At 45.6% G+C, this 142,278-nt stretch overlaps 5 protein-coding genes, 1 long non-coding RNA gene and 2 pseudogenes across 19 annotated transcripts in view; 7 read left to right on the top strand and 1 right to left on the bottom strand.

Annotated features, from left to right (window-relative positions):
* Positions 1-32,946: 32,946 nt before the first annotated feature.
* On the top strand, positions 32,947-50,778 carry LOC127694045 (CMRF35-like molecule 2). Its single transcript, XM_052195428.1, has 5 exons — positions 32,947-33,080; positions 40,525-40,716; positions 46,279-46,626; positions 47,268-47,379; positions 48,420-50,778. The coding sequence occupies exons 2-5, from the start codon at positions 40,677-40,679 to the stop codon at positions 48,517-48,519; spliced, it is 600 nt and encodes a 199-aa protein (XP_052051388.1). The 5' UTR covers positions 32,947-33,080; positions 40,525-40,676; the 3' UTR covers positions 48,520-50,778.
* Positions 50,779-64,202: 13,424 nt separating this feature from the next.
* On the top strand, positions 64,203-104,712 carry LOC127694032 (polymeric immunoglobulin receptor-like). Of its 13 annotated transcripts, none has more exons than XR_007979776.1 (12): positions 64,207-64,440; positions 67,163-67,504; positions 68,724-68,843; positions 71,587-71,706; positions 73,511-73,852; positions 74,885-75,004; positions 76,865-77,206; positions 78,305-78,397; positions 80,314-80,655; positions 81,657-81,789; positions 81,925-83,676; positions 104,341-104,712. XR_007979776.1 is itself a non-coding variant. In XM_052195402.1 (11 exons), the coding sequence occupies exons 1-11, from the start codon at positions 64,401-64,403 to the stop codon at positions 87,723-87,725; spliced, it is 2,043 nt and encodes a 680-aa protein (XP_052051362.1). In that variant the 5' UTR covers positions 64,207-64,400; the 3' UTR covers positions 87,726-87,850. The 13 variants fall into 13 exon arrangements, 10 of the variants coding, with proteins under 10 accessions (XP_052051366.1, XP_052051364.1, XP_052051367.1 ...); XR_007979777.1 differs by having other exon boundaries at positions 81,925-83,420; positions 104,060-104,712; XR_007979778.1 differs by having other exon boundaries at positions 81,925-82,444; positions 103,069-104,712.
* On the bottom strand, positions 83,741-104,635 carry LOC127694048 (uncharacterized). The gene is made up of 2 exons (XR_007979779.1): positions 104,537-104,635; positions 83,741-83,852 (listed from the first exon to the last, which is right to left on the bottom strand). It is a non-coding gene; the product is annotated as an uncharacterized LOC127694048 (long non-coding RNA).
* LOC127694047 (farnesyl pyrophosphate synthase-like) lies at positions 93,978-95,109 on the top strand (annotated as a pseudogene).
* LOC127694037 (CMRF35-like molecule 3) lies at positions 96,080-104,712 on the top strand. Of its 2 annotated transcripts, none has more exons than XM_052195411.1 (5): positions 96,080-96,174; positions 98,506-98,686; positions 100,944-101,285; positions 102,287-102,419; positions 102,555-104,712. In XM_052195411.1, exons 1-5 carry the CDS (start codon positions 96,088-96,090, stop codon positions 102,745-102,747), a joined length of 936 nt encoding a protein of 311 aa, XP_052051371.1. In that variant the 5' UTR covers positions 96,080-96,087; the 3' UTR covers positions 102,748-104,712. The 2 variants fall into 2 exon arrangements, with proteins under 2 accessions (XP_052051371.1, XP_052051372.1); XM_052195412.1 differs by lacking the exon at positions 96,080-96,174 and adding an exon at positions 96,195-96,265.
* Positions 104,713-113,165: 8,453 nt separating this feature from the next.
* Positions 113,166-114,555, top strand: LOC127694034 (farnesyl pyrophosphate synthase-like; annotated as a pseudogene).
* Positions 114,556-121,732: 7,177 nt separating this feature from the next.
* Positions 121,733-130,360, top strand: LOC127694040 (CMRF35-like molecule 3). Its single transcript, XM_052195422.1, has 4 exons — positions 121,733-121,904; positions 124,129-124,467; positions 125,534-125,648; positions 127,847-130,360. Exons 1-4 carry the CDS (start codon positions 121,865-121,867, stop codon positions 128,037-128,039), a joined length of 687 nt encoding a protein of 228 aa, XP_052051382.1. The 5' UTR covers positions 121,733-121,864; the 3' UTR covers positions 128,040-130,360.
* An 8,641-nt stretch (positions 130,361-139,001) lies between these two features.
* Positions 139,002-142,278, top strand: part of LOC127693543 (polymeric immunoglobulin receptor-like) — a 12,692-nt gene continuing 9,415 nt past the window's right edge. The window contains exons 1-3 of the mRNA XM_052194482.1: positions 139,002-139,373; positions 139,833-140,087; positions 140,970-141,026. Of these exons, the coding sequence (XP_052050442.1) occupies positions 139,313-139,373; positions 139,833-140,087; positions 140,970-141,026 (373 nt within the window). The 5' untranslated portion in view covers positions 139,002-139,312. The remainder of the gene's footprint in view (positions 139,374-139,832; positions 140,088-140,969; positions 141,027-142,278) is intronic.

Consider the following 142,278-nt stretch of genomic DNA (forward strand, 5'->3'; position numbering starts at 1 on the left):
GTGGTGCCTCAGAGGATGATGGGAAATGTAGATGTGGAAAGACTGGCTGTCAGTCCATGCATGCACGCACGCACGCACGCACGCACGCACGCCCGCAGCTGACGGTGGGAGAGGTCAGGTGGGGAGGAGGCTAAAGGGGTCACAGGGGGTGTAGATTGAGGCCAACCTCATAGAGGGGACAGTGTCTTCACCTCATCAGTCTGAATACTGCAAGCCCCCTTTCCCTTAGCAGATGGTCTCTTAATTATAACATGGCTTGGCATTTAGAGCAGTGAAGGATCATGGGAGTCTGGGTAAAACCTGCCCAGAGAGATAGAGCAGATTCGATGCTCTATCTGATTTGATGGGGGCCATAGAGATGGCTCAGTGGTCAGAGAGCTCGCCTAAACCTGAGTTCAAATCCTCAGGACTCAAGTGAATCAGAACACAGTAGCACACATCTGTAATCACAGTGACAAGCAGGTGACCTTGACAAAGCCCCTGTCCCTTCCCAACTCTATTCCTCAGTACTCCACTCTTGCTTGTATTTAAGCACACACACACACACACACACACACACACACATTTGGATTTTCAAGATAGGGTTTCTCTGTGTAGCCCTGGCTGTCCTAGAACTTATTCTGTAGACCAGGCTGGCCTTGAACTCAGAAATCCACCTGCCTCTGCCTCCCAGAGTGCTGGGATTAAAGACATGCGCCACCACTGCCCGGCAAGCTTAGACATCTTAATGTCTGTAAAATGAGACCAACTGGAGTGACTGTCCACTTCCTGAGCTCGCAGATGTAAACGCCTGGAGCCTCCCCACTCCGTAAGGGCCTGCCACAATTATTAGCGTTTCTGCAATACCAGCTGTGGCCTTCGACACATAACTCTGTTTTTTTTCCCCATCTGGTTTCCATTTTCCCAGCTATAATACAGAATTAATGATGACAGCTCCTCACAAGGCATGCGGCAGGAGAGTGTCACAGTGTATATTTAAAGAAAGAAGCTGTGAACTGTAAACTGCTTTACATGAACCGTGTGTTTTCAATATTGACTTTATTAATAATGATGAATTCTGCTAGGTCCCTCTAGACTATGGTGAAGAGATGATTTCAACACTTCATGGTTCAAAAACAGACAAGCTACTCGAGGGGACCCTAGAGAAGAAGGAAGAACACACGGCTGAAGGTCTGTGGCTGTGCCTCAGGAGAGGAGGAATTCAGGGGCCTTGCTTCACTGGTAATTAATTTGCAGTCCAGCTTCATTCCCTCTTTAGATTTCTCATGTATGAGTGTAGGGACTCCCCCCCCCCTTGCCCCCAGGCAGGGCCCACTAGTCCCGATTGTCCCCTGGGGTGTCTCTGACCCAATAGATCTGCTTGTTTTAAAACCCAAGAATTACTAGGGCATGGCATAGGGTCATGATTTAAACAGAGAGACAAGGAGGAAGAGGAAGTGAAAGGTTTGCTGTTAAAAGGCTCACAAGAGTTGGGTGTGTGGCAGCCACACACCTGTCACCCCAGCTCTTGAGAAGCTGAGGCAGGAGGCTAGTGAAAACCACCTAGCACTACCTCAGGAGACCCTGTCTCTGAAACAACAACAAAAGTCCTCAGTCCCAAAACAAAACCAGAAAATGCAGAGAAAATGCTTATTATTATCACTAGTCTATAATTTATGAGAGAGGTGTGTGCACATGCATGTGTATTTGTGTATGTGTGTTTGTGCATGTCTGTTGGTATGGATTTGTGTGCACATGGTGTGTGTCTGTGTGTGTGTGTGTGCATGGTGATTTCCACTATGAGAACCCACTGGATCTCCAACTTTTTCCACAAAAGACCCTGGGGACTCCAAATTAAAGGGAAACTACTCAGGAGAGACATGTGTGTGTGTGTGTGTACACACGTGCAAGTTCTTGTGCATACCTGGTGATCTGGCTTCAGACACCTGAAGGTACACCCATGGCATTTGGTGAAGCCCAGATTGTTAGACAACGCCCTTCGGATCCTACGTAAATCCATCGACCAATAACTGGACATTCACGTCAGGAGGAGGACATGGGCTTTGGTTTCAGGGAAGTAGGAACTGTTGACGGGAGAGTTCCGTCTCAACAGCTGGCTGCTTTGAATTGTACCGTGTGGAGTCTCCAGGCACAGGCTGAGGTCTGGGCAGGGGCCGGGGTCACTTAAGGTAAAGACTCCAGTTCTGTTGCTTGCAGCTCTGTCACTGGGCTAGAAGATCTCTTCTGGTTGGTAAATGGGAGGAGGGCCCCATGCTGGTCTCTGCTAGGAACCAGTGTCCCTGAGCACCCCACAACTCAACAAGGGAGCCGTGATGTTACAGTCACCTTGCATCCCTGGGGACTTGTGTCTCTTGTTTGAGACCGGTGAGGACGGAAACGAACAGCGCTTTGGGATAAATTTAGTGCCGCTGTATCTTGCACAACCCTCACCCAGCCTGGCAGTCACCTCTGTTTACATCCAACTCGGTGGGATGGAGCATGGCTGTGATTTCCCAAATGCTTCTCATTCTCCTCTGCCGCGTAGCTTCCCTTTAATTTGGAGTCCCCAGGGTCTTTTGTGGAAAAAGTTGGAGACCCACTGGGTTTTCGGAGTGGAAATCACCACACACACACACATACACCTATACCACACGCACACAAATCCACAGCTACAGACATGCACAAATGCACAAGTATATATACGTAAGTATAACCTTTCCCCCAGACCAGTTTGCAAGAGAAAACAGCAGCCCAAACTGGTGAAGCTCCAACATTTACTCACAAAATACTCCGGAGGCATAAAATTAAAGGGGATGGGAATTAAAGGGGATGGGAATTAAAGGGGATGGGAATTAAAGGGGTTGGATCCTCCAGGGATGTAAGTTGGGGGCACTGGGAAAGCCGTTAGTGCTGGATCAGGTCACCATAATTTCCTGTTAAAATTATCCCAAGGAACAAGCCAGTGCCTCTCCCCAAGCCAGCTGCCTGCTCTGGGAACTGAGCAGGGCCAGCTCCTCAGCCCAGGGGAGACCCAGATGGCTCTAGATTGCCAGTGATGTAACCTGCACTTCCTTTATTTATCCAGAGCCTCCAGAGTGCCCGCCCGCCCGCCCGAGAGAGGAAATCAAGCAAACGGGAACACCATACAGCCGGCAGCCAGCTTTCCTTGGCTTTCTGGCTTGTTCTTGAGTTGAGGTTGAAAATCTCAAGCAAGAATTGGAGCTGCTCCCTCCAGTTATAAGTAGTATCTGTCCAAGCACAGAGCATGCGTTTTCCTGTGGATTGGGTTCCTTTGGCCATAACATTATGTTCCATTTACATTGTTTTAATTGACAAAGATGCCTTTGAGGGATAAAGGATTTGTAGGGGAAAACAGAATACTGTGTACAGTCTTCCGCTGGTTTGTCTTTGCCTAGTAACTTGGAGTGGGGGTGGGTCCCTGCACAAACAATCCTGCTTTATGCAGCCTTCCCTGGGACCTGTGGGTGACAGCTCAGTGGGAAGGCTGGCTGGCATCTGGCATTCTGTCTGTCTTAGATGGTGAATTGTTTGTTTGAGCCAGAGTCACAATATGTAGCCCAGGCTGACCTTGGATTAAAGATTCCTCTGTCCCAGCCTTCCAAGTGCTAGGCTTACAGAAGTGCAACCGTGACACCCAGCTTTAGATGTTAGCTTTAATCAGAGGCAAAGTGAAAGGGGACATTTCAAAATTGTGTTGGAAGTGGTCATTTCTTCCTGGGCTATCCCACTCCAGATCCTGAGCCTTTATTAAGGCATTTGAGACTATATATATATATATATATATATATATATATATATAAATCTTAAAGCTAATTTTATGTGTGTGTATGTGTATGTCAGTGATGAGTATATTAGTGATGAGTGTATGAGTGTATGTGTAAGTGATAAATGAGTGTGTGAGTGTGTTAATGAGTGTGTATGAGTGTGTTAATGAGTGTGTGTTAGTGATGAGTGCAAGTTTGTGTATGTGTAAGAGATGAATGAGTGTGTGTGTTAATGATGAATGTGTATGAGTGTGTTAGTGATGAGTGTGTGAGAATGTGTTAGTAATGAGTGTGAGCGTGTGTTAGTAATGAATGTGAGAATGTGTTGGTGATGAGTATGTGTGTTAATGATGAGTGTGTGTGTGAGTGGGTGTTAGTGATGAGTGTGAGAATGTGTTGGTGATGAGTTAGTGATGAGTATGAGAATGTGTTAGTGATGAGTGTGAGAACGTGTTGGTGATGAGTATGTGTGTGTGAGTGTGTATTAGTGGTGAGTGTGTACTTGCCAGGGTCTGATGTTGAGAGTCTTTGATGCTTTGGTGTTGAACCTGCTCACTGACCCGGCAAGCGGCTGTGGCCGGTAAATCCCAAGGATCCCCCAGCGCTGAGGCTACAGGCACTCACTGCTATGTATGTACACAGATCCTGGGATCAGGGTTAGGCCGTCGTGCCTGCTTGGCATGTGCTCTGTGGCGCCCCAAGTGAAGAGCCTTACACTTCGGAGTGCTTAATATGTGTCTGATGAGTGTTAATGATGAGTGTGTGTGTGAGTGGGTGTTAGTGATGAGTGTGAGAATGTGTTGGTGATGAGTTAGTGATGAGTAAGCAGATTGATGTGTGGGTTACTAGGGGATGGGAATATCACAAAGCAAGAGCCATGATGGACGGAAGTGCCAGAGAGGACAGGGTGTGGCCGAGAGCCCCTCCCTCCTCTCTATACCACACGCTAGAGGAGGTGCCACAGCAGCTTGGACCCTCTGCCCCTCTTTCTCTGCTAATATCATTCAACAGAGACGGAGCCTGGGGCAGATGAATGAGCAGCCAGGCCTTTCTGCCCTCCTTGTTTTTCTGAGATGCAGGGAGGAGGCTCACGTCAGCTTAGTAATTAATTGCTTAACCCTCTTGGGACAAGCTTAGCTTGAGTAAGCAGGAGCTGAAGTCCCTGTGCCCTGCCCAGCTCTAGACAGCGACCTGGTTGCAAGACAGGATGGCGAGTTCTCTGAGAAAAGTGCAGCACGATTGTCCATATGCTCTAAATTATTTAGTTGCATCAAATATTCAGATTTGTGAGAGCAATAGAAACTCTATTTAAAAACTCTAAGCGTTTGACTGATGAACTGACTATTTCTCCACATTCCCAGCACTAGGCCTACACTCTATGGGTTTCTTGAGAGTGACTTGTTCTCCTCTGGTTCAGGCTCCCACTGTCAGGACTGACTGAAGCTCAAGTGAAAACCCCAGCTCCAGAGGTGAACCTTTATCTCAGCATGTCGCACACCTCACCTCCCTGAGAGGAGAGACAGCTCCACTGGGAAACTCGGACTGGATGTTGGCACTGAAGTCATACTTTTCTCTATGGGTGGCTCATGTGAACTGTTCCCATGGGAGTGTGTGTGTGTGTGTGTGTATGTGTGTGTGTGTGATAACCATTGAAGTTACTTGGAAGGCCAAGATGAGGGCTTTAATGGCAACCGCCATTTATCCAACCTGTTCAAAATTCTCGAGATTACAGCCATACTTAGAGCATTATGGTGTCTGACCTCCATACTCAAAATCCAGTAAGCAGCAGGCTGGAGAGATGGCTCAACGGTTAAGAGCACCAACTGGGCTTCCAGAGGTCCTGAGTTCAATTCCTAGCAACCACAGGGTGGCTCACAACCATCTGCAATGGGATCTGATGCCCTCTTCTGGGTGTGTCTGAAGAGAGCGACCGTGTACTCACATGTATAAAAACAAAACAAAACAAATAACAAAAAAGCCAGAGTAAGTCAGATACTATTTCATAGCTTAGAAAAACAATCCCGTGTGAGTGTGTTGTAGAGATCTACACACACAAAGAAGTCACAACAAAACCCGCTTGCTTGTGTTCTAACTAAAAATTATAAAAAGTAAGTAAGAAAAGAAAGATAAGTAAGACTAATGTTGCCAAAAGTCAAATGAGGGGCAGAGGGAGCGTGAGCCAGGGTCTATTCCCGGCATGCCACACCGGTTCTTCCCTGGTAAGCTTCTGGACCGGCCTATGTCGCTCTTATAAAACATCGGAGGGTCCTTCTGCCCCTGCAGGCTGGGAGGAGGAGAAGGAGGGCTGTGGGGGAGGGCTGTGGGGGAGGGGTGTGGGGAAAGGCTTTCTGGAGATGAATAGGGAGGACTCTGGAAAGGGGACGGGAGGAGGGTGTGTTCTGGGGAGTTGGCCAGGTTCCCCTGGGAGCCGGTGCACAGGTGAACTGTGCCCTTAGCAGTCCATCAGGAATCCCGCTTGAGATTTAGTGTCTTTGCTATTTTTCTGTATAAAGTTCATTTTTTTTTTTAAATTGTGACTAGGGAGCCGGAGAGATGGCTCAATGGTGAGGAGCACTGGCTGCTCTTCAGAGGACCCAGGTATGATTCCCAGCACTCACATGCTGGTTTACAACCACCTGTAACCCTGTTTCCAGGGGATCCTATGTCTTTTTATGATCTCCATGTGCACCAGGCATACCCACTGTACATACATATGAAAATTATACACATAATTAAAATAAATGAATCTTTAGAACAAAATCAAAACCAAACCAAACCAAACAAACTAACAACTGCCCCCCGCAAACTGGGGATGGTGCTGTTTGCCCAGAATCCCAGCACACGGGTCATGAGTTCAAGGTCAGACTCTGACACATAGTGAGGTTAGGGTTAGCCTGGGCTACGTGAGACCCTGTCTTGAAAGAACACAACAGGACCTAGCGTGATGATGCACACCCTTAATCTCAGCATCCCGAAGGCAGAGACAAGCCGAGCTCTGCAGAGGTCAGCCTTGTTTCTGTCGTGAGCTCCGGGCCAGCTAGGGCTGAACAGTGAGACGTAGTCTCAAAAAATAAAAACGAAACAAGGTTCGCGAGATGGCTCAGTGGGTATAGTGCTTGCCACGCAAACACGAAGACCCAAGGTTTGATCCTGAGCACCCTCATCCAGAGCCAGGCATGGAGGTCCATGGCTGTAGTGTCAACCCCAGCTCTAGGAGGCGGAGACAGGAGGATCCCAGAGGTTCACCGACCAGCTAGTCTATTCAACTGCTGAGTTCCTGGATCAGTGGGAGATACTGTCTTAAAAAAAGTGCTTTATAGATTGTCTGAGTCTGTGCCGATCCAGTGCTTTCCCACTTATTTAAAATCCAGCCTCTCAGGGGAATTTAACTCACTTGCTTCTGACTGGCTTGTACATCACTCATCACAGAAAGATGCTTAATAAACGTTGTCTCCGGGCTGGAGAGATGGTGGCAGTTAAGAGCTCAGACTGCTCTTCCGAAGGACCTGAGTTCAAATCCCATCAACCACATGGTGGCTCACAACCATCCGTAATGAGATCTGATGCCCTCTTTCTGGTGTATCTGAACACAGCTACAGTGTACTTACATATAATAATCAATTATAATAATCAATAAATCTTTGGGCTGGAACGAGCAGGGCCAGAGTGAGCAGAGGTCCTGAGTTCAATTCCCAGCAACCACACGATGGCTCACAACCATCTGTACAGCTACAGTGTATTCATATATATAAAATAAATAACTAAATTAAGAAAATAAATGTCTCCACCCACGAGAGCTTTCCAGCTCATATTTGGCTGGCATTGGCTGGTGGCTGGCATTGGCTGGTAGCTGGCATTGGCTGGCGGCTGGCATTGGTATCTGACGTAGCTGAAGCCCCCCTTTCAGCCCTTTCCTCTAGTCACTGCTTCACGGTGATGGCACCAGAAGAAGGCACTGAACACTACCTGATGGTCTCCATACACTTCTGCTCAGGTACTCAAACATATAGGTGAACACCACACACACACACACACACACACACACACACACACACACACACACAAATCCTAGCCACTAATGAGACCTGCTTCTCATGTATCCATTCTAATGAATCAACAGGAATTTCTTAGACTATAGTAATAATGCAACTTTAAAAACAATCCCACTGTGTTGATACCCTGACCCTTTACAAAGGGTTTTATAGGTAGATCACAATAATAGTTATAATTTTTATTATTCATGTGACACAGTAAATATTTTAAGGAAGGTTGTCAGCACTGTACAACAAGCAACTTCCTTACAGACACACACACACACACTTGTACACCTCTACATTGAATACCACCGATAATTCAAGCTGAGTGTTTGTCCAGACACTTACAACCACATTGAAAAGATCAGGTGTGACTATAGTAAGTGGACACTTGTTTTCCAGCAGAGTAAGACCTGTTAGACTAAGATCGCTCTTTTTCTGGTGATCGATGAGCCCAAAGGAATCGAACGTTTTCATTTGTTAAGTGAGAGAAGCAGGAAAAACCACATGTGAGCAATAATTTGAAAACCCTGACTTCCCACTCTTAAAGCTCTCAAAAATGAATATTTATATCTTTATAACATGCTTTAAAACTAGAGAAGCCCTGGGGCTGGAGACACTGCTCAGTGGTGAAGCGCTCTTCCAGAGGACCCGGTTCTTATCTCCAGCACCCACATGGTGGTTTGCAGCAGTCTGTAACTCCAGTTCCATGGGATCTGATGCCCTCTTCTGGCCTCTGCTAGCACTGCGTGCAAAAACTGTGCACTTGCATGTAGACAGAGCATATGTACACATAACATAAAAATGCTTTTTTTAAATATAAGAGAGACCCATATATATTTAGTCACTAAGCTGGTTTGCCATTGATCTGTCCTATGGTCCCTTGTTTCCAGATGCTTTATAGTGGGCTACATTCACAGCCTCCAAGAACAAAGACCTTATTCTTGTTTACATAGAACAGATAGTTCTAAAGCCCCAGACTTCTCCTTCTCTGGACTCTGAATATTCAGGGAGTTGGAAGGAAAGGACACTCAAGCTTCTCACATGTGCGTATCTGCTCCTTCGGATCAGAAATAGCCAGCAACAGGGCACAAGGCATGTGCATCTCAAACTTAGATGCCCACTCTTACCCTCCAGGGAACTTGTTAAAATGCAGACTCACCCAGCTGTCTGAGATGTTGCTTCCTAATGGGCTCCCAGGTAACACTCACGTTGCTAGCCCTGGGACCACACCCTGCTGAGAGGTTCTGTAGGGGTGCAGTGAACAGGAGACTCCTTTGGAACTCACAGACCCTGGATTTTAGTCACTTTGCTTCTCTGGACTTTAATTTTAAGACAGAGAAGGACAAATCAGGTTATTTCAAGGCTTACATCTGTAGATCTCATGGTGTGTGTGTGTGGGGGCATCTACCCTGAATACAGCAATCTGTCTCCAATTTGAACACCGATCTCATAGTCTCTCTCTCTCTGTCTCTGTCTCTCTCTCTCTCTCTCACACAAACACACACATACACACAAATACATGAGCTCCTGGCTTGACATAGCCAAGACAAACTTTGGAACTCCCTAGGTAGCCCAAGTTGGCCTTGAACTCATGTTTCCCTGAATCATTTCTAAGTACTAGAATTACAGATGTGCACCTCCACACCCAGCTGCAGATCACTGCTATGTATGACTGTTTCAGCCAAGTGGATCACTGCTTCCAGATTATATGGAGTTGGAGATCACAGACACAACTGGGAGGGGGAATGCAGCCTCCCACAAGGCTTAGGAAGAGCTCAGACACTGTGCACAGGATTTCAAATGGCCGGGAGAAGGAAAAGAAAAAGAGGTGTGTGTGCGGGGAGGAGAGGGTTAACTGAATGAATGAATGCAGCCTCCAATAGTCTGGGCCTCTGGAGGCGTCCCCTCCCCCAGCGCGCGTATTTTTCTTTTAAGCATCAAACAGGATCACACAGAGGGTTTTGCCCAGGATCACAGACACCAGCTAGTTTCTCCTTTAAGTCCTAAAGCGAAAGTCAGGGGAGCAGACAGAACTTCCGGGGTTGAGGTGGGCGCCTGGAGGAGAGTTTTACCTTGTGTAGGACATGTTCGCTGAAATGAGGGCCAGCTCCGCCCTGGTAGGAGTCCGGTCTCTGCAGATCCATGTCCAGCTCAGAGCCAGCTGCTCCCAGCTCTCCCAACGCTCTGCGTCAGCGCTTCCAGCAGCTCAGCCCAGGCTCTGCGGGGCGCGGCAGGCTCTGGTCCGAGCACCCCGGGGCCCGAGAGGCATCCGTGGTCAGCACTGGACAGCTCCTAAGGTGGCTTGGGGCGGTCCCCAGGTCCCTCACCAGGCAAGATCCCAGAGTTCAGCAGCGGAATAGCGGGTGCGCATCCGGGACCAGAGTTCTGAGATACTCACTCCGGGATCACCTGTCTTGTGACTCAAAGATGCTGAGAGCCACATAAGATTTTGAGGGTAGCAGAGGGAAATACGTGCGCATCGCGTTCCTGAGGATCAGCTGCGTGGCGCTGCGGCCTTGGAGCTTGCAGTTCCCCATCTTCAGTGACCCAGCATCTCCCACACAGCTCAACACAACTCTCCTCGCCTGCCTGCGGTGCTGGCGCTGCTTTCCCTTTGGTCTCTAGACAGTCCCTTCCAGGAGATAAATAACTGGTCTAAGTGAGGCTGGTGGAGGCTCATAGTGTATGTGTGTGGGGGCGGGGGGGGCATTGAGGTCTTTGAAATAGGCAAAATTGTGCTCAGCGGAGGGAGCACAGAGACCCCCCTCAAGGCATATGACCCCAAAGTTAAGAATGGTTGACTCAGGAGAGGCAGGTTGGTAAAGGCACAGGATCCTGAATTCTGACCTCAACTTTGAACGTTCTAACATCGGGCCAGACACTTAATCTTTCCTAAGGGGTCTGGGGAGAAGGGGGCTTGCTGAGGCTCTAGCTCAGTGATAGAGTGCTTGCTTGATGTGTCCGAAGTTCAGAGTTTTGATCCTAGTACTGCAAAAATAAATATATGAGAGATGATTATAATACCTATCTGTGGTGCTGTTGTAAATATTTTTTTAAGATTTATTTTGCTGGGTGTGGGGCACATTCCTTCAATCCCAGTACTCAGAATGCAGAGGTAGAAGCAGACAGTGCTCTGTGAGTTCAAAACCAGCGAGATCTACATAGTGAGTTCCAGGCCAGCTAGGGCAACATGGGCAGACTGTGTCTCAAAAACAGAAAAAAAAATCCTCCCTCAGAATATTTATTTTATTTTTATGTGTATCTGTGTGTATCTGCACACATGGTGAGGGTGCCCTCAGAAGTCAGAAGAGGGTATAGGATCCCTCAGAGTTATAGGCAGCTGTGAGATGCTGGCTGTGTGACAATTGAACATCAGTCCTCTGAAAAACTGTAAGGTCTCTTAACTGCTGATCCATCTCCCCAGCCCCGGTTCTGAAAAGTTAGTGAGTTAATTCTCGTGCCTGGAATAATGCCTGGGCTCTGCTCATAACTCAGTAAATGCAGGTCAGATACTCTCTGGGCGGGAAGATAAAGCTCTGGTGACTGCCTATAAACACCATAGGAATTCTCTGCTTGTTAGAGTTTGATTCCATCTGATAAGTCTCTTGGCAGTTTGCCTGACAAGCATCTCCATAAGCACTTGAAAAAATAGCATGACTCTCTCTTGCTTGCATACTTTCTGATGAGATGGTTGGCTGAAACAGTGTGTTCTAATCCTTGTGTGAAGGCTGTTTTTCCTCCCTCCGTCTTTCAAGATCTTTACGACCTTGGTGCCCTTTGGAAGTGATAATGACTTGATGTAGGCTTTTAAAATAGGATTCCGGGAGCATGGAGAGATGGCGCAGCGCTTAAGAGTGCAAACTGGTCTTTCAGGGAGCTGCGATTTGATTCTCAGCACCCATGTGAGCAGTTCACAACCGCCTGTGACGCCAGCTCCAGGGGAGCTGCCGCCCTCTTCTGGCTAACACGGGTACTGCACTCATGTGTGCGGTGTGTATATCCACATAATTAAAAAATAAAAACAAATTCTTTATAGTTAAAAATTAATATTTAAAACACATTCTGTCTGATGTTTAAGTAACTATTTGTGGAAAATTCTCTGTCACCAGGACTCCACAGATTTCCTCTGCTTTTACTTTTCCCTTTTATGCTATGGTGTTTGAAATTATGCTACAATTCTTGGATTTTCTATTACTTTTCTTCTCCTCTTTGTGTTTTCATTTGGGAGAGGGCAATGTCTCATCCATTATGTAACTGGGGATCTGTACTTTCATGTGGAATTTTCTAGTAGGCTGCCAAGTCCAGTCAGGTCACTGCTGTTATACTTTTAGCAAATATTGACTTTAAAGATTTATGTGTACGTGTGTGTGCCTGCATATGTAAGCATACGTGCAGATTGCATGCATGCAGGATCCCATGAAGGCCAGAAGAAGGTATCAGATCTCCTGGAATTGGGTTTACAGGTGGTTATGAGCTGTTATGTGGGTGCTGGGAACTGAGCCAGGTCCTCTGACGAGGAGTGTTGCTCTTAAACATCGAGTCGTCTCCTGAGCCCCTCTGTCCTACTTAATGTTTTTAACAAGAGCCCTGAAAGCATTATCAAGTTATCTTAAATCCATTTAGAAACATTAAAACCCTTCCAGCATTTTCTTTCTTCCTCTTGACACTGGGTTTCCCTAAGTCACTCTACTTAGAGAGAATGAGCCTTTCCAGTTGCACCCTTGGTGTTTATGCTAGAGCCCTGCTAGGTCAGCAATGGAGGGGAGCGTCCTCCAGTGTAATCAGGAAGTTTGCATTGCTGGCTCCTGGCAGTCCTACTCACATCTGTCCACATCCTGTGTCTAGAGCTTCCTCGACATCAGCAGGTAAGCACCCCACAAGGCTGTGGCTTCTGCTCCCTGGGGACAGATCTCATCTGTGGCTTTTGGAGTTCACTGGCTCTGCAGATTTCAGGGTAGCAGTTTGCACTGCAAACCCAACTCCCAGATGGGCCAAGAAATGCCATTGATTTTCAATTTCTCCAGCTTTTTCTTGGTGTTCATCTGGGAACGATGATTTCCAGCTTTTTACCTGTTGGCGCAAACCCCCAAGTTTAGTATTGAAGCGCTATGTTTTGTGGGGGAGGGAAATCCAAATATCTGTAGTCTTCAATTTCTGATTCCAGGTCTTTTTGGAAACCTTTAAAGTTAAAATGCTATTTTTTTTGTTTGTTTGAAGATTTAACATTGTTCCTTAAGTCATTCTCTTTGGGCTGCTCTCCTTTCGAGAGTTGAGACCACTCCCGCAGCAAGCCCTGCTTCCCACCCACTGACTCGTCTTGCTGGGTCTAGTTTTGCTTATTTTTAATTTGTATTTTTGTTGTTTGATTTGCATCTTTCTCCCCAGACCCCCAATCTTTTTTCTTTTCCTCTTAGACAATGGTTCTTTGTGCAGCCCAGGCTGACCTGGGCCTGTTGACTGCTGGGGTTACTCGTGTGGCTTGGCTGTTTTTGGTCATTTTATAGTATGCTTCACATGCTTTCTCTTTGCCCTTTTCCTCCTTGCTCTGGAATGTTCCAGCTTGGGGAGGAAAGACTCTACTTCATCTTGTACTTCCATTATGGGGAAATCAAGGCAGGAACCTGGAAACTGGAACCCAAGCAGAGATGATGGAACAGTGTTTGTTTGCTTGCTTCTCCTGGTTTGTTCTGCTGCCTGCCTTCTTCCCTTCCTCCCTCTTTCTTTGTTTCTTTGTTACTTTGTTTCTTTCTTTCTTTCTTTGTTCCTTTCTTCCTTCCTTCCCTTGGTTTCTTTTTGAGACAGGGTTTCTTTGTGTAGCTCTGTCTGTACTGGAACTTGCACTGTAGACCAGGCTGGCCTCAAAAGCACAAAGATCCACCTGCCTCTGCCTCCCGAGTGCTGGGATTAAAGATGTGCACCACCACTGATTTGTTCAGCCACCTTCTTAGGTGATGTGGCCCACCGTGGGTTGGGCCTTCCTACATCAATCAGACGTGCCCTGGAGGCCAATCTAATGGAGGCAATTCCTCAGTTGAGACTCCCTCATCCCAGGTGTGATTAGATGTATCAGTCAAAGTTCTCTAAAAGAACAGAACTGATAGAATGAATATCTATGAAAAGGGGATTGATTAGGTTGGTCCATAGGCTGTGGTCCAGGTACCCCAACAATACCTGTCCCATCAAAGAGGCCAAAATTCTATTGGTTGCTCAGTCCAAGAGACTGGATGTCTTAGCGGCCCCAATCTGGTGCAGAAGGCCTGGAGGGTTTCTGGAGAGCTGCTGGTCTTCAGACTGCATTTGAATCCCGAAGACGTTGGTTCTAGTATCCTCAAAGGAGTGCTGCAGCAATAGGATAGATAGAGTGGGGGCAGGCAGGCAAAAAGCAAGGATGAAGGGTCACTGGGAGTGCATCTCATGGGTTTATGGCTCAACTCTGCTTCCTCTTCTGCCAGAACATGGAGAGTTCTGGCCACACGCTCAGCTGGGTAGCACCATGCCTTCCTCTCCATGACTGGCCGTATCTCCTCAAACCATGAGCCCAACAAGCCCTTTCTTCCTGGAGTTGATTCTTGACAGAAAAGGAACCAAGAGAGCCTTCCGTCTCAGAAAGTCTCTTGAGTGAAAGTCATTTACTGCCTCTCAGGGGTTGCTACCACTTTCTGAGGTTCTCGGGTGTCAGGTGCCTCCTGAATGGCTGGCTCCCTTTCACGTCTGCGTCAGTCACTTGTGCATTGCTGTGACAAAGTGTCCATCACAAGCAACGGAAGCAGGGGAGGGCTGTCTCAGCCCACTGTCTCACTGGTCCCTGGCTCCATCAATCCTGGAGACTGATGGCAGAACATTGTGGCATGGGGAGCGTGTGGACTCGCCCTGTGACAGACAGGAAGCAAAGAAGAAGGAAGGAGCTTGGAACCAGGAATAATTCCCAGAGTCACGGCCATGGAGATCTACTTCCTCTGGCCAAGTTCCATGCTAGCCTTCACAGGCACACATATACACAAATGTGCACACATGATGCACAACACACAGTCACACAAACATACACACATACACATAGACAGACACACACAGGCACTCATGCACATATATGTGCACACACATACACAGAGAGCATACATACACACATAGACACATACAGACTTGCACACATGAACATGCACATACACAAACACACACATGCATACATACATACACAGGCACACATGCACACATATTTGCACACACATACACAAAAACCATACATGCACATACACAGACACACACACACATGAACATGCATACACACAGAGATACAAACACATACATGCAGACATGCACACATACACACACACACATGGACACATACATCCGTACGCACACAGGTACATACAAGCACACACATACATATGCACAAATGTGCATACACGATACACAGCACACAGATACACAAAAATACACACATACACATACAAAGTCCAGACACACACACACACATGCACACGCACACGCGCGTGCACACGCGCACACACACACACACTCACACACTATTTAAATCTATCCACAACCAGAATATTATTATTCTTGAACTTTTAAATTGCATCTAACGTGGAGAGTAAGCAGCAGATGCATTCTGGGTCATTAAGTAATTGTGCCTAAACCATACTGATAAACATAAGGCTGGCAACCTGCTAAGTCCAATGGTCAAGGCTTATCAGAAACTCCACAATAAACTCCTCAGGGCTTTAACGCTGCAGAAAGCCGTGAGGCGCCGAGGTGGACTGGCTTTCCGGCAGTGTCTCTTCATTCTCAAAGGACTTGTACAGGACCGCGGCTAAGTTCCACAGTACGAGGGCCGCAAGGGAGGGGCTGCGTCCTCCACTCCAGCCTGTCCTCCCTGGGTGGGAATGGAGGCTATGGGCTGTGTCGACCCAGAGAAAACAATGGTGCCGGCTCCTTCGGGCTCCTTCCCGGGAGCTTTGAGAGGCTCATTCTCCATTCACCCATTCACCCCTGGCCAGGCTTCTGCCAGCGCTCAGGCTTGAGACAAAGAGCCGCAGTTCCTGCCTCTGACAGGCTGGCAGTGCGCTCCCTCCGTGTGACCGTGACCGACAGGTACAGCTCCTCATCCCGCGTGACAAGGGCCGTCCGTGAAGGGGACAAGATAGCATTAAGTGGCCACAACTCGGAACGTTGGACCCATCTCGACCCGCCGCTTACGGCGTGGGAGGCTCGGTTTGCCCTTTTGCCCGAGTCATCTCCACGTGGTTCTTTTATGGGGGTTGTGGAGATGAAATGGAGGATGCGTAGAAACCTTGGCGCCGCGTCTGCCCCATTGTGTGTGCTCCACCTGGGCACCATGATTGGGAACAATATGGACTTAGTGTGCCAGCCTAGAGCGAGGAGGGAGGGGAGACTCCGAGAAGGCTCGCCCAGGACACAGTCCCCCCTTGAGAAAGGCTTCAAGTGGCGCTCATCTCTAATCCTAGCACTCGGGACATTAGGGTGTGACGGTCATGAGTTTGAGGTCAGCCTGGGCTACACAGTGAGGGGCCCTGGAGGGGGAGGGGAGGGAGGGAGAAGAAGGAAGAGGAAGAAGGACAGACAGAGGGAGGGGGATAGAGAGTGGGGAGAGACAGAGACAAAGTCAGAGACAGAAAGACACAGAGAGACAGAGAGACATAGGGAGAAGGACAGAGAGGGAGGGTGGGTGGAGAGAGACAGAGAGAGAGAGACAGAGAGAGAGACAGAGAGAGAGACAGAGAGAGAGACAGAGAGAGAGAGAGAGAGAGAGAGAGAGAGAGAGAGAGAGAGAGGAGGCACGTAGGTAACTTACCAGCACATGGGCTGCCACATGGTTATTAGCCTTTGTCCCCTCCCGTAGCACATGCTTTCCAGAGAATTAGGAATGAATAATGAATGAACCGTGCAACCTGCTGGAGACGATACCACCCCACCGTTCCCAGCTCAGAGCTGCGTAGGGAGACCTGAGGACAGTGAGCAGAGCACCACCAAGTTCACGCAGAGAGCACATTGTGTTGCCCGCCCGCCTGCCCCTCAGCCGTAATCCCATCCTTTCCTGCTGCTTGGTCAGGGTCTTAGAGCTAAGAGGGCTCTCCTCTCCAGCATGGTACAGGAAGCATCTCATGACTCCACTGTGTGTCACATTTACTCAACATCCTAACTATGAAGACAGCCCCCCCGGCTGGGACTCCAGGAGCCTCTGGTCCCTCCACAGTCGTTGGCACCTCAGCTGTCCCCCACCCTCTTCCAGGGAGTTTCCTTTACTTTTAGGAGGTTCTGTTGCAGAGTTGCGAAGCGCGCCACGACTCACTGCTGCCACCTAGTGGACATTTTTCTCCAGGCGACTTTGTTGAGAATGGACAAAGTCCCCGAGAGAAGGGGGAAAGAAGGGGATTCGCCCATTCGCTAGGCAATATTCAGAGCACAACCGGACAACAGTTAAAAATCAAAGCTTACTTGTAACCCTTTAGACCCTTCTGCTCCATTCCTTCACTGTGTGGTGGAAGAGCCTGGTCTAAGGACTCATGTTCTCTTTACTGTGTACATTTTAGCGAACCATTCCACAATATGGTGACTTTGGGTCACTGCCATGGTCTATTTGAAAAAGTTTAGGGCTGGAGAGCTGGCTCAGCGGTTAATCGCACATACTGTTCTTGAAAAGGTCTTGGGTTTCATTCGCAGCTCGCCAGCACTGTAACTCCAGTTCTGAGTGGGGGTGGGGTGGGGCATGTGCCGCCTCTGGCATCTTCTGGCACCTGTGTATGTGCATCTGCCCATACATACAGATAATTAAAAATAGAATACATCTTCAAAAGCTCTTGGTGCAAAGAATTCCAGGCGACAAAGTTCATTTTTCCACAATGTGTGTGGCAAATGTCCTTATATCACATTGTTTCCCTGTAAATGTGTCAACCCCCAAAATAAATCAGGATCAGAAATACATCTTAGCAGGTAAAAGTGCTCAGCAGGTAAAACTCCCAGAAGTGGTCCTCCGACTTCCATGTGTGCATGGTGGTGTGATCCCGCCCCCTGCTCCCCCTAAATTAAGTAAAATATGATAAAAAATGTTTAAGTAAAAAATGTGTTCAGTTCAGAGTTGTTTGCGCTCGCTTACTTTCTGGGATTTCAAATATGCACATTGCCTGTTGGGGAGGAATTCGTTCTTTAAGCATCAGCCTTGACTGTTGATAATAATACAGATGGCCCCTCCCCCACAGTCCGCAGCAGCTGCCGGGGCACAAGGCAGGAACATCTCTGCAAGGGAGGCATCATGTTTTTGAAGCTCTCTCTTTTGTCGAAGTCACACCTCACTTGGCCGTGATCCTTTCCCAGTGGCCTCTCCCATCCAGCCTGCCACCTGCTTACAGGGATCCGTGGATTCAATTTCAGCCATTTCCCAAAAAGAGGCAGAAGGTGCTCCCAGGCCCTCCAGGCTGTCTGTCCCCAGTCCGGAGGTGTACAGTTGAATGAAGACAGGGAGAGGGGTAACTCGATCCCTCCATCCACAGGGTCCATTTATTAATTTCTCAGCTCAGTTTTCCTTAAGATGGAACTCGGGGTGTATCAAATCGGACTGGACTGTGGTTGAACTAAATTGAATCCTGGCACATTTGTCATTCTCGAATAAATGGTATTCATTCATTCATTCATTCATTCATTCATTCATTCTTCCATTCCAGTGCAACAGGAGCACAGGAACCTTAAGGAGAAGCCAAGAGCTTGGTGGAGGGAGAGCTGCTTTAGCCCTATGCTCGTTCCGATTCTATGATCGCCTGGAGAAATGGCCCGCGGTCTCGCTTCCATTTTCCTGGCTCCCTCCTTTGGTTTCCTAAAATGAGGGTTTTTTTTTTAAACTTTAGTTCTCTCTCTCTCTCTCTCTCTGTGTGTGTGTGTGTGTGTGTGTGTCTGTCTGTCTGTCTCTGTCTCTCTGTCTCTCTCTGTGTATGTGTGTATGTGTTTGTGTGATTGTTTTGAGACAGAGTCTCTCTGTGTAGCCCTGGCTGTCTGGAACTTGTTCTGCAGAAGAGTCTGGTCCACTTGCCTCTGCCTCTTGACTCCTAGGATTAAACATGTGTGCCCCCACCACTTAACTGCTTTTATTTTTTTGGTCTTTTAATTTATTATTGTTATTATTATGATTTCTTTGACACAGGGTTTCTCCGTGTAGCCCTGGCTGTCCTGGAACTCCCTCTGTTGACCAGGCTGGCCTGGAACTCAGAGATCCGCTTGCCTCTGCCTCCAGAGTGCTGGGATTAGAGCTGTGTGCGACCACTGCCACGCTACTTTTTTTTTTTTTAATTTTTCTTTATGTGTTTCTGGGGAGAGGTGTGTGCCCGGCACATGTAAGTGCAGATGCCCCCGGAGTCCAGAAGGGGGCGTTTGATCTCCTGGAGCTGGAGTTACGGGCACTCCTGAACTGCCTGACGTGACTGCTGGAAACCAAACTGTCTTCCAGATGAGTACAAACTCTGAGATGCTGCTCTCTTTTCTCTTTTGAAACAGGGTCTCACACTGTAGCCCAGGCTAGCCTCAAATCCATTGCAATCCTCCTGTCTCAGCTTCCCAGGGGCTGGGATTACAGGCATGAATGACCATGTTCCAGCTTCCTTGTTACGTAGACTTAAAAATCACTCCGTGGACTCTTGTGTTTTGGCCCTGTTCCTGTAGTTTACTGCCCCAAGCGTTACTGAGCTGAATGGACACACCGCAAATGCTCGTCCGTCCTCCCCTCCAAGGACGATGGTGGCTCCTGGTTTTTATTTGTTACAAACAGCACTGCTGTGAACCTTCACACACAAGCTTCCTGTCGTCCACGTATGAGAAGTTTGTTTTGTCTCTACGTCTGAGAGCCCTTTATTCAGATCCAGCTGCAAGTGCTGCCACAGTCTGGTAATAACGAAGAACAGCAGGCTGGAGAGACGCCCGCCTCAGCAGTTAAGAACATTTGCTACTCTTGCAGAAGAGCAAGGTTCGAGTACCCAGGTTGGGCAGCTCATAACCACCTGTAACTCCAGCTCTGGGGACCTGAAGCTCAATTCTGGTTTTCACAGGCTCCTGAACTCGTGTGTGTATACCACTCCCTTACCACATACATGTGTGTGTACAGATATTTAAGAGCACAATAAATTGGGCCTGGAGAGATGGTTAACCCATTGTGAGTGCTCACAACTCACACAGAGGGCCTGGGCTCAGTTCTCAGCATCTACATCAGGCTGCTCACAGCCGCCTGTAACTCTAGTTCCAGGAGACCTGGTGCCTTCTTCTGCCTTCTGTGAGCACCTGCATGTATGAATCACACACACAAACTTAGGCAGACATAAATATATAGACAAAAATAAATACTGAAAAAAAATAAAATCAGGGGGCTGGAGAGATGGCTCAGCAGTTAAGAGCACTGGTTGCTCTTTCAGAGGTCCTGAGTTCAATTCCAGTAACTGCGGAATGGCTCACACCATCTATAATGGAATCTGATGCCTTCTTCGGGCACACAGGTGTACTAGGGTGCTCATATGTATAAATACATCTTTAAAAATAAAGTAAAATAAATCTTTTAAAAAATTAGTGAGGAGCAGTAGCCCTCCCCCGCAGGAATGTGCAGAGTAAATAAGAATTGTGGAGAACAGTTAATGCTCAGTTTGGCTGTCCTTCCTTAACATCAAGGCCCAGGTGCTGTCGCTGATGTGCTGGGCCATCCATTGTGTATGCTGCGCTGGAATGCTATATTGGCGTTCTTAGTAAGACTTGTGACTTACAGGAATTTGGGGGCTGAGAATAACCTGTGACAATCACAGATCAAAGCCTTGCAGGGGCATATAGTTGCCACTTGGAGTCTCTCTGTCCAGTGCAGGGTAGGAATTACACCGAGGCATTGGGATTCCCAGGTGGATTAAATGAGATAAACCAGGACTGCTGAGAGGGCTCAGTGCAGAAAGATACTTGCTTCTAAGCCTGATGAGTTCCTGCTTCTGGGTTCCTGCCTTGAGTTCCTGCCGTGACTGCCCTGAATGACACACTGTAAGATGAACTTGACCCTTTCATCCCCACGTTGACACTGTAAGATGAACTTGACCCTTTCATCTCCACGTTGACACTGTAAGATGAACTTGACCCTTTCATCCCCACGTTGACACTGTAAGATGAACTTGACCCTTTCATCCCCACGTTGACACTGTAAGATGAACTTGACCCTTTCATCCCCACGTTGCTTTTGGCCATGGTGCTCATCACAGCAACAGAAAACCCTAACTGAGAGGGTGGTTAGACTTCCCCAGAGAGACCTCCCGTAGATCTTTCTGGAAACACAGACTCCCAAGGCTCTCTAACTCAGAATGTCTTGGGATTTGGCTTGGGGATTTACCTTGTCATGAGCTCTGAGTGTGGGAACCTCAGGTATGAGGATATGTTTAGGTGGCTGTTACTGCCCCTTTTAGTTAATGTGCCTTGAAGAACCAGTCTGAAAGGCCTTTTCATGTCTTCACCTGTTCTCTGTTGTCATGCAAACCATGACTGGCCTCCTCCTAGAGAGTAGCATTGTCTCTAGAAGTCACAGAATCCTGTTAGACCTTAGGCCTAGGTGACCTCACAGGAAGAACACCTAGTCACATGGTGCATCAGCCTGAGAAGAAGCACCTCTAAGGAGGACAAGTTTATTACAGTTTGAGGACACACACAGTACAACATGGAGAGGAAGCCATGGCCACAGGGGCGTGAGGCAGCTGGTCCCAGCGGGTCTGCAGACAAGCAGAGAGATGAACGCTGGTGCCCGGCTGGTGCCCTCTAGGACCTCAGCCAACGACACGGCGTTGCCCACAGTCAGGGAGGGGCTTCCTACCTTGATTAATCTAACCTATAAAATGTCTCACAGACATGCCCAACTGGACAGTCAGTATTTACCTTTATGCATCTTTTTTTTAAAAGGATCCGACTCCCTCCCTAGGTATGGTCATGTGAATGGCACAGCATCCCCTCAAGTCTTGGGCATTTGGGGTTTTGAAAGACTTAAGTCATTTCATGTTAGGGCTCTGCTTCCTTGTGTTTTGAGATGGGAGCTCTCAGCTGCTGCTCCAGGCAACAGACCTGTTGCTTGCTGTCATACTGCCTGAATCATGAATCGTGATGGGACTATTATATCAAAACAAAACCTTTCTTCTGTAGGTTGCCTTGGTCAGGGTGTGACTAATATGCTAAGTTGGGGTTTGAGTCCAGCCTTCTCCTCCTCCTCCTTTTCCTTTTCCTCCTTCTCCTTTTTAGATTTATTTATCTATTATTATATGTAAGTACATTGTCTTCAGACACACCAGAAGAGGGCATCAAGTCTCATTACAGATGGTTGTGAGCCACCATATGGTTGCTGGGATTTGAACTCAGGTCCTTCAGGAGAGCAGTCAGTGTTCTTAACTGCTGAGCCATCTCTCCAGCCCCTGAGTCCAGCCTTTTCTAGCTGTGTGACTCTGGCCATGTTACTGACCTCTGGGTCTTAGTGGCCTCACGTATAGAGAGGTCACATTGACAGTACGCGTCTGCCTGGGTAACTAGTGGACTTGGCTGTCACTGGGGACTAGACACAGCCTGGAGTCATCCGGGACTGGAATCTCAGTCGAGGAATGGTCTGGATGGCACTGGCCCCTTACCATGGGGCGACACCCTTTACCATTGGGCAATGCCCTGTACCACTGGATAGCACCCCTTACCCCTGGATGCGATCCCCACGCCACTGTATAGCAGCCCTTACCACTAAATGACACCTTTTATCACTGAGTGACGCCCCTTACCACTGGGTGACACCCCTTAATACTGGGCAACACACCATACCACATTTGTTTTTCAGTGCTAGTGACTGAACCTAAAACACAGCAGGCCAGCATGCTACCATTGAACTGCAGCCCCAGCTAAACTCTCTCATATATGGAACGAGTATATTATATTTTAGTACTAAATAATGTAATTGTTATATGTAGAAAGGATGAACATTCTACTAGGTGGCTTAAGAAGCAAAAGAATAAGGAAAGATGGACAGAGAACCTTGTGTTGATGATACAGAGAAAAACACAGGGAGGAGCCAGGGATGGTGGTGCATTCCTGAGAGCTCGGCATTTGGGACACAGAGGCAGGAGGATCAAGAGTTCAAGGCCTGGGCTGTAAAAGAGAAAGTCCCTGTCTCAAACAGACAATACATATCACATGTTTGGAATATACCCGTAAATGCCTATCTTTATTTTTAATTATGTATATATGTGTGTGCACCTTTGTATAGCACCCGGTGGAGGTCAGAAGAGCACTTCAGATTCCCTGAAGCTAGAGTGACAGACAGTGTGAGCTTCCTGACATAAGAAAGAGCTGGGACTTGAACTCAAGTCCTCTGCAGGAGCATACTTGTGCTCTTAAGTACTGGGTCATCCTCTAGCCCAGTGGTTCTTAACCTGTGGGTCCAGACTCCCTTGGCAAACCTCTATCTCCAAAAAATATATACATTACAGCAAAATTACCACCATGAGGTAGCAATGAAAATATTTTTATGGTCGGGGGACACAAAAACATGAAGAACTGTATTAAAGGGCCGGAGAGTTAGGCAGGGTGAGACCCACTGTGCTAGCCCAAGAACGCCTTACAGTTTTGTTCAGGGTGAGTCTTTTATCACCGTGTGGTTCAGACCATGGAAGGAAGAGGGATTGATTCCCTGAAGGATAGGAGTTACAGAAGAGAGATTGTTACTGGGGTCTTACTGTGGCCTCCCCTGAGTTCCCTATGACTGTGGTGTTTTAGAAGGGATTCAGAGGAAACACACAGAGCACAGGCCGGGAGGTGCACAATATCTTATAGTATAAAGTAGAGCACTCCTCAGTCTATGACAGACAAAGGTCAATGGGACATCTGGTCAACCTAAACCTTCTGCTAAGCTTCATGCTATTTTCTTATGTCCCTTGCACAGACTGCGTTCCTTAGGGATGTTTTCCTGACCAGGTGATGGACTTGCCCATTGTGGTGGGTTCTTCTGGAAGGGGGCGGGGGTGTGTCTGTGGTCTTTATCAGAAACTCCCAGCTGCATAGTAATCTCATAGCCTCCCGTGCCATTCAAAATGCCACCTCTCCAACTGTGACCAGAGAAAGGACTCAGATTTCATCTTTTAGACCAGTGACCAGAAGAGAGCTTTAGTATTTTCTCCTGACTTTACAAGCTGCTGGCTGCGAGGGAGGTAGTTCATCTTCATTGACCGCCAAACCGGCTAATATTTAACCAGCTATCTGACAGAATGGAAGGGGAGATGGGGAGGGCTGGAGGATGAAATGGGAAGAGAGGAAGAGATAAAGAGAGAGTAGATAGTTACCTTTGAGTTAATGGCCAAGGTGAGCAGTTTTTAATTCAGAGAGACTGTTTCTGTAAACCAGATATTTTTGAAGTGGGGGCAAATTGAAAGTCTATTTCCATGTCCTAAAAAAACAAGGCGTGGATGGGCAGGGGGGAAAAAATAGTGTCTTCTACAGGAGAAGGTGATAAAGGACAGGCTCTGTGACAGTCAGGTGAGTGTCAGCCACACAGTCACCTCCAGCCATGACGGATAAAGCTACCAGGCAGAGGATGTGGCTGAATACAGGACAATTTAGTTATAAGACAAAATTAGAACACAGGAGGTTTTGTCCCATGTACCTAGTTCCCTTTCCTGAGGCCACAGGGCTGGACCACGGCTCTCCTACGGTGCTGGCCCATCAGCGGTGACATCATAGGCTGCCAGGTAATGAGTGGTTGGCAGTGAGACACACTAAATAAAGCCGGCCCAGAATAGTCTTTCCGAGTCTCGCACTGCTTCTCTAAGGTACCCTGTCATTTCCTGACCTCATTGCTACCCTGAAGTTTCTGTGCTCTATGAGGCACAGGGAGGGGACAGTTTAGACTCCATGGAGGCAGGACAGAGGATAGCAGACTGCACTTTGTGGTTGTGTGGAATGACTGTTTGGCTCAAAACAAATGCTTGGGCCTGAAAACAGAGCTCAGCGGGCATTGCTTCCCTCAGAGATAGCGGGGTCCTGTGGCATGGAGGTGGGTGGCTCTAGATAGGAGAAGACCCTGGGTCTGTGGGTAGGACTTCCTTTGTTGCCCGATGGACTACTTATAGCCTCATGTTCTCTCTGCTCTGTGCACCACAGGGAGGGAGGTAGTAGAGAGAATGGGAAAGGGGAGATAGCTCAGTGCATAAAATGCTTGCCTTGTCTGTTGGGATTGGATTTTGAATCCCTAGCACCCAGGTGGAACCAGGACGGGCATGGCAGCCCACTGCAATCCCAGCACTAGGGAGGTGGAGGTAGGTGGATCCCAGGACAAGCTAGCTAAGTATTAGACTAGCCAAATCACCAAGCTTCGATTTCATGGAGAGACCTTTAATTTCCTCTTCTATTCCAGCGATAAAACACCATAACCAAAGCAACGTAGGGGAGAAAGGATTTAGTTTAGCTCATAACTCCAGGTCTGCCTTGGCAGGAAAGTCACAGCAGCAGGTACTTGGCCTAAGACTGTGCTCCTACAGAGAGAGACCTCCTGGCAAGACTAGTTAATCCATCCCCCACCATGCTGTGCATAAGAAACGCTCTGAAATTCTGGGTTTCAACAGGATGGGCCACTCCACCAGAGTGAGCACACCTCAACCTGACTGCAGTCTTTCTGAATGTGTGTCTGTGTGTCTGTGCATCTGTCCTCTCCGCATTCCCTCACCAGCCCCAGTCAGAGTTCCAGGACTCAGGCCAAGAGTGTCCCAGTAACAGAAGAGAATGTGACCTTGGGTCAGAGCATTGTGAATCTTGATAATAAGAACTAGCTGTTGTTCGTAGAAACTGTTTCTTGCATTTGTGTATTTGTGCACATGAGCATTTGACTTGGTTTGATCGACTAGAGGGAGGGCTATGTGTAAAGGCCTTGGCATCACGTCACGGTTCCACAGTGGGGAGAAGGTTTCCTGTCCCTACCTCACCTCTCACTCACCTGCTCACCCTGGCTGCATTTACCTGTCCCTCGCTGGGATGCCATTTGAATAGAGCTGAGGACTTCCTTTGCATGTCTCCCTGGGTCTCCTCCCTCAGGCGCCAGTCTTCCTGGCTTCTGTGTTTCTGGATGTCTGGTTTCCATCTTGGTTTGGTCACTTCGTCTGCCTCCCACCGCCCCTCATTTTTAGTCTTTACATTTGCTTTCTCCCAGGGTTTTGCCTCCTTTGTCCCCTTTCTTCCCATATATACACTGGCTGCTTTCGGCCACTGTCAGGATTCCAGCCTCCCAGCCCCTCCCAATGCTCCGGACCAGTTATTGCTTTTAGTCTCGGGTATCCCCCAGCTGCCAGGCTCTCCTGGGATAATTGTCAAACCAATTTCAGGTCTTCCTGGTATTTCATGTCCTTTTGAATTGAGACCCTGGAAGGGAGGCCTTTCTCAGAGATACGGAAATCTGGGCCAAGTCAGTGGTTTTATCTTTATCCCTGAGTGAAGGCTGTGTGGCGGGAGGAGAAAACAGCCGTAGGACACAAGAGAGGCCCCAGGGCAGGGCTCTTTTGCTTGGTTCCCGTTGTCCCCAGGCCTCAGCAGTATCCTTGGATGGTTTCTGATGAAGGTATTGGTGGTTTTAGCATTCCTCTAAAGTGTGTCCTCATTTCCGTATGTGTGTTCTAGGTGGGTTTATGATATCTGTAAACAAAACAGTCCTGGCCGTGATGGGCTCTGAGGGAACAGAGGTCCCGCCAAGGCTCTGTTGGCAGCCAGGGGATAAGGGTGCCAGGGACTGAGCAGGGGTCCTTGTAAAACAGTATGCGCTCTTAACCACTGAGCCATCTCTCCAGCCTCTGCACCTGAAGATTTCCTTTCCCTCCCCTCCCCTCCCCTCCTCTCCCCTCCCCTCCCCTTCCCTTCCCTCTTCCTTTCCTCTTCTCCATCTTCTTTTCCTTCTTTCCTTCCTTCCCTCCTTTCTCCTTCCCTCCTCTTCCCCCTCCTCCTCCTCCTCTCTCTCTCTCTCTCCTCCTTTCTTTTCTTCTTTCTTCCTTTCTTTCTTTCCCTCTGTGTAGCCCTGGCTGTCCAGGAACTTACTCTGTAGACCAGGCTGGCCTCGAACTCACAGAGATTCCCTCCTGCCTTTGCCTCTTGAGTGCTGGGATTAAACGTGTGTGCCACTATGCCGGGTCATGTGCAGATTGTTAACTGCATGATTTATTTGTAACATTTTAGCAGGCACCTTGACCTACAGCCTAAATATCCACTTGAGGGAATGGACTCCCTGGGGACTTGCGGTCACAGCTGGCCCCAGGCCTGGGACAGGAAGGTGTATGTTGGCAGCAGCAGCTCGAGCACAGCCCTCTGGTCAGGCATGGAGGCAGAAGCCAAGTTTGAGAAGCCAGACTCCTGGCACTCATTTATAGAAGCTGCCCCTCCTTCCTCTCCTTCTCCTCCTTCTCTCCCCTCCCCCCTTCTCATCCAACTCCCTTTTATTCTCCCGACCTTCTCTCCTTCTCTCCCCATGCCCCCTTTTCTGTCTCTGAGACAGGCTGAGCATAACTGCAGCTAACCACGAGGGAGGAATCTAGAAAAAATAAAAATGACGTCACGTTAGTGACCATCCAGCAGGAAGTGGTAGCCCGTTGCTTGGTGACACAGCTGGCCATAAACTACAGAACAGACAGCATGCTGCACCCAGGGAACATTGCCAGTAATCCTTCTAGTGACTTATTCCGCCTCTACCAAGCGATGCTGGGAGTGAGCCTCCAGCTTCCGCAGGAGCCTTCTCTCTGTGCATCCTTTATTCTGAAACCCAGAAGCTATTACCTAGCGGCCCGCCCCCACCCACCATCATTTGATACCCAAATGTACTCAGGTTCTCTCTTTCTTCACTTTCTCTCTCTGAACGGACAGTCTGCTTTCCAAGTAGAAGCGGAAACGGGAACTGTTACTTCTACCTAAAATACACCCAGTGACGAGGCTGACGGAACGCATGCTGTTGTGTCTGGCAGGGCAGCGTCTGGTGATTAAACGTGACTGTTGGAGATCTCTCACAGGCTGAGAACACGAATCTCTGGAGATAGCAGGGAAAGGGGAAGGCTAGCAACCTTGTAAACAAGAATGCTCTAGAAGGCATGGTGCAGCCAAGGGCAGGGCCTGTGGTGGCTTCTCAAGCTTGCTGTCTCTGCCACGTCTTTGTCTTTCTGTCTGAACACCGTTTACCGGGAGAACAAGGCCTGATTCTCCCTGCTGTGAGGAGGGTTAGTGGGGTTGCCAGTGGATCAAGCTCCAGTGTGTGTGTAGCATGCTCTCTGGTTGCTGTGATAAATGCCATGACCGGAACCAATTTGAGGAGGAAAAGGCTTAACTCCGCTTACATTTTCAGGCTCTCACGGAGGGTTGCCGGGGCAGGAACCGAAGCAGAAACCACGGGAGGACCCGTTGCTTACATGCTCAGCTGGCTGCTTGCACAATTCAGAACCGTCTGCCCAGGGCGGGCACTCTTGTACCAATTGACAATCATGACCACCCCCGAAGACAGAGCCACGAGCCAATCTGTTCTGAGCAATCCTCAAGTGAGACTTGTCCTTCACGGTGACTCTTAGTTATGTCACGTTGATAATAAAAACTAACCAGGAGGCAGAGGCAGTTTCAGGCCAGCCTGGTTGACTAGTGAGTTCCAGGCTATCCAGGGGGACACAGTGAAACCTTGTCTCAAAACAGGGATCCTGCTGGGCGGTGGTGGCGCACGCCTTTAATCCCAGCACTTGGGAGGCAGAGGCAGGCGGATTTCTGAGTTTGAGGCCAGCCTGGTCTATGGAGTGAGTTCCAGGACAGCTAGGGCTACACAGAGAAACCCTGTCTCGAAAAACAAAAACAAAAACAAACAAAAAAACCCCAAAAAACAAAAAACAAAAAACAAACAAATAATCCACGGATCCTCCTTGACAATGAGATTCCAAGAGTGTACCATTCTGCCTGTTTCTTTTTGATTTTTTAATTTTTATTTTTTTATGTGCCTATTGAGGATCAAATTTAGGCCTCACATTCACGCAGCAAGCACCTTACCGACTGTGCAGTCTCTCCAGCCACGGAAATTGTTGCTTCTCCATCTAAGTGCCTCGTAGTCTTGCTTGTCAATCAACTGACCATGAATCTATTCGTGGGCTTTTTACAGTGCCATCGATCATTGTGTATCCTTGCCAACAGCATTAGTGGAACATGAGGTCATTAATATGCTGTACTCTCTTCTCTAGGGATCCCAAAAGGTCCTCAGCCGCTCTGTGGCCATGTCTCACGGGTTTATGCCTTTATGCCTGGATGAACCCCCCACCCCCACCCCACAACAGCCCTCTCTACCTCACCACATACGGTCACACTGAAACTTCTGTGGGAGTGAACCTGCAGGATGGACCTGAAAGGAAATGCACAATGAAGTGTCGGCAGGCTCCTGACAATGATGACAGCGTGGTTCACTGTGATTCCAACATTATAAGCTGCTTTCTGTTGTTATAATGACCTATAACTGAGTGACACAACCCTGAATTCAGAGTGCTTACAGAAAGGTTAGGGGTGGGAGGGCTGCTTGTCCATATTCGTGGTCCTTGTTCTGCCATAGAATTTGTGAGTGAACTGACTAGTGGTGTGGGGTGCGAAGGGTACGGGGTCAGCACTGGACTCCTGCTTTGCTGGCTGTTGGCTCTTATTCGGGTGTGGTCAGTTGCTCCCTCAACAGTATAGCTTTCTCCTGTGCAAAATGGGGATAACTGGTCCTTCTTTCAAGGTGCTTATCAGGGGCTCAGCAGTTAAGAGCACTGATTTCTCTTCTAGAGGTCCTGAGTTCAATTCCTAGCAACCACATGGTGGCTCACAACTGTCTGTAATGGGATCAGATGCCCTCTTCTGGGGTGTCTGAAGACAGCTACAGTGTACTCATTTAGAAAAAAAAAAAACCTGTTTCAAGGTGATTGTCTGCACTGAATGAGATAATAGATAGCAAACAGTGGCAATCTCTCAGCAAACAGAGGTCCTTGTTATAATTATAACTATTATCATTGCTATTGTTATTTAAGATTTGAGACAAAATCTCACTATGTGGCCCTGACTGTCCTGGAACTTAATACATAGACCAGACCAACTTCAAACTCACAGAGATCCACCTGCCTCTGACCTCGAGGTGACAGAATTAAAAGTGTGTTTTTGTTAAGGTTTTACTGCTGTGAACAGACACCATGACCAAGGCAAGTCTCATAAGGACAACATTTAATTGGGGCTGGCTTACAGGTTCAGAGGTTCAGTCCACTGTCATCAAGGTGGCAGGAACATGGCAGCACCCAGGCAGGCATGGTGCAGGAGCAGCTGAGAGTTCTACATCTTCATCTGAAGACTGCTAGCAGAATACTGACTTCCAGGCAGCTAGAATGAGGGTCTTAAAGTCCACACCCACAGTGACACACCTACTCCAACAAGGCCACATCCTCTAATAGTGCCTCTCTCTGGACTGAGCATATACAAACCATGACAAAGTGTATGAGTACTCCTAGCTTATTAGTTTTTGAGCCAGTATCTTGTGTAGTCCAGGCTGGTCTTGAACCCAAGATCTCCCTGTCTCAATCTTCCCAATGCTGGAATTATAGGCATTCACTATTACACCTAGTTGAGTATATTTGTGTGTGTGTGTGTGTTGTGTTTGTGCGTGCTGAATTTTCATATGCTTTCTTGAATTCTCATATGCTTTCTGCCTCTGTATGTATGCTCTGTGTATCTGTGAGTTAAAAGTTATCACTTTTATTTATTTATGTAGCAGGGGAGATGTGCATGCCACAGTGTGTTTAGGCCAGCGCCCAGTTGTTGAGATTCAGTTCTCTCCTTCCACCATGTGGGTCCTGGGGCTCGGACTCTCAGTCCTCAGTCTTAGCGACAGGTGTCTTTACACACTGAGGCTCCTGTATATCCCTGTGTATTTTTTCTATGTCCCTCTACAGGAGTGTGTGGTGTTGCTGTGTGTCCTGTGGTCAGTGCTAGCTGCTCTTCTTCTCATGACAGTGGCAGAGTATCTGACAAAAGCAACCGAGGAGTGGAGGGAAAGGCTTATGTCCGTCCGCTTATGGTTTGAGAGGGTTTGGCTCACTGTGGCTCAAGTGTGGCCAGAGAGGGTGAACAGTCACACCACATCCACAGTCAGGAGGCAGAGTGAGACACAGGGACCCGAACTCTTGGGGCAGTGCTGACCACACCTAAGGTAGGGCTTGCCTCTTTAGTCAAATTGCTTGGAACACTACAAGAACTCACTATGTAGCCTAGGATTGGCCTTGAAATCACTCTGTGGCCCTGAGTGGTCTTGAAACCTCAACCCTCCTGCTGAGAAGATGTCCTCTACGTGTCCACCCTGGTTCTTCAACTTTGTGTGACATGTAGTTCATCAACATCTCTTATCCAAAGTCCTCCAGTCCTAGCTGGTCCTGCCCCTCCTCTGGTCTCCATCAATCTTGTCACAAGGTGTTATGGTCAGAGGTGTGTGCCTCTGCCTGCTACTACATGCAAGTCCCACCGGGGCTGCCTGGCCCATCTTTGTAGCAACCTATATGAGGTCCTGAGCTTCCTTTAATATATATCTCACAAACCATAATTAATCTGTGGCTGTGTGAGGGCATATTGTAAAGACCAATGCTCTGGGTGCCTTTCTGTGTCATCTCTTGCTGCAGAGCTCAAAATCCAGCCTGAAGATACTTCATGAACAAGTGTGAGGGATATAAAAAGACATACTAAATTGGCTCTGTTTCTGACACGCTCCACTCTGTTGGCGTTCAGTGAGCTATCTATCCGATGAACCCTGGCACCAGAAGAAAGCTCTCTTGACCAAAGTAAAGAACCTCAAAGAGACCTTTATTGGAGAAATTTACAGAAAATAATCCCAAAATAGATTTCAGATGGAAAAGCGGCTTTAAAAAAAATTCCAGGAAAGCTGAAAGTGAAATAAAAAAGATCTTGAAAGTGGTAACGATTGAAGTCCATCTGTCATGGGGCTTTTTCGTGTTGAACAAATGGTCCGTAGGGTCACCGACCGGGAGGAGACGGTCAGAAGACAGAGGTTGAAGGGTTTGGAGAAGTTTGACACTCCACGGTCTCCGGTGTCCTCTGGAGAGCCGTGTAGACCAGATGGCTGTGGCCTGCCTTTGGTGTAGATATCTTTGACAGAGATGTCTCTGCCTTGAAGGTTCCCTTTTAGCATCTTTCTCACCTGGGAGATCCCAGGTGACTGATGGCTCTACCCAGGCCAGCCGTCCCAGTTGGTGCTGCTTGGAGTGGGGATGGGGGTCACACTGGGTGCCGAAGAAATAGGAGAGCAAATGAGCAAGTCCCTGTCCTGTCCCCTGCCCCCAGCCTCTGTTATTAACATTTCTGAGGTCACCCTTGCTCAGGCCTACTTCCTATTGTGACCCACCCAAGCCGGCTGTGAAGCCGTGCTTCGGCACATTCTGAGTTCTGGTTAGAAGGGTCAGGACTGCTGTTATTAGTCCTGGTTTTTGTTTTTTGTTTTTCCCTCTCTGGTTGATTTTTATTAAGTCTTTCCTAATTAAAATGTCTTCATATACACACCTGAGCATGCTGTCTGGCTTCTACTGGGATGCTAGCACACACCCGTTTCTCACCTTTATGGCCACAGAGGCAATCTAAATAAAATATTCATTAACAGACTGTACAGTTAAAGATAATGTATGTTAACACTGACCGTGTCAGCAACACTTTGTGAAGATTTGCGAGTGCGGAGGTGGAGAGACGGCTCTGTTGTTAAGAGCATATTCTGCTGTTCAGTTCTCATAGTGCAGTTCTCTCAGTGGTTCACAGCTGCCTGTAACTTCAACTCAGAGAGAATCAACGCCCTCTTCTGGTCTATGCAGGAACTGCACACACAATTTTTAAAATGGGGTGGCAAGTTGGGGGTGGGGGTGGGGTTGCAATTACATGTCAAATTCCCAGTCCGGACTGCAGAGAATTCTGCTTGCCCAATGAATTTGAGAACTCAGTAATACATAAAAGTGTGGCTTGTCTGTTTGCAGAAGCTGCCAGCCACTCTTTAGAAATTGGGAGGCCTATGTTAATTATTATGAGAATCGAAGCCACAAGAGTTTCGGCTTGCCTACCTCCAGTTCTTCTTTTTCTAGGAAGCTGTAGTTTCCATTCCTGAGATGAGGAAGAAACAAAAAAACCAAGCGCAAAGGAGAAAATCAGGACACGAGGACATGAGAAAGCGTCTCAAGTCAGCAGCAGGAGTCCCTGGCCCTGCTTTTGGCCGAGGGAGCAGAGAGGCAAGGTAGTGGTCTGGTTTTGGGTCAGTGTGGGAGGCTGGTGTTGGGTTAGTCAGGGAGCCCTGGCCTGGTGTGGTAGGAGAGGGTGGGGGGCTGCTCTAGGGAGTGAGAGGGAGAGCAGGGCAGGACTAGAGGGCTTCAGGCTCCACTTTAGGCAGGGAGGGGTCTCTGCCAATGAAAGACCCAAGGAAAAGTCATCCAGCTAGGCTGGTTGACCAGAGGTCCTGGGATGGCACAGTGTGTGTGTGTGTGTGTGTGTGTGTGTGTGTGTGTACTCTTGAGGGCAAGACTGCCTTCATCCCCAAACACACAGCAAGACTGGCACATAGGGGGGCCACTGACAGATCGCAGGCGTTCTGAACACTGGGGAATCTCAGCGGAGATGGGAAGGCAGCTCTGACTGTTTAACTCATGTGGAAAGGGCAGAGACAGGCAAAGTAGGCAGCAGGAAGCTGGCAGCCAGGAAGACAGCAGGCTAGCCCTGTGGAAGTTCTTCAGCCGCCCATGTCTGGGCTTTTAGTATTTCATGGAAAGACACAGTCAAAGTTCGTTTATGCGAAGGATGAGCTAGGTCTGGGGTAAAGATGCCGGGACTTATGTGGAGCTGTCACACAACAATGCGTGATGCTCAGCAGACAGGTGCTGATGGCTACTGTGGAAACCATTCTGGCAAATGAGCTTCTTTCTGCCTTCTGACTTAACATGTTCTTGCTCAGAGTCCCCGAGCTGTGAGCATGAGTTCCAGGTTGTTCTCATTCCTCGGGATAAACAAAAGCAAGGGAAGGATTTGTTGTCCACGGTTTGAGGGTGTGCTTCACCATGGTGGGGAAGGGCGCAGCTGGCGAGTGTGTCTCCAAGTGGGAGAGGAAAGCCACAGATACTGGTGTGGGCTTCACGCTCTCCTTCTCCTCTAAATTAAAAACAAAACATTTACTGATTGCTGATTGCACCTGTGTGAGTCTGTATGCGTGTGAGTCATGTGTCTCTGTGTGTCTATCCATGTGTGTATGTGTGTCTCTCTCTATGTGTTTGAGTCTGTGTCTTTCTGTGCGTATGCATGTGTCTATTTGTGTGTATCTCTGTGTATATGTGTCTGTATCTCTCTACATGTATGAGTCTGCATGTGTCTCTCTGTGTGTATGTGCATGAGTCTGTATGTGTCTGTGTACATATGTGTACATCTATTTATGTGTGTTTGAGTGCATGTATGTGTATATATGTGTGTTCATATGTATATGTGTGTTTGTATATGTGTGTTTTATGTGTGTGTGTGCATGTGCATGCGCGCGCGCGTATGCATGCATGTGTGTGTGTATGCGCGCATGTGCGTGAGCGTGTACGTGTGCGTGTGTGTGTGTGTGTATGATGCTCCTTCAGAAGAGTCTGTCCTCTTTTCCAAAGTGTTGTTCCCAAGTATTGAATTCAGTTCCTCAGGCTCGGCAGAAAGTGCCTTTTCCTGATAAGCCGTCTTGCTGGCCCCTTCCTCATTCCAGTTTTATCCCATCTCAGACTCTAGACCAAGGGATGCTGCTACCCACACTCAGGGATGCTCTTTCCTGCTCAGTTAAGCTTCCCTGGAAACACAAGAAAGCATCTTCTAGGCACACTCAAGGGTGAGCTCTACATCCAGCCAGGCTGGCTGCAGGACCTCCCACCAAAGCGGGCAAAGCCACTGTGGAGCAACCATTTCCTGCTTCCCAGAAATGCTTCCTTGTGTTTTGGGTCTGTCCAGGAAGCTAAATGTTCCAGTTGCCATTGCAACTACACCCTTCATTAACAGGGCATGACCTATTGAGCCAGTCACTGCCCCCTTCACCAGGATCTCTGTAGACAGTGAGAAATATCTGCGTCCTCTCGTCCTCTCATGCTGGGAGCCTAGTGCTTGCTTTTTGTTTGTTTCTTGTTTTTTTGAGACAGAGTCTCTCTGTGTAGCGTTGGCAGTCCTAGAACTCCCTCTGTAGACTCCTTCTAGCCTTGAACTCAGAGATCTACCTGCCTCTCTGCCTACTGAGAGTTGAGATCCAAGTTCTTACTTTCACTAACTTAAAATACTGTATATTGGGGGCTGCAAAGATGAGTCAATAGTTCAAAACACTGGTTGCTTTTCCAGAGGACTGGGGTTTAATCACAGCACCCACATGGCGGTTCACAATGGTCTGCATCTCCAGTCCCAAGGGATCTGACAACCTCTTCTGGTCTCCCCAGGCACTGCACACTCATGGTGCACAGACATATATGTAGGTGAAACTGCCAGGCATAAATAGATTTTTTTTAATATAGTATTTTTCTACACAGCCCCGACTGTCCTGATACTCACTGTGTAGACCAGGCTGGCCTCAAACTCAGAGAGATCCACCAATCTCTGTTTCCCAAGTGCTGGGATTAAAATTGTGCATCATCATGCTCAATGAAATAAATAAAAAAAATTAAAAGACTAACTGTATGGCAATTGTACTGGTTAGTTTTGGGTATTAACTTGACACAGGCTGGAGTTATCACAGAGAAAGGAGCTTCAGTTGGGGAAGTGCCTCCATGAGATTCAGCTGTGGGGCATTTTCTCAATTAGTGATCAAGTGGTGAGGGCACCTTGTGGGTGGTTCCACCTTTGGGCTGGTGCTCTTGGGTTCTATAAGAGAGCAGGCTGAGCAAGCCAGGGGAAGCAAGCCAGTAAGAAACATCCCTCCATGACCTCTGCATCAGCTCCTGCTTCCTGACCTGCTTGAGTTCCAGTCCTGACTTCCTTTAGTGATGAACTGCAACATGGAAGTGTAAGCTCAATAAACCCTTTCCTCCCCAACTTGCTTCTTGGTCATGATGTTTGTGCAGGAATAGAAACCCTGACTAAGACAGCAATCAACCAATCTATCTATCTATCTATCTATCTATCTATCTATCTATCTATCTATCTATCTATCACCTATCTATTGATCTTTCCATCAATCATCTTTCTGTTAATTTATCTGTATATCCCTCTCATCCATATTTAGATTTCTTTCTCTCTGTCATCTAGGTAAAACATAATCTACAGAGATCATTTAGTTTCTTTTAAAAATATTAGATGTATGCCAAGGACCATCTTTGGCTTGGAGAGGTCCTGAGGAAGGGGTGTTTGGGAGAGCAAAAGAATGTCTCAAAGTCAATCATGGGTACAAGCTGAAAGCGCATCTGCCTGAGACAGCTCTCCAGAGAGCTCCAGACAGCTCAGCTCCTGCAGAGCAAAGCCCAGTCTTTTATTTGCAAATCAATTCAATTCTCTACCCCAGGTTCTTTTTTGATTATCCCATGAATCAGCATTTTATGACCTCAGCCCCTTGATTCTTAGAAAAAGACAGCAAATATAGTTTTGTTTTGTTTTAATGTGGCAAATGAATTCAGAGATTTGCCTTCTTTTGTAAGCACAGACAATAGGCTAGCTGGGTGGGATCCTGTCCAGAGATAGCCATTCCCACCATGCCTGGGCCTAAACTCTGTCCCAGGCTGACCTTGAACTCAGGAATCTGAAGCTATCTGGGTGGGATCTTGCCCTGAAATCATTACTCCCTAAATGTTTATCTCCTTCCTTAATATCTTTCTGACAAGCTGGCTCATAGTGCAGCTGCCTCTGTTCTTTTAGGTCCATGAAGCCCCTCATGTAATACGTGTTGCACCCTTATATTTTGCATAATTGAGAAATTATACATTCTTGTACTCATGTTTTCAGAGTTCTTTCCCACAGCCCGAAAGGTCTCATCTTTTTACCAATTTTTAAAGGATATTAGACACACCCTTGCCTCCTGGGCTCCTGCTGCTTCTAATTATTATGGAGCCATTAACCTTGGCAGGGAGAATATTTCCCAAAGGAGAAACATAAAGTAAATCATGGACAATATTATACAAACAAGCCTAACACCTAGCAATCATAGACACTTGTGGAGGCCCATGCCCTGCTAGCTGTGCTCCAGGCCCAGGAACTGTGTCACACAGTGCCTTCCACCGCAGCCATGCATCACTGGACTGATGTACTATTTATTTTACTTTGTGTACATGAATGTTTTGCCTGCATGTCTGTATGTGCATCACCTGCATACCTGTAGCTCACAGAGGCCAGAGGAGGTTGTTTGGACCCCCTGGAACTAGCTACAGATAGTTGCAAGCCACTGTGTGGGTGCTGGGAATTGAACCTGGGTCTTCTGGAAGAACAAGTGCTTTTAACTGTGATCCATCTCTCCAACTCTCCAAGTGCATTTCTTGAGGAAAAAAAAGTGTATCTCCTGGAAATGGAGTTACAGGCTCCTGTGAGCCATCCTGTGAGTGATGGGAACTGAACACAGGTCCGCTGAAGCAAGTCCTCTTAACCACTGAATTATCTTTCCAAATCCGATGTGCATCTTTCCTATCTCCTAGGTGGCATATTTACTTGTTTATTTATTTTGAGATGAGGTATTACTGTGTAGTCTTAGCTCTCCTGTAACCTCCTATATAGAAAAGGCTGGTCTTGAACTGAGAGCAATCTATACACCTCTGCCCCTTGATTCTGAGTTCTAGGATTGAAGACATGTGCCACATGCCTGGCCTAACCGCTTTCTTTATGAATCTCTCTATTTTTGATTCTCTATGACTTTTTCATAATAGAAGAAAAAAATCTGCAAAGCTGATAAGAGTGGTTGTGTGTGTGTGTGTGTGTGTATGTGTGTGTGTGCATGTCCATGCACAGGTGTGCATATGAAGGCCAGAGATCAATACCAGCTGTCTTCCCCAAGCACTCTCTAAGCCTGGAGCTTACTGATTCATCTAGACCCTCCAGGTAGCATGTCTCAGGGCTCCTCCTGCATCTCTGTGTCCCCACTGCTAGTATTACTGGTGCACATAGCTGTATTTGCCTTTTTACCTCTGTGCTGGGGGCCTGACCTCAGATACTCATGCTTTGGTGACAATCCTTTTACTAACAGAGACATCATCTTCACAGCTCTGTAAAAGTGGCCTTTTAGCTTCCTAGTCTTTCTTATGAAGGGAGGCATTTCCCAAGAGCAGAGTGATAACTAAGTTTCTCTGGCTTAGCAGCATGCACCTCTACCCACTGAGCCATCTTGCTGGCCCTAAATTTCGGTTCTGGGGAACTCTTTAGTGACTCATGACTCTCCCAAGATAGCTCAGTGCATCCATGAGCACCCTTCCCTTGCTGTTCTGTGGCTGCAGTGACCTTAGGGGAATCTCAGTTTGCAGCAGGGATCTCAGCTGTTGATCTCTGCCTGGCAGGGGCCTAAGCTGTTGACTTCATCCCCACCCTGCCTATTTAGACCTCTCCTCCCTGCCCTTGCTGCAGCCGAAGGCTGCTTCACCATTGGCTCCCTGGCACCTTTCGCTCACAGCCTTCTGCTCCCTTTACAGTCTGTGGGCATTTCCCTTTTCTTCTGACTTTGAGTCACTGAGAATGAAAACTTTGGGTTTGACATTTGTGGAGAATCTCCATATTTGGTGCCTCTGGGAGAGGCTTTTATGGACCCAGGCTGCTGATGCCGGTGGAATTTGGGCCACAGTGAGATGACATCATACTAGACCCATTTTATATGTTTTAAATCATATTTGATTTTGATAAGTCCCTTTCCCTTTATTCTTATTTATTTATTGCTGTTTTTTGGAAACAGGGTTTTGCTCTGTACCTTAGGTTGGCCCTTAATTCACTTCTGTAGCCCAGGTTAACCCTGAATTTACAACAGTCTTCCTATCCCCACCTTGGGAATGCTGGGATTACAGGCATGGGCCACTATGACCAGCTTCCGTTTTGGCTTTATTTGTTTGTTTTTGTTTTTCTTTAAAACTGCTTGGTTTTGTTTTCAATTCTTTATTCTTTGAGAGTTTGAGAAATTTATGTGTATTTGTGTATTATGTGTATGTGTATTAATTTAATCAAACAACTCTAGAGATAAGATTTGGCATGAAAGAGCACACACCTGCACAGACACACAGACACACACACACACACACACACACACACACACCTGCATGCACACACACCCATACACACACACACACACACACACACACATACAGAGCCAAATGGAAAGAGCTAGAGACTGGTTTGATCTTTTTTGTTTGTTTTTTTTAAACATTTATTTGTTTTTATTCATGTGCATGAGTGGCTTGCCTGCAGGTATAGATGTGCACTCTGTTCATGCTGGTATCCACAGAGGCCAGAAACCCTTGGAACTGCATGCCCGGTAGGGCTGGGATCTAAGTCCTTGTCCTCTGGAAGAACCACAAGTGCTCTTATTTGCTGAGGACTTTATAGTCCCTTGCTTGACTTTCTGGGTGGGGAGACCTGAACTCGAGTTCCAGGGAGTCTACTGACCTCTTCGGGCACCAGGCATACATGTAGTGCACAGACAAACATTCAGGCAGACACTTGCACCCATCAAAATAAAAATGAATAAACTCTTTAAAAAGAGAATTATTATTTTCTTTGGAAGAGGGAAGTTGTCTATGTCTGTGCATAGCTTCCCAGACCACGCCCAGACCAGTTCCCACGCAGGGAACTGTAAATGAGCTCAGACAAACAAAATAAGGGGGAACTGTTGGAAGAAAAAAAACGGATTTAGTGGAAGTGGGAGGAAGCAGAGAGAGGATAATACAAGTAAAAATGAAATACAGGAGAATTTGCCCAAGAATAATAAATAATTAGCAACACCGTCGACAAAAGAATTGTCTTGATTATTCTGCTCCATAGATGAGGGAACTGGAGGGAAGAATGATTTCCCAACATGCTCCAGGGCTTACTGTTAGCTTATGATAGAAATGGGTGAGGGCTGGCTTAACAGTTAAAGGGGCTTGCTGCCAAGCTTGACAACCTGAGTTTGATCCTCCAACCCTACGTGGTAGAAGGAGAGAGCAGATCCCCACACGTTGTCCTCCAATGTCCGCACATGCACCTTGGTGTGTGCGTGTGCACACACAGTAGATACACAAATAATGTTGTAAATAGATAGAAACAGAGTTTGAGTTTGATGTCCCTGGAATCTACACCTTGGATGGTGACCTTGGCTCTGAACAAGGAGAGCAATTGGTTACTGAATAGAGCTTGACCACAGGAAGTCAAGCATTGAGTCTGAATAGACCTTGACCACAGGAAGTCAAATGTTGAGTCTGGAGGGATGTTGGGGTGTTGGGTTGTAAGAGGGGGCCTGAGGAGCAGTGCCTGAGAAAGACACAGGGGGCTCCCTCATCTCTGCTCTTTGAGTGCAGGGCACTTATGACCCCAAAGATGGTAGCCATAGTGAAGGGAAGCAGTGGAGATCAGGTAAATGTACTAGACAGGAAAGGGAGCTGAAGAAACAAGGGCTGGAGCTATTGCACAGAGCAATTGGCTTTCCTGAAGCTTCAGGCTGTGACAAATGTGCTTTTATTAAGTGCAGGCCTGTGCGATGAATCTGCTCTGAAGCAACTCTCGCTCATCTTCCTTTTTTGTTAAATTAGGAAGTAGCTCAGAGTGAGAAGGAAGAAGATACGGAAAATCACACAGAGAGAACTCGAACAAGAAGGTGGTTGCCAGGACTCTGTTACACACACATCTGGATTCCAGCAGCGACCTGGAGTTTTCTGGGGAGGGCACACAGCGAGGCAGGAGCATGTGGCTGTATTCAGGTCTGCTCCTTCTCTGCTTCCAAGGTGAGTAGGGCAGTGGATCTGTGAACCTAATTTTGTAGAGGGTGGGGGGAGTCAGAGTCCTGGCTTCAAGCCAGAATCCAGGTGTCTGCAGAGGTGGGGGTGGGGGCCAGGGGCAGGGGGAACACACACACATTCATCCGTCTCTTTGTCTATCTGTATATACCAGCATTCATCCATGGATCCTACAAACCATCATTACTAAGCACCAACTGCAACCCTGGATTGTTCTAAATGTTGTAACTATAAAGTCACTTACCCAGTCAAGGGGAATTCTATTTGATTGAGGGAGTCAAGTGATTATACTACAGGGTGAGTCTTGCTACAACACAGACCAATCGTGTAGATATCAACAACACCAGGGACCCCTCACTCTTCCCTAAGAAGGATGGAGGCTTCCTTGAGGCTCCACAGAAGTCAGCCTTGCAGGATGGACCAGCCAGTGAAGCAGAGAGGCAATGATTTATGCTGAAGTGTAGACAGAGATCGTAAAGACTGCGGATCAGGCAGAAATCAGCAATGACCTCGTTTTTGCTGATGTTTAAAGAGGTTGGAAGCGTTTGTATGGAATAAGGTGTAGCCAGTTGTGACAGTGGGTGCCTGGAATCATAGCATGCAGGAGGCTGAGGCAGGAGGTTAGAGGCCTGCCTCAACTACATAGTGAGATCTTGCCTTAAAAAAAAATCTTTAAAAGATACTTAGGCCAAGCATGGTCGTGCATGCCTTTAGTCTCTGTACTTGGGAGGTAGATGTGGGAGGGTCTGTGTGAGTTCAATGCCAGCCTGGTCTACATAATGAGCCCCCTGTCTCACAAAACAAACAAAAAGGGAGGAGAATGTATTTTTCCTTCGAGAAACTGTTGGGGATGGAAATTTGAGGATATTTCTTTGCAGATGGATTTTTTTTTTTTACATATTGTTGTTGCTGCTGCTGCTGCTGGACCCTCACAGAATACAGAAGCTACCCCATGTCTACCTGCATTTTTTTTTAATTCAGTGGTGGCTAGGGTTTAAAGGAAGAGGCCAGCTGAGTGACACTGACCACACGTAGTTTTCTTTCTTCTTTTTGTTATGTGTCTTGTGGTATGTGTGGTTGTGGGTGGTGATGTGAGGTCGGAGGACAGTTTTGTCAAGTCAGCTCTCTTCTTCCACCATTAGGGTGAGTCTCGGGGCCTAACTATGATAACTGGGTTGGCCCAGCAAGCGCCCACTGAACCATCTTGCTGGACCCCAAACAGCTGTCTTATGAAGAGAGAGGAGCCTGGAGCATCTCCAAGCCCCTCAACACCTTCATGATCTAGATTGTCATCAGAGGCGGAAGGGCATGTCAGCTAAATAGCTAGTTCCAGGCCAGCTTTGGCTACATGAGAGCCTGGTTCAAAGCAACCAACAAACAGAACAAGATAAAATCTAGCTCTTTAGGCCAAGTAAGACATTCGATTCATTCATTCATTGTATTACACTTAAGGGGCTTGAGCTTCCTTGACTGAAGGTGGTGATGATGACAATGATGGTGGTGGTGGTGATGGTGAAGATGGTAGTGTTGGTAGTAATGGTGATGATGTTAGTTAGAGGTGAGGATGGTGAAGATGATGGTGTGAAACGATTACAACGATGATGATATAATTTTCATACAATCTGGAGAGTGGGGTGGGAATGTTGTTATGACTGAAGTAGTTTCCAGACACAATGATGGCTGAAGCTGTCTTGTTCCAGCTCATGGGAGTTGACTGTGAGCTTTTCCCTCCTCTGCAGTAAATGAGAGGTTCAAATCAGATATGATGAGAGTATTGACATCCTGGTAATCAGCAAACACGGCAAAGCAGGACTACTCCCAGCCTACAACTGCTTCAAGTCAGCTTGCTTACATCTGACAAAATAGCCCAAGCACAGTTCAGGGCAGTGAACTCTAGAGGAAGACCTCTTTCACCCATCCTTCCGGAGTGAGCCTCTCCACCCTGACCCATCTATCTTTACACAATGGACAGAGTGCTGGTGTCCTGATTTAAACTGTGAAGTAATTTGTACTGACATACAGCGCACTTCTTCCATATCTCAGCCCTCTCTTCTTTCATAACATCCCCTCACCCGCTGCATCCACCTAAGGTTCTAAACACGGTTTGGGAAAAGGCAGCCATCTTGTATTTATAGAAAAGGCCCACAAGGGGTTCTATCGTGATCCCAAGAGGGAAGAATGAGGAAGGTATAGAAGGGAAGACAGAAGAGACAATCCCAGAGCAAGTGAGGGAAAGGAAAAGGAAAAGGAGAGAAAGTGTTTTCTGATATGAAATGAACAGAAACAGTCAGGCAGGGTGGCACACGCCATAATCCTAGCCCTCAAAGGGCTGAGGTAAGTGGAATGTGAGTTCAGCTTTGGCTTACTAGGGAGAGCTTTTCTAAAGAGAAAGGAGGAGAAGGAAGAGGAGGAGGAGGGGGGAGGAGGAGGAGGAGGAGGAAGAGGGGGAAAGAGAAAGAAAAACAAGAAACAAAACCAAACAAAATAAAATGAACAAAACTTAGGCCAAGAGCTGGCCCGTGGGTGGAAGTGCTTGCCTCCCAAGCCTGGCAGGACAAGTCTGACCCCACAAAGTGAATGGGGAGAACTGGCTCCCTAAAGCTGTGCCCCGGTCTTTACAGACACCATGCTCACCACCAACAAACAAAAAACTTTAATGAGAAACTACAACTTCTATTCAGTGTGCATTTTATAGGCCACACGGTTCACGTTTGTAAAGTGTCATTAGAGCTTTATTTCATTGAAACGATGATTGCACACACTCATGAGACACACTATGATATTTTGGCGTATGTACACAATTTTCAGTGCTCAGATTAGTCCTGACATTCATTAAAACATGAAAGAACCTGAGGACATTATGCTAAATAAAATAATCTGCTGGGTGTGATGTCTCACGCCTGTAATTTCATCCAGCACCCAGGAGGGCGAGGGATGAGGATCTTGAGTTCAAGGCTGATTTGGCTACATTGTGAAACCTTGTCTCAAAAACAAAACCACAAAAGGCAGTTGTGTCCTGGGTCTGGTGCTAGGTTGGGAGAGGCAGGTTCCCTCCCACAGATTCTGGAAGGTTCTTGGGTTTGATTAAATCAGTGTGCCCCACTGGCTTCAGGTGCCCCACTAGCTGCAGGGAGGAGCTGAGAGCACCACCATCTCTGCTTTCCTGGTAGTGTGGAGCCTGGAGGAAGACAATCCCCGTCTGGAGGCATAAATACTATACAAATGCTCAGATTGGAACTTGGGTGGAATTGTCAGACAGTCTGGCTCCACGGACTGTAGTCAGTACCACCCTGCCCTTAGCTGACTTGCTCTCTCAGGCCCCCAAAAGACGCTGCTTAAGGTTCACCTTTGCTCCATCATTTACTGTCTGTCTTTCCAGTCGACATGACACCAAGCCCAACTGAAATGCTCAGTACAGAAAATGTGGTTCTCAAAGAACACAAGGACTTCCAAAAGTCGCTCACATGGGGCCTTCTCTTTTAGAAAACATAATCTGAATAAAATAAATTTTAATGGAAAAATAATAAAAGAAGAAATAATTGAAGCACAGAGTGGTGAGGACCGTGGGCTCTTAGGACGTAGAGCCTGCAGTCGCCGATCTCGTAGAGACTGCTAATGCCATTTACGCCTATGAACCATTTGTGACCTAGGCAGAGAAGGCAGCATTGTCTTGGTTTTACAGACACACAGTAAGAGGTAGCTATAAAGAGGAAGTGACAATAAGACCTCCATCCGTCTCCTCTACTTGTCTCTTACTACTGGCTATGGAAGTGTCAAGGAACAAGATAAGCTTGTATATTCAAGAAATAGCTTAGGATGCTTCTGGTTGGTCTCAGCTGCTACAGTGTTTTCTTGCTACTGTAACAAAATCCTCAGCAAGAATCAACATAAGGAGGAAGGGTTTATTTGGACTTGCAGTTCAAGGGAATAGGTTTATCAAAACAATTAATAGTCCCAAAGATATCTTTCTTTCTCTCTCCCTCTCTCTCTCCCTGTCTGTCTGTCTCTCTTCTTTCTTCCTTCTTTCTTGTTTCTTTTCTTTCTCTCTTCCTTTGTTTTCTTCTTTTTTCTTTCCTTCGTTCCTTTCATTCATTCATTCATTTTTTTGTTTTCCAAGACAGGGTTTCTTTTTTTAAAAAAATTATTTATTTATTATATGTAAGTACCCTGTAGCTGCCTTCAGACACACCAGAAGGGGCATCTGATCTCATTACAGATGGTTGTGAGCCACCATGTGGTTGCTGGGATTTGAACTCAGGACCTTTGGAAGAGCAGTCAGTGCTCTTAACCGCTGAGCCATCTCTCCAGCCAAAGACAGGGTTTCTTTAAGATACCACTTTCTTGGGCAGTGGGAATAAAGGAATGAAGCCATAACCAAGGGTATGCATATCCAAGCCTTAAGCCTGGAGCCTTGCTTCTTTAAATTAAACATCTGTATATGAAACCAATCTCAACTCTATGCCAGCAGCCTTTACAGAAAACACTGATTGTTCTCATCTGATGGAGAGAGGCTCCAGTCAGACTCTAGGACAAGAGGGCTCCACTCCCTTCTCTCGTCTCCATAATTTCACTTTCTTTCTATGCTGCCCGTGTACCCCTACAGCCCCCGTTTACCCCAGTACATTCTTAGGGTGGCCCCTTTCTACTGCCAGGAATAAGTCACCCATCAGTCTGAGCCCTCCGGATGGTGCTGGATGCTGGTGCTTGTGTTTCCTCCTAGGTGTGTGCAATAATCCTCCATCCTTTAGATGGAGTCAAACGCTGCTTGCCAAGTGCGGTCTCTCAGGACTGAGGCAATGACTCGGTGGTTAAGAGCACTTGTTGCTCTCAGAGAGGACCCAGATTTGGTTCCTAGAACCCACATGGAGGGTCACAACTATCTCTAACTGTAATACCGGGGGTCCTCTCTGACTTCTGTGGGTACGTATATCACACACATAAAATCATATGTAAAAATATTGTTTTAAAAAATAGTCTTTTATGGCAAGCCGCAATCTGGAAAACTACATTTGCACAACATGAAGTAACGTATGGCAGGGCACACAGCCTGGTCACAATAATGGAGCCAATCAGTTGTTTTTTTTTAATTTTGAGACAGCATCTGCTGTGTAGCTCAGGTTGGCTCAAAACTCCCAATTAGATGAAGCTGACCTTAAATTCAAACTCAAAATTCTCCTTTCTTAGCCTTCCAAGTACTAGGAATTTAGAAGTTGAATTTTTAAAGAGCAAGTCTTGCAGAAGATTCCAGAATGCTGAGGCTTCAGTGCAAAGAGAGTGATTTTTACACAACCTAACCTTAAGCCAGTTGTGGCCTTGTCTTCACTTACCCAGCCTGTAAAGGCAGGGTCCATGCATAGTCAGTCAGTGAGTTGGTGCCTTGTCTCCTCAGGGAAGAGATTTCTGCTTGTCTCTCTGCCACAGCCTCCAGTCCATTTAGCTTGCATCCTAAGTCTGTCCTGGTGCTATTCCTGGATCTCCCCATGTTTCAGGCAAACAGCTACTTTCCAGCCCACCTGGAAGGAGATCTAGATTCTGGTTTATGTTTTCCAGGTTGCTTATCTCTGACGGGACCTGGCTCTGTGTCTGGCTACGTAGGAGGCTATCTCCGCGTGCAGTGTCAATACAGACAATCCTATAAGGGCTACATGAAATACTGGTGCCGAGGACCACATGACACCACGTGTAAAACTATTGTAGAAACCGATGGAAGTGAGAAAGAAAAGAAGAGTGGTCGAGTGTCCATCAGAGACCATGTTGAGAACTCCACCATCACAGTGATCATGGAGGACCTCAGAGAAGACGACGCTGGGTCTTACTGGTGCAAGATTCAGACTTCCTTTATCTGGGATTCGTGGTCACGTGACCCTTCGGTCTGCGTCAAGGTGCATGTTTTCCCAGGTAAGACTCCACTAGCTCCAGCCACAGAGCTTTTAGGGAGTGTCTGCCTGCACTTGGGACATGTGTGGACATTGCTTTGAAATGTGCCTCTGAGTGCTGTGGTCATCTCAGCCAGGCTGGGAAAAGAGAGTGTGACGGACATGGAGAAAGATGACTGATGGGGGAGGGGTGCAGTAATGGTCACACAATCTGACATCTGATGTCTTTAGGAGGAGCTGAGAAACAACCTATGCCCTCCTTAGCAGTGGGTTAAAGTGATCTTCAATTGTTCCCATTTGAAGGATGCTTGGCAACCCTTCATGGCCTCTGGGAGGATCCTTGGGCCACAAGCTGAGCTGTGTTCTTTCACACTCATAGGCTCCCCACCAGTTGGGATGGGATGGGGGACCCCTGAGAGACCTCTCTACCCTCCCTCAGTCAGAGTCAGACAAGGATGGGAAGAAAGTCTGAGATAGCACAGATGGCCAGTCTTTGGGCAAGAAGGTTCTTTCAGCCCTTGAGTGCCCCACCCAGGATGTGGCTGAGGTTTGGTTTAAAGAACTTCTCAAAACCTCCACTGTGAATATCATCAGATCCACACAGATACTCAGTACAGGCTTGGGACTAAGCAGTGACCTGGTGTGTATCTTTATTTCCAATAGTCACAACCCCCATGGAGACCACACTCCCAGCCACAACTGCTACCCTTTCACTAGTGAATTCTGGACAGAACCTGAGGATTAGTACTAATGCAGTGTTCTTCTTCCAACTATGGTAAGGACCTAAGTCCCGGGGAGAGTCAGTGGCTGTAGGATTGTGGGGGTGAGTAGTGGTACCTCGTGTTGGGGAAACCTTATGGTTGAGTGATATCTACCCACCCTGATGTCTCTTTTCACATTCTGCAAGCCTCCCTGTGGATGCCAAGGATGGAGGAGAGACACAAGGGACTCAGGCTTGGGGCAGACTCCGTGTTTAACAGATTCACATAGCCTTCCCATTTCCCCCTCCCTGTCCTTCCCCACCAGACTCTAGACTTGGAGTCCTAGCTCTTCCAAAAGTCACTGTTGAGAGTCAAATTGCTTGACACCAAGTCTAAGAATCTTAGTTCAAGCTCTGAGCCCCACGATAAATAAATAAGTGCAAAGGCCATTGTCTAGCTGGGGTTCTTGCTCCCAGGAGCTGCTCATGAGGTATGTAAAGGAATAGACTCAGCTCCGTGCTGAAGCTTACATCTATTCTTCCTCCTTAGAAATACTCAGAGAGGGCCAGGATGTCTCTAGGCCCCGAGGGAGGGAAATTCAGGAGAACTAGTTCCAGGAAGTCAACTGAAGGCTAGGGATGTAGCTTAGTTATTGGGATGCCTGTCTGGTGGGCACAAAGTCCAGAGTTTGATCCCCAGGGGTGTATAGATTGGGTGTTGTGGCACACATCTATAATTACCAGCACCAGGGAATCCACAGTAAAATAAACAGGAGTTCAAAGTCATAAGTACATCAAAAAACCAGCTTGCGCTATGTGAGCTGTGCCCAATCACCAATAAAGTCGTTTAATAATGGGGAGACAGTAGGTAACTCTGGGCCATGCTTTTAAAAAAGCACACCTGGGTAGAACCCTTTCCTCTCTTCACCCACCACCTCTCTGTAACAACAGACCAGGGAAGGGAGGGAGCACAGGGAGAGATCTCCTTGGGTCAGTCCCTACTCTGATTCTGAATCATTTGGGCTTTTGAGGCGAAGCATTAGGAAATGTGGGAAGAGACAGGTTGGTCCCGGATCCTTTCCTTGAACTCACCTTCCATCTTCACATGCCCACAGGTCCCTGCTCAGCGGCATCCACTTCCAGGTCCTGACCTTCCTGAAGCTGCCTCTGTTTCTGAGCATGCTCTGTGCCATCTTCTGGGTGAACAGGCTTTAGGGGATTCCTAGGGGTATGTAGAGTGACCTGCCCAAGAGCTATGAAGCAAAGCATCCCAGGAATGCCCTGGGAGGGACTCAGCCCTGCAGACTGTGTGAGAGACACATTGGATTCTGGATCAACTCTGCAGTGCCTGGATTCTGGACTTCATTGTTCTGTGTTTCAAAGGGGAGCCCTGATTATCAGAGTCTTGGATATCAGACTCCTGTGTTGTCCTCAGAGTAAACAAGGGAATGAGGTTGGGAGTAATGGCACATGCCGTTAATCCCAGCACTGGAGGGGCAGACCCAAGTGAATTTCTGTGAGTTCAAGGCTAGCCTGGTCTATATAGTGATTTCCTGGACAGCCAGGGCTACATAATAAGACTCTGTCTCAAACACCCCCCCCAAAAAGAGGGAACAAAACTCTTCTGCACCCTGTGTTAGAGGTCTGCCTTTCCCTTCTCCAAATTTCCTGGAGTCTGCTCTCATGTCAGCTCCAAAGGGTAAGAATCTTCTAGAAGTTTCTGGAATAGAAGTCTAGTCTCTTGATCTTCTCAATGCCATAAAAGCATTGTTTTCAATGGCAACAATCACCCACTTACTACAGAGAAGAGTTTTCTGAGGAACATGTCCCTCATAGATTACTTACAGGCCATGCCCCCTCTTCTAGAACAATCCTAAAGGAATTGGCTTCTGGCAGAGCATTTCCACTGCCGACTCCCGAAGCACACAACATTCTTTGACCTCATTGGATCCTTTTAGCTCACTATGATCTTGAAGCCTCCTTATGTTCCCCATGACCAGAAAGCATGTGTCAGAGTTCAGCACATGCTTGCCTGTGATGAAATATCTTGGAAGTGAAGTCCTGCATTTCCTAACCTGAGAAGGTTAGTTTGTACACTGCCTGTGTGCAGTGTTAACTGAGGGTCCATTTTTTTCTCATTTAAGAAACTGGCTGAGATTACCTTGGGGAAAAGACAGATATTCAAAGACAGGTAGGGTGCTGGTGGTGAGCGAATGCCAGATCTGGGCAACTTCCCCTCTGCAAAAGGCTGTTGAATATTTGCCAATTATTTCATTGCTATTCTTTCCAGGGAGGACTCAGAGGGTTAGCCACAGGTTCCACCATTTTTATTCACTCCAGATATCTAGGTTAGACCTCCTTCTCCACTCTCAGGATCAAGCCTGTCTTGAGCTAGTGATGCCCTTTTCTAGAGAGAGGACATATTTATAGGAACATTATAACTGGATTAAAGACATAGGGAATGTCTACCACAATAATAGTTGCCCATAGAAATTCTATCCACTGACAGAGCACACTGTGGATGTAGTTTCTGAGAGTGAGGAATGGCTGTCAGTCCAGCATCGTGAAGTTTTTCTTCTAGCATTCAGATGGAGTGTGTGGATTCGTCATCAACTCTTGTTTGCATGTTCCTTTTGAACATTGGATGGATTCGAGGGCACCAAGATCCTGGATGTAAGCTAGGAAATTTTATACATCATGTTCAGCAGAGAGTCAGGGAGCGGAGGGTCTAAGTCTGTGAGATGGAAGTAATGGGGTATTGCTGACAGTTGAGGGAAAGAGAGGGGCAGGCTTGGATGATGCAGACATTACCAGACAGAGGGGGTCAAGTAGCAGCCTAGAGGTGTGAGCTCGCGGGATGTACAGGGCTGGAGAGAAAGGCACAGGGAGAGAGATTAACAGGTTCCTAGAGGTAGGTGAAACCACCAGGTGAGTGTTCAGGACCGAGGACAGAGCTCCGAAGGCGTGGTTAGGATGCTGAGGTGCGCGTTCAGAACCAAGGACAGAGACTGCAGCGGCTCTTAGACCACCGACCATGCTAGTTTCAGCTGCACAGCAGCTTTTATTCTATTCCCAGCTGTTTTCACACGCATTCATTTACATGTGTGTTGAACTACGCAGCTTTGTCCTATACCATGCATCATAGTCAAAACAGAGGATTTCTCCACCATCCCAAGTCCTCCTTCATGCCGATCTGCCTCATTAATGCCCGCTAGAGACCACTGATCTCTGTCCGACTCTGGCTCTGTCACTTTGAGAATGTTCTAGAAAGGGACGCATTTCAGTGGCATATCTTTTCCTCCCCGGTTAAATACAAGGCCCCTGGGATCCACACAAGCAGATGTTCTTGGAAATCATCCATTCCTCTTCATTACTGAGCATCATTCCATTGTATAAATTCATTACAGTTGGTTTAACTCCTTATTCATTAAAGTATTTGCGTCATTTCCATTACAAATAAAACTGTTGTCCACATTTTGTATTTTTTTATACGATTGTGTATTTTTATGTCTTCAGGATGTATCCTTGCACAACTACTAAGTCATATAGTAAGTATATGTTTAGTTTTCTAAGAAATAACCCAACTATTTCTGGCACGGTGATGTTGTCTTAGTTTTCCATCACCTAAGGATGGGAGATCTGGGTTTGTGTGTGTGTGTGTGTTTTTTTTTTTTTAACTTTTATCATTATTTAAAGGAATTTAGATTTCTTTGCTGCCTAGAAGTGCTTTGCCTGCAAATGTGTCTGTGCACCATATATGTGCTGCATGCCTGGTGCCTTGGAGGTCAGAAGGGAGCACTGGATTCCTGGAACTGGAGTTGTGGATGGTCTTGAGCCTCTGTGTGAGTGCTGGGAACCACGTCTGGATTCTGTACAAGAGCAGCAAGCACTCTTAACTACGGAAACCCACCTCCTGCTCGCTTTATTTCTGTTCATTCCAGATATTCTGATAGGCGCGTGGTTCCGAGTTTCCCAAGTGACTCACGATATTGCAAATATTTCTGGTGTGTTTCATTTCTATCCGTTTCGTGTCTTCTATTTAGTTTTGAATTGAAACTATTTTTGGAATTTTGTTACTTTTTTCTTTTAACTTAGTGTGTATGCACACACATGTGTGTGTCACAGTGTAAATGTAGAAGCCAGGAGACTTCTGTGGTCTCTGTACTTGTGGGAGTTGGTTCTCTTCTTCTACCAAGTGGGTCCTGGGACTTGAACTCAGGTCTTCAGACTGGGAGGAAGGTGCCTTTACCTGCTAAGCCGTCCTGGCACACTTCTGTTTCAGCCACTCAAGTTGCGTACTGCCGACATGCACTGCCATGCCTAGACTAAATAAATTAATGCTTCTTACTGCTTTCTCTTTAGAGTTCTCTGCATCCTGTACACAGAAGTCTTTGTCCATATTTTATCTCAATCTCTGGCTTGTGTTTTTATCCTCCCTATAAGATAGTTTACTGTGAATAAAATTGTGCTTTGTGTGTTTGTATGTGGATAGCACATGTGTATGTTTGTGTGCACGTGTATGTATGGGCACACTTGCCTGTCCAAGCACACGTGGAGGCCAGAGCTGACACTGATTGTTTTCCTATGTTACTTTGTAACTTATTTTGTTTTCCTATATTACTTTGTGACTTATTATCCTCTCACAGAATCTAGAGCTTGCTGTCTGAGCTTGACTGCCTGGCCAGCAAGTCCCCAGGAGTGCCTAGGAGTCCCTTATCACCTTCAGTGCAGAGGTTACGAATGTGTGCCCCCACACCCAGGTTTTATGTAGGTGCTGTAGTCCTAAACTCCGTTCTTACAATTACAGAACAAGCACGTTATCCATGAGTCATCTCCTTGGTCAAAATGTTTTAAACTTTGGTGACAAACAATTTATCAAATTTTCATTTTTTTAATATTTTTATTTTCTATATTCTTTGTTTACATTCCAAATAATTTCCCCTTTCCCGGATCTCCCCTCCCCATATGTCCCATAAACCTTCTTCTCTCCATCCATTCTCCAATCACCTCCCTCCTTTTTTTTCTCTGTCCTTATATTCCCCTCCAATGCCAGATCAATCCTTTCCAGGATCAGGACCTTCTCCATACTTCTTCATGGGAGTCATTTGTTATGCGATTTGTGCCTTGGGTATTCAGGGCTTCTGGGCTAATTAATATCCACTTATCAGAGATTGCATTCCATGTGTATTCTTTTGTGACTGGGTTACCTCACTTAGGATGATATTTTCCAGATCAAACCATTTGCCTAAACATTTTGTGAATTCATTGTTTCTAATTGCTGAGTAGTATTCCATTGTGTAAATATACCACATTTTCTGTATCCATTCCTCCTTTGAGGGGCATCTGGGTTCTTTCCAGCTTCTGGCTATTGTAAATAAGGCTGCTATGAACATAATGGAGCATGTGTCTTTATTGCATGCCAGGAATCCTTTGGGTATATGCCCAGGAGAGGTATAGCAGGGTCCTCCAGAAGTGTCATGTTCAGTTTTCTGAGGAAGCGCCAGACTTAATTCCACGGTGGTTGTACCATCTTACAGCCCCACCAGCAGTGGAGGAGTGTTCCTCTTCCTCCACATCCTCGCCAACACCTTCTGTCTCCTGAATTTTTGACCTTAGCCATTCTGACTGGTGTGAGGTGAAATCTCAGGGTTGTTTTGATTTGCATTTCCCTAATGACTAATGATGTTGAGGTGCCTCTCGGCCATCCAAATTTCTTCAGGTGAAAATTCTTTGTTTAGATCTGTACCCCATTTTTTAATAGGGTTATTTGGTTCCCTGGGGTCTAACTTCTTGAGTTCTTTGTATATATTGGATATTAGCCCTCTATCAGATGTGGGTGAATATCCTTTCCCAATTTGATGGTTGCCGTTTTGTCCTTTTAACAGTGCCCTTTGCCTTACAGAAACTTTGTAATTTTATGAGGTCCCATTTGTCAATTCTTGATCTTAGAGCATCAGCTATTGGTGATCTGTTTAGGAACTTCCCCCCCCCCCTGTGCCCATGTCCTCTAGAGTCTTCCCCAGTTTCTTTCCTATTAGTTTCAGTGTGTCTGGTTTTACATGGAGGTCCTTGATCCACTTGGAGTGAAGTTTAGTACATGGAGATAAGAATGGATCAATTCGCATTCTTCTGCATGCTGACCTCCAATTGAACCAGCACCATTTGTTGAAAAGGCTATCTTTTTTCCACTGGATGTTTTTGGCTCCTTTGTCGAAGATCAAGTGACCATAGGTGTGTGGGTTCATTTCTGGATCTTCAATTCTATTCCATTGGTCCACTTGTCTGTCACTGTGCCAGTACCATGCAGTTTTTAATACTATTGCTCTGTAGTATTGCTTGAAGTCAGGGATACTGATTCCCCCAGAATTTCTTGTGTTGTTGAGAATAGTTTTAGCTATCCTGGGTTTTTTGTTATTCCAGATGAATTTGAGAATTGCTTTTTCTAACTCTGTGAAGAACTGAGTTGGGATTTTAATGGGGATTGCATTGAATCTGTAGATTGCTTTTGGCAAGATGGCCATTTTAACTATATTAATCCTGCCGATCCACGAGCATGGCAGATTTTTCCATTTTTTGAGGTCTTCTTTGATTTCCTTCTTCAGGGACCTGAAGTTCTTGTCATATAGATCTTTCACTTGTTTGGTTAGAGTCACACCAAGATACTTTATATTGTTTGTGGCTATTGTGAAGGGTGTCATTTCCCTAACTTCTTTCTTAGCCTGCTTATCCTTTGAATATAGGAAGGTAACTGATTTGCTTGAGTTGATTTTATAACCAGCCACTTTGCTGAAGTTGTTTATCAGCTGTAGGAGTTCTCTGGTGGAGGTTTTCTGGTCACTTAAGTAGACTATCATGTCATCTGCAAATAGTGATAATTTGACTTCTTCCTTTCCAATTTGTATCCCCTTGACCTCCTTATGTTGTCTAATTGCTCTAGCTAGAACTTCAAGTACTATATTGAAAAGATATGGAGAGAGAGGACAGCCTTGTCTAGTCCCTGATTTTAGTGGGATTGTTTCAAGTTTCTCTCCATTTAGTTTGATGTTGGCTACTGGTTTGCTGTATATTGCTTTAACGATGTTTAGGTATGGGCCTTGAATTCCTGTTCTTTCCAAGACTTTTGGCATGAAAGGATGCTGAATTTTGTCAAATGCTTTTTCTGCATCTAATGAGATGATCATATGGTTTTTTTCTTTGAGTTTGTTAATGTAGTGGATAGCATTGATGGATTTCCTTATACTGAACCATCCCTGCATCCCTGGGATGAAGCCTACTTGATCATGGTGGATGATCGTTTTGATGTGTTCTTGGATTCGGTTGAATTTTATTAAGTATTTTTGCATCAATATTCATAAGAGAAATTGGCCTGAAGTTCTCTTTCTTTGTTGGATCTTTGTGTGGTTTTGGTATCAGCGTAATAGTGGCTTCATAGAACGAGTTGGATAGAGTTCCTTCTGTTTCTATTTTGTGGAATAGTTTGAAGAGTATTGGTGTTAGGACTTATATGAAGGTCTGATAGAATTCTGCACTGAAGCCATCTGGTTCCGTGCTTTTTTTGGTTGGGAGACTTTCTATGACCCTTTTTATTTCTTCAGGTGTTATGGGACTGTTTTGTTGATCCATTTGATCCTGATTTAGTTTTGGTGTCAGATATCTGTCTAGGAAACTGTCCATTTCCTCCAGATTCTCCAGTTGTGTTGAGTATAGGCTTTTGTAGTAGGATCTGATGATTTTTTGAATTTCCTCAGTTTCTGTTGTTATCTCTCCCTTTTCATTTCTAAGTTTGTTAATCTGGATACTGTCTCTGTGCCCTTTGGTTAGTCTGGCTAAGGGTTTATCTATCTTGCTGATTTTCTCAAAGAACCAGCTCCTGGTTTTGTTGATTCTTTGTATGGTTCTCTTTGTTTCTACTTAGTTGATTTCAGCCCCGAGTTTGATGATTTCCTGCCTTCTACTCCTCCTGGGTGAAATAGCTTCTTTTTGTTCCAGGGCTTTCAGGTGTGTCATTAAGCTGTTAGTGTATGCTCTCTCCATTTTCTTTTTGGAGGCACTCAGGGCTATGAGTTTTCCTCTTAGCACTGCTTTTATTGTGTCCCATAGATTTGGGTATGTTGTGTCTTCATTTTCATTAAGTTCTAAAAAGTCTTTAATTTCTTTCTTAATTTCTTCCTTGACCAAGGTATCATTGAGTAGAATATTGTTCAGTTTCCACGTGTATGTGGGTTTTCTGTTGTTTTGTTGCGATTGAAGACCACTTTTACTTCATAGTAATCTGATAGGAGGCATGGGATTAGTTCAATCTTCTTATATTTGTTGAGGTCTGTCTTGTGACCAATTATATGGTCGATTTTGGAGAAGGTACCATGAGGTGCTGAGAAAAAGGTATATTCTTTTGCTTTAGGATAAAATGTTCTATATATATCTGTTAAATCCAATTGGTCCAAAGCTTCAATTAGTTTCATTGTGTCCCTGTTCAGTTTCTGTTTTTCTGATCGGTCCATTGAGGAAAGTGCAGTGTTGAAGTCACCCACAATTATTGTGTTAGGTACAATGTGTACTTTGAGCTTTAATAAAGTTTCTTTTATGAATGAGGGTACCCTTGCATTTGGAGCATAGATCTTTAGGATTGAGAGTTTTTCTTGTTGTATTTTTTCTTTGACCAGCAAGAAGTGTCCCTCAGAGTCTCTTTTGATGACTTTGGGGTAAAAGTCAATTTTATCTGATATTAGAATGGCTATTCTAGCTTGTTTCCTGAGACCATTTGCTTGTAAAATTGTCTTCCAGCCTTTTACTCTAAGGTAGTGTTGTCTTTGACCCTGAGGTGTGTTTCCTGTATGCAGCAAAATGTAGGGTCCTGTTTACGTATCCAGTCGGTTAGTCTATGTCTTTTTATTGGGGCATTGAGTCCATTGATGTTAAGAGATATTAAGGAATAGTGATTGTTACTTCCTGGCATTTTTGATGTTATTTTTTAAATTTGATTGGTTAACTTCTTTTGGGTTTGATGAGAGAAGGTTACTATCTTGCTATTTTCCAGGGTGAAGTTTCCCTCCTTGTATTGGTGTTTTCCTCGTATTATCTTTTGTAGGGCTGGGTTTGTGGATAGATATTGGGTAAACTTGGTTTTGTCATGGAATTTTCTTAGTTTCTCCATCTATGGTGATTGAGAGTTTTTCTGGGTATAGTAGTTTTGGCTGGCATTTGTGTTCTCTTAGAGTCTGCATGAGATTTGCCCAGGATCTTCTAGCTTTCATGGTCTCAGGTGAAAAGTCTGCTGTGATTCTGATAGGCCTTCCTTTATAAGCTACTTGGCCTTTTTCTCTTACTGCCTTTAATATTCTTTCTTTGTTTAGTACATTTTGTGTTTTGATTATTATGTGACGGGAGGTATTTCTGTTCTGGTCCAGTCTGTTTGGAGTTCTGTAGGCTTCTTGTATATTCATGGGCATCTCTCTCTTTAGGTTAGGGAAGTTTTCTTCCATAATTTTATTGAAGATATTTGCTGGCCCTTTAAGTTGTAAATCTTCACTCTCATCTATGCCTATAATCCTTAGGTTTGGTCTTCTCATTGTGTCCTGGATTTCCTGGATATTTTGGGTTATAAGCTTTTTGCATTTTGCATTTTCTTTAACTGTTGAGTCCATGGTTTCTATGGTATCTTCAGCATCTGAGATTCTTTCTTCTATCTCTTGTATTCTGTTGTTGATATTTGCATCTATATCCCCTGATTTCTTCCCAAGGTTTTTTTTTTTTTATTTCAACCATTTTATTTTATTTTTTGAACTTTTTATTTTCTTTTTTTTTTAATTTTTTTATTCAATATAATTTATTTACATTTCAAATGATTTCCCCTTTTCTAGCCCCCCCACTCCCCGAAAGTCCCGTAAGCCCCCTTCTCTTCCCCTGTCCTCCCACCCACCCCTTCCCACTTCCCCGTTCTGGTTTTGCTGAATACTGTTTCACTGAGTCTTTCCAGAACCAAGGGCCACTCCTCCTTTCTTCTTGTACCTCATTTGATGTGTGGATTATGTTTTGGGTATTCCAGTTTTCTAGGTTAATATCCACTTATTAGTGAGTGCATACCATGATTCACCTTTTGAGTCTGGGTTACCTCACTGAGTATGATATTCTCTAGCTCCATCCATTTGCCTAAGAATTTCATGAATTCGTTGTTTCTAATGGCTGAATAGTACTCCATTGTGTAGATATACCACATTTTTTGCATCCACTCTTCTGTTGAGGGATACCTGGGTTCTTTCCAACATCTGGCAATTATAAATAGGGCTGCTATGAACATAGTAGAACATGTATCCTTATTGCATGGTGGGGAGTCTTCTGGGTATATGCCCAGGAGTGGTATAGCAGGATCTTCTGGAAGTGAGGTGCCCAGTTTTCGGAGGAACCGCCAGACTGATTTCCAGAGTGGTTGTACCAATTTGCAACCCCACCAGCAGTGGAGGAGTGTTCCTCTTTCTCCACACCCTCTCCAACACCTGCTGTCTCCTGAATTTTTAATCTTAGCCATTCTGACTGGTGTAAGATGAAATCTTAGTGTTGTTTTGATTTGCATTTCCCTAATGACTAATGAAGTTGAGCATTTTTAAAGATGCTTCTCCGCCATCCGAAGTTCACTCAAGCAAATCAGTGGCCTTCCTATACTCAAAGGATAAGCAGGCTGAGAAAGAAATTAGGGAAATGACCCCCTTCACAATAGCCTCAAACAGTATAAAGTATCTTGGGGTGACTCTTACCAAACATGTGAAAGATCTGTATGACAAGAACTTCAAGACTCTGAAGAAGGAAATGGAAGAAGACCTCAAAAAATGGGAAAACCTCCCATGCTCATGGATCGGTAGAATCAATATAGTTAAAATGGCCATTTTGCCTAAAGCACTATACAGATTCAATGCAATACCCATCAAAATCCCAACTCAATTCTTCACAGAGTTAGAAAGAGCAATTATCAAATTCATCTGGAACAACAAAAAACCCAGGATAGCTAAAACTATTCTCAGCAACAAAAGAAAATCTGGGGGAATCAGTATCCCTGACCTCAAGCAATACTACAGAGCAATAGTGTTAAAAACTGCATGGTATTGGTACAGTGACAGACAGGAGGATCAATGGAACAGGATTGAAGATCCAGAAATGAACCCACACACCTATGGCCACTTGATCCTCGACAAAGAGGCTGAAAACATCCAATGGAAAAAAGATAGCCTTTTCAACAAATGGTGCTGGTTCAACTGGAGGTCAGCATGCAGAAGAATGCGAATTGATCCATCCTTGTCTCCTTGTACTAAGCTCAACTCCAAATGGATCAAGGACCTCCACATAAAGCCAGACACTCTGAAGCTAATAGAAAAGAAACTGGGGAAGACTCTTGAGGACATCGGTACAGGGAGAAAGTTTCTGAACAGAACACCAATAGCGTATGCTCTAAGAGCAAGAATTGACAAATGGGACCTCATAAGGTTACAGAGTTTCTGTAAGGCAAAGGACACCATCAAGAGGACAGATCGGCAATCAACAAATTGGGAAAAGATCTTCACCAATCCTACATCAGATAGAGGGCTAATATCCAATATATATAAAGAACTCAAGAAGTTAGACTCCAGAAAACCAAACAACCCTATTAAAAAATGGGGTACAGAGTTAAACAAAGAATTCTCACCTGAAGAACTTCCCAAGGTTTTTTATCTCCAAAGTTGTCTCCTTTTGAGTTTTCTTAGTTGTTTTCTACTTCTGCTTTTAGATCCTGGGTGGTTTTGCTTAGCTCCTTCACTTGCTTGTTTGTGCTTTCCTGTAATTCTTTAAGAGACTTTTGTGCTTCCTCTTTCATGACCTCAGCCTATTGATCAAAGTTCTCCTGTATTTCTTTAAGTGATTTTTTGTATTTCCTCCTTATTGGCTTTTGTATTCTCCTGAATTTCTTTCAATGATTTTTTGTGTTTCCCTTGTAAGGGCTTCTAACTTTTGATCCATTTTCTCCTGAATTTCTTTAAGTATGTCCTTCATGTGTTCCTATACCAGCATCATGACCAGTGATTTTAAATCCAAATCTTGTTTTACTGGTGTGATGGGGTATCCAGGACATGCTGTTAAAGGAGAATTGGGTTCAGATGCTGCCATATCGCCTTGATTTCTGTTAGTGACGTTCCTGCATTTGCCTTTTGCCATCTAGTTCTCACTGGTGTTAGTTGGTCTTGTCAATGCTGGACTCACCAGTGCAAGCTGCCTCTTCCCAGGTGGCCTCTGGTGCACAGCTGACCTCCTGCACTGCCTGGAGACAGGGTGCTGTGGCCCAGGCTGTTCAGATCCTGAAGCAGATACCTGAAGGCTCCCGCAGGGGCCTGCTGGACTCACCAGAGCACACTGACTCTTCCCAGCCGGCCTCCCGGATGCCCTTCTTGCCTCTTGCAGGACCTGGAGATGTGGTGTTGCAGCCCAGGTTGTTCTGGATCCGGAAGCAGAGATCTGAGGGTTCCTGCCAGAGGCCTCAGGACTGGAACCTAAGCTCTGTGCCGCCGGAGCAAGCTGTGCGCTCCCAGTCTGCTTCCGGGTGCACACCAGGTCTCTTGCACTTCCTGGAGACCGAGTGCTGTGGCCCAGGCTGGTCAGATCCCGAAGCAGACACCTGAAGGCTCCCGCAGGGGCCTGCTGGACCCAAATTTTCTTTTAAAAGTCATGATTTTGGTGTCATGTATAAGAAATCATGAGTTGTCTCATATTTGTTCCAATTTTTAAAGAGTTTTAGAGTACACATCCCCTCTCTATCTTTGTGTGTGTGTGTGTGTGTGTGTGTGTGTGTGTGTGTGTGAGAGAGAGAGAGAGAGAGAGAGAGAGAGAGAGAGAGCATGCAGAGGCCATAGGAGGGTGTGAGCACCCTGTTCCGTGCCTCTCTGTTTCATTCTCTTAAGACAGGGTCTCTCTATGAACTGGAGCTCATTGCTTTTTGGCTAAGCTGGTAGCCAACAGACCTGAGTTTGGTAGGTTTTTAATTTAACATTTGAGCTCATGAATCATGATTTATTTTTGTGTTCTTGTTCAAAATAGGAGGAGGGAAGTTCTAGGCATTTAATTTTTTAGTGTGTGGATACCCGATTGCTTCAACAGAGTGTATTAAACTCATAATCTTCTACTGTTGCTTTTTTTGTTTTTTGCTTTTGTTTTTGTCAAAAACAAGTCAAGCACATTTGAGTGGGAGATTTGTTACATTATCCAGAGCCCAGTGGGAAATGAAGCCACCAAAAGATGAGATCTGAACCAAAGACAGAGCCCTACAGTGAAATTTACACAAACAATTGCCCTTAAAAATACCATGGGCAAAACAGAACGCATCTGACAATTCGTTCAGAATCTCGGGCAGCAGTCTGCAACCTCTGACTAGAGGATGGAAGAGTCAGAGCTGTGGATGTGTGCCTAGGGCCATATGGTGCTCCCAGCAGGCATGGGGACTGACCTTCTAAGATGCACAGATGGGTCTGCAGGGATGAGGTGGGGACCAGTCAGCAGGGGAGATTGAGCTCTTTGCTTGTCTTGTGACTGGGCCTTTGGTGGTGTCACATCTTGTTCTTATAACAATCAATGAGGTAGGCTAAGACCCTTCTCTATGGCTCTTCATGGCTGTAAATTCTTTTTGTTTGTTTGTTTGTTTGTTTTTAATTTTTATCGATATATTCTTTATTTACATTTCAAATGATTTCCCCTTTTCTGGCTCCCCACTCTCCGAAAGTCCCATAAGCCCTCTTCCCTCTCCCTGTTCCCCCATCTACCCCTTCCCACTTCCCTGTTCTGGTATTCCCCTATACTGCTGCACTGAGTCTTTCCAGAACCAGGGGCCACTCCTACGTTCTTCTTGGACATCATTTAATATGTGGATTATGTCTTGGGTATTCAAAGTTTCTAGGCTAATATCTGCTTGCCAGTGAGTGCATACCGTGATTGATCTTTTGAGACTGGGTTACCTCACTTAGTATGATGTTCTCCAGCTCCATCCATTTGTCTAAGAATTTCATGAATTCATTGTTTCTAATGGCTGAATAGTACTCCATTATGTAAATGTACCACATTTTTTTGTATCCATTCCTCCGTTGAGGGACACCTGGGTTCTTTCCAGATTCTGGCTACTAGAAATAGGGTTGCTATGAACATAGTGGAGCATGTGTCCTTATTGCATGCTGGGGAATCCTCTGGGTATATGCCCAGGAGTGGTATAGCAGGGTCCTCCGGAAGTGTCATGCCCAGATTTCTGAGGAACTGCCAGATTGATTTCCAAAGTGGTTGCACCATCTTGCAATCCCACCAGCAGTGGAGGAGTGTTCCTCTTTCTCCACATCCTTGCCAACACCTGCTGTCTCCTGAGATTTGACCTTAGCCATTCTGACTGGTGTGAGGTGAAATCTCGGGGTTGTTTTGATTTGCATTTCCCTAATGATTAATGATGTTGAACATTTCTTAAGGTGCTTCTCTCAGCCATCTGAATTTCTTCAGGTGAAAAGTCTTTGTTTAGATCTGTACCCCACTTTTTTAAATAGGGTTATTTGGTTTTCTGGGTTCTACCTTCTTGAGTTCTTTGTATATATTAGATATTAGCCCTCTGTCAGATTTAGGGTTGGTGAAGATCCTTTCCCAATCTGTTGGTTGACATTTTGTCCTTTTGACAGTGTCCTTTGCCTTACAGAAACTTTGTAGTTTTATGAGGTCCCATTTGTCAATTCTTGATCTTAGAGCATAAGCTATTGGTGTTCTGTTCAGGAACTTTCCCCCCTGTGCCCATGTCCTCGAGGGTCTTCCCCAGTTTCTTTTCTATTAGTTTCAGTGTGACAGGTTTTATGTGGAGGTCCTTGATCCACTTGGAATTGAGCTTAGTACAAGGAGATAAGAATGGATTGATTCACATTCTTCTGTATGCTGACCTCCAGTTGAACCAGCACCATTTGTTGAAAAGGCTATCTTTTTCCCCCTGGATGTTTTCAGCTCCTTTGTTGAAGATCAAGTGACCATAGGTTTGTGGGTTCATTTCTGGGTCTTCAATCCTATTCCATTGATCCACTTGCCTGTCATTGTACCAATACCGTGCAGTTTTTATCACTATTGCTCTGTAGTAATGTTTGAGGTCTGGGATACTAATTTCCCCAGAAGTTCTTTTACTGTTGAGAACAGTTTTAGCTATCCTGGGTTTTTTGTTATTCCAGATGAATTTTAGAATTGCTCTTTCTAGCTCTATGAACAACTGAGTTGGGATTTTGATGGGGATTGCATTGAATCTGTAGATTGCTTTTGGCAAGATGGCCATTTTATCTATATTAATCCTGCCAATCCACAAGCATGGAAGATTTTTCCATTTTCTGAGGTCTTCTTCGATTTCCTTCTTCAGAGATCTGAAGTTCTTGTCATATAGGTCTTTCACTTGTTTGGTTAGAGTCACCCCAAGATACTTTATGCTGTTCGTGGCTATTGTGAAGGGTGTCATTTCCCTAATTTCTTTCACAGTCTGCTTATCCTTTGAGTATAGAAAGGCTACTGATTTTCTTGAGTTGATTTTGTAACCAGCCACTTTGCTGAAGTTGTTTATCAGCTGTAGGAGTTCTCTGGCAGAGATTTTTGGGTCACTTAAGTATACTATCATATCATCTGCAAATAGTGATAGTTTGACTTCTTCCTTTCCAATTCGTATCCCTGTAAATTCTTTAAAACTCCTTCCTTCTCCTAAGCCTGGGTGATCTGGGATGCTTTCAGCCAGTAGATGGCAGTGTGGTTCTTGATATTTTCTTCAGTATGCATCTTTATATATATATATTTTCCTTTTTCCTTTTATTCCCCCTGCCCTTTCTCCCTCTCGCTCCAGCCCCGCTCGCTCCAGGCCCCACTCATTCCACCCCCAATCCTGCTCCCTCCGGGCCCGTTCAGTCAGCATCTTATAGACCTTATCCTAGAGCTTAATCCTGACTATATTTAGGGTTGGTCATCCCTCACAATTCAAACTTTTCTGTGCACACCCTCACAGACTTGCCTACAGGTGAGTCTCCTGGGTGACTTCAGATCCAGTCAAGTTGACAATGAAGATTAGAGATCTTAAACATTCGGTGTGTGTGTGTGTGTGTGTGTGTGTGTCTTTATAAACTTCCCCCAATGAAAATTTGATACCAGAGATAGAGTGTACCTATATCTATCTACCCTTGCAATTAGTCGACTGGATTTAAACCAACTGCAGATTCCCACAACTTGGGAGGCTGACACTGGAGGGGAGAGTTTGAAGCCAGCTTGGGTTACACAGCAAAACCCTTGTCTTATAGAAACAGAGCAAGAGCTGTGGAATCAGCTCAGTGTGTAGAGTGCTTGCCTAGGATTCATGAAACCTGGGTTTCAGTCTTCTGACCCTCATAAAACCAAGCACACTGGTGAATGTCTGAAACCCCAGCACTTTGATGTTGGAAAAAGGAAAATCAGAAGTTCAAGGTCAGCTTGGGCTACATAAGACCTCACCTTAAATGAACACGCTCTCTCTTTCTCTGAGTCAATGCCTGTGGTCCCAGTAGCCATTGTGGCAGATGCCCCTGGCCAGAGAAATCCCTGCTCTGAGGTCCATAGCTAGAGAAATCCCTGATGCCCCAGGATGAGCCTTCAGCAATGCCCTCTGCCTCCCAGGGCTTAGCCTCGGCTACTGCCATGGGCTTAGCCTGAGCTGTCTTGTGCTCCCTTGTGACTGCAGCCACCCTGCCTTTGGTTGTTCTCCTCTCCCATGATCTCCTGCGACTCACTTAGGTCCTGGTTGAGGGTTTGCTGTAATCATCTTTTGTGTCTGCCTGCATCTCTCCTTGTGATCCCCATCTGTCCTTAAAGTTCATGTCTCACATTGCATCTATTCAGTAGAGGAAGTTCTCTGTTCACATGGCTGTCTCCCTCATGCTGTGACATGGTTTTCTCAAAGACTGGCATAATTTTTCTTCCAGTATGCAAAATTGAGAAGCTTTGTCAAGGAAGTTACTGGGAGAAGTGAATGAGAGAGACCTAAAGGAAACTCGGGCTGAGCTTCAAGTCCTCACAGAGTGCTGGCATCTGTCAACACCAAGGACAGGAGAGGAGACAAGACCATGTGGCAGTTCTGTGCTCTGCTCTTCCTCTTCCTCACAGGTAAGCAGCAGGGGCTTTAGACACTTCATGTCACTGGGGAGGGCAACATTGACGGTCTGCCCTGGGTTAGGGAAAACCAGGTGATTCCCTCACCAGCTGCTTACTCCCAAAATAAAAGGCAAGATTTTGGCATCTGATGGATTCTGTGGGTATTGCAGAAAAACCAAAACCAAAACCAAATCAAAAAAGAAAAAAGAAAAAAATCAAACTTTCCAGAGTGTGTTTCTCAACCTTAGCTTCTCCACAAAAGCCAAAGATGATTGGATGAACTAATACTTTAAAAATGTATTTTGAGTTTTCTGTTTGTCACATGCAGCCCAGGATGCCCCTGCACTTGTGATCCTCTGGACTCCACCCTCTGAGTGTTGGGATTTCTAGCATGCAACTCCATCTCCAGTTACATTTTGAATTTTAATTGACACAGTGATTAATACTTACAGGGGCTGGGTGTAGTGGTGATTGTCTTTAATGACAGCACTCAGTTCAAGGCCAGACTGATTTACATTTTGAGACTCGGTTTTAAAAAGGAAATAACCTGATGGAGTACAATATAGCTTTTGCACATGCTTGTACAGGATGTCATGATCTGATCAGGGTATCTGGGCTTTCATCAAAGCCATTTGTCATTTCTTTGAAATCTCGTCTATGAGGTATTTTGAAATATTCATTTGTCAACCATATTTTCATCTGTCTCATACAACACTAAAAGTTGTCATTCTCATCAAGTGACAGACACCCCTGTGTTCTAACAACTCTCCCGCTATGCAGTAAGCACTCTCCTGTCTTCCGCAATACCCTTCCCTGTCTGATAACCAGTATTCTGTTCTCTATTTCTTTGTGGTTAACTTTTGTTCTTTTGAGAAAAAAAATGGGTCTCTGGTGTATATAAGTGTAAATGTCTGTTTGTATGTCTCTGTGTGTGCACACATGTGCATATGCTCTCAGGTGCACACATACATGTTGGAAGCCACAGATTGTCACTGGGTACATTTCTCTTTCACTGTCTGCATTGTTTGTTCAGATATGGTGTCTTGCTGAACCTGGCGCTCATAGATTCAGTCTATCTGGCTAGTGATCTCCAGGATCCTCCTGTCTTTGCAGTTACCGGAACCTCATCTGGCATTTCCCCCCATGTGTTCTCAAAAATCCAAACTCAGATCTTGATTATGCAGAGACATTTTACAGACTGGTCTGTCTCCTCATCTCCCTAGGCACAGAGAGTAAGTTTTTAGCTTCCACGCATCAATAAAAATGTGTGGTAGCATCTTCCTTGTCTGATTAATTTCAGTTCCTCCAATCTCAGCCATGGGCTGCAAATGGCGGAACTCAATCCCTTTACCACAATTCTGCATTGCATCCATGACCCACACTCTGTTATCCGTTCAACTGCATCTCTGTGACACTGTGCCATGGCTACTGCGAACACCATGGCTGGCTCCCACCTCTATTTTCTGAAACAGGATTCCTCAGTGACTCTGAAGCTGGGGTGGATTGCCAAGGAGCTTCTAGAATCTCCTGCCTCTACCACTGACCTCCAGAGAGGGGCTACAGGGACACACCATCATCACTCCTGACAATTTTAATGGCTGCTGGGATACAAACTCAGGTTCTTCTTGCACTACAGATATTCTGCTGACTAAGTCACATCCCCATGGTCCCTAATTTGTTCATTTGCAATTGGATTATGATCAATATTGTTGGACTCCTTGAGCTCCTGCTCATATAGTCTGGAAATTGATCTCCTGTCAGACCCATAGTCTGAAAAGATTTTCTCCCACACTGCAGGATGTCTCTCCACACTGTTGGTTGGGAACTTTTAGCTTAAAAGAATTACATTCAGCAATTTTTGTTTTCTGACCTGTGCTAATAGGGACATACTTTGTTGTTGAAGCCAATACCCTGAAGCATTTCCTTTATAGTTTTTCTTAAAGGTTTATTTATTTATGTATTTTATTTATGTGACTTTTCTCCATTAACAGCAGAAGGCAGCAGATCCCAGTTCAGATGGTTAGGAGCCACTGTATGGGTCTGGGAATTGAACTCAGGACCTCTAGAAGAGCAGCTAGTGAGTTCTCTTAACCACTGAGCTATCTCTCCAGAGCCTCCTTTATCATATCTATAAAACTGGTATTGGATGGTGGTTGCTTGTGCATGCTGTGTAAACCCCTCACCAATGGTCCTGCATCCTCAGTCCTTACCGGGAGCTCTGGGCCTTAGATTACATGGATCTTAAGGACAGCACAGAGTATGTGTGCTGTAAGCTCTGAACAACATGGAAATCAGATTTCTTCATTTTGGTCAGTTTCCAAGGCATTTGCAGAGACTGTTGGAACTAGGACGAGTGTCTTCTGTGTGGCCATGGGATGTGGCTTCTTCAGATGAACCTCCTGAATGTCATGGGTACGAAAATGAAGATAGGATCATTTCCAGTGGACATGGACTTCTGATACTTCCTCTACTCCAGCCATGACTGGTGATTGTCACCATTTTAACTCCTGAAAAGTGTAACTGGCCTCAGACTTTTTTGTTTCATTTTTTTTCCTTTCTTTGCTTATCTTTCTTTGTCTTTTGAGACATCAACCAATAGAACAACGATGCTGATCTGTCTTGGGAACAGGGAAGCCCTTCACTGGTTGTTATTCAGCTCATAAACTCTACTTGGCACAGTAGAGTTCTGCCCTTGGAGGAGGAGATCAGTGGTCCGTGCATCTGTGTTTTCCAGGTGGCTCCACTGCTCAGGATCCAGTCACAGGTCCAGCAAAGGTGAGAGGTCAGGAGCAGGGCTCCTTGACAGTGCAGTGCAGATATAACTCAGGCTGGAAGGATTACCAGAAGTACTGGTGCCAAGGAGCTTATTGGAAATCATGTGAGATTCTCGTTGAAACCGATGCATCAGAGAAGATGGTGAAGAAGAACCGTGTGTCCATCAGGGATGACCAGACACGCTTCATCTTCACGGTGACCATGGAGGATCTGAGGATGAGTGATGCTGACATTTACTGGTGTGGAATTACAAAATTTGGAAATGATCACATGTTTGAAGTGAATGTGAACATTGACCCAGGTAAGAAAAAATTCCAAAACATCCTGGTGAAGGATCAGAGACCCTTGTACAAGCCATTGTTAGAAAAGATAAACCGAGTCTACTCTTTGTCCTGTTTTCTCTCAGAGTGTGAAGTGGGGAACCCTTGTCTCCTTGTATGTGTGTCTTAGATATTCTCAGTCCTACACATCTGGGAATTGAACTTAGACTCTCATGTGTGCTAGCCAAGCACTCTACCTCTGAGCTAACCTCCCCTGTGGCCCCTCCCCCCTTTAACATAAAATAAAGCAATCCACAGAACTTTTAATTCGGGGCAAAGTAGAAAAATGAGGATCAAGTTTATGTCTTGCTTTTAACAACTACGACGAAGAAAATAGACACAATCAGAACTGGAGAGATGGATCAGTGATTACATGCACTGGCTGCTTTTCCAGAGAACTGGATTTCATTCCCAGTATCTACCTGGTATCTTGCAATCATCTGTAATTCAGTTTTAGGAAATCTCCCGCCCTCTTCTGGCCTCCATGGGCACTGCAAACCCAAGATACGCTTAGAAAATACAAAGCATCACCCATAAGCACATCCATGAATTTTTTTTTAAAAAATAAAAGAGATAGACAGGCGGTGGTGGTGTATGCCTGTAATCCCAGCACTATGGGAGGCAGAGGCAGGAGGATTTCTGAGTTCGAGGCCAGCCTGGTCTACAGAGTGAGTTCCAGGACAGCCAGGGCTATACAGAGAAATCCTGTCTCGAAAAGAAACCAAATCCCCCCAAAAACCCCAATAAATAAATAAATAAATAAATAAAAGAGATAAAATATGTAAGACAGAAGTGTTCCTGCATATTGCACACCAGGCAGTAATGTCCATGATTTGAAGGGAGCAAGTTTTAAAGGGGAGCTGTTTTTATTCTACACATCATCTTTTCTCAGAAAAGAATGTAAATGTTAGGCATGGTGGTGCACACCTTTAATCCCAGCACTAGAGAGGCAATGTTCGGCAGACCTCTGATTTTGAGGCCAACCTGGTCCATGGAGTGAGTCCCAAATGATCTGGGACTACACAGAGAACCCCTGTCTCAAAAATAAATAATTAAGAAAATAAATAAGTAAATAAATAAATACATTTGGATGGTGACTGGAAATTGAGATCCTTAACTCCTAGTGGAAAGAACTTAAGGGCATCTCCAGAGCTGGACTGTTCACTGGAAGACTGAACCATGTCACCTTTGTATCTGCAGCCTCAGAATCTTCAACTACAGTAATGATGTCCACAGCCATGGTTCTGACATCCACACCACCAACCATGGAGTACACCAGCATGGAGAGCACGGGCAAGGACCACGGAACTGAGAGCGTGGGTGCGCAGATACATATAGAAGCTACAGATTGGTACTGGGTGCCTTTCTCTATCACTCTCTATCTTGTTTGTTCAGACCTGGTCTTGCACTGCTCCTCTGTTCACAGAATCAGTCTACCTGGCTACTGATCTCCAGGATCCTCCTGTCTTTGTGGTTACAGACACCCCACCCCCCACCTGACATGGCTTTCCCCCCATGTGTTCTGGAAATCCAAACCCAGATCTTGATTTCACAGAAACATTTTACAGACTGATCTGTCTCCCCTTCTCTCTAGGCACACAGAGTAAGATTTTAGCTTCTACGCATTAGATAAAAATGTGTGGTAGCCTCTCCGTGTGTCTGATTTATATCGGTTCCTCCAATCTCAGCTGTGGGCTGCCAATGGTGGAACTCAATCCCTTTACAAAGATTCTTCATTGCATTCACGACACACACTCTGTTATCTGTTCATCTGTATCTCTGTGACTCTGTGCTGTGCCTACTGCGAACACCATGGCCGGCTCCCACCTCTATGTTCTGAGACAGAGTTTCTCAGTGACTTTGAAGCTTGGGTGGATGGCCAAGGAGCTTCTCGAATCTCCTGCCTCTACTGCTGACCTCCAGGGCAGGGCGACAAGGACACACCACCACCACTCCTGACTTTTTAAATGGCTGCTGGGATACAAACTCATGTTCTTCAAGGCTGTGCTTGCACTACAGATATTCTCCTGACTAAGCCACATCCCCATGGCCCTCATTTTTCATTTGGAATTGGATTATGATCACCATTGTTGGACTCCTTGAGCTGAATTCTTGCTCACATAGTCTGGAAATAGACCTCCTGTCAGACCCATAGTCTGAATGGATTTTCTCCCACACTGCAGGCTGTCTCCCCAATGCTGTTGGCTGGGACCTTTTAGCTTAAAAGAATTACATTCAGCAATTTTTTGTTTTCTTACCTGTGCTAATAGGGGCGTACTTTGTTGTTGGAGCCAATATCCTGGAGCACTTTCTTTATGGTTTTTCTTAAAGACTTATTTATTTATGTATTTTATTTATGTGACTTCTTTCCATAACAGCAGAAGTCATCAGATCCCAGTTCAGATGGTCAGGAGCCACTGTATGGGTGCTGGGAACCGAACTCTGGACCTCTAGAAGAGAAGGCAGTGAGAGCTCTTAACCATTGAGCCATGTCTCTAGAGTCTTCTTTATCATTTATTTAAAGCTGGTATTGGATGATGGTTGCTTGTGCATGCTGTGTAAGCTCTCACCAATGGTGCTGCATCCTCAGTCCTTACCAGGAGCTCTGTCTGGGACTCAGATTACATGGATCTGAAGGACAGCACAGGGTATGTGTGCTGTAAGCTCTGAACAACATGGAAATCAGATTTCTTGATGTCATTTTGGTCAGCGCCCAAGGCATTCATTGCAGAGCCTGTTGGAACTAGGACGAGTGGCTTCTGTGTGGCCATGGGATGTGGCTTCTTCAGATGAACCTCCTGAGTGTCACGAGTACAAAAATGAAGATAGGATCATGTCCAGTGGACATGGACTTCTGATACTTCCTCTACTCCAGCCATGATTGGGGATTGTCACCATTTTATCTTCTGAGAACTGTAACTGGGCTCTTCAGTCTTTTTGTTTCATTTCTTTCCTTTCTTTGCTTTTCTTTCTTACTTTTTCTTTTGAGACATCAACCAATAGGGCAACAATGCTGATCAGTCTTGGGAACAGGGAAATAATTTCAAAACATCCTGGTGGAGGATCAGGGATCCTTGTAAAAGCCGTTGCTAGAAAAGATAAACTGAGTCTACTCTGTCCTGTTTTCTTTCAGAAACAGAGTGAGGTGGGGAACCCTTGGCTCCTTGTTTGTGTGTCTTAGATATTCTTAGTCCTACAGATCTGGAAATTGAACTTAGAATCTCATGTATGCTAGCCAAGCACTCTACCTCTGAGCTAACCTCCCATGCTGAGACGCCCCTCCTCTTTAACATAAAATAAAGGAAGGCACAGAACTTTTAATTCTGGGCAATATAGAATAATAAGGATCAAGTTTATGACTTGCTTTTAAGAAGTATGATGAAGAAAATAGACACAATTGGAGCTCGAGAGATGACTCAGTGATTAAGAGCACTGGCTGCTTTTCCAGAGAACTGGATTTTATTCCCAGTTACTACATGGTAGCTTGCAATCATCTGTAATTCAGTTTTAGGGGATCTCACGCCCTCTTCTTGCCTCCATGGGCAGTGCAAGCACGTGGTGCACTTAGAAGACATAAAGCATCACCCATAAGCACATTCATGAATATTTTTTTAAAAAATAAAAGAGATAAAATATGCAAAACCGAAGTTCTCCTGCATTGTACACACCGGGCAGTAGTGAGCATGCCCTGAAGGAGCATGAAGCGAGTTTTAAAGAGGAGCTGTTTCTTTACCCTGTGCATCGTCTTTCCCTAGAAAAGAATAAAAATGTTAGGCATGGTGGTGCACACCTTTAATCCCAGCACTAGAGAGGCAATGTCCGGCAGATCTCTGAGTTTGAGGCCAGTCTGGTTCATGGAGTGAGTCCCAAATGATCTGGGACTACAAAGAGAACTCCTGTCTCAAAAATAAATAATTAAGAAAATAAATAAGTAAATAAATAAATACATTTGGATGGTGACTGGAAATTGAGATCCTTAACTCCTAGTGGAAAGAACTTCAGGGCATCCCCAGAGCTGGACTGTTCACTGGAAGACTGAACCATGTCACCTTTGTATCTGCAGCCTCAGAATTTTCAACTACAGTAATGATGTCCACAGCCACGGTTCTGACATCCACACCACCAACCATGGAGTACTCCAGCATGGGGAGCACGGGCCAGGACCACAGAACTCAGAGTGTGGGTGAGCACATGCGTGTGGAAGCTGCACATTGGCACTGGGTGCCTTTCTCTTTTACTCTCCATCTTGTTTGTTCACACAGGGTCTTGCCCTGCTCCCCGTGTCACAGATTCAGTCTATCTGGCTGGTGATGTCCAGGATCCTCCTGTCTTTGGGGTTACAGACACCCTGCCCCCCACCTTACCTGGCTTTCTCCCCATGTGTTCTTGAAATCCAAACTCAGATCTTCATTATGCAGAAACATTTTACAGACTGGTCTATCTCCCATCTCCCTAGGCACAGAGAGTTAAGATTTTGGCTTCCATACATCAATAAAAATGTGTGGTAGCATCCTCCTTGACTAATTAATTTCAGTGCCTGCAATCTCAGCTGTGAGCTGCAAATGGTGGAACTCAATCCCTTTACCACAATTCTGCATTGCATTCCTGACCCACACTCTGTTATCCGTTCATCTTCATCTCTGTGATTCTGTGTCCTGGCTATTGCGAACACCATGGCTGAGTCCCACCTTTATTGTCTGAGACAGGGTCCCTCACTGACTCTGAAGCTGTGTTGGATGGCCAAGGAGCTTCTAGAATCTTCTGCCTCTACCATTGTCCTCCAGTGTAGGCTACGGGGATATACCATCATCGCCCCTGACTTTTTTCATGGCTGCTGGGATACAAACTCACATTCTTCGTGGCTGTGCTTGTGCTACAGATATTCTCCTCACTAAGCCACATCCCCATGGCCCCTCATTTGTTCATTTGGAATTGGATTATGATCACCATTGTTGGACTCCTTGAGCTGAATTCTTGCTCACATAGTCTGAAAAATGACCTCCGGTCAGATCCATAGTCTGAAAAGATTTTCTCCCATACTGCAGGCTGTCTCCCCAACAGTGTTGGTTGGGACCTTTTAGCTTAAAAGAATTACATTCAGCAATTTTTCTTTTCTTACCTGTGCTAATAGTGATGTACTGTATTGTTGAAGCCAATACCCTGGAGCACTTCCTTTATAGTTTTTCTTAAAGATTTATTTATTTATGTATTTTATTTATGCGACTTTTCTCCATTAACAGCAGAAGGCAGCAGATCCCAGTTCAGATGGTTAGGAGCCACTGTATGGGTCTGGGAATTGAACTCAGGACCTCTAGAAGAGCAGTTAGTGAGTTCTCTTAACCACTGAGCCATCTCTCCAGAGCCTCCTTTATCATATCTTTAAAGCTGGTATTGGATGGTGGTTGCTTGTGCATGCTGTGAAAAACCCCTCACCAATGGTCCTGCATCCTCAGTCCTTACCAGGAGCTCTGAGTCTTAGATTACATGGATCTGAAGGACAGCACAGAGTATGTGTGCTGTAAGCTCTGAACAACATGGAAATCAGATTTCTTCATTTTGGTCAGCTTCCAAGGCATTCATTGCAGAGACTGTTGGAACTAGGACGATTGGTTTCTGTGTGGCCATGGGATGTGGCTTTTTCAGATGAACCTCCTGAGTGTCATGGGTACGAAAATGAAGATAGGATCATGTCCAGTGGACATGGACTTCTGATACTTCCTCTACTCCAGCCATGATTGGTCATTGTCACCATTTTATCTTCTGAGAAGTGTAACTGGCCTCAGACTTTTTTGTTTCATTTTTTTCCCTTTCTTTGCTTATCTTTCTTTTTCTTTTGAGGCTTCAACCAATAGGACAACAATGCTGATCAGTCTTGGGAACAGGGAAGCCCTTCACTGGTTGTTATTCAGCTCATGAACTCTACTTGGCACAGTAGAGTTCTACCCTTGGAGGAGGAGATGAGTGGTCCGTGCATCTGTGTTTTCCAGGCGGCTCCACTGCTCAGGATCCAGTCACAGGTCCAGCAGAGGTGAGAGGTCAGGAGCAGGGCTCCTTGACAGTGCAGTGCAGATATAACTCAGGCTGGAAGGATTACCAGAAGTACTGGTGCCAAGGAGCTTATTGGAAATCATGTGAGATTCTCGTTGAAACCGATGCATCAGAGCAGATGGTGAAGAAGAACCGTGTGTCCATCAGGGACGACCAGACACACTTCATCTTCACGGTGACCATGGAGGATCTGAGGATGAGCGAGGCTGGCATTTACTGGTGTGGAATTATGAGAACTGGAAATGATCACATGTTTGAAGTGAATGTGAACATTGACCCAGGTAAGAAATAATTTCAAAACATCCTGGTGGAGGATCAGGGATCCTTGTAAAAGCCGTTGCTAGAAAAGATAAACTGAGTCTACTCTGTCCTGTTTTCTTTCAGAAACAGAGTGAGGTGGGGAACCCTTGGCTCCTTGTTTGTGTGTCTTAGATATTCTTAGTCCTACAGATCTGGAAATTGAACTTAGAATCTCATGTATGCTAGCCAAGCACTCTACCTCTGAGCTAACCTCCCATGCTGAGACGCCCCTCCTCTTTAACATAAAATAAAGGAAGGCACAGAACTTTTAATTCTGGGCAATATAGAATAATAAGGATCAAGTTTATGACTTGCTTTTAAGAAGTATGATGAAGAAAATAGACACAATTGGAGCTCGAGAGATGACTCAGTGATTAAGAGCACTGGCTGCTTTTCCAGAGAACTGGTTTTATTCCCAGTTACTACATGGTAGCTTGCAATCATCTGTAATTCAGTTTTAGGGGATCTCACGCCCTCTTCTTGCCTCCATGGGCAGTGCAAGCACGTGGTGCACTTAGAAGACATAAAGCATCACCCATAAGCACATTCATGAATATTTTTTTAAAAAATAAAAGAGATAAAATATGCAAAACCGAAGTTCTCCTGCATTGTACACACCAGGCAGTAGTGAGCATGCTCTGAAGGAGCATGAAGCGAGTTTTAAAGAGGAGCTGTTTCTTTACCCTGTGCATCGTCTTTCCCTAGAAAAGAATAAAAATGTTAGGCATGGTGGTACACACCTTTAATCCCAGCACTAGAGAGGCAATGTCCGGCAGATCTCTGGGTTTGAGGCCGGCCTGGTTCATGGAGTGAGTCCCAAATGATCTGGGACTACAAAGAGAACCCCTGTCTCAAAAATAAATAATTAAGAAAATAAATAAGTAAATAAATAAATACATTTGGATGGTGACTGGAAATTGAGATCCTTAACTCCTAGTGGAAAGAACTTCAGGGCATCTCCAGAGCTGGACTGTTCAGTGGAAGACTGAACCATGTCACCTTTGTATCTGCAGCCTCAGAATCTTCAACTACAGTAATGATGTCCACAGCCACGGTTCTGACATCCTCACTACCAACCATGGAGTACTCCAGCATGGAGAGCACGGGCAAGGACCACGGAACTCAGAGCGTGGGTGAGCACATGCGTGTGGAAGCTGCACATTGGCACTGGGTGCCTTTCTTTTTTACTCTCCATCTTGTTTGTTCACACAGGGTCTTGCCCTGCTCCCCGTGTCACAGATTCAGTCTATCTGGCTGGTGATGTCCAGGATCCTCCTGTCTTTGGGGTTACAGATACCCCGCCCCCCACCTTACCTGGCTTTCTCCCCATGTGTTCTTGAAATCCAAACTCAGATCTTCACTATGCAGAAACATTTTACAGACTGGTCTATCTCCCATCTCCCTGGGCACAGAGAGTTAAGATTTTGGCTTCCATACATCAATAAAAATGTGTGGTAGCATCCTCCTTGACTAATTAATTTCAGTGCCTGCAATCTCAGCTGTGAGCTGCAAATGGTGGAACTCAATCCCTTTACCACAATTCTGCATTGCATTCCTGACCCACACTCTGTTATCCGTTCATCTTCATCTCTGTGATTCTGTGTCCTGGCTATTGCGAACACCATGGCTGAGTCCCACCTTTATTTTCTGAGACAGGGTCCCTCACTGACTCTGAAGCTGTGTTGGATGGCCAAGGAGCTTCTAGAATCTTCTGCCTCTACCATTGTCCTCCAGTGTAGGGCTACAGGGATACACCATCATTGCCCCTGACATTTTTCATGGCTGCTGGGATAAAAACTCACATTCTTCGTGGCTGTGCTTGTGCTACAGATATTCTCCTGACTAAGCCACATCCCCATGGTCCTCATTGGTTCATTTGGAATTGGATTATGATCACCATTGTTGGACTCCTTGAGCTGAATTCTTGCTCACATAGTCTGGAAAAATGACCTCCGGTCAGACCCATAGTCTGAAAAGATTTTCTCCCACATGCAGGCTGTCTCCCCAACAGTGTTGGTTGGGACCTTTTAGCTTAAAAGAATTACATTCAGCAATTTTTGTTTTCTTACCTATGCTAATAGGGACATACTTTATTGTTGAAGCCAATACCCTGAAGCATTTCCTTTATAGTTTTTCTTAAAGATTTATTTATTTATGTATTTTATTTATGCGACTTTTCTCCATTAACAGCAGAAGGCAGCAGATCCCAGTTCAGATGGTTAGGAGCCACTGTATGGGTCTGGGAATTGAACTCAGGACCTCTAGAAGAGCAGCTAGTGAGTTCTCTTAACCACTGAGCCATCTCTCCAGAGCCTCCTTTATCATATCTTTAAAGCTAGTATTGGATGGTGGTTGCTTGTGCATGCTGTGTAAACCCCTCACCAATGGTGCTGCATCCTCAGTCCTTACCAGGAGCTCTGGGCCTTAGATTACATGGATCTGAAGGACAGCACAGAGTATGTGTGCTATAAGCTCTGAACAAGATGGAAATCAGATTTCTTGATGTCATTTTGGTCAGCTTCCAAGGCATTCATTGCAGAGACTGTTGGAACTAGGACGAGTGTCTTCTGTGTGGCCATGGGATGTGGCTTCTTCAGATGAACCTCCTGAGTGTCATGGGTACAAAAATGAAGATAGGATCATGTCCAGTGGACATGGACTTCTGATACTTCCTCTACTCCAGCCATAATTGGTGATTGTCACCATTTTATCCTCTGAGAACTGTAACTGGGCTCTTCAGACTTTTTTTTTTAATTTTCTCTCCTTTCTTTTCTTTTCTTTTCTTTCTTTGTTTCTTTGTTCATTTGTTCGTTTGTTTGTTTGTTTCTTTATTTGTCTTTTGAGACATCAATCAATAGAATAATGATGCCGATCAGTCTTGGGAACAGGGAAGCCCTTCACTGGTTGTTATTCAGCTCATCAACTCTACTTGGCACAGTAGAGTTTTGCCCTTGGAGGAGGAGATCAGTGGTCCATACATCTTTGTTTTCCAGGTGGCTCTACTGCTCAGGATCCAGTCATAGGTCCAGCAGAAGTGAGAGGTCAGGAGCAGGGCTCCTTGACAGTGCAGTGCAGATATAACTCAGGCTGGAAGGATTACCAGAAGTACTGGTGCCAAGGAGCTTATTGGAAATCATGTGAGATTCTCGTTGAAACCGATGCATCAGAGCAGATGGTGAAGAAGAACCGTGTGTCCATCAGGGACGACCAGACACACTTCATCTTCACGGTGACCATGGAGGATCTGAGGATGAGCGATGCTGGCATTTACTGGTGTGGAATTACGAGAACTGGAAATGATCACATGTTTGAAGTGAATGTGAACATTGACCCAGGTAAGAAATAATTCGAAAACATCCTGGTGGAGGATCAGGGATCCTTGTAAAAGCCTTGCTAGAAAACATAAACTGAGTCTACTCTGTTTGTCCTGTTTTCTTTCAGAAAGAGAGTGAGGTAGGGAACCCTTGTCTCCTTATTTGTGTGCCTTAGATATTCTTAGTCCTACAGATCTGGAAATTGAACTTAGAATCTCATGTGTGCTAGCCAAGCACTCTACCGCTGAGCTAACCCCCCGTGCTGAGATGCCCTCCCCTTTAACATAAAACACAGGAAGGCACAGGACCTTTAATTCTGGGCAATATAGAATAATAAGGATCAAGTGTACATCTTGCTTTAAAGAACTACGACAAAGAAAATAGACACAATCAGAACTGGAGAGATGGATCAGTGATTATGTGTACTGGCTGCTTTTCCCGAGAACTGGATTTCATTCCCAGTAACTACATGGTAGCTTGCAATCATCTGTAATTCAGTTTTAGGCGATCTCATGCTCTCTTATGGCCTCCATGGGCACTGCAAGTACATGGTGCACTTAAAAGATACAAAGCATCACCCATAAGCACATCCATGAATTTTTTTTTAATAAAATAAGAGATAAAATATGCAAAACCGAAGTTCTCCTGCATTTTGCACACCAGGCAGTAGTGAGCATGCTCTGAAGGAAGCGAGTTTAAAGGGGAGCTGTTCCTCAACCCCCCCATCCCCCATCCCCCACCCTGCACCCCACCCCACCCCCTCACCCCCCCACTCCACCCCCCCCCACCCCCCGCACATCATCGTTCCCCAGAAAAGAATGAAAGTGTTAGGCATGGTGGTGCACACCTTTAATCCCAGCACTAGAGAGGCAATGTTCGGCAGACCTCTGCGTTTGAGGGCAACCTTGTCCAGGAGTGAGTCCCAAGTGATCTGGGACTACACAGAGAACCCCTGTCTCAAAAATAAATAATTAAGTAAATACATAAGTAAATAAATAAATACATTTGGATGGTGACTGGAAATTGAGATCCTTAACTCCTAGTGGAAAGAACTTAAGGGCATCTCCAGAGCTGGACTGTTCACTGGAAGACTGAACCATGTCACCTTTGTATCTGCAGCCTCAGAATCTTCAACTACAGTAATGATGTCCACAGCCACGGTTCTGACATCCACACCACCAACCATGGAGTACTCCAGCATGGAGAGCACGGGTAAGGACCACAGAACTCAGAGCGTGGGTGAGCACACGCGTGTGGAAGCTGCACATTGGCACTGGGTGCCTTTCTCTTTCACTCTCCATCTTGTTTGTTCACACAGGGTCTTGCCCTGCACCCCATGTCACAAATTCAGTCTATATGGCTGGTGATGTCCAGGATCCTCCTGTCTTTGGGGTGACAGACACCCCTCTCCCCACCTCACCTGGCTTTCTCCCCATGTGTTCTTGAAATCCAAACTCAGATCTTCACTATGCAGAAACATTTTACAGACTGGTCTGTCTCCTATCTTCCTAAGCACACAGAGTACATTTTTATCTTCCACACATCAATACGAATGTGTGGTCTTGTCTTCCTTGACTGATTAATTTCAGTTCCTGCAATCTCAGCTGTGTGCTGCAAATGGCGGAACTCTAGCCCTTTACCACAATTCTGCATTGCATTCCTGACCCACACTCTGTTATCCGTTCATCTTCATCTCTGTGACTCTGTGCCCTGGCTATTGAGAACACCATGGCTGACTCCCGCCTTTATTTTCTGAGACAGGGTTCCTCACTGACACTGAAGCTGTGTTGGATGGCCAAGGAGCTTCTAGAATCTCCTGCCTCTACCATTGTCCTCCAGTGTAGGGTTACAGGGACACACCATCATCACTCCTGACTTTTTTCACGGCTGCTGGGATACAAACTCACTTTCTTCAAGGTTGTGCTTGCAGTACAGATATTTTCCTAACTAAGACACATCCCCATGGCCCCTCATTGGTTCATTTGGAATTGGATTATGATCACCATTGTTGGACTCCTTGAGCTGAATTCTTGCTCACATAGTCTGAAAAATGACCTCCGGTCAGATCCATAGTCTGAAAAGATTTTCTCCCATACTGCAGGCTGTCTCCCCATCAGTGTTGGTTGGGACCTTTTAGCTTAAAAGAATTACATTCAGCAATTTTTCTTTTCTTACCTGTGCTAATAGTGATGTACTGTATTGTTGAAGCCAATACCCTGAAGCACTTCCTTTATAGTTTTTCTTAAAGATTTATTTATTTATGTATTTTATTTATGTGACTTTTCTCCATTAACAGCAGAAGGCAGCAGATCCCAGTTCAGATGGTCAGGAGCCACTGTATGGGTCTGGGAATTGAACTCAGGACCTTTAGAAGAGCAGCTAGTGAGTTCTCTTAACCACTGAGCCATCTCTCCAGAGCCTCCTTTATCATATCTGTAAAACTGGTATTGGATGGTGGTTGCTTGTGCATGCTGTGTAAACCCCTCACCAATGGTCCTGCATCCTCAGTCCTTACCGGGAGCTCTGGGCCTTAGATTACATGGATCTTAAGGACAGCACAGAGTATGTGTGCTGTAAGCTCTGAACAACATGGAAATCAGATTTCTTCATTTTGGTCAGCTTCCAAGGCATTCATTGCAGAGACTGTTGGAACTAGGACGATTGGTTTCTGTGTGGCCATGGGATGTGGCTTCTGCAGATGAACTTCCTGAGTGTCATGGGTACGAAAATGAAGATAGGATCATGTCCAGTGGACATGGACTTCTGGCACTCCCTCTACTACATCCATGATTGGTCATTGCCACCGTTTTATCCTCTGAGAACTGTAACTTGTTTTTTTTTATTCTCTCTCCTTTCTTTTCTTTTCCTTTCTTTTCTTTTCTTTTTTCGTTCCTTTTCTTTCCTTTACTTCCTTTTCTTTTCTTTTCTTTTCTTTGCTTTTCTTTGCTTTGCTTTGCTTATCTTTCTTTTTCTTTTGAGACATCAACCAATAGGACAAGAATGCTAATCAGTCTTGGGAACAGGGAAGCCCTTCATTGGTTGTTATTCAGCTCATGAACTCTACTTGGCACAGTAGAGTTCTGCCCTTGGAGGAGGAGGTCAGTGGTCCGTGCACCTGTGTTTTCCAGGTGGCTCCACTGCTCAGGATCCAATCACAGGTCCAGCAGAGGTGAGAGGTCAGGAGCAGGGCTCCTTGACAGTGAAGTGCAGATATAACTCAGGCTGGAAGGATTACCAGAAGTACTGGTGCCAAGGAGCTTATTGGAAATCATGTGAGATTCTCGTTGAAACCGATGCATCAGAGCAGATGGTGAAGAAGAACCGTGTGTCCATCAGGGACGACCAGACACACTTCATCTTCACGGTGACCATGGAGGATCTGAGGATGAGCGATGCTGGCATTTACTGGTGTGGAATTACGAGAACTGGAAATGATCACATGTTTGAAGTGAATGTGAATATTGACCCAGGTAAGAAATAATTCCAAAAAATCCTGGTAAAGGATCAGGGACCCTTGTAAAAGCCTTGCTAGAAAACATAAGCTGAGTCTACTCTGTTTGTCCTGTTTTCTCTCAGAAAGAGAGTCAGGTGGGGAACCTTTGGCTCCTTGTTTGTGTGTCTTAGATATTCTTAGTCCTACAGATCTGGAAATTGAACTTAGAATCTCATGTGTGCTAGCCAAGCACTCTACCTCTGAGCTAACCTCCCATGCTGAGATGCCCTCCCCTTTAACATAAAATACAGGAAGGCACAGATCTTTTAATTCTGGGCAATATAGAATAATAAGGATCAAGTTTATGTCTTGCTTTAAAGAACTACAACAAAGAAAATAGACACAATTAGAGCTGGAGAGATGGCTCAGTGATTAAGCACACTGGCTGCTTTTCCAGAGAACTGGATTTCTTTTCCAGTATATATACGTAGGTTGCATTCATCTGTAATTCAGTTTTAGGGGATCTTACGCTCTTTTCTGGCTTCCATGGGCAGTGCAAGCACATGGTACACTTAGAAGATACAACACATCACCCATAAGCACATCCATGAATATTTTTTTAAAAAATAAAAGAGATAAAATATGCAAAACCGAAGTGCTCCTGTATATTGCACACGAGGCAGTAGTGAGCATGCTCTGACGGAAGAGAGTTTTAAAGGGGAGCTGTTTCTTTTCTCCCCACATCATCTTTCCTCAGAAAAGAATGAAAGTGTTAGGCATGGTGGTGCACACCTTTAATCCCAGCACTAGGAGGCAAAGTTAGACAGATCTCTGACTTTGAGGCCAACCTGGTCCATGGAGTGAGTCCCAAATGATCTGGGACTACACAGAGAACCCTTGTCTCAAAAATAAGTAAGTAGGTAAGTTCTGGATGGTGACTGGAAATTGATATACTCAATTCCCAGTGGAAAAAAGTTAATGGCATCCCCAGTGCTGGACTATTTTCAGGAAGACTGAACCATGTCGTCTTTGTATCAGCAGCCTTAGAAACTTCAACTACAGTAATGACGACTACAGTCACGGTTCCGACATCCACATCACCAACCACGAAGTACACCGGCATGGGGAACACTGGCAGGGAACACGTGACTCAGAGCAGCCCCCTTATCTGGTAAGCAGAGGTGCACCCTGGCAGCTCCTTCCCACTGGGTTGGCCCTGTGGCCTGTCCCATGAGAGGGCACCAGGAAGGCTGAGCCCTCTCTACCAGGCGGTGCCTTCCCCTCTCTTCCTTTTTTTCCCCCACAGGTTTCTGCTGAGCAGCATCTCCTTCCAGCTGCTGTTTTTTGTGATGTTTCCCCTGCTCCTGACCATGTTCATTGCTGTCCTGTGGGTCAACAGGCCTCAGAGACACTATGGGGGAGATGAAATTGGCCTGGTGAAGATCCATAGCTCTGATGCCCAGGACAGAGAGAAACACTTCCCAGGAGATGGAAAATAATCTGTCTCTGTCTCTTTCTTCCTCCCCTCTCTCTCTCTCTCTCTCTCTCTCTCTCTCTCGCTCTCTCTCTCTCTCTGTGTGTGTGTGTGTGTGTGTGTGTATGTGTGTGAGTATATGTTGTTATGAGGCAGATGTGTGTGTGTAGGACATCTTCAGGTGTTGTTCCATCATTGTTTGAGACAGGGTTTCTCACTGTCCTAGATCTTTGCAAGAAGACCAGGGAGCTGGCCAGGGAAATCCAGGGATCTACCTGCCTCCATTCCCCATTCTGCCATTACAAGCACACACAGCTGCACTCACTTAAAAAGAATCAAACAAACTCCGTAGGTTGTAGGGATTGAACTCATGTCCTTTTACCCGCAAGGAAGGCAAGTGCTTTACCAGCCGAGTCATCCCCCAGTCTGGAAATAACTTGTTTTATTAAGGAATGACTGGTCAGTAGTTTCATGGCTCTGAGGTGCTGTGGCCCAGACTCAGACTAATCCCACTCCTATAGCCAGGACAGCTGAATTCTGGAATCCATTCATGTCCCTCTCTCTCAGAACGTCCCACATTGCCTACCTGGGCCTATCTTCTACTGATGGTTTCCAGGGAAGCAGAAAATACAAGAAAAGGTCATGTTTCTTCCTTCCCCAGTTCCTTAGAGGACACAGGCCAATACAAGTGTGTGGGCCAACAGCCAGGTGACTGACCAAATATTTGGGAAATGTGGCCTCACCAAGTGGCATAAAATTTGCCACTGTCACACTGGATGTCTGTGCCTTACACATGGGACACACCCTGCTTTCTGTTTTTTTCAACACTACCCAGTAGCTAAGCCCATCGCAAACATAAATGGAGCAGTTGACCCGGTCTCTGTGCCACCTGCATAGGTCCCCAAGTAGTAGCATAGTCTTGGATCCTGAAGTCTAGATTCTCTGCCCAGTGCGACCAAACAGGAACCTAAGCTGCAGGAAGGCAGATGGCCTCTCAGGAGTCGTGAACCCACATCATCCCACGACCATTCCAGGGATGGTCTCTGCAAGGGGATTCAACTCTCTCCATTTCATTCAGAAGCATCTATTGAATGTCTAGGTATTAGACACCCTCCACATATAAGCTCCAAAATAAGAAAGACCCAATTAAAGTCCACAGAGGAAGCCAAGGGGCTCAGGGGGAGACAGTTGTTCCCAACCCTTCAGCCTCAGCCATGCTGAGTTCTGTACCAGGATACAGCCTTCTCCTCGAGTGGGGCCCTGACACCCACAGCCAAACTCACACCTAACATGGATGTACTCCCACTTAGTGTGAGAAGAGTCCCCAGGTTAGCATCTTTTCCTTGATGACATGTGTTGGGCACTAGTATATATATTCAGGGGTATATCTGGCAGTCAGTTGCCTACATTCCCACCATCTCTCAGATAAGCTAACCCAGTGAAACTCAGTGGGACACACACACACACACACACACACACACACACTCACGTCATGTATTCAGGAGAGGGGATCATTAGAGCCTGTAGGCCAGACAGTGATGGAGCATGCCTTTAATCCCAACACTCAGGAGGCAGCAGAGGCAGGTGGATTTCTACGTTCAAGGCCAGCCTGGTTTACAGAGTGAGTTCTAGGACTCCAAAGAGAAACCCTGTCTTGGGGGGATGTGATGGTTTGTATATGCTCATCCCAGAGAGTGGCACTATTAGAAGGTGCGGTCTTCTTGGAGGAAGTGTGTCACTGTGGGGATGGGCTTGCAGACCTCCTAGATGCCTGAGCATGCCCAGTCTGTTCCTGGCTTCCTTTGGATAAAGATATAGAACCTTCTCCTGCCCCAGGCCTGCCTGAATGCTGTCATGCTTCTGCCTTGATGACAATGGGCTGAATCTGAGAACCTGTAAGCTAGTCCCAATTAAATGTTGACATTTATAAGACTTGCTTTGATCATGGTGTCTGTTCATGGCAGTAAAAGCCTAACTAAGACAGAAGTTAGTACCAGGAGTGGGGTATTGCTGTGATAGGTCTGACTACGCTTTTCTTTGGAAGAATGTGGATTTGGGGACTTTGAATTTGGAAAGCCATGGAATGATTTAAGTGGGGCTTAATGGGCTATCCTAGCGCTGTTGAGGTTCATTTGAACTGTGCAGGCCTGCTGGCCCAAGAGGCTTCAATGGAGAAGAACTTTAATATGTGGCTGAGTGACTCTTTTTGTGATGTTTTGGTGAAGAACATCCCTGAAGAGACTGCCTAAGGCTAAGGTAAAGAGATGTATATTAATTGCATTGACAAAGGAAGTCTCAAAAAATCCCAACAGAGACTTTGTTCTTTGGTTAAGTCTAACGAAGAGCATTTTGAACAAATATAGCAAGCTGAAAGGAAAAATGCAAAATATATAGTTTAGTATTAAAGGGACACCAGGAAGTGAAGTGGAGCTGAATTCAACGATATTAAATTGAATTAATTAAGGGTGTAGTGACCTTGGGACAAGATTCCACCAAGCTAAATTTAGATCCAGGCATTTAATCTCAGTAGGCAAAGATAAGCACATCTCAGAGTTCCAGGCCAGCCTAGAACAGAGCAAATTCTAGGTGAAGAAAATCTTTAATCCAGGTTTGGTGGACCACCCTTTTAATCCCAGCACTTAGAGGGCAGGCATGCAGATCTCTGAGTTTAATGTCAGTCTACCAAACAAGATCCAGGACAGCCAAGCTTAGGCAGTGAAGAAGTTGGAAAAAGGAAGCTGGTGATAATGTCATAGAACAAGGGGGGCAATGTTCCAGCTCCTGCAAGCACCAGAACTCAGCAGCTTTGGCCTTGTGTCTCTGACTTTATATTGAGGAAGTGTCTTAGTCAGGGTTTCTATTCCTGTACAAACATCATGACCCAGAAGCAAGTTGGGGAGGAAAGGGTTTATTGAGCTTACACTTCCATGTTGCAGTTCATCACTAAAGGAAGTCAGGACTGGAACTCAAGCAGGTCAGGAAGCAGGAGCTGATGCAGAAGCCATGGAGGGATGTTTCTTACTGGCTTGCTTGCCCTGGCTTCCTCAGCCTGCTCTCTTATAGAACCCAAGAGCACCAGCCCAAAGGTGGAACCACCCACAATGGGCCCTCACCACTTGATCACTAATTGAGAAAATGCCCCACCGCTGGATCTCATGGAGGCACTTCCCCAACTGAATCTCCTTTCTCTGTGATAACTCCAGCCTGTGTCAAGTTGACACACAAAACCAGCCAGTACAGGAAGAGAAGGAGACTACTGAGACAATTGATGCTGGTTAGCTAGATCTAAGAAATTAGTGGTAATTAAGAAGAGACCAATATCACTGAGGTAAAATCTTCTGGGAAGTGTTTTCTGAGAGCACAAAAACCTGTGTTTCAGAGATACCAAGGTTGTAGCTTGGTGGGGGCCAGCCCTGGCAGGGGGTGGGTGGGCTCTTTTTTTGCCGGTTCTTCTTGAGGAACCAGAGGGGGAAGAGCGTAGGCAGAGGGTAAGACTTGGTCTTAGGAGATTCATACGAGATATTTAGAGTTGCTGTATAATAAAAAGTTTACTTCTCTAAGTCTGTTACTATGCTATTGTAGCTGATCCACCTTCTGTGTTCCTCTGAGACCAGAGACAGTAGTCTCAGGCACTTAGCACCTCATCCTAAAACCGCAGGAGTTTAAGTAAAGGATTAATTGCTAGAGCCTTTTCCCTTTTGTCCAGATGCTTCTTGCTTGTTGGGCTAGGGGCAAGTTTGGAGCAGTAAACTTCTATTGAACCAGAAGAAGAGAATAACACTTGTAGAAGGAAAAACTTTTACATAAGTGAATATGCATAATCTCACATAAATTCATATACATATTCATAATGCTCATTTATACATTTCCATTCAAACCAGTTGGGACAAGCTTGCCTGTGCTCTCACAATTACATACTTACACACACAAGCATACATTCTCACAATTACATATGTACACAATCACATCCACACTTACATATGCATCATATTCAGTAAAAGCCCAAATACCAATGCAGAAAGAACTCACTCATTCTGGATGAAAAATGAGATCCAGTCTTTATTGCATAGAGAAAAGGCTTCCATCCTTTTAATGCTAAATGAATTAAACCCATGTTTGTAATGAGAAAGCTTTGTTCCTTTTAATAAGACTAAGTCTGCCTTGTTCTTACCATAGGACCTGTTCTGTCCCATGGTAAGGAGAAGCCTGCCTGCTTCTTCTGCTCTTTGCAGTGTCTTTTCTCTTTCTATTTCCCTCTGCATTCTGCACATTTTTCTCTTAGTTTTTTTTATGTTACCTATAGCTTTTCAGTTATTCCACTCTGCATTTTCCTTCTTATCTTGTTCTCTCCTCCTGCTCTGAAGTCGCAACAATGCTCTTACTCTCAATATCTTTTCTCTGAAAGCTATGCCTATACTTCTAAGTTCTTCTTGAGTTCAACTCTGTCTAAAAGGTGTTCTGTCTAAAAACCTCTCCTCAGCTCAGTTCCCTCTCACAGTTGAGTTCTTCTCACCTCCATTCCTCTCACCACAGTTCCTCAGTTCTCACTCTTCTCTTTGTCCTCAGCACTTAAACATCTTTCAGAACACATGATCATATCTTACAAAGTTCATCACAAGTTCACATAAAAAAAATCAAATCATAAATTGAGATAGAAGTTTACAACAGAGAATGTTTGCATGCATATCTATTAGGAGTAATTATCTAGCTAAACATCCATCACCTGTCTCAGGTCCACAGGTTCACCAAAGGTTTACAACCACAACTAAGTTATAAGTGAAGTTTTGTATAGACAAACCCAGTCAATATTTTATCTTCTGTCCTAGCACCTATAATAAATTGTTAGTTGCCTTTTATGACCTTTGGTTAATTGTTTTACAACCTCTTGGAATGTGCTCAGAGTAGGAGAAAGTCTGGTTACCATCAAAGAGCAATTAACTGGTGACACTTGGGTGGCTGGCAGAGTTCTCATTGCAGTTTAGACCATCAGAAAAGGACCCAACACTAGTCCCACTATAAAAGGCTTAATAATCACAGATATAATTTTAGGAATTCTTATAGGATCATCATTAAAACTTAAGTCATCTATTTGTCTACACAGCATTACTAAAAGACCGTACTTCTTTATGGATCTGCAGAGATCTGCTCCAAAGGGGTATGATATTACTTATTGATTAATATATATGTTTAATAATAACAGGAAAAACATATTAATAGCAGACATCTTTCCTAAAATGAATCCCTTACAGTCTTGCTTAATAAGAGTACATGTCACAGATTATATAATAATCTGAAGCAGGCCATTTCAGGATGATCACCTGCTAGTTATTAGCTTGCCCCATTATGGCTCCTGACAGTCCCTCATGCTGAAGCTTGTTAATGTGTAAGAGTCCCCCAGGTGGTACTGGTTTTGAAGGCATGAAGGCATCATGAAGAACAGCTGAGGCTTGGCACTGTGAGAGGCCATGGAAGGCCATTGGTGAAAGTGCAGCCTCAGTTGTAGTTGACAGCCCAGGACTGAAGGGGTCATGCAAAGGAGTTGAGGCTTGATACCATGAAGCGAGCCTAAGAGAGGTTTCCATAGTTGCAGTGGAAGACCCCAGTGTATTGGAGATGCCAGTACCATGGGATGACCACCAAAAACAGCAGTGGCAGTGGAGTGGATCAACCTGAACTTAGAGTGCTACAGAGGGCAGAGCTGGAGAAATGACACCATCCCTTTGGAGATACACAGAAGTTCACGTGTGGATCTCGGACACTAGAACAAGAAGCTGTGAAGCTGAAGTTTACTTGGGGACCCCAAGATGTTAAAGATTCCAGAGCTGCAGGATGCCTGCCAAGGAAAGCTGCTAACAGGGAGTGGAACCAGCTCAGGAGAAAGAACCTTGTTGCAATCAACAAAGAAGAAAAGGGAGTTGAAGATCTGAAGTCTGCTTTGCCATCAGACATGGAGATGCAGCGTTTGGAGTTTGCCCAGCTGGCTTTCTGTCTATCTTGGGGGATTACAGTTAAGTGATTGGAATCTTAGGAGAGACCTTGAAGTTTGGACTTTCAACACTGTTGAGATTGCTATAGACTATAGACACTTTTAAAGTTGGACTAAATGCATTTTGCATTATGCTATGCTTAGGTGCAGCCCCCACAGACTTATGTTTGAACAAGCTTATGGGGGCCAGGGAGTTTGAATATGATTGTCCCAGGGAGTGGCACAGTTAGAATGTGTGGCCTTCTTTGAAGAAGTGTGTCACTGTGAGAATGGGTTTTGGAGATCTTCCTCCTCGATGTCTGAGGATGTCCAGGCTGTTCCTGGCTTCCTTTTGGATAAAGGTGTAGAACCCTCACCTTCTCCTACACCCCACCTTCCTGGATGCTGCCATACTTCTGCCTTGATGACAATGGACTGAACCTCTGAACCTGTAAGCCAGCCCCAATAAAATGTCATTTATAAGAATTGCCTTGATCGGGGGCTGGAGAGATGGCTCAGCGGTTAAGAGCAACAACTGATCTTCCGAAGGTCCTGAGTTCAAATCCCAGCAACCACATGGTGGCTCACAACCATCTGTAACAAGATCTGACTCCCTCTTCCGGTGTGTCTGAAGGCAGCTACAGTGTACTTACATATAATAATAAATAAATCTTAAAAAAAAAAAAAAAAGAATTGCCTTGATCATGGTGTCTGTTCACGGCAGTAAAACCCTCACTAAGATAGGGGAAAAATAGAAAAAGAAAAGAAGAAAACAAAAAGAAGCAAGGAAGAAAGGAGGAATGAGGGAGGGAGGAAGGAAGGAAGGAAGGAAGGAAGGAAGGAAGGAAGGAAGGAAGGAAGGAAGGAAGGGAGGGAGGGAGGGAGTAGGGACAGGAAGGGAGACAAGGTATGAAATAGCAGTGAAAATGACTAAAATTCCTTGTAATACCTGTGAAGCTGTATAAGAATTTTTCAATATGTCCAGGAGTGGTATAGCAGTCACTCTGGAAGTTTTCTGAGGAACCGCCAGACTGATTTCCAGAGTGGATGAACCAATTTGCAACCCCACAAGCAATGGAGGAGTGTTCCTCTTTCTCCACATCCTCACCAACACCTGCTGTCTCCTGAGTTTTTGACCTTAGCCATTCTGACTGGTGTGAGGTGAAATCTCAGGGTTGTTTTGATTTGCATTTCCCTAATGACTAATGATGCTGAACATTTTTTAAGATGATTCTCAGCCATCCAAAGTTCTTCAGGTGAAAATTCTTTGTTTAGCTCTGTACTCCATTTTAATAGGGTTATTTGGTTTTCTGGGGTCTAACTTCTTGAGTTCTTTGTATATATTGGATATTAGTCCTCTGTCAGATGTAGGGTTGGTGAAGATCTTTTCTCAGTTTGTTGGTTTCCAATTTGTCCTTTGCCTTACAGACACTTTGTAATTTTATGAGGTCCCATTTGTCAATTCTTGATCTTAGAGCATAAGCTATTGGTGTATACCCAGAGGATTCCCCAGCATGTAATAAGGATACATGCTCCACTATGTTCATAGCAACCCTATTTATAATAGCCAGAAGCTGGAAAGAAACCAGATGTCCCTCAATGGAGGAATGGATACCAAAAATGTGGTATATATACACAATGGAGTACTATTCAGCCATTAGAAACAATGAATTCATGAAATTCTTAGACAAATGGATGGAGCTGGAGAACATCATACTAAGTGAGGTAACCCAATCTCAAAAGATCAATCATGGTATGCACTCACTGGTAAGCAGATAATAGCCTAGAAACTTGGAATGCCCAAGACATAATCCACATATTAAATGATGTCCAAGAATTAATAATTATTATTTATTAAATAATAAAGAGGGAAGCATTTTCTCTCTGTGTGGCTGTACCTTATCTTTCCAAGGTGGGTTCTGTCAGCACAACACACACACACACACACACACACACACACACACACACAACTTGTTATATTTACTCTCCGTTCTGCAAGCAGGCCTAGGGGTAGCCCTGCTCTTTCTGCTTTAAGTGGATACATTCTCAACTGATTGCCTTGTTGGCAAATTTCATCATGACATTTCTTTGCTATTCTTAGCAGGCCAGTGGGCACTGCATTCTTCCTCTTCTCATGCTGTGATTGTGCCTGGCTGGAGCCCTTGAAAATCTGCCTTGGCAGTGGAGATTTCTGGAACTCTCTGTCATTTGCTTATAGTATGAAGACAGATTTTTTTTCTGTGTCTTCTGGGACATGGAACATCCCTGAGCTAAAATGTGAGGTAGACACACCCCTATCTCTGTCAGACATCCCTGATCTCAGAGATTTCTTCAGACAGATTTTGAAGAAAAGAACACAGTTCACCAATCCATCTTACTTGCCTCCAATGTCAGGGGCAACTAGAAGCATTTGCCCCATGCTACACAGAGAATGGTAGCCAAATCTGTGAGCTCAAGGCTAGCATGGCTCCTCTGTCCACATCTGTACAAGCTTGGTTCTATCCTCTACACATCTGTATTTTGATGGGTCTGCTCTGTCGTCGTCGTCTGTTCTATGATGACATCATCCAAAGCTCCAACATAACAATTGAGCACAGACACCATAATATGCACAGATTCCTATCTCATGGGCTCCTCCACCTACAAAGAGCAGGATCTCCAGACTCAGTAAAGATAGTCCATGTCCTACCTGAGTCTCTTCTGAGTTTTGTTCTTAGGAAAAGAAAATTGTGTGTGTGTGTGTGTGTGTGTAAAATGGTGTGCTATACAATTACAGATGTCTCTGTGTGTGTACATGCCATGGGACAGGTATGGAAGTCATAGAACAACAATTTTATAAAGCTGGTTCTCTCCTTCAACCATTACTGGGGCTCCAGGGGTAGAAGGGAAGGTGCTAGGCTTCTGTCTACTCAAGGAGTCATGTCCCCGCCGACTTATCCTTCTAGATCCTCCCTCTACCTTTTGTTAAGTTCTTCAGCTTCTTCCCAATTTTGAGCCTTGAGATGAAGTGGGTCAGGGCTCAGAAAGATGCCAATTGGACAGTTGGTGCCAAGTGTAGGGGGAGGGAGGAAGGAAGCCGAGATTCTGGGGTGGGAAATGAAGAACAGAAGCAGAGATTCTGCATCTGACTTGGACCCTAGCATCGCTGGACCTCCAAGACTGAAGCCATGAGACTCCCAGGTGACCATGGGATGAACTTATGTTTTAGTAATTAAAATGTGTTATTGTGTATTTATGGGTGCTTTACCTGCCTGCCTGTGCACTACATGTGAGCCTGGTCCTCACAGAGGCCAGAAGAAGCCATAGAAAGGGAGTTACAGATGCTTGTGTGCTGCTTTATAAATGTTGGGAGTCAAACCTGGTCCTATGGAGGAGCATCAGGGTCCTTAACTGCTGCACCATCTCTCCAGTCCCTGGTATGTGTTTCCAAAATGATTTATTGTTGTTATCATCATCATCATCATCATCATCATCATCATCATCATCATCATCATGTTATATGGGTATGTACATGAGAGTGGAAGTGACCATGGTACCCAAAAAGGGGTGACAATTCCAGGTTGCAAGCCACCTGGGGTGGACATTAAGAACTGAACTCAGGTCTTCTGCAAGGACAGAACCCAGTTTTTTCCTCCTATAATTTTTATTTACATATTTTATGTCTGGGTCTTTCATCTGCATGCATGTCTGTGTAGCATGTGCATTCCTAGTGCCCCACAGAGGCAAGAGGAAGGCATCAGCTTCCCTGGCACTGGAGCTAAGACAGCTGTGAGATCCTATGTGGGTGCAGGGAATTGAACCCAGGGCTTCTGGAAGAACAACCACTGAACAACAGAGACAGCTCTCCAGCCCCTGGAATGGTTTTGATGGAGCAGATATTCTCCATCATATATCCAAAATGGCCATAGGAGTTGATAATTAAGAGGCGTGATGAACAGATTAGCCATTTTCTCCAAGCCCACGCGGAATTATGTGAAGTCTCTACATAATTCAACCAGTATTTATTAAGAGCCTACTGAGTGCCAAGCCATGGTGTGAACATGGGGTAGGATGTCTTCACTAATGAAGGTTATGTTCTGTCACAAGGACATAAAATACCAGCAATTTGCGATAAGGTCAGTGGAGGACAAGAATCAGGGAAGCGTGATGTCAGGTGATCCTGGAGGTCATCTTTGGGGACACGGCTTTTCATTTGGGACCTTCATGGGGAAATGTGCTGTAGAATACCAGAAGAACAATCTCCTTAACAACCAGGAAATGAGCCAGGCAGTGGAGGTGCACACCTTTAGCCTCAGCACTCAGCACTCAGGAAGAAGAGGCAGGTGGATCTCTGTGAGTCTGAGGTCAGCCTTGTCTACACAGCAAGTTCCAGGCTAGCCAGAGTTACATAGGAAGACTTCTGTTGTCAGTCTGCCTTTCTCTCCCTTGCTGCTGGGGTGTGAGAACACTGTAGATGTTCACTCACCTCAGAGATGTTCCCTCACCTCCCAAGGGAGATGAAACACCAGCCTTTAGGATGCATTTCTTCCTTGCTGTTGAGAGGTGCTGAGCCTCCAACACACTGCTCAGGGAAGACTAAATGGAGTCTAGGATAGGGGACCCAGCCCCTGATTCTCAGTGTGAGAAATGACAGGGGATCAGATGGATGCTGTGGTTCTCAAACTCCTGTGAACCCAAACACCACTGGGCACCAAAGGAGGAGTTGAGAACAGGAGTTGAGAACACATCCTCCTCCTGTGTATCTAGATGCTACTGGAGACCAAAAGGACTTGGGGATGGGAGTCCAAGTCCCCCACTGCCCTGGGACATGGGAGGTTGGGATTCTGCTTAGCTCTGAGTAAGTGCCAGGAGTGTGTATGGGCTTCTACAAGAGGTTTTAGCATGGATCTGTATGATGAAGACCTCTCCCCTCGGCAGTCTTGGATGAAGGAGATGGTCTTTGCTTATCTAAAGTTTTTTATTCATGGCAGATGAGGATGCATATGTCCTAGTCAGGGTGAACCCGAGATTAGATACCATTTACAGGAGGGGATGCCCAGGAAGGGAAGCTGATTGGCTAAACGTTGATTGGCCTATGTAGATACCTCATTATCATGGAGACCTCTAGGTTTTTATGCTATGTGACTGGTTGTCATGATCCTGTTAGTGGGGTGTTGTGGTTACATGATGCATGACAGGAAACTGGGAGCTAGTTCAAACTCCTCCTTTTCTCAATTATGAGATTTATCAGAGTTTTGAACTTACCAGTTTAAAATCTTACCAATTCTTCTGTCTGGTAGCAGAGTCCCACTGCCTCACAGTGTCTCAAAAAACTAAAACCAAAATTACACTTAAAAAAGACCATGTAATGAGAAGTTGGAGCTTATATTTTTGAGGCTAAACATAATGGCAGAAAAGGGGATCATGACGGAAGGGACCAAGATTCAGGCTGAAGCTGGACCGTGAGGTAAAGAGTCTGAGTCGTCCACAAACAGGAGACGCCAACCCATGTTTCAGTCAAGGGATGAGATAAGCTGGTCTGTCTGTCTGTCCATCCACCTGTCCTTGTTTGTTTTTTGTTGCTGTGATAAAACACTGAAGAAAACCATCTTTCTCGGAGGAAAGGTATTACTTGGCTGAGGCCTCTCTGGCACGGTCCATTTTGAAGGCAGTGTGTAGGAGCTCAGCAGGAGCTCAGCAGGAACTGAAGCAGAGGCCATGGAGGGTGCTGCTCACTGGCTTGCTCAGCCTGCCTTCTTAGACAACCCAGGACCACAAGCCCAGCGATGACATCACATCCATCTATCAATTAACAAAAGAGAAAATGCTCTTATGAACGTGCCCACCATGTCCATCCGATGGGAGGAAATGCTCAATAAAAGTTCTTTCCTACCCTGGGAGAATCACATTGAAGAACAGAGCATTTAACTCCTCTGTCAGAATGAAGGGGAACCAGAAATTGGATGTTCATAACCCAGGAAATAAAAAGGCAGAATTTCATGAGCACTTCTCCCAGATCATCAAGATCCTGACTGAGGATGAGCTGGGACACCAGAGACAGGGGATGCTGTTCCCCGGCTCACGGAGGTCCTACAGTACAATGCCATAGGAGGCAAGTACAACCGGGGTTTGACCATGGTAGAAGCCTTCCAGGAGCCGGTGGAGCCGAGGAAGCAGCAGGGTGAGAGTCTTCAGCGGGCCCTGACTGTGGGCTGGTGTGTTCAACTGCTCCAGGCTTTCTTCTTCAGTCAGATGACATCATGGAATTTTCCCTCACTCGCTGGGGGGTGGGGGGCAGATCTGCTGGTATCAGAAGCCAGGCATAGGCTTAGATACCATCAAGGATTCGCTGCTTCTGGAGGCTTCCATCTGTTGCCTGCTAAAGTTCTACTGGAGGGAGCAGCCCTACTACCTGAAACTGCTGGAGCACTTTCTGCAGAGTTCCTATCAGACTGAGATCGGGCAGACTCTGGACCTCATCACAGCACCCCAGGGCCACGTGGATCTTGGTAGATGTGCTAAAAAGAGGCACAAGTCTGTTGTCAAGCACAAGATAGCTTTCTACTCTTTCTACCTGCCTATCTCGGCTGCCCTGTCCATGGCAGGCATTGATGGGGAGAAGGAACATGCTAATGCCCTGAAGATCCTGCTGGAGATGGGCGAGTTCTTTCAGGCCCAGGATAACTGCCTTGAGCTCTTTGGAGCCCCCAGCGTGACCCCAGCGTGACCCTAGCGTGACCCCAGCGTGACCCCAGCGTGACCCCAGCGTGACCGGAAAGGGCGGTACTGACAAGCAGGACAACAAATGCAGTTGGATGGAGGCACAGTGTCTGTTGCAAGCCGCTCCTCAACAGCGCCAGATCTTAGAGGAGAATTATGGGTGGAAGGACCCAGAAAACGTGGCGCAGGTGAAAGCGCTGTGTGAGGCGCTGGATCTGCAGTCTGCATTCTTCAAGCATGAAGAAGACAGTTACAGCCGCCTTAAGAGAGAGTGTCATAGATCAGTGCTCTGCGCCTCTGCCCCATCCATCTTCTAGGAACTAGCAAACAAGATCTATAAACGGAGAAAGTGACCCCATAATTGTAGAGGCCGGGAGGGAGGCATCTCAATAAATTATCATTCAGCAACAACAAGAATGTTCTTTCCTCAGGGTTCTCTAGTTTGCATAAAGTAGACAAAACCTACCAGTACACACTAACCTATCTGTCAACCTATCAGTAAACTGATAACCTGTCTGTTTATTATTTTTCTTTTTCTCTATTTCTTTAAGTTTTGTTTTTGAGGGTTTTTGTTGTTTTATTTTATCTTTCAAGACAGGTTATCTTTGTGTATCCTTGGCCATCCTGGAACTTGCTCTGTAGACCAGAATGGCCTCAAACTCACAGAGATCCCCCTGCCTCTGCTTCCTCAGTGTTGGGATTAAAATCACACACCCGCTTTCCTTCCTCTTTACAGAGACCGAGTGCCAGATGTTTTTTTCATTACTGTGATAAATAATGAGACAAAGGCATCTTAAGGACGGAAAGGTTTATTTTGGGTCACGGTTTGAAGGCATTTAGCCCACCATGGTGGAAAGGCAGGGTGGTGGGTGTGCTGAGGCTGCTCACATTGCGAACACAAGTAGGAAGCAGAACGGGATGAACGTGGTGTTCCCTTCCTTCCTCCCTTCCCTCTGTCCATCCAGTCTGCCATCCAGTCCAGAGGAAGTCTCTGCTCCGGGCACTGCCTCTTCTCCCTAAGAGGGACCTACTTCCATCCTGCTCCTTGGAGAGGCCCTGATCACAACAGAAGACCCTGAATAGACAAACAGAGGTGCCACTGATCCAGAGAAGCCCTAGTAGGCACCTCCCAGATGCATCCGTACATGTGAAGTTGCAGTGATCAGCACTTGGTGTGTGTACAAGCTTCCTCCTCTGGTGTCTGAAGGTTGTTCCTCTTTTCAAATTTCTTGCTTCTCACTGCAGGGTAGAGCTCGGCAAGAGGCACGAGAAGATGATTGTCTTCTCAGTTTCCTCTTCCCATAGCAACTGCATGGTTTCTGTGGCCTGATATGTGTCATTTTTTGAGGACGCCTTTAAGATTGATGACTCCTTGGGGACTGATACGTCTTTCAAGGTTGAGTTGTCCGTGGTCCCGGGTAAGCCCCCTTCATGTCAGGGCAGCCTGAGTCCAGGCCTGTCATTCCCTCATGGAGGAAGAAAGCCACGAACCTTAACATGATGAGCTTGGTGAGTGAGTGATTAGGGGAACAGGGAGTGTGAGTCCGCACATGCCTCTGTTGGAGCATGTGTGGTACTTGTGATAGTGTATGTGTACCAGTACATGTGTGTGCATGCACACACTGGCACAGGGGGAACCTGTGTTCTTAGAATTATTTTCTACTTCATTATCTTATTTGTTTGCTTGTTCATGTATTTGTTTGTTTATAGTGCCTTGCCCATGGTGTGTGTGACAACAACACAACAGACAACTTCTGGGTGTTAGTTCTCTATTTCCACCTTGTGGGTGATACTCAAGGCGTCAGTCTTGGCAAGCAGGGGCCTTTACCCACTGAGCCATTTCATTAGCCCCTGTTGGGGGTTCTCTTGTGCACTATGGGACAGTTTCAGGCCTGGAACTTTCTAGAAACAGGCTCCGAATCACTGGTTCTCTATGACTTCCTGTCCTTATAAGAAAGGAGTCCTCTCTCCCAGATCTCATATGGCCCTGTCTCCATATGGAACACTTCTCCGGCCCATCAGCTCCCCTCTCTCAAAAGCAGCTCTGACCTGGGACTGAGTGCACACTTCCCTTCCGGGTACCAGCACCATCCTTGGTTCTGGGATTCTGAGCGACCACCAGAGACACAGGGAGGAGCCTAGGCAGTGCATGGGGCTTCTCAGTGCCCTGAGGAACCCACTCACCCCTCCTTCCCACCTTCCATCCCACCCTTCCTCCTACCCTCCCTCTCTTCCTCCCTTCTTACCTTCCTCCCTCCCTCCCTCCTTTCCTTCCTTCCTTCCTTCCTTCCTTCCTTCCTTCCTTCCTTCCTTCCTTCCTTCCTCTTTCATTAACAGTATCTCACTCTATAACCCAAGATAGTTTCCAACTCCTGATCCTCCTGCCTCTACCTCCCCAGTTCTGGGATTACAGGTATGGGCTACCAAGTTAAGTAATACGCTTCATTTCTAAGTCTCTGGCTTTATCATTTAACTTTGTGTCTCTGAGATTCACACATTGATATGTTGATGATCTAGCACACATCCTGCTGTGCTGCCCTCTGGTTGATATGTAAGCACCCTAGGATATGGTTTTTCAGTTCTGTGGTTGAACACTTTAGAATCTCTTTTCCCTTTTCTTCTCAGTCCTTCCTCTTCCTCCTCCTTTCTCACCCTCCCCCTTCCTGCTTCTGATATGAAATAAAACACAAGCTGGGATTCCAAGCTCTCATCACCAAGACCCGACTTTTATGTGAGTTCTGCTGATCTGCCTCTGGTCTCCAAGCTTGTGGAGCAAGCCCTTTATTGACTGAACTACTTCCAGAGTCTGATGTATATGTATAGTGTTGGTGTGTATGCATGTGTGTGTCTGTGTGTGTGTGTGTGTGTGTGTGTGTGTTGGCAATCTTCCTCCCATAAAAATTTAACACCAGAGATAGAGTGTACCTATATCTATCTACCTTTGTGATTGGTCCTCTGGATTTAAACCAGCTGCAGATTCCCACAATTTGGGAGGCTGACACTGGATGGGAAGAGATTGAAGTCAGCTTGGGCTACACAGCAGAACTCTATCTTACAGAAACAGAACATGGACTGTGGATTCTGCTCAGTGGGTAGAGTGCTTGCCTAGCATTTGTGAAACCTGAGTTTCAGTCTTCTGACCTTCATAAAACAGAGCACACTGGTGAATGCCTGAAACCCCAGCACTTTGATGTTGGAAAAAGGAAAGTGAGAAGTTCAAGGCCAGCTTGGGCTACATGAGACCTCGCCTTAAACCCACGCTCTCCCTGTTTCTCTGAGGCAGTGCCTGTGGTCCTAGAAGCCATTGTGTGGCAGATGCCCCTGGCCAGAGAAATCCCTGATCTGAGGTCCATAGCTAGAGAAATCCCTGCTGCCCCAGGCTGAGCCTTCCGCAACACCCCCTGACTCCCAGGGCTTAGCCTCGGCTACTGCCATGGGCTTAACCCGAGCTGCCTTGTGCTCCCTTTCGACTGCAGCCACCCTGCCTTTGGTTGTTCTCCTCTCCCATGATCCCCTGCAACTCAGTTACCTCCCAGGTGAGGGGTTTGCTGTATTCGATCATTTGTCTCTGTCTCTGCCAACCTGTCTGTCTCCTTGTGATCCTTCATCTCTCCTTGTGATCCCCATCTGTCCTTAAAGTTCACGTCTCACGTTGCATCTATTCAGTACAGGAAGTTCTCTGTTCACATGGCTGTCCCTCTCATGCTGTGACTTGGTCTTCTCAAAGACTGACATCATCTTTCTTCCAGTATGCAAAATTGAGAAGCTTTGTCAAGGAAGTTACTGAGATATGTGAAGGAGAGAGACCTAAAGGAAACTCGAGCAGAGCTTCAAGTCCTCACAGGGTGCTGACATCTGTCGCCACCAAGGACAGGAGAGGAGACAAGACCATGTGGCAGTTCTCTGCTCTGCTCTTCCTCTTCCTCCCAGGTAAGCAGCAGGGGTTTTAGACACTTCATGTCAGTGGGGAGGGTGACACTGACAGTCTGCCCTGGGTTAGGGAAAACCAGGTGATTCCCTCACCAGCTGCTTACTCCCAAAATAAAAGGCAAGATTTTGGCATCTGATGGATTCTGTGTTTTTGGCATCTGATGGATTCTGTGGGCATAGCAAAGAAACCAAAACCAAAACCAATTTAAAAACAAAAAAACAAAAACAAAAAACAAACCTTCCAGAGTACCTTTCTCAACTCCAGTTGCTCCACATAAGATGACGAGTGAGTGGATGAACTAATTCTTTAAAAATGTGGTTTTAGTCTTCTGTTTGGCACACACAGCTTAGGATGCCCCTGAACTTGTGATCCTCTGGACTCCACACTCTGAGTGTTGGGATTTCTAGCATGTAGCTCTATTTTGTTACATTTTGACTTTTAACTGACACAGTGATTAATGTTTACAGGGTCTGTGTGTGGTGATGATTGCCTTTAAGGCCAGCACTCATAAGCAGAGGTGGGTGGACCTCTGTGAGTTCAAGGCCAGCCTAGTCCACATTTTGAAACTCTATTTTAAAAAGAATAAAATCTGATGGAGTACAATATCGGTTTTGCACATGTTTGTACAGGATGTAACTATCAGATCACGGTAGCTGGGCTTCCATTGAAGCCATTTGTCATTTCTTTGAAACCTCTGTGAGGAATTTTGAAATATTCAGTTGTCAGCCATATTTTCCATCCGTCCCATACAACTCTAAAAGTTGTCATTCTCATCAAATGACAGACACCCCTGTGACCTAACAACTCCCCCTCTATGCCATAAGCACTCTCCTGTCTTCTCTAATACCTTTCCCAGGCTGACAACCACTATTCTGTTCTCTACTTCTTTGAGGTTAACTTTTGTTCTTTTAAGAAAAAAATGTGTCTTTGTGGAGTATGTAAGTGTAAACATTTGTGTGTAAGTGTGTGTGTGAGTGTGTGTGCACATACATGCACATGTGCTCAGGTACACACATGGGTGCACACACACATGTGGAAGCCACAGATCGACACTGGGTTCCTTTCTCTATCACTCTCTACCATGTTTGTTTAGACATGGTCTCCCCCTGTGCCTGGAGTTCACAGATTCAGTCTATTTGAGCAGTGATCTCCATGATCACCCTGTCTCTGAGGATACAGACACCACCCCTCCCCACCTCACCTGGCTTCCCTCCTGACAGACTCGTAGCCTGAAAGATTCTCTCCCACAGTTCATGCTGTCTCTCCATGCTTTTTGTTGAGTCCTTTTAGTTTAAAATAATTTCAATCAGCCATTTTGGTTTTCTTACCTATGGTACTAGGACATACTTTGTTGGTGGTGGTGTTGACACCAATTTCCTGAAGCACTACTTTTATAAATTTTCTTTCTTGTTTTAAAGAGTTAAAATACATACACACACACACACACACACACACAGACACACAGACACACAGACACACACACAGAGAGATACTTACACATATACATATATATTTACTGTAGCTCTCTTCAGACCAACAAAAGTGGGCATCAGACCCTACTACTGAGGTTTGGATGCTGGGAATTGAACTCAGGACCTCAGAAAGAATAGTCAATGCCTTTAAACACTGAGCCATCTCTCCAGATCCTCCTTTATCACTAAGCTGGTATTTGACAGTTGTTGCTTGTGCATGCTGTGCAAGCACTCACCAATGGTGCTTCATCCTCAGTCCTTACCAGGAGCTCTGGGACTCAGATTACATGGATCTGAAGGACAGCAAAGGATCTGTGTGCTGTGGGCTCTGCACCATGCAGAATTCAGATTGGTTGGTGTCATTTTGGTCGGCCTCCAAGGCATCCATCCTAGAAAGTTCTAGAACTACCATAAGTGGCTTCTGTGAGGCCAAGGGATGCGACTTCTTCAGATGAAACTACTGAGGGTCATTGGTATAGAAATGAAGATGGGATCATGTCCAGTGGACATGGTCTTCTGACACTTCCTCTACTCCAGCCATGACTGGTCATGGTCCCCATTTTATCCTCTGAGAGCTATAACTGGGCTCTTCAGACTTTTTCTTTTCTTTTCTTTTCCTTATTTTTTCTTTTGAGGCTTCAACCAATAGGATAACGATGCTGCTCTGTCTTGGGAACAGGGCAGCCCTTCACTGGTTGTTATTCAGCTCATGAACTCTACTTGGCACAGTAGAGTTCTGCCCTTGGAGGAGGAGATGAGTGGTCCGTGCATCTGTGTTTTCCAGGCGGCTCCACTGCTCAGGATCCAGTCACAGGTCCAGCAGAGGTGAGAGGTCAGGAGCAGGGCTCCTTGACAGTGCAGTGCAGATATAACTCAGGCTGGAAGGATTACCGGAAGTACTGGTGCCAAGGAGCTTATTGGAAATCATGTGAGATTCTCGTTGAAACCGATGCATCAGAACAGATGGTGAAGAAGAACCGTGTGTCCATCAGGGACGACCAGACACGCTTCATCTTCACGGTGACCATGGAGGATCTGAGGATGAGCGATGCTGGCATTTACTGGTGTGGAATTACGAGAACTGGAAATGATCACATGTTTGAAGTGAATGTGAACATTGACCCAGGTAAGAAATAATTCCAAAAAATTCTGGTGAAGGATCAGGGACCCTTGTAAAAGCCTTGCTAGAAAACATAAACTGAGTCTACTCTGTTTGTCCTGTTTTCTCTCAGAAAGAGAGTGAGGTGGGGAACCCTTGTCTCCTTGTTTGTGAGTCTTAGATATTCTCAGTCCTACACATCTGGGGATTGAATTTAGAATCTCATGTATGCTAGCCAAGCACTCTACCTCTGAACTAACCTCCCATGCTGAGATGCCCTCCCCTTTAACATAAAATAAAGGAAGGCACAGATCCTTTAATTCTGGGCAATTTAGAATAATAAGGATCAAGTTTATGTCTTGCTTTAAAGAACTACAACAAAGAAAATAGACACAATTAGAGCTGGAGAGATGGCTCAGTGATTAAGCACACTGGCTGCTTTTCCAGAGAACTGGATTTCTTTCCCTGTATATATACGTAGGTTGCATTCATCTGTAATTCAGTTTTAGGGGATCTTTCGCTCTCTTCTGGCTTCTATGGGCAGTGCAAGCACATGGTACACTTAGAAGATACAACACATCACCCATAAGCACATCCATGAATATTTTTTTAAAAAATAAAAGAGATAAAATATGCAAAACCGAAGTGCTCCTGTATATTGCATACCAGGAAGTAGTGAGCATGCTCTGACGGAATCGAGTTTTAAAGGGGAGCTGTTTCTTTTCTCCCCACATCATCTTTCCTCAGAAAAGAATGAAAGTGTTAGGCATGGTGGTGCACACCTTTAATCCCAGCACCAGAAGGCAAAGTTAGACAGATCTCTGACTTTGAGGCCAACCTGGTCCATGGAGTGAGTCCCAAATGATCTGGGACTAAACAGAGAACCCCTGTCTCAAAAATAAGTAAGTAAGTAAGTTCCGGATGGTGACTGGAAATTGATATACCCAATTCCCAGTGGAAAAAAATTAATGGCATACCAAGTGCTGGACTACTTTCAGGAAGACCGAACCATGTCATCTTTGTATCAGCAGCCTTAGAAACTTCAACTACAGTAATGACGACTACAGTCACAGTTCCGACATCCACATCACCAACCACGAAGTACACCGGCATGGGGAACACTGGCAGGGAACACGTGACTCAGAGCAGCCCCCTTATCTGGTAAGCAGAGCTGCACCCTGGCAGCTCCTTCCCACTGGGTTGGCCCTGTGGCCTGTCCCATGAGAGGGCACCAGGAAGGCTGAGCCCTCTCTACCAGGCGGTGCCTTCCCCTCTCTTCCTTTTTTCCCCCCACAGGTTTCTGCTGAGCAGCATCTCCTTCCAGCTGCTTTTATTTGTGATGTTTCCCCTGCTCCTGACCATGTTCATTGCTGTCCTGTGGGTCAACAGGCCTCAGAGACACTATGGGGGAGATGAAATTGGCCTGGTGAAGATCCATAGCTCTGATGCCCAAGACAGAGAGAAACACTTCCCAGGAGATGAAAAATAATCTGTCTCTGTCTCTTTCTTCCTCCCCCATCTCTCTCTCTCTCTCTCTCTCTCTCTCTCTCTCTCTCTCTCTCTCTCTGTGTGTGTGTGTGTGTGTGTATGTGAGTATATGTTGTTATGGGGCAGATGTGTGTGTGTAGGACATCTTCAGGTGTTGTTCCATCATTGTTTGAGACAGGGTTTCTCACTGTCCTAGATCTTTGCAAGAAGACCAGGGAGCTGGCCAGGGAACTCCAGGGATCTACCTGCCTCCATTCCCCATTCTGTCATTACAAGCACACACAACTGCACTCACTTAAAAAGAATCAAAGAAACTACGTAGGTTGTAGGGATTGAACTCATGTCCTTTTACCCACAAGGAAGGCAAGTGCTTTACCAGCCGAGTCATCCCCGAGTCTGGAAATAACTTGTTTTATTAAAGAATGACTGGTCAGTAGTTCCATGGCTCTGAGGTGCTGTGGCCCAGACTCAGACTAATCCTTCTCCTATAGCAGGGACAGCTGAATTCTGGAATTCATTCATGTCCCTCTCTCTCAGAACGTCCCACATTGCCTACCTGAACCTATCTTCTACTGATGGCTTCCAGGGAAGCAGAAAATACAAGAAAAGGTCATGTTTCTTCCTTCCCCAGTTCCTTAGAGGACACAGGCCAATACAAGTGTGTGGGCCAACAGCCAGGTGACTGACCAAATATTTGGGAAATGTGGCCTCACCAAGTGGCATAAAATTTGCCACTGTCACACTGGATGTCTGTGCCTTACACATGGGACACACCCTGCTTTCTGTTTTTTTTCAACACTACCCAGTAGCTAAGCCCATCGCAAACATAAATGGAGCAGTTGACCTGGTCTCTGTGCCACCTGCATAGGTCCCCAAGTAGTAGGATAGTCTTGGATCCTGAAGTCTAGATTCTCTGCCCAGTGCGACCAAACAGGAACCTAAGCTGCAGGAAGGCAGATGGCCTCTCAGGAGTCGTGAACCCACATCATCCCACGACCATTCCAGGGATGGTCTCTGCAAGGGGATTCAACTCTCTCCATTTCATTCAGAAGCATCTATTGAATGTCTAGGTATTAGACACCCTCCACATATAAGCTCCAAAATAAGAAAGACCTAATTAAAGTCACAGAGGAAGCCAAGGGGTTCAAGGGTAAATGCTCAGGGGGAAAACAGTTGTTCCCAACCCTTCAGCCTCAGCCATGCTGAGTTATGTACCAGGATGCAGCCTTCTCCTCGAGTGAGGCCCTGATACCCACAGTCAAACTCACGCCTAACACAGATGTACTCCCACTTAGTGTAAGAAGAGTCCCCAGGTTAGCATCTTTTCCTTGATGACATGTGTTGGGCTCTAGTGAGCTTGCCTCTGTAGAGAGGACAGTTTCCATTTGCTTCCGGGGTATATCTGGCAGTCAGTTGCCCACATTACCACCATCTCTCAGATAAGATGACCCAGTTAAACTCAGTAGGACACACACACACACACACACACACACACTCACGTCATGTAATCAGGAGAGGGGATCATTAGAGCCTGTAGGCCAGACAGTGATGGAGCATGCCTTTAATCCCAATACTCAGGAGGCAGCAGAGGCAGGTGGATTTCTAAGTTCAAGGCCAGCCTGGTTTACAGAGTGTGTTCTAGGACTCCAAAGAGAAACCCTGTCTTGGGGGGATAAAACCCTGTCTTGGGGGGATGTGATGGTTTGTATATGCTCATCCCAGAGGGTGGCACTATTAGAAGGTGTGGTCTTCTTGGAGGAAGTGTGTCACTGTGGGGATGGCTTGCAGACCTTCCTCCTAGATGCCTGAGCATGCCCAGTCTGTTCCTGGCTTCCTTTGGATAAAGATATAGAACCTTCTCCTGCCCCAGGCCTGCCTTAATGCTGTCATGCTTCTGCCTTGATGACAATGGACTGAATCTCTGAACCTGTAAGCTAGTCCCAATTAAATGTTGACATTTATAAGACTTGCTTTGATCATGGTGTCTGTTCATGGCAGTAAAACCCTAACTAAGACAGAAGTTAGTACCAGGAGTGGGGTATTGCTGTGATAGGCCTGACTATGCTTTTGTTTGGAAGAATGTGGATTTGGGGACTTTGAATTTGGAAAGCCATGGAATGATTTAAGTGGGGCTTAATGGGCTATCCTAGTGCTGTTGAGGTTCATTTGAACTGTGCAGGCCTGCTGGCCCAAGAGGCTTCAGTGGAGAAGAACTTTAATATGTGGCTGAGTGACTGTTTTTGTGGTGTTGTGGTGAAGAACATCCCTGAAGAGACTGCCTAAGGCTAAGGTAAAGAGATGTATATTAATTGCATTGACAAAGGAAGTCTCAAAAAAGCCCAACAGAGACTTTGTTCTTTGGTTAAGTCTAACGAAGAGCATTTTGAACAAACATAGCAAGCTGAAAGGAAAAATGCAAAATATATAGTTTGAGTATTAAAGGGACACCAAGAAGTGAAGTGGAGCTGAATTTAAAGATATTAAATTGAATTGATTAAGGGTGTAGTGACCTTGGGACAAGATTCCACCATGCTAAATTTAGATCCAGGCTTTTAATCTCAGGAGGCAAAGATAAGCAGATCTCAGAGTTCCAGGCCAGCCTAGAACAGAGCAAATTCTAGGTGAAGAAAATCTTTAATCCAGGCTTGGTGGACCACCATTTTAATCCCAGCACTTAGAGGGCAGGCATGCAGATCTCTGAGTTTAATGTCAGTCTACCAAACAAGATCCAGGACAGCCAAGCTTAGGCAGTGAAGAAGTTGGAAAAAGGAAGCTGGTGATAATGTCATAGAACAAGGGGGGCAATGTTCCAGCTCCTGCAAGCACCAGAACTCAGCAGCTTTGGCCTTGTGTCTCTGACTTTATATTGAGGAAGTGTCTTAGTCAGGGTTTCTATTCCTGTACAAACATCTTGACCAAGAAGCAAGTTGGGGAGGAAAGGGTTTATTGAGCTTATACTTCCATGTTGCAGTTCATCACTAAAGGAAGTCAGGACTGGAACTCAAGCAGGTCAGGAAGCAGGAGCTGATGCAAAGGCCATGGAGGGATGTTTCTTACTGGCTTGCTTGCCCTGGCTTGCTCAGCCTGCTCTCTTATAGAACCCAAGAGCACCAGCCCAAAGGTGGAACCACCCACAAGGGGCCCTCCCCGCTTGATCAGTAATTGAGAAAATGCCCCACAGCTGGATCTCATGGAGGCACTTCCCCAACTGAATCTCCTTTCTCTGTGATAACTCCAGCCTGTGTCAAGTTGACACACAAAACTAGCCAGTACAAGAACAGAAGGAGACTACTGGGACAATTGATGCTGGTTAGCTGGAGCTAAGAAATTAGTGGTAATTAAGAAGAGACCAATATCACTGAGGTAAAATTTTCTGGGAAGTGTTTTCCGAGAGCACAAAAACCTGTGTTTCAGAGATACCAAGGTTGTAGCTTGCTGGGGGCCAGCCCTGGCAGGGGGTGGCTGGGCTCTTTTTTGGCCAGTTCTTCTTGAGGAACCAGAGGGGGAAGAGCGTAGGCGGAGGGTAAGACTTGGTCTTAGGAGATTCATACGAGATATTTAACATTGCTGTATAATAAAATGTTTACTTATCTAAGTCTCAGTTACTATGCTATTGTAGCTGATCCACCTTCTATGTTCCTCTGAGACCAGAGACAGTAGTCTCAGGCACTTAGCACCTCATCCTAAAACAGCAGGAGTTTAAGTAAAGGATTAATTGCTAGAGCCTTTTCCTTTTTGTCCAGATGCTTCTTGCTTGTTGGGCTAGGGGGAAATTTGGAGCAGTAAACTTCTGTTGAACCAGAAGAAGAGAATAACACTTGTAGAAGGAAAAACTTTTACATAAGTGAATATGCATAATCTCACATAAATTCATATACATATTCATAATGCTCATTTATACCATTCAAACCAGTTGGGACAAGCTTGCCTGTACTCTCACAATTACACACTTACACACACAAGCATTCATTCTCACAATTGCATATGTACACAATCACATCCACACTTACATATGCACATTCAATAAAAGCCCAAATACCAGTGCAGACAGAACTCACTCATTCTGGATGAAAAATGAGATCCAGTCTTTATTGCATGGAGAAAAGGCTTCCATCCTTTTAATGCTAGATGAATTAAACCCGTGTTTGTAAGGAGAAAGCTTTGTTCCTTTTAATAAGACTAAGTCTGCCTTGTTCTTACCATAGGACCTGTTCTGTCCCATGGTAAGGAGAAGCCTGCCTGCTTCTTCTGCTCTTTGCAGTGTCTTTTCTCTTTATATTTCCCTCTGCATTCTGCACATTTTTCTCTTAGTTTTTTTTATGTTACCTATAGCTTTTCAGTTATTCCAGTCTGCATTTTCCTTCTTATCTTGTTCTCTCCTCCTGCTCTGAAGTCGCAACAATACTCTTACTCTCAAAGCCTTTTCTCTGAAAGCTATGCCTATACTTCTAAGTTCTTCTTGAGTTCAACTCTGTTTAAAAGGTGTTCTGTCTAAAAACCTCTCCTCAGCTCGGTTCCGTCTCACAGTTGAGTTCTTCTCACCTCCATTCCTCTCACCACAGTTCCTCAGTTCTCACTCTTCTCTTTGTCCTCATCACTTAAACATCTTTCAGAACATATGGTCATATCTTACAAAGTTCATCACAAGTTCACACACAAAAAAAATCAAATCATAAATTGAGATAGAAGTTTACAACAGAGAATGTTTGCATGCATATCCATTAGGAAAAATTATCTAGCTAAACATCCATCACCTGTCTCAGGTCCACAGATTCACCAAAGATTTACAACCACAATTAAGTTATAAGTGAAGTTTTGTATAGACAAACCCAGTCAATATTTTATCTTCTGTCCTAGCACCTATAATAAATTGTTAGTTGCCTTTTATGACCTTTGGTTAATTGTTTTACAACCTCTTGGAATGTGCTCAGAGTAGGAGAAAGTCTGGTTACCATCAAAGAGCAATTAACTGGTGACACTTGGGTGGCTGGCAGAGTTCTCATTGCAGTTTTGACCATCAGAAAAGGACCCAATACTAGTCCCACTATAAAAGGCTTAATAATCACAGATATAATTTTAGGAATTCTTATAGGATCATCATTAAAACTTAAGTCATCTATTTGTCTACACAGCATTACTAAAAGACAGTACATCTTTATGGATCTGCAGAGATCTGCTCCAAAGGGGTGTGCTATTACTTATTGATTAATATATATGTTTAATAATAACAGGAAAACATATTAATAGCAGACATCTTTTCTAAAATGAATCCCTTACAGTCTTGCTTAATAAGAGTGCATGTCACAGATTATATAATAATCCGAAGCAGGCCATTTCAGGATGATCACCTGTTAGTTATTAGCTTGCCCCATTATGGCTCCTGACAGTCCCTCATGCTGAAGCTTGTTAATGTGTAAGAGTTCCCCAGGTGGTACTGGTTTTGAAGGCATGAAGGCATCATGAAGAACTGCTGAGGCTTGGCACTGTGAGAGGCCATGGAAGGCCATTGGTGAAAGTGCAGCCTCAGTTGTAGTTGACAGCCCAGGACTGAAGGGGTCATGCAAAGGAGTTGAGGCTTGATACCATGAAGCGAGCCTAAGAGAGGTTTGGTGAAGCACAGTTGCAGTGGAAGACCACAGTGTATTGGAGATGCCAGTACCATGGGATGACCACCAAGAACAGCAGTGGCAGTGGAGTGGATCAACCTGAATTTAGAGTGCTACAGAGGGCAGAGCTGGAGAAATGACACCATCCCATTGGAGATACACAGAAGATCACGTGTGGATCTCGGACACTGGAACAAGAAGCTGTGAAGCTGAAGTTTACTTGGAAACCCCAAGATGTTAAAGATGCCAGAGCTGCAGGATGCCTGCCAAGGAAAGCTGCTAACAGGGAGTGGAACCAGCTCAGGAGAAAGAACCTTGTTGCAATCAACAAAGATGAAAAGGGAGTTGAAGATCTGAAGTCTGCTTTGCCATCAGACATGGAGATGCAGCGTTTGGAGTTTGCCCAGCTGGCTTTCTGTCTAGCTTGGGGGATTACAGTTAAGTGATTGGAATCTTAGAAGAGACCTTGAACTTTGGACTTTTAACACTGTTGAGACTGCTATAGACTATAGACACTTTTAAAGTTGGACTAAATGTATTTTGCATTATGCTATGCTTAGGTGCAGCCCCCACAGACTCATGTTTGAACAAGCTTATTGGGGCCAGGGAGTGAAATGTGATAGTTTGCATATGATTGTCCCAGGGAGTGGCACAGTTAGGATGTGTGGCCTTCTTTGAAGAAGTGTGTCACTGTGAGAATGGGTTTTGGAGATCTTCCTCCTAGATGTCTGAGCATGTCCAGGCTGTTCCTGGCTTCCTTTTGGATAAAGGTGTAGAACCCTCACCTTCTCCTACACCCCGCCTTCCTGGATGCTGCCATACTTCTGCCTTGATGACAATGGACTGAACCTCTGAACCTGTAAGCCAGCCCCAATAAAATGTCATTTATAAAAATTGCCTTGATCATGGTGTCTGTTCATGGCAGTAAAACCCTCACTAAGATAGGGGAAAATAGAAAAAGAAAAGAAGAAAACAAAAAGAAGGAAGGAAGAAAGGAGGAATGAGGGAGGTAGGAAGGAAAGAAGGAAGGAAGGAAGGGAGGAAGGAAGGGAGGAAGGGAGTAGGGACAGGAAGGGAGACAAGGTATGAAATAGCAGTGAAAATGACTAAAATTCCTTGTAATACCTGTGAAGCTGTATAAGAATTTTTCAATATGTCCAGGAGTGGTATAGCAGTCACTCTGGAAGTTTTCTGAGGAACCGCCAGACTGATTTCCAGAGTGGTTGTACCAATTTGCAACCCCACAAGCAATGGAGGAGTGTTTCTCTTTCTCCACATCCTTGCCAACACCTGCTGTCTCCTGAGTTTTTGACCTTAGCCATTCTGACTGGTGTGAGGTGAAATCTCAGGGTTGTTTTGATTTGCATTTCCCTAATGACTAATGATGTTGAACACTTCTTAAGGTGCCTCTCAGCCATCCAAAGTTCTTCAGGTGAAAATTCTTTGTTTAGCTCTGTACTCCATTTTTAATAGGGTTATTTGGTTTTCTGGGGTCTAACTTCTTGAGTTCTTTGTATATATTGGATATTAGCCCTCTGTCAGATGTAGGGTTGGTGAAGATCTTTTCTCAATTTGTTGGTTTCCAATTTGTCCTTTTGATGGTGTCCTTTGCCTTGCAGAATATTTGTAATTTTAAGAGGTCCCATTTGTCAATTCTTGATCTTAGAGCATAAGCTATTGGTGTATACCCAGAGGATTCCCCAGCATGTAATAAGGATACATGCTCCACTATGTTCATAGCAACCCTATTTATAATAACCAGAAGCTGGAAAGAACCCAGATGTCCCTCAATGGAGGAATGGATACAAAAAATGTGGTATATATACACATGGAGTACTATTCGGCCATTAGAAACAATGAATTCATGAAATTCTTAGACAAATGGATGGAGCTGGAGAACATCATACTAAGTGAGGTAACCCAATCTCAAAAGATCAAGCATGGTATGCACTCACTGGTAAGCAGATATTAGCCTAGAAACTTGGAATGCCCAAGACATAATCCACATATTAAATGATGTCCAGGAATTAATAATTATTATTTATTAAATAATAAAGAGGGAAGCATTTTCTCTCTGTGTGGCTGTACCTTATCTTTCCAAGGTGGGTTCTGTCAGCACAACACGTGCACACACACACACACACACACACACACATACACACACAACTTGTTATATTTACTCTCCCTTCTGCAAGCAGGCCTGGGCGTAGCCCTGCTCTTTCTGCTTTAAGTGGATACATTCTCAACCGACTGCCTTGTTGGCGACTTTCATCATGACATTTCTTTGCTATTCTTAGCAGGCCAGTGGGCACTGCATTCTTCCTCTTCTCATGCTGTGATTGTGCCTGGCTGGAGCCCTTGAAAATCTGCCTTGGCAGTAGAGATTTCTGGAACTCTCTGTCATTTGCTTATAGTATGAAGACAGATTTTTTTTCTGTGTCTTCTGGGACATGGAACATCCCTGAGCTAAAATGTGAGGTAGACACACCCCTATCTCTGTCAGACATCCCTGATCTCAGAGATTTCTTCAGACAGATTTTGAAGAAAAGAACACAGTTCACCAATCCATCTCACTTGCCTCCAACGTCAGGGGCAACTAGAAGCATTTGCCCCATGCTACACAGAGAATGGTAGCCAAAGTCTTTGAGCTCAAGGCTAGCATGGCTCCTCTGTCCACATCTGTACAAGCTTGGTTCTATCCTCTACACATCTGTATTTTGATGGGTCTGCTCTGTCGTCGTCTGTTCTATGATGACATCATCCAAAGCTCCAACATAACAATTGAGCACAGACACCATAATATGCACAGATTCCTATCTCATGGGCTCCTCCACCTACAAAGAGCAGGATCTCCAGACTCAGTGAAGATAGTCCATGTCCTACTTGACTCTCCTCTGAGTTTTGTTCTTAGGAAAAGAAAATTGTGTGTGTGTGTGTGTGTGTGTGTGTGTGTGTAAAATGGTGTGCTATACAATTACAGATGTCTGTGTGTGCGTACATGCCATGGGACAGGTATGGAAGTCATAGAACAACAATTTTATAAAGTTGGTTCTCTCCTTCAACCATTACTGGGGTTCCAGGGGTAGAAGGGAAGGTGCTAGGCTTCTGTCTACTCAAGGAGTCATGTCCCCGCCGACTTATCCTTCTAGATCCTCCCTCTACCTTTTGTTAAGTTCTTCCGCTTCTTCCCAATTTTGAGCCTTGAGATAAAGTGGGTCAGGGCTCAGAAAGATGCCAATTGAACAGTTGGTGCCAAGTGTAGGGGGAGGGAGGAAGGAAGCCGAGATTCTGGGGTGGGAAATGAAGAACAGAAGCAGAGATTCTGCATCTGACTTGGACCCTAGCATCGCTGGACCTCCAAGACTGAAGCCATGAGACTCCCGGGTGACCATGGGATGAACTTATGTTTTGGTAATTAAAATGTGTTATTGTGTATTTATGGGTGCTTTACCTGCCTGCCTGTCCACTACATGTGAGCCTGGTCCTCACAGAGGCCAGAAGAAGTCATAGAAAGGGAGTTACAGATGCTTGTGCACTGCTTTATAAATGTTGGGAGTCAAACCTGGTCCTATGGAGGAGCATCAGGGTCCTTAACTGCTGCACCATCTCTCCAGTCCCTGGTATGTGTTTCCAAAATGATTTATTGTCGTTATCATCATCATCATCATCATCATCATCATCATCATCATCATCATGTTATATGGGTATGTGCGTGAGAGTGGAGGTGACCATGGTACCCAAAAAACGGTGACAATTCCAGGTTGCAAGCCACCTGGGGTGGGCATTAAGAACTGAACTCAGGTCTTCTGCAAGGACAGAACCCAGTTTTTTCCTCCTATAATTTTTATTTACGTATTTTATGTGTCTGGGTCTTTTGTATGCATGCATGTCTGTGTATCATGTGCATTCCTAGTGCTCCACAGAGGCAAGAGGAAGGCATCAGCTTCTCTGGCACTGGAGCTAAGACAGCTGTGAGATCCTATGTGGGTGCAGGGAATTGAACCCAGGGTCTCTGGAAGAACAACCACTGAACAACAGAGACAGCTCTCCAGCCCCTGGAATGGTTTTGATGGAGCAGATACTCTCCATCATATATCCAAAATGGCCATAGGAGTTGATAATTAAAGAGGCGTGATGAACAGATTAGAGATTTTCTCCAAGCCCACACGGAATTATGTGAAGTCTCTATATAATTCAACCAGTATTTATTAAGATCCTACTGAGTGGGATGCCCAGGAAGGGAAGGCGATTGGCTAAACACTTGGCCTATGTAGATACCTCATTATCATGGAGACCTCTAGGTTTTTATGCTGTGTGACTGGTTGTCATGATCCTGTTATTGGGGTGTCATGGTTACATGATGCATGACAGGAAACTGGGAGCTAGTTCAAACTCCTCCTTTTCTCAATTATGAGATTTATCAGAGTTTTGAACTTACCAGTTCAAAATCTTACCAGTTCTTCTGTCTGGTAGCAGAGTCCCACTGCCTCACAGTGTCTCAAAACACTAAAACCAAAATTACATTTTAAAAAGACCATGTAATGAGAAGTTGGTGCTTATATTTTTGGGGCTATACATGATGAGCAGTAAAGGGGATCATGAGGGAAGGGACCAAGAAACAGGCTGAAGCTGGATCGTGAGGTAAAGAGTCTGTGTCATTCACAAATAGGGGGACACCAACCCATGTTTCAGTCAAGGGATGAGATAAGCTGGTCTGTCTGTCTGGTCCATCCACCTGTCCTTGTTTGGTTTTTGTTGCTGTGATAAAACAGTGAAGAAAACCATCTTTCTCAGAGGAAAGGTATTACTTGGCTGAGGCCTCTCTGGCACGGTCCATTTTGAAGGCAGTGTGCAGGAGCTCAGCAGGAACCTGGGGGCAGGAACTGAAGCAGAGGCCATGGAGGGTGCTGCTCACTGGCTTGCTCAGCCTGCCTTCTTAGACAACCCAGGACCACAAGCCCAGTGACGGCATCACATCCATCCATCAATTAACAAAAGAGAAAATGCCCTTATGAACGTGCCCACCATGTCCATCCGATGGGAGGAAATGCTCAGTAAAAGTTCTTTCCTGCCCTGGGAGAATCACATTGAAGAACAGAGCATTTAACTCCTCTGTCAGAATGAAGGGGAACCAGAAATTGGATGTTCATAACCCAGAAAATAAAAAAGCAGAATTTCATGAGCACTTCTCCCAGATCATCAAGATCCTGACTGAGGATGAGCTGGGACACCAGAGACAGGGGATGCTGTTCCCCGGCTCAAGGAGGTCCTACAGTACAATGCCATAGGAGGCAAGTACAACCGGGGTTTGACCATGGTAGAAGCCTTCCAGGAGCTGGTGGAGCCGAGGAAGCAGCATGGCGAGAGTCTTCAGCGGGCCCTGACTGTGGGCTGGTGTGTTCAACTGCTCCAGGCTTTCTTCTTCAGTCAGATGACATCATGGAATTTTCCCTCACTCGCTGGGGAATGGGTGGGGGGCAGATCTGCTGGTATCAGAAGCCAGGCATAGGCTTAGATACCATCAAGGATTCGCTGCTTCTGGAGGCTTCCATCTACTGCCTGCTAAAGTTCTACTGGAGGGAGCAGCCCTACTACCTGAAACTGCTGGAGCTCTTTCTGCAGAGTTCCTATCAGACTGAGATCGGGCAGACTCTGGACCTCATCACAGCACCCCAGGGCCACGTGGGTCTCGGTAGATGTGCTAAAAAGAGGCACAAGTCTGTTGTCAAGCACAAGATAGCTTTCTACTCTTTCTACCTGCCTATCTCGGCTGCCCTGTCTGTGGCAGGCATTGATGGGGAGAAGGAACATGCCAATGCTCTGAAGATCCTGCTGGAGATGGGCGAGTTCTTTCAGGCCCAGGATAACTGCCTTGAGCTCTTTGGAGACCCCAGCGTGACCCCAGCGTGACCGGAAAGGTCGGTACTGACAAGCAGGACAACAAATGCCGTTGGATGGAGGCTCAGTGTCTGTTGCAAGCCGCTCCTCAACAGCGCCAGATCTTAGAGGAGAATTATGGGTGGAAGGACCCAGAAAACGTGGCGCAGGTGAAAGCGCTGTGTGAGGCGCTGGATCTGCAGTCTGCATTCTTCAAGTACGAAGAAGACAGTTACAGCCGCCTTAAGAGAGAGTCTCCTAGATCAGTGCTCTGCGCCTCTGCCCCATCCATCTTCTAGGAACTAGCAAACAAGATCGATAAGCAGAGAAAGTGACCCCATAATTGTAGAGGCCGGGAGGGCGGGATCTCAATAAATTATCATTCAGCAACAACAAGAATGTTCTTTCCTCAGGGTTCTCTAGTTTGCATAAAGTAGACAAAACCTACCAGTACACACTAACCTATCTGTCAACCTATCAGTAAACTGATAACCTGTCTGTTTATTATTTTTCTTTTTTTCTATTTCTTTAAGTTTTGTTTTTGAGGGTTTTTGTTGTTTTATTTTATCTTTCAAGACAGGTTATCTTTGTGTATCCTTGGCCATCCTGGAACTTGCTCTGTAGACCAGAATGGCCTCAAACTCACAGAGATCCCCCTGCCTCTGCTTTCTCAGTGTTGGGATTAAAATCACACAGCAGCTTTCCTTCCTCTTTACAGAGACCGAGTGCCAGATGTTTTTTTCATTACTGTGATAAATAATGAGACAAAGGCATCTTAAGGACGGAAAGGTTTATTTTGGGTCACGGTTTGAAGGCATTTAGCCCACCATGGTGGAAAGGCAGGGTGGTGGGTGTGCTGAGGCTGCTCACATTTCGAACACAAGTAGGAAGCAGAACGGGATGAACGTGGAGTTCCCTTCCTTCCTCCCTTCCCTCTGTCCATCCAGTCTGCCATCCAGTCCAGAGGAAGTCTCTGCTCCGGGCACTGCCTCCTCTCCCTAAGAGGGACCTACCTCCATCCTGCTCCTTGGAGAGGCCCTGATCACAACAGAAGACCCTGAATAGACAAACAGAGGTGCCACTGATCCAGAGAAGCCCTAGTAGGCACCTCCCAGATGCATCCGTACATGTGAAGTTGCAGTGATCAGCACTTGGTGTGTGTACAAGCTTCCTCCTCTGGTGTCTGAAGGTTGTTCCTCTTTTCAAATTTCTTGCTTCTCACTGCAGGGTAGAGCTCGGCAAGAGGCACGAGAAGATCATTGTCTTCTCAGTTTCCTCTTCCCATAGCAACTGCATGGTTTCTGTGGCTTTGTTTCTGTGGCCTGATATGTGTCATTTTTTGAGGACGCCTTTAAGATTGATGGCTCCTTGGGGACTGATACGTCTTTCAAGGTTGAGTTGTCCGTGGTCCCGGGTAAGCCTCCTTCATGTCAGGGCAGCCTGAGTCCAGGCCTGTCATTCCCTCATGGAGGAAGGAAACCACAAACCTTAGCATGATGAGCTTGGTGAGTGAGTGATTAGGGGAACAGGGAGTGTGAGTCCGCACATGCCTCTGTTGGAGCATGTGTGGTACTTGTGATAGTGTATGTGTACCAGTACATGTGTGTGCATGCACACACAGGCACAGGGGGAACCTGTGTTCTTAGAATTATTTTCTACTTCATTATTTTATTTGTTTGCTTTGTTCATGTATTTGTTTGTTTATAGTGCCTTGCCCATGGTGTGTGTGACAACAACACAACAGACAACTTCTGGGTGTTAGTTCTCTATTTCCACCTTGTGGGTGAAACTCAAGGCGTCAGTCTTGGCAAGCAGGGGCCTTTACCCACTGAACCATTTCATTAGCTCCTGTTGGGGATTCTCTTGTGCACTATGGGACAGTTTCAGGCCTGGAACGTTCTGGAAATAGGCTCTTTGTGACTTCTGTCCTGATAACACACAAATCCTCTCTCCCAGGTCTCATAAGGCCCTGTCTCCATTCTCCATATGGGAACAGTAACCCGGCCCATCAGCTCCCCTCTCTGAACGGCGTCTCTGACCTGGGACTGAGTGCCCGCTTTCCTTCCGGGTACCAGCATCATCCCTGGTTCTGGGATTCTGAGCGACCACCAGAGACACAGGGAGGAGCCTGGGCAGTGCATGGGGCTTCTCAGTGCCCTGAGGAACCCACTCACCCCTCCATGCTCCCCTGTGTCCCCCTTTCCCAGGAACCATTTACTGCTGAATCATTACTCAGAGAATCCCTCCAAGGTTCTCCTGTAGCTTTCAGCTAGTTTGGTCCCCTATGTTCTCCATGTCTGCAGTTCCTTCTCCCCCAAGGGGGAATACCTTGTTCTTAGAAATCAAATCAGTGCATCTCTTTATGACCTGGGGTGGTGACAGTGCCTGGAGGAAGGGGTCAAACCTCTTTTAATTCCAGTTTTTATCTTCTCCTCCTCTTCCTCCTCCTTCTTCAGTATTTGTCATCACCATCATTTGAGAGAGGATGTCATGTAGCCCAGGTTAACCATCATCTCATGGTGTACTTTGCCTTCATCTTGAATGCCTGATCTTACTGTCTCTGCCTCTTCAGGCACCTTAGCTCCTGATACTCCATTTTGATTTTCCCTTTATATGTTTCCCTGAAACCTCTTCTGTGGGTCCATACTGAAGAGTGGGAATTACAATCCCACTAATGTTATTACTCTGCAATAGAGTCCACTGTCCACAGGACCCTGCATGCACCTGCCTTTCTAGAAATTTCCATCTGATCATTCCTCAGAGAAGATTGCCCAGTAACCCTTCTGGCTGACACTGGGAATGAGTGGGCCAGGCAGATATGGAGTCCAACTATCCTGTTTGTCCCCAGAAGCATGACAGACAAGGAGTCAAAAGGTGTCTCTGAGGCTGGATGAGACCTGGCACTCACTGAGTTCTTGTTACTGGTTCTTAAACTCGCCTCTCTAAGAAGACTGGCTTCATGTTTACAAGTACCACCCAGACACTGTGCACCATGAGATGGTCTGGGAAGGAAATCCCTGACCATGCCTTGATGTTGCCATATGGCTGATTGGCTGCTGGGCAGAGCTGTCCAGCATGTCCCTAGGAACCTGTGTGAAGCAGAGTGACAGAGGTTTCAGTGGGTAGAAGATGGATTGGATGTCATGGGAACTGTCTTGTATTTCCATCCTTTGCTCCAGTGACAGGTTTGAGCCCTGGGAACAATACAGATACCTTGGAGTCCCCCACATTCTCACCTGTGAACACTCAGGCCACTGTGACCACAGATGAAACAATTCCTGCTGCCAGCCCACAGCCTTGGTGAGGAAATCATAGCCCTGAGGCCTTTGGATGGGGAGGAGGGGTCATCCTGAGGGAGCAGTGGTAGAAAGGTTTGTATCTCCCTCCTGTACACCCCTCCTGCATTTCCCAAACTCAGGCTGACCTGGGAGGGTCTGGTCAGTGCCAGTTGCTTATCTAAAGCTAGGGATTCACAAATGATACTCAGATACAGACGTGCTGGAGTTACTTTCCTGCTAAGTGGGCACTACATAAACACATCCAGAGCTTGGAGAAGTGGCTCTGGAGAGGTGGGAATGCCTGTGAAGGACATTGGAGTTCGAGCCACATCACCTACACAAAAATCAGGCATTGAGGCACCTACTTGAAATAGCAGAGCTGCTGAGGTAGAGACATGAGACTCACTGACTAGCCAGCCTCCTTGGCAAGCTTCAGGCTAGACAGAGATCCTGTCAGAAAACAAGATAAATGGGCCAGGTGTGGTGGCTCATATCTTTGATCCTAGCAATTGGGAGGCAGAGGCAGAGGCAGATCAAGCTCTAGGAGTTTAGGACCAGCCTGGACTACATAGTGAATTCCATTCTAGTCAGAGCTACATAGTGAGACCTGTCTCAGATCAAACACAAAGTGGTGACTCTTGAGGAATGACCAAGGTTATTCTCTGATCTCCACACTCTTGCACTCACATGTGAACTTGCATTCATACACATGAGTACACACACACAAACACACAGACAATTAACTATGTAAAATAAATAAGTCACTAGGTGTGGTGGCAGAAGCCACCCAGTACTTGGGAGGCAAAGACAGATGGATCTCTATGAGTTTAAGGCCATCTTGATCTACATAATGAGTTCCAGGACAGCCAGAGCTACATAATAGAACACAACATAACATAACATTAAACAAACAAACAAACAAACAAACAAATAAATAAATGTCACCCAGGAGAAAGTAGGAGTTGTCTAGTTAGAAGAGAAATGGGTGTGGGTTGGGAAGGCAATGCCTGCCAGGTTAGAAGCTGTAGGATGAAGAGAGCTCTGAGAGAGAGCAGGCCAGGCCCACAGCTCAAGGTTACTTCTTGGGTTATGTATTAATCACACTGGTCATTCAGGCAGTCCTTGTCCTTGTCCCTGCATAGATCTCTGTGGACACAGACCTGGATTAGAGACAGCCACACAGTGCATGGCATCAGTGTCACCTTCTGGGAAGAAAGTTTAATGTGACTATGTCCCTTCCATGTCTCTTCTGAGCAGCCTCTACTTCCGGGTCCTGGTGTTTCTGGAGTTGCCCCTGCTCCTGAGCATGCATGGTGCTGTCCTCTGGGTGAACAGGCCTCAGAGGTGCTCTGGGGGAAGCAACGCTTGGCCCTGTTATGAGAACCAGTGAAGTCTGATGACATCGAAGCCATGTCCCTATAAACAGCTCATCTGGTAGCTGAGGAGAACCAGTATACCTGTGATTTTGAGACTGCTCTGAGACTTTAGAAGTTTCTTTGTGTTGAGTCAAACAGAAGAATGTATCCAAGAAATCCCTATACATTTAAATAAAATTTCGGGCTTGAGAGATAACCCAAGGTTAAGAGTACTAGCTGTTCCTGCAGAGGTCCTGAGCTCAATTCCCAGTAACCACATGGTGGCTCACAGCCATCTGTAATGGGTTCTGACGCCCTCTTCTGGCCTACAGGTGTACGTTCAGATGGAACACTCACATACATAATTAAATAAATAAAGCTTTTAAAAAAAACATTAAGTAGAATTTTATTTTGATATCTTTCCTTATTCCTTGGTAAGTTCACACTTGTGTACAACATGACTCTATCATATCCACCCAGACCCCACCCTCACACCCTCAGTCACTTGTTCCCTGCTTCCCTTCAGAACGCTAGCTGATCTTGCTGACTTGGTCTTGTGTAGGGAACCACAGCTGCCCTGAGCTCGTGATGGCGACCCAAGGCCACACACAGAGCCCAACATTCAGGCCTCTCTCCTCTTCTACCTCTGGCTGTGGAACTCTTTCCTCTCCTCTCTGCCTTGGGGTGGGACGGGGGTGTTATATATGGCTGAGCACTCGATGGTCACTTACACCACAGCAGAAGGGAGCATCTCCAACCAAGGCTGAGGGCAGCACTAATTAAAGGGTAGAGATGAAGATATTTAGAAGGCAATTTGACAGCGTGTCCAACAAATACATACACCGTCCATGGGAAGCACTCACAGCACTTTATCGTCCAGATCCAGTCATAGAGCGTGCTCTGCACTCGTGATCTCCCTGTCTGATGGCACAGCCCTGCTTCCCAGCCACCTTGGTGACAACCTGAACCTAGCATGATACATTTACTTGGCTTAAGGCTTTGCCACACACATGCTCAGGGGTTTGCCAAGGGTGTAAGTACCTTCTCTGTGCCTGATTCACCAGCACCGCCATGCCAGGACCAGTGTTAGACTTTCCCCCCTTTGTCAGAGTAAACCCAAAGCCTGACACACAGAACAAGCGTTTTAGCACAGATGCCTCACTCTGGCCTCTTATCTATCTGCCTGTCTGCCTACCTGTCTGTCTGTCTGTGTGTCTGTCTATCATTTTCTCCCCCCTCCCACCTTCCATCCCAACCTTCCTCCTACCCTCCCTCCCTTCCTCCCTTCTTCCCTTCCTCCTCCCTCCCTCCCTCTCTTCCTCCCTCCCTCCTTCCCTCCCTCTTTCCTTCCTTCCTTCCTTCCTTCCTTCCTTCCTTCCTTCCTTCCTTCCTTCCTTCCTTCCTTCCTTCCTTCCTTCCTTCCTTCCTTTCTTCTTCTTTCATTAACAGTATCTCACTCTATAGCCCAAGCTAGTTTCCAACTCCTGATCCTCCTGCCTCTACCTCCCCAGTTCTGGTATTACAGGCATGTGCTACCAAGTCAAGTAAAACGCTTCATTTCTAAGTCTCTGGCTTTATCATTTAACTTTATGTCTCTGAGATTCACACATTGATATGTTGATGATCTAGCACACATCCTGCTGTGCTGCCCTCTGGTTGATATGTAAGCACCCTAGGATATGGTTTTTCTGTTCTGTGGTTGAACACTTTAGAGTCTCTTTTCCCTTTTCTTCTCAGTCCTTCCTCTTCCTCCTCCTCTCTCACCTTCCCCTCCTGCTTCTGATATGAAATAAAACCGAAGCTGGGATTCCAAGCTCTCATCACCAAGACCTGCTTTTTATGTGAGTTCTACTGATCTGCCTCTGGTCTCCAAGCTTGTGGAACAACCCCTTTATTGACTGAACTGCTTCCAGAGTCTGATGTATACGTATAGTGTTTGTGTGTATGCATGTGTGTGTCTGCGTGTATGTGTGTGTGTGTGTGTGTGTGTTGGCAATCTTCCTCCCATAAAAATTTAACACCAGAGATAGAGTGTACCTATATCTATCTACCTTTGTGATTGGTCCTCTGGATTTAAACCAGCTGCAGATTCCCACAACTTGGGAGGCTGACACTGGATGGGAAGAGATTGAAGTCAGCTTGGGCTACACAGCAGAACTCTATCTTACAGAAACAGAACATGGACTGTGGATTCTGCTCAGTGTGTAGAGTGCTTGCCTAGCATTCGTGAAACCTGGGTTTCAGTCTTCTGACCCTCATAAAACAGAGCACACTGGTGAATGCCTGAAACCCCAGCACTTTGATGTTGGAAAAAGGAAAATAAGAAGTTCAAGGCCAGCTTGGGCTACATGAGACCTCACCTTAAACCCACGCTCTCCCTGTTTCTCTGAGGCAGTGCCTGTGGTCCTAGAAGCCATTGTGTGGCAGATGCCCCTGGCCAGAGAAATCCCTGCTCTGAAGTTCATAGCTAGAGAAATCCCTGCTGCCCCAGGCTGAGCCTTCAGCAACACCCCCTGACTCCCAGGGCTTAGCCTCGGCTACTGCCATGGGCTTAGCCTGAGCTGCCTTGTGCTCCCTTTCGACTGCGGCCACCCTGCCTTTGGTTGTTCTCCTCTCCCATGATCCCCTGCAACTCAGTTACCTCCCAGGTGAGAGGTTTGCTGTATTCGATCATTTGTCTCTGTCTCTGCCGACCTGTCTGTCTCCTTGTGATCCTGCATCTCTCCTTGTGATCCCCATCTGTCCTTAAAGTTCACGTCTCACATTGCATCTATTCAGTACAGGAAGTTCTCTGTTCACATGGCTGTCCCTCTCATGCTGTGACTTGGTCTCCTCAAAGACTGACATCATCTTTTTTCCAGTATGCAAAATTTAGAAGCTTTGTCGAGGAAGTTACTGGGAGACATGAGCGAGAGAGACCGAAAGAAAACTTGAGCTGAGCTTCAAGTCCTCTCAGGGTGCTGGCATCTGTCACCACCAAGGACAGGAGAGGAGACAAGACCATGTGGCAGTTCTCTGCTCTGCTCTTCCTCTTCCTCCCAGGTAAGCAGCAGGGGCTTTAGACACTTCATGTCAGTGGGGAGGGCAACACTGACAGTCTGCCCTGGGTTAGGGAAAACCAGGTGATTCCTTCACCAGCTGCTTACTCCCAAAATAAAAGGCAAGATTTTGGCATCTGATGGATTCTGTAGGCATTGCAGAGAAACCAAAACCAAAACCAATTTAAAAATAAAAAAACAAAAACAAAAAAACAAACCTTCCAGAGTACCTTTCTCAACTCGAGTTGCTCCACATAAGATGACGAGTGAGCGGATGAACTAATTCTTTAAAAATGTAGTTTTAGTTTTCTGTTTTTCACACTCAGCCTAGGATGCCCCTGAACTTGTGATCCTCTGGACTCCACCCTCTGAGTGTTGGGATTTCTAGCATGTAGCTCTATTTTGTTACATTTTGAGTTTTAACTGACACAGTGATTAATGTTTACAGGGTCTGTGTGTGGTGATGATTGCCTTTAAGGCCAGCACTCATAAGCAGAGGAGGGTGGACCTCTGTGAGTTCAAGGCCAGCCTAGTCCACATTTTGAGACTCTATTTTAAAAGAATAAAATCTGATGGAGTACAATATCGCTTTTGCACATGTTTGTACAGGATGTAACTATCAGATCACGGTAGCTGGGCTTCCATTGAAGCCATTTGTCATTTCTTTGAAACCTCTGTGAGGAATTTCGAAATATTCAGTTGTCAGCCATATTTTCCATCCGTCCCATACAACTCTAAAAGTTGTCATTCTCATCAAATGGCAGACGCCCCTGTGACCTAACAACTCCCCCTCTATGCCATAAGCACTCTCCTGTCTTCTCTAATACCTTTCCCAGGCTGACAACCACTATTCTGTTCTCTACTTCTTTGAGGTTAACTTTTGTTCTTTTAAGAAAAAAAATGTGTCTTTGTGGAGTATATAAGTGTAAACATTTGTGTTTAAGTGTGTGTGTGAGTGTGTGTGCACATACGTGTACATGTGCTCAGGTATACACATGGGTGCACACACACATGTGGAAGCCACAGGTTGACACTGGGTTCCTTTCTCTATCACTCTCTACCATGTTTGTTTAGACATGGTCTCCCCCTGTGCCTGGAGTTCACAGATTCAGTCTATCTGAGCAGTGATCTCCAGGATTGCCCTGTCTCTGAGGATACAGACACCATCCCTCCCCACCTCACCTGGCTTCCCTCCTGACAGACTCATAGCCTGAAAGATTCTCTCCCACACTTCAGGCTGTCTCTCCATGCTTTTTGTTGAGTCCTTTTAGTTTAAAATAATTTCAATCAGCAATTTTGGTTTTCTTACCTATGGTACTAGGACATACTTTGTTGGTGGTGGTGTTGATACCAATATCCTAAAGCGCTACTTTTATAAATTTTCTTTCTTGTTTTAAAGAGTTAACACACACATACACACACACACACACACACACACACACAGAGAGAGAGAGAGAGAGAGAGAGAGAGAGAGATACATATATATTTACTGTAGCTCTCTTCAGACCAACAAAAGTAGGCATCACATCCTACTACTGATGATGTTTGGATGCTGGGAATTGAACTCAGGACCTCAGGAAGAATAGTCAATGCCTTTAAACACTGAGCCATCTCTCCAGATCCTCCTTTATCACTAAGCTGGTATTTGACAGTTGTTGCTTGTGCATACTGTGCAAGCACCTTACCAATGATGCTGCATCCTCAGTCCTTACCAGGAGCTCTGGGACTCAGATTACATGGATCTGAAGGACAGCAAAGGATCTGTGTGCTGTGGGCTCTGCACCACGCAGAATTCAGATTGGTTGGTGTCATTTTGGCCAGCCTCCAAGGCATCCATCCTAGAAAGTTCTGGAACTACCATAAGTGGCTTCTGTGTGGCCAAGGGATGCGACTTCTTCAGATGAAACTACTGAGGGTCATGGGTATGGAAATGAAGATAGGATCATGTCCAGTGGACACAGCCTTCTGACACTTCCTCTACTCCAGCCATGACTGGTCATGGTCCCCATTTTATCCTCTGAGAGCTATAACTAGGCTCTTCAGACTTTTTCTTTTCTTTTCCTTATTTTTTCTTTTGAGGCTTCAACCAATAGGATAACGATGCTGATCTGTCTTGGGAACAGGGAAGCCCTTCACTGGTTGTTATTCAGATCATGAACTCTACTTGGCACAGTAGAGTTCTGCCCTTGGAGGAGGAGATCAGTGGTGCATGCATTTGTGTTTTCCAGGTGGCTCTACTGCTCAGAAGGTCACAGGTCCAGCAGAGGTGAGAGGTCAGGAGCAGGGCTCCTTGACAGTGCAGTGCAGATATAACTCAGGCTGGAAGGATTACCGGAAGTACTGGTGCCGAGGAGCTTATCGGAAATCATGTGAGATTCTTGTTGAAACCAATGCATCAGAGCAGATGGTGAAGAAGAACCGTGTGTCCATCAGGGACAACCAGACACACTTCATCTTCACGGTGACCATGGAGGATCTGAGGATGAGCGATGCTGGCATTTACCAGTGTGGAATTACAAAAGCTGGATATGATCCCAGGTTTAAAGTTTATGTGAACATTGACCCAGGTATGAAAAAAATCTAGAAAACCCTGGTTAGGCTGCAGTGTGATCAGAGACCCTTGTAAAAGCCTTAATAGAAAAGATAAAGTGAGTCTACTCTCTTTGTCCTGTTTTCTCCTCAGAGGGTGAAGTGGGAAAGCCTTGTCTCCTTGTATGTGTGTCTTAGATATTCTCAGTCCTACAGATCTGGGTATTGAACTTAGAATCTAGTATGTGCCAGACAAGTGCTCTACCACAGAGATAACCTCCCATGCTGAGACACCCTTCGCCTTTAATATAAAATAAAGGAAGCTACAGAACCTTTAATTCTGGACAAGATTAAGTAATAAGGATCAGAATTTTGCCTTGCTTTAAACAACGACAACAAAGAAAATAGACAAAGTTGAAGCTTGAGGGATGACTCAGTGATTAAGAGTTCTGGCTGCTCTTCCTGAGGACTGGATTTCTGTCCCAGCATCTAAATGCTAGCTTGCAATCTTCTGTAACTCCAGTTCAATGGAATCTGAGGCCCTCTTCTGGTCTCCATGGCCACTGCAAGTACATGGTGCACATAGAAACAAGAGAAAACCCATAGACATATGTAAAAATGTTTTTCTAAAAATAATTTTAGAATAGATGGCCTATGCAAAACTGAAGTGTTTCTGCATATTGCACACCAGGCAGTAATGAACACTCTCTTAAGGAAGCAAATTTTAACAGGGATCTGTTTCTTTTCTCTACACATCATCTTTCCTTAGAAAAGAATTAACAGGTTAGGCATGGTGGTGCACACCTTTAATCCCAGCACTAGGGAGGCAGAGGTAGGCAGATCTTTGAATTTGAGTCCAGCTTTTTCTACAGAGTGAATCCCAAATGATCCAGGGCTACACAGAGAAACCCCGTCTCAATCAATCAATCAATCAATCAATCAATTAAATAAGTAAATAAGTAAAGTGAGTGAGTGAGTAAGTAAGTAAGTTCCGGATGGTGACTGGGAATTGAGTGCCTTAATTCCTAGTGGAAAGAACATAAGGCCATACCCAGAGCTAGACTATCTACAGGAAGACTAAACCATGGTCTCTTGAATCTTCAGCTCCAGAACATTCAACTACAATAATGACCGCCATAGCCACAGTTCTGACATCCACACCACCAACTACAGAGAACACTGGCAAGGAACAAGTGACTCAGAGCAGCCCCCACGTCAGGTAAGCAGAGCTTCACCCTGGCAGCTCCTTCCCACTGGACTGGCCCTGTGGCCTATTCCATGGAAGGGCCTCCAGATAGAAAACAAAATGTCCAGGAATCCTGGGATTCAGGAAAACCAATCATTTCTTGCCTAAGTATGCCCCAAGTGTTACTTAACCTGGATACATTCATTCATCTGAATACCACATTGGTCTGTCCATCTTGTATTTTATTTGCTAACCTCAGTAACTATCTTGTAGAAACACTTGGTCTGGTGGGTCCTCCTGTCACAGCTTGAGGTGGGGGCCCCAATCCTTTCACCTTTTAGTATACCAAGGCTCCCCCTTCTAAGCCTCATCTGCAGGATGGTAACATGCTCACTTGAGTGTCAAGAGTGACTGAGCACATTTTGTGTCTCCCCTGTGTGTCCCCCAGAGGGCAGGACAGAGGGCCATGTTTGGGTCTCCACTGAGTTAGAAGAGATTCCTGTCCCATCAGCTTCTGGTTCTAGCCTATAATGAAATCTCTTTGCTCCTATCCAATTCTTCTGAGATACACTGTTAGGGGGCGTGATCTCCACAGTGCAGAGGAGATTCTGGGGACTGTGGTGTGTCTGGGTGATGCTTGTCACTCATGAAGGTGTGGAGAGGAATTCCCCGCACTGTAGAGCTACCTTGGCATAATTTCATCACAGCATGTTGGGGTCAAGTCTCCTGGCCAAGGACACAGATAAAACACAAGCTAAGCTAAGGCATAGAACACCTCACTAGCTTTCCCTGAAAATTGACCCTCAGGTCTCATCAAGTTCCCTGTCCTTTCTACTGTGTTCTTTCTGCTCCCTACATCTTAAGTTAGACAAACATGTCTCAAAGTATCCCAACTCATAGGTTCTCTCAAGGATTTTGTTTTCTTTCTCTGGGAGTGCTTTGGTTGTGTTGTTATTGTTTGTTTTGTAAGTGGATGGAATGTTAGTTATCAAGTGTAGTGGCAGTTCCTGGTTGTCAACTTGACTATATCTGGAATGAACTAGAATCCAGAATTGGAATGCTCATCTGTGATCATGATCTTGAGGCTAGGAGATACAAGTTTCTGACCTGGATCTTGGCATGGAGACCTTGAGTCATTGTGACTATGAATCCCAGAAGATTAAGACAGGGAGATCTCTGAGTTCAAAGCATCTGGGACAAAGTAAATCCCAGATCCAGGCATGGTGGCACATGCCTTTAATCTGGGCCACACCTTCTGCTGGAGACCTACATAAGGACATTGAAAGAAAGAGGATTCACTTTCTTTTCTTTGCCTCTTTGCCTTGTGGGACTGAGAAACTGCTAGATTCTTGGACTTACATTCACAGTTGCTGCTGACCATTGTTGGGGAGTTGGACTACAGACACAAAGTCATCAACAAATTCCCTAACTATATAGAGACTACCCATAAGTCCTGTGACTCTAGACAACCCTGATTAATACATGAATTGACAGATGGTACAGGTTCCAGAAATGTAGAGAGTCCAAGAAAGTGTGAATCATGGACAGAGCTCAGTCTTCAGAAGCATTTCAGAACATTGGATGGCATGGTCAGCCAAGCAGCAGCAGCTCTTGTATTCCAAAAGCATATTTGAGCTAAGCTGTGACCCATAGAGTATCTACAGTTGTAGATGTTTTCACAAACTGAGGATGGCTTCCTGTTGGGTCAAAGGAGAAACCATGGATGGTACAAGGAGAGAGATGGAGACCTGGGCAGGGAATAGAGGATGACAGGGAGGTGGGGAATAGGGCTTGATACTGTTGAGGGCCTCATGGTCCCACGGGGTATAATGAAGGGACACAAAGAACTGCAACACCAGTGTCCATCCACTGACAGAGTGGAAGCAGCCACCAACCATTTCTAGATGTAGTGTGCCCCAAGCCTCCTAACACACAGGTGCTGATGAGGGAGGGAGGGTCATCCTGGTGAAGAATGTAGCAGAGGCCAAAGGTCAAAGACCAGGGAGCAGTGAAGCCTTCAGACTTGCAGAGGGATATCTGGTAAACCTTCCCCAAGCGAGGGCTTATCTATCCAGCAGGCAGCATGACCAGCCATGCACTTGCAGGGAGGCCACCCTGTAGCATCCCACGCTTGTCCTTCTCTGGCCCTTGGAGGCTAGGATATGGGCACCAGGAAGGCTGAGCCCGTATGTCAGGTGGTGACTTCCTCCTGCCTCCTATGTTTCCTGCAGGTCCCTGCTGAGCAGCATCTACTTCCTGCTGATGACCTTTGTGGAGTTACCCCTGCTCCTGAGCATGCTCAGTGCTGTCCTCTGGGTGAACAGGCCTCAGAGATGCTATGGGAGAGGTGAAGTTGGCCTGGTGAAGACCCGTGGCTCTGATGGCCAGGACAGAGAGAAAGACTTCCCAGGAGACGGAAAATAATCTCTCTCTCTCTCTCTCCCCCTCATGTGTGTGTCTGTGTCTCTGTGTGTGTGTGTCTGTGTGTGTCTGTGTCTCTGTGTGTAAATGGTATGGACAAACCACTACAAATGTGTTTGCACACAGACAATGACACAAGTGTAGAAATCAGAGAACAATTTTATTAAATCAATCCTCTCTTTCCACCATTACTTGGGTTCCAGGGGAAGAAAGGAAGGTGCTAGGCTTCTGTCTACTAAAGGAGTCATGTCCCTAGTGACTTATCCTTTTAGATCTTCCCTCTACCTTTTGTTAAGTTCTTCAGCTTCTTCCCAATTTTGAGCCTTAAGATAAAGTGGTTCATGGCTCAGAAAGATGCCAGCTGAACAGTTGGTGCCAAGTGTAGGGGGAGGGAGGAAGGAAGCCGAGATTCTGCAGCTGACTGGGTCCCGAGCATCACCAGATCCCTGAGACTGCAGCCATGAAACTCCCAGGTGACCATGCATGAGATTATTTTTTGTAATATATATATATATATATATATATATATATATATATATATATATATATATATATATATATATATATATATATAAAGGGTCCTTAACTGCTGAACCTTGTCTCCAGTGCCTGGTATGTGGTTTCCAAAAAGATTTATTATTATCATCATTACCATAATGTTAAAGTTCTGTGTACCTATATGTGGGTTTGTCCATGAAAGTGCAGGTCTCCATGGTATCCAACCAAGGGTGACAATTCCAGTTTGTGAGCCACCTGGGATGGATGCTAAGAACTGAACTCAAGTCCTCTGCAAGAATAGATCCCATTCTCTTTTTTTTCCTATAATTTTTATTTACATATTTTATGTGTCTGGGTCTTTCATCTGCATGCATGTCTGTGTAGCATGTGCATTCCTAGTGCCCCAAAGAGGTAAGAGGAAGGCATCAGCTTCCCTGGCACTAGAGCTAAGACAGCTGTGAGATCCTATGTGGGTGCAGGGAATTGAACCCAGGGCTTCTGGAAGAACAACCACTGAACAACAGAGACAGCTCTCCAGCCCCTGGAATGGTTTTGATGGAGCAGATACTCTCCATCATATATCTAAATTGATCACACAAGTTGATAATGAAAGAGGCTTGATGAACAGATTAGCCATTCTCTCCAAGCCCACGCAGAATTATGTGAAGACCCTAAACTTCCGTCCTCTGCCTCACCACTGGGGTGTCAGAATACCTCTGACATGCCACTCAGGGGATGTGAAATGCAAGGGTGTTAGGCTGGGTTTCTTCCTCACTGTTGGGGTGCTGGCCACCAACACCATGCTCAGAGAAGGTGAAATGAAGTCTAGGATAGGGGACCCAACCCATTTCTCTAGGTGAGAAACAACAGGGGCAGAGACAGATGCTGTCATTTTCAAACTCCTGTGCACCCAGACATCACTGGGAAACAAAGAAGGAGTTGAGAACAGGGGCTCCCATACATCTGTGTACCCCAGATGCTGCTGGCGACCAACAGGATTTGGGAATGCAAGTCTGGGCACCTTGTGCTGAGCCTGGGACTTGGTGGGTTGGGATTTGCTTAGCTCTGAGTAAGTGCCATGAGTATGGAGGGGCTTCTACAAGAGCTTTGGTGAGGCTCTGTGTGATGAAGGAGCCCCCTCTACCCCCCCCAGACAAAGGAGATGGTCTTTGCTCATACAAACTATGTTATTCATGGAGGATGAGGATGCATCTGTCCTACCTAGGGTGAACCAGAGATTAAATACCTTCTGCAGGAGGGGATGCCCAGGAAGGGAAACTCATTGATTAAACACTCTGGGCCTACTAGATATCTCATTATCATGGAGACTCCAGGTTTTTAGGCTATGTGACTGGTTGTTATGGTCCTGTTAGTAGGATGTTGTGGTCACATGGTCCAGGACAGGAAACTAGTTGGGAGCTAGTCCAAACTCCTGCTGTTCTCAATGATGAGATTTATCAGGGTTTTGAACTTGCTACAACCTTACAAGGTCTTCTGTCTGGTTGCAGTGTCCACTGCCCCACACTGTCTCAAAAAAACTAAAACCAAAATTAAATAAAAAAAACTATATAATGAGAAGTTGGTGCTTATATTTTCAAGGCTAAACATACTGAGCAGTAAAGAGGATCATGGGAGAAGGAACCAGGATACAGAACGAAGCAGGGTTGTGAGGTAGAGAGTCTGTGTCGTTCTCAAACAGGGAGAAGTCAACCCTGCTTCAGTCAAGGGACAAGACAAGCTGGAATGTCTGTCTGGTCCATCTACCAGTCTTTCTGTCTGTCCTAGTCTGTTCTTTGTTGCTGCGATAAAGTACTGACCAAAACCAACTTGCTAAGAGGAAAGTTACTACTTGACTGATGCTTCCATGGCACAGTCCATTTTGAAGGCAGTGTTCAGGAGCTCAGCAGGAACCTGGGGGCAGGAACTGAAGCAGAGGCCACGGAGGGCGCTGCTCACTGGCTTGCTCAGCCTGCCTTCTTAGACAACCCAGGACCACAAGCCCAGCGATGACATCACATCCATTCATCAATTAAGAATCAAAAAATGTCCTTACATACATGCCCATCATGCCCATCTGATGGGAGAAATTGCTCAATAAAAGTTAATTCTTCCAGGGTTCTCTAATTTGCATCAAGTTGGCAGAAATTACCAGGACACACTCACCTGATTACCTATCAGGACACTGATAACCTGTTTTTCTGTTTATTATTTTTCTTTTTCTCTATTTCTTTTTTAAATTTATTTTGTGGGTTTTTGTTTTTGTTATTTATTTTGTTTCATTTTTTTAAAGACAGGGTATCTTTGTATATCCTTGACTGTCATGGTATTTGCTCTGTAGACCAGGCTGGCCTCAAACTCACAGAGATCCCCCTGCCTCTGCCTCTTCAGTGTTGGGATTAGAAGCATACCCCAGTTTTCCTTCCTCTTTCCAGAGACAGAGTGTCAGTGGTTCTTTTCTCATTACTGTGAGAAATCATGAGACAAAGGCATCTTAAGGTGGGAAAGGTTTATTTGGCTCACAGTTTGAAGGCATTCAGCCCACCATGATGGAAAGGCAGGGTGGTGGGTGTGCGGAGGATGCTCACATGGTGTCCACAAGTAGGAAGCAGAACGGGATGAACGTGGTGTTCCCTTCCTTCCTCCCTTCCCTCTGTTAATCCAGTCTGCCATCCAGCCCAGAGGAGGCCTCTAGTTCTGTCACTGCCTCCTCTCCCTAAGAGGGACCTACCTCCATCCTGCTCCTTGGAGAGGCCCTGATCACAACAGAAGACCCTGAATAGACAAACAGAGGTGCCACTGATCCAGAGAAGCCCTAGTAGGCACCTCCCAGATGCATCTGTACCAGGGAGTTGCAGTGATCAGCACTTGGTGTGTGTGCAAGCTTCCTCCTCTGGTGTCTGAAGGTTGTTCCTCCTTTTGGATTTCTTGCTTCTCACTGCAGGGTGGGGCTTGGCATGAGAAGATGATTGTCTTCTCACTTTCCTCTTTCCCCATAGCAAATGCTTGTGTTTCTCTGGCTCTGATTGTTTCTATGGCCTGACATGTGTGGATGAGTGTGAATCGGCCCCATGCCTGGGAAAGGGCTTGCTGTCAACTTCCGACCTCTCTCTGACTCCTCCCGTAATGACCATCTTAGATGTGCAGGCGAAGTCAGCTCTTGGACGTTCACAGAACAGGAAGCCAGCAGAAGCCTGGAACCCTGACTTTGTGGAGTATGACCTTCACCAGACATTTGCTGGACACAAAAATAAGCTGCTAATTTTTGCAGTCTCTGAAGCATGCTGTCAAATGTATAGTCTCATTTACTAAAGCTGTCCTGAAAAAGGCACTAAGAACACACAAAATGCCATCCCTGATTTTAAGAGAATTGTGGGTTAGCATGCACATACCACTCTGCTTCCAGTTTTGTTCCACTGCTCACTCTGGAGGAGAGGAACAGGTCCACCAAGCTCCCTTCCAGAGCATCAGGATAAACCCCTGCTTTGCCCAGCTCCAAGTCCTGATTTCCTGTGTCTCCTTCCAGGCAGCCACAGTCTCAGCATGGATCCAAGGATCCGGGTCAGCTCTCATGCTTGGTTAACGCCTTATCATATTGCAAACTGAGCAGCGGCCAGAAAGAAGCTCAGGGTCAAGTTACACCCTCATGGCCTCCTTCTTCGGCTTCTTCCCCCAGACACTCTCTCCTTGTTAACACTCTCATCATTCTTAAAACTGAAGAATGCAGAAGAGTCTGGTGTGGTGGTCCTGACCTTGGAAGGGAAAGGCAGGAAGATCTCCCCAAGCCTGAGATCAGACAGGTTATACTTGAGGTGAGCTAAGGATACATAGCTAGGCTCAAGAAGACTAGGAAGAAGATGATAAAGAGGAAGGGACAAAAAGGAGGCAAGGGAAGAGGAAGAAGGGAAAGAGACCTAATATACTGGCTATTTTTATGTCAACTCGATACAAGTTGGAGTTATCCCAGAGAAAGGAGCTTCAGGTGAGGAAATGCCTCCATGAGATCCAGCTGTGGGGCATTTTCTCAATTAGTGCTCACCTTGTGGGTGGTGCCATCCCTGGGCTGGTAGTTTTGGGTTCTATAAGAAAGCAAGCTGAGCAAGCCAGGGAAAGCAAGCCAGTAAGAAACATCCCTCCATGGCCTCTGCATCAGCTCCTGCTTGAGTTCCAGTTCTGACTTCCTTTGATGATAAACGGCAATGTGGAAGTGTAAGGTGAATAAACCCTTTCTCCCCAACTTGCTTCTTGGTCATGATGATTGTGTAGGAATAGAAACCCTGACTAAGACAAATTGGTTCCAGCATAGTGGGGGAATTCCTGTGACAAGGTGACCATGTTTTGGGGAGGACTGTGGAAGGACTTTGGAATTTTGGGCTAGAAGATCCATTCGGCGTTAAGAGCTCTGTGGGATGTTGTGTAGGAGCTTGGAAGATAATGTTGTGAACAGTGCAGAAGACGGAGGCCTGCATTATGAAATTTCTGAAGGAAAATTAAAGACTGTTATCAGGGCTGTTGCTGTTTTGATTGTGAAGTCTCTGTGGTTTTGGTTAGCTGGGGCTGAGGAATTAGTTGTGATTAAGAAGATACCAGAAGTACTGAAGTGAAACCTTTGCATTACTGGGACTATTGATGCTGGTTAGCTGGAGCTAAGACATGAGCTGTGATTAAGAAAAGACCAGCATAATTGAGGTGAAATCTGGGAAGTGTTTTCTGAGAGCACAGAGGCTGTGTTCCAGAGATAGCCAAGGTTGTACCTTGTGCTGCAGCAGGACTTGGTAATGTGTAAGTCACCCAGAAGGTACTGGTTTTGAAGGCATGAAGGGGTCATGAAGAACAGCTGAGACATGGTACTGTGAGAGGCTGCGGAAGGAACATGGTGGGCGTGCAGCCTCAGTTGCAATTGATGGCTCAGGACTGAAGGGGTCATGCAAAGGAGTTGAGACTTGGCACCATGAAGAGAGCCTATGAAAAGCTATTGGTGAAGCCTATTTACAGTGGAAGACAGCAGTGTTTTGGAGACGCCAGTACCATGAATGACTAGCAAGAACAGCAGCAGCTGTGGGGTACACGCATCTGGAGCCAAGAAGGCAAGGTGTGTGCTGCAAAGGGCAGAGCTGAAGAGGTGCCCCAAGCCCTTGGAGGAGCCCAGAAGATTGTGAGTGGATCCCAGACATTGGAAAGTTGGAATTTAATTTGCTTTAGATTGTGACTGTGCCCTGATATTTTTCCCTCTTGAAGGAAGAAATTAATTTAGTGGAGCCCACAGTTAAGAGACTTTTAATTATAAAAAGACTGAATTTTAAAAGACATTGGATATTTTTAAGGGATAGAAATTTTAAGAATTTGCAAAAACTGTGGGACTTTAAAGTTATTTAGATCTCGGGGATGAATTAGAACATAAGGCTTGAGGCTTAATAGTGATGTTTGTGTGTCAAATTGACAAGGGGTCAATTATCCTGGCTGGTTTTGTGTCAATTTGATGCAAGCTGGAGTTATCACAGAGAAAGGAGATTCAGGTGAGGAAATGCCTCCACGAGATCCATCTTTAAGGTATTTTCTCAATTAGTGATCAAGGTGGGATGGTCCCCTGTGGGTGGTATCATTCCTGGGCTGGTAGTCTTAGATTCTATAAAAGAGTAGGCTGAGAAAACCAGGGGAAGCAAGACAGTAAGGAACATCCCTCCATAGTCTCTGCATCAGCTCCTGCTTCCTGACCTGCTTGAGTTCTAGTCCTGACGTCCTTTGGTGATGAACAACAATGTAGAAGTGTAAACCGAATAAACCTTTCCTCCCTAGAATGCTTCTGGGTCATGATGTTTGTGCAGGAATACAAACCCTGACTAAGACACGAAACAAATTTTCTTTTTTCTTTTTCCTTCTTTGTTTTGCTGAATCACAAAGGCTCCTCCTTCCCATCAAGACCAGCTCTTTTACACAGAGTTATTTGCTTCTTCCTAAAAGTTGACTTCCTTGTTTCTGTTGTTTATACAAAGATTCCTCCTCAGATCAGCACTTTGCACTCAGTATTATTAATAGACACTTTATGGAAAAATGATGTAGCAGTGGTGAAGAAGGGTTCTAGAGAGCAAATAATTCTCTCTGTGTGTGTATGTGTGTGTAGGTATGTATATTTGTAATTGTGAGTATGCATGAGTGTGATGGTGTGTATGTGAGTGTGAGAGAGTGTGTGTGTGTGTGAATATGTCTGAGTATTCATGAGTGTGTATATGTGAGTGTGAGTGTGAGTGTGAGAGTGTGTGTGTTTGTATATCTGTGTATGTATGTGTGGGTATATGTATGTTTGTGTAAGTATGTGTGAACAAGTGTGAGTATGAGTGTGTGAGTTTGTGTGTATATGTGCATGTGAGTGTATGAATGGGTATGTATGTGAGTGTGTGAGAGTATATGTGTGAGTAAATGAGTGTGTGAGCAAGTCTATGAATGAGTATGTGCATGGGAGTGTTCGGGAGTGTGTGAATGTGAGTGTGTGTGAGAGAATGTGTAAGTGTGTATATGTGTATCTGTATGTGTCTGTATATGTGTGTGAGTATGTAATTGTGTGTGTATTTGAGTATGTGTGAGGTTGTGAAGGTGTGCATATGTGTGTGAGTGTGATTGTGTGTGTGTGTGTTCATATTGGGATGGAGTACATACCCACATGCACGTGGGTGAGGGCACAGGAGCACTTGAGGACGGAGAGCCTGGGTGTTGATCCTCAGGCACCATCCACTTAGCGTCTGTCATGGCTGATTTGTCTAGGTTGACTGGCTAGTGGGCCCAGGAGTACACCTGTGTCTGCCTCCTGAGCCATGGGATTACAGGCATGTGTACAATGCCTTGAGTCTTGTTAACTGTGTGCTCTGGGGATTGAATTCAGGTCCTTCTACTTACAAGGATTTTACCTACTGATGTGTCCTCCCTGCCCCAGAAATTAATTAATGTAAAACAGATAAATCAGCTAAATATGGTAGTATGGGTATCTAACCCTCCTAATTCAGGAGGTTGAGACAGGAGGATGGCTATAAATTCAAGGCCAGCCTAACCTACATAGAGTGTTTCAGTCTGGCTGATCTAGAAAGGAAAAACCTGTCAGAGAGCTAAGAAATAAAAATAATAGTCACATGTAGTGTCATTTACCTATAACCCTAGCACTTGGGAGGCTGCGACAGGAGGATCTAGGGTTGGAAACCAGCCTGGGATAAGAGAGACTGTTTCAAATTATTAATTCAATTTAAAACAAACAAAAATCAAATACCTGGGACAAATAAAAATCCAAGTTGTTTCTTTGGAAAGATGTCAGGTAGTGTAAAGAAATAAGAGAGAGAAATATCTATGATGTTGGCACCTGTGACAGTGTCCCAGCAACCACACATAGAATCTGTCACGCCCACCCCCACCACTGTCCCTCTTACTCCTGTGGACCAAAGCTCCGGGGTCTGTCAGATAGACAGGCTTTCTCTAGGATCCAGTTTGATGATCATGTTGCTTGACGCCCAAAGCAAAAGGCCCCAGCACTTTTATATGTACACACCTGAGTTAGGTCTAAGCTTCCTGCTGTTACTTTAGTCCCCTAGGTCACTCTCAGGTTCACTTAATCACCAGAGCTGTGGTTTACTGCAGAAAATGATGTTGCTTACACACACACACACTCCCCACTCCATGATGGTGTGAGTTTATGTGAGGGTCAGCCCATCCCATCCCAATGAGGCTGTAAGAGCCATCTTGTGGTTTCCTGCCATCTACAGTGGACAGGAGATATCTTCAGCCTGGGCAAGGGGTTGGTCCCGTGGTGACTCATTCTTCCAGAGAGCAAGAAATGAACTTGTGTGCTTGTGGCAGTCTGGAGCTGGGGTTTTGTTTTGGCAGCAGCTGTGTTGCAAAAAGCTGATGAACCCAAGCTTGTGTCTGCAGGTGGTTTGTGAGGGGTGGCGCAGATGCATCTGCGGGAGCATCAGCACCTGTGCCTCCCCTCCTTCCCACTCCTCTCTGCCCTCCATGAGAGGCATGTGGAGCAACCCTCCATCCAGTCCTGCACTCTATCAAAGTGTTCCAGGAAATATTAAAAAGATACCGCCAACTCTCCTGCCCTGCCACGCCTCAGCACCTTTCTCGACACAGCTGAGCTATTCATTCCCAGCTAGCTCTCACAGCATCCCAGCTATGTTCCCTCTTACCCATCGGTGGATCCCCACTCTGGTAACCAAGGAAATCAAAACTCTTAAAGCTTTATTAATCAGATTTATGTATCAGTAACATCAGTAATATCACCTTTTACAAGATGCCAATACAATATTTTAAGGGCCAATTGATAATGATAAAAATTTTATCCCAATTATTTCTAGCCTTATAAAAGCTTAGCTATCTTTGGTTAGTAGATATAGAGGTCCATGTCCAAAGCCCTCTCAGTTCTTTTTTTTTTCTCCTCTCCCAAATCCTAGCTTCGCTTCTCTTTTCCTGTCCAATCACAGGCCTTCCACTGGCCTAATATGATCAGACATGGAAAAATCCTGCACCATCAAGAGATAGAGGCTCCCGGAGCCTGTGCCAGGCCCTGGGGCACACACTTCCAGAGGTCACTTGAAGCAGGCTAGTCCATCACTGCCTTACAGCTACATAGAAAAAGCATGGCTGCCCAAGGCACATGTGTCATTACAATTGTAACCATTTCATAATCAAGGGAGTCACTGGCAGGTGTGTACCTTACCATATACACGTGAACATTCCTCACATGTGCTAAACATGCCACACACATGTATCTACCACTCACAGCGTACATGTAACACATGGATGCAATACATAGTGTACACACCACATGTGATTAATATATACTACACACATCACAGGTATGTATACCATACCTCATACACCTATGTGCAGGACACATTTGCACATGCTACAGACATAATACATATATAATTATACTACACAGCTCACATGTCTGTCCTCACATCTCTCCTTCTTTGAGCTGGGTCTCCAGGACCACACCTGCCATGCTTGTCACCATGTTCCCCATGATAACAATGGACTAAGCCTCTGAAACTGTAAGCCAGCGCTGGTTAAATGCTTTCTCTTCTACTAGCTGTCGTGGTCATGGTGTCTCTTCACAGCAATAGGACAGTGACTAAGACAGATAGCAAACAGTGACCATGCCTTAGAGTCCTGCAGTGAATACACAAAGCAGTTTCTTTGCTCTTGTTGATCTGATACTCTGTAAAGCATAAAGAAACAGTGGACACAGACAAAATGCAGGCAGATACCCTGAAGATAAAGCAGTGAGAGGCAAGAAAATGATATAGTGGGAGAGCATCTGCATACTGTATTGATAGGGAGAATGTCTGCATTCTATATTAATTGGGGGAACATCTGCACTCTGTATTAATAGGAAGAACATCTGCATTCTGTGTTAGTAGGGAGAACATCTGAATTCTATGTTAATAGGAGAACACCTGTATTCTGTGTTAGTAGGGAGAACATCTGCATTCCGTGTTAATAGGGACAAGAAGTGAGGGGAATAAGAGTGGATACCCAGAGGAGAGTCCCAACCCAGGGAACTGTAAGTGTAAATGCTCCCCACAAATATCACCACAGCCTGCAGATGTTGCTTCATATCAGAGGCCTTCAGGTACCGCTGTGGTCAGGTGGGTCACTGGCTCCAGGACTCACTCTTTTCCCTTCTTCCTCAACAAGAAAGGAAAATGGATGAACAGCATTGGGAACCTGAATCATCAGAAAGGAGAGATCTGATGTGGTTCTTCCATTCTTCCACACAACACCTACCCCAAATCATGTCCCTGTCTAGATATGGGGCCAGGAGGCACAAGAAGACAGAGCTGTCATGATAGTGGCTCCATTCTGCTCCTGACACTAAAGGGATGGAGGATTTCTATGAGTTCAAGGTTAGCCTGAGCTAAAAAGTGCATTCCAGCCCAGCTTGGGTTGCAGTGTGAGATCCTTTCTCAGATAATCAGGGCCAAGGATGCATCTCAGTCTGCAGAGGGCTTGCCTGGCATGCACAAAGCCCTGGGTTCAGTCCTGAGCACAGCATGAATGGGCTGTGGTGACACACACCTACAATTTCTGGACTCGGGAGGTAAAGGTAGGAGGAGCAGTTCAAGGTCATCCTTGGCTAAATAGAGGCCAGCCTGGGCAAGAGGTGCTACCACAAACAGCAAACCAAACAGAATAAGATAGAAGAAGAGAAAGCTGCGAACTACATGTCTGTAGCCTTTGTAGGGAAACAGCACACAGATAAACTCTGATCAAGGAATTGGATCTCAGCATGAACTTGACCAGCAGTGTGAGCCCAGAAATCATGCTAGAAACCCCATGGACTAATAGCAACCTATAATCTGAATTTTGGAGGGAGGTGGTTCCTCTGTGGTCACAGAGCTAGAGTGAGAAGGGCAGCTTTCAAATCTACACAGGAAGTGGCTTGTCACAGAAGGTGGGCAAGCTGACTGAAAACAGAAATGCTCCCCAGGCCTCTGGCAGGAGGGTGGAAGCCCTCGGGTGAGGGCAAGGGGACAAATGGCATTCCCAGTCTACAGCCATGGGTGTGCCCACGTGCTGGGTGTGGTAGAAACCCAAGCCTCTGAGGCCTGGAACATCTACAGTGCCCTTCCTGCACCTGTTCATCTGGAGCCTCACATGGGAGCCAGGGACCAGGAAGCAGAGGACAGAAAGGAGAACTAGGCAAGAGGACATTGTACCATCTAGAAGGAGACAGTTCCTTCTCCCCTCTTGGCCCTGGTGTGGGTGCAGGTGACAGCTGAGCTGGAGAAATGATCCCCAGGGTAATAAGTTTATGGCTGCCTTCAGCTTTGCTCCTCTCTCGGGTCCCAGGTGAGCACGGGGGCAGTGGTGTCAGGGGTACAGCTTTAACGGGGGAACTCCTGCTGTAAGACTGACAGGGCCATGGGAGGTGGGAGAGAGCAGCCAACCCTGGCACACTGGCCTAGAGAGAAGGCAGGAGGGCGGGGTGGGGTGGGATGGGGCCCCGGGGTGGTCACCATCTGCTTCACAGGTGCTGCCAGGTTTCTGTGCAAAATACAGACATGTCTACCACACCTGAGACAGAACCAGGGCCCACCGGGAGGATTACCTATGACAGTCACTGCAATAACAAATAATCTCAATTTATTTTATACTCTCTCTAACCTCAGTCCTGACTCCTGCTCTGACAAAGCCTTTCTCCTTTCTCACTGTTTCCTAAAGACCAGAGGATATTCAAAGACCTGACCCAAGGGAGAACTTACTCCCATCCTCCTGTCAGGGTGTAGAATTGAGGCCTGTGTTTTCCAGGCTGTGTCCCTCTGTGTGGCCCCACCTCTGTGACAGCCATTGTGGGGGAAACCCTGAACGTGCCTTGTCAGTATGAGGAGAAATTCAAGACTAACTTTAAATACTGGTGCAGAGTGTTATTTGTACTACAGTGTAAAGATATTGTCAAGACTAGAGGCTCAGAAGAAGCTAGGAATGGCCACGTGACTATCAGGGACCATCCAGACAACATCACGTTCACAGTGATTTTGGAGAGCCTCATCCTAGAAGACACAGGTACCTACACGTGTGTGGTGAATATACCATTTTTGATGGCCCCTTGGAGGTTGATTCCTACTTAGGGATAGACCTTTCCTTCAGGGTTGAGTTGTCCGTCCTCCCAGGTAAGCCTCCTTCATGTCGGGGCAGCCTGAGTCCAGGCCTGTCATTCCCTCATGGAGGAAGGAAGCCATAAATCTTAGCATGATGAGCTTGGTGAGTGAGTGATTCAGGACAGGGAGTGTGAGTCTACACACGCCTCTCTGAGAATGTGTGTGGTACGTGTGATAGTGTATGTGTACCAGTACATTTGTGTGCATGCACAGGTACAGTGAGAAACTGTGTTCTTCAAAACTACTTTATTATTTTATTTATCTGTCTGCTTGTTCATGTATTTGTTTATAGTGCCTTGCCCATGGTGAGTGTGAGTCAATGGAGAATTTCTGGGTCTTAGTTCTCTATTTCCATCTTGTGTAACAAACTCAAGTCGTCAGGCTTGGCAAGCAGGGGCCTTACCCAAAGAACCATCAGCCCCTGTTGGGGATTCTATTGTCCACCATGATACCATTTCAGATGTGAACCTTTCTAGAAACAGGCTCCGAATCACTGGTTCTCTATGACTTCCTGTCCTTATAAGAAAGGAGTCCTCTCTCCCAGATCTCATATGGCCCTGTCTCCATAGGGAACAGTTCCCCGGCCCATCAGTTCCCCTCTCTCAAAAGCGGCTCTGACCTGGGACTGAGTGCACACTTCCCTTCCGGGTACCAACATCATCCCTGGTTCTGGGATTCTGAGTGCCCACCGGAGACACAGAGAGGAGCCTAGGCAGTGCATGGGGCTTCTCAGTGACCTGAGGAACCCACTCACCCCTCCATCCTCCCCTGTGTCCCCCTTCCCCAGGAACCATTTGCTGCTGGAAGAAACTCGGAGAATCCCTCCAAGGTTTCCCCTCTGCAGGTAGAGGGTCAAGCGGGATGGAAGACAGGCTTTCAGCTACTTTGGTCTCCAATGTTCTCCATGTTTGCAGTTCATTCTCCCCTAATGGAGCCTCCCTCGTTCTTAGAACCCAAATCAGGGCATCTCTTTAAGGTGGTGACAGGGGCTTTAGAAAGGGGCCAAGCCTGTCTGTTAATCCCAGTTTTTATCCTCATATTCCTCCTCTTCTCCTCCATTTTCTCCTCCATTTTCTCCTCCTCCTCCTCCTCCTCCTCCTCCTCCTCCTCCTCCTCCTCCTCCTTTTTTTCCTTTTCTTCTCCTTCATCACCATCACCATCACCATCATTATTATTTGAGAAAGAATCTCGTAGTTCTGGCTAACCACAAATTCACCATGTACGTAGGATTCACCTTGAATGCCTGATCTTGTCTCTCTCTCTCCAGCACTAGAATTGCAAGCATATATCACCACACCCAGCTTTCAGTTCCTGGTTCTCAATTTTGATTTTCCCTTTATATGTTTCCATGAATCCTCCTCTGTTTTTGATACTGAAGAGAGGGAACTAAAATCCTCCTGATATCACTACTCTGCAGTAGAGTCCACTCTCCATAGGGCCCTGCAAGCAGCATCCTTTCTAGAACTTTCTATCTGATCATTCCTCAGAGAAGACTCCTTAGTGGCCTTTCTGGTAGACATGGGGAATGAGTGGGGCAGGTAGACATGGACTCCCACTACCCAGAAGGATGGCAGACAAAGAGTCAAAATGTGTGGCTAGACTGGATGGGAACTGGAACTCTCTAAGGTCTTGTCACTGACACTTAAACTCTCCTCTCTAAGAAGACTGGATTTTCTCCCACACTGTAGACTGTCTCTCCATGCTGTTGGTTGAGACCTTTTAGTTTAAAACATTTACATTCAGCAATTTTTGTTTTCTTACCTGTGGTATTAGGAACATACTTTGTTGTTGTTATTGAGTGTTGATGCCAATACCTTGAAATATTTCCTTTATAATTTCTCTTTCTTTTCTTAAGAGCTATTATATAAAAAAGTATACACACACATATATGTATGTATACATATATATACACATATGTATATATGTGTGTAGGTATACATACACATATACATATGTATGTATGTGTGTATGTATGTGTGTATATATATATATATATATATATATATATATATATATATATATACTGTAGCTGTCTTAAAACACACCAGAAGAGGGTATTGGATCCCATTAAAGATGGTTGTGAGCCACCATGAGGT

The sequence above is a fragment of the Apodemus sylvaticus genome, chromosome 10 (genome assembly GCF_947179515.1).
Source record: "Apodemus sylvaticus chromosome 10, mApoSyl1.1, whole genome shotgun sequence".
Taxonomy (NCBI): domain Eukaryota; kingdom Metazoa; phylum Chordata; class Mammalia; order Rodentia; family Muridae; genus Apodemus; species Apodemus sylvaticus.

What these genes read in the sequence shown, in the direction of transcription:
- LOC127694037 (XM_052195411.1), top strand. Translation starts at nt 96,088, where the DNA reads ATGTGTCATTTTTTGAGGACGCCTTTAAGATTGATGACTCCTTGGGGA. An exon ending in GCTCTTCCTCTTCCTCCCAG is followed by an intron (nt 98,687 to 100,943) that starts GTAAGCAGCAGG and finishes TGTGTTTTCCAG; the next exon opens with GCGGCTCCACTGCTCAGGAT. An exon ending in CAGAGCAGCCCCCTTATCTG is followed by an intron (nt 102,420 to 102,554) that starts GTAAGCAGAGCT and finishes TTCCCCCCACAG; the next exon opens with GTTTCTGCTGAGCAGCATCT.
- LOC127694040 (XM_052195422.1), top strand. Translation starts at nt 121,865, where the DNA reads ATGTGGCAGTTCTCTGCTCTGCTCTTCCTCTTCCTCCCAG. An exon ending in GCTCTTCCTCTTCCTCCCAG is followed by an intron (nt 121,905 to 124,128) that starts GTAAGCAGCAGG and finishes TGTGTTTTCCAG; the next exon opens with GTGGCTCTACTGCTCAGAAG. An exon ending in TTATGTGAACATTGACCCAG is followed by an intron (nt 124,468 to 125,533) that starts GTATGAAAAAAA and finishes TTGAATCTTCAG; the next exon opens with CTCCAGAACATTCAACTACA.
- LOC127694045 (XM_052195428.1), top strand. Translation starts at nt 40,677, where the DNA reads ATGTGGCTGTATTCAGGTCTGCTCCTTCTCTGCTTCCAAG. An exon ending in CAAGGTGCATGTTTTCCCAG is followed by an intron (nt 46,627 to 47,267) that starts GTAAGACTCCAC and finishes TATTTCCAATAG; the next exon opens with TCACAACCCCCATGGAGACC. An exon ending in GTGTTCTTCTTCCAACTATG is followed by an intron (nt 47,380 to 48,419) that starts GTAAGGACCTAA and finishes ACATGCCCACAG; the next exon opens with GTCCCTGCTCAGCGGCATCC.
- LOC127694032 (XM_052195397.1), top strand. Translation starts at nt 64,401, where the DNA reads ATGTGGCAGTTCTGTGCTCTGCTCTTCCTCTTCCTCACAG. An exon ending in GAATGTGAACATTGACCCAG is followed by an intron (nt 73,853 to 74,884) that starts GTAAGAAATAAT and finishes TTGTATCTGCAG; the next exon opens with CCTCAGAATCTTCAACTACA. An exon ending in GAATGTGAATATTGACCCAG is followed by an intron (nt 80,656 to 81,656) that starts GTAAGAAATAAT and finishes TCTTTGTATCAG; the next exon opens with CAGCCTTAGAAACTTCAACT.